Consider the following 144,179-nt stretch of genomic DNA (forward strand, 5'->3'; position numbering starts at 1 on the left):
AAGTTGGGTGAATTAAGCATGGCCTGTGTTGTGTTCTTCCAAAGTTTATATTTAAGCCCTAACCTCCAGTGCTTCAGACATGATTGATTGCCACTCCCCTGTCCAAAGCCCTCTGCTGTCTTATCTCTTAGGATTTATTTATTTATTTATTTATTTTATAGGGATTGAACCTAAGGGTGCTTAACCACTGACCCTGAACTTTTATATATATATATATATATATATATATATATATATATATATATATATATATATATATATATATATTTTTTTTTTTATTTTGAGACAATGTCTCATTAAGTTGCTGAGGCTGGCTTTTAACTTGCAATCCTCCTGCCTCAGCCTCTCCAGCTGCTGGAATTACAAACATGTGCCACCACAGCTGGTTTCCATCTTAAAGTCCAAACTCCTTGCCACAGTCTACAATACCACATGATGTGTCCCCAGCAGTTTCTTACACCCTGCTTCCCTCTTTCTCCCTCTTGCTTACTCTGATCCAACCACATGCCTTTCCATTTTGCTCCTGGAACACCCCAAGCTTGTGAATGCCTCAGGACCTTTGAACATGAATTTCCCATGGTCTTACAGTGATTTCCTCCCAGAAATCTGCATGGATCATTCTCTCAACCCTCTGCTCAGATGCCATCTCAGCAGGGTGGCCCTCTCTGATTCAATCTAGCTAATACTAAATTCTACTGGACTGTTCTCTATGTTTCTGTCTGTCTCAAGACCCTCTTAGAATGTGTGTTGCCCAGGGCAAGGATTTCTGTGCATTCTGTTCACGCTGAATGCAAGCTCCTACATCCATCCCTGTAGCACAGTAGGAACTCAGTAAATATTTGTTGAGTGAATGAATAGTGAACAAGTGAATAAAACCTCCAACCTGTCTCTTACCTTCCTGAATAATTGCTTTTCTCCTATCTTCTCTCAGTTAGCCTTGTCCATCTACTTCCTGAGGACACACAAGTGTGTTCTTAAAACATCACTCATATTCAGTGACTCTGTACATAAGGAAACAGATTATCACATAAGCCATAACTGGATGGAAAAATTTTCATCCCTCTAGTGCTTAAAAAAAAAAAAATCACCTGCTCCTCTTACCCCAGAGTGTGTAGATATACATTTTGGCCTTGGAGATAGCCCCTCCCCTGTGGCTGAGTATTTTTAAACTTCAAGGCCTTCAGAGTGGATTAAATACAGGATGTACTGAGGCTCCAGGTATGCAGGACTTGTTCCACCACAGCCTGCAGGATGGGAGGACCTCCTTGTCCCGAGGTTTAGGGGGTCTCTGTGGAACGCAGACCCCAAAGCAGCATGGGCTGCATTGCTCGTGTGTGTTCTCCTCCATCTCCTAGGTGACTGTTTCCCAAACAGTCTTAGCCAACACCTTTTCTCACAGCGGGAATCGAGCATGCGTAATTATGCATGGCAAGGTCAAGGCCCTTTTCCACTTTTTGCTTTGGGGTCTTGATCAGGATCAGCCTATTGTGTGTTAGGTACAGTCAGATTCTAAGGCCTTGCCCAATGCAGCTACAAGCCCTTGATCTCCACATTTAGCTGTTCTGAGATTAAATCCAAGCTTTGAAAATTACCTTGGGTCAAAACAAATTGCTAAATCGGTCTTCCTCCCTACCCCATCCAACCTCTTCAGATTCAAGAGGAATCATGTCTCTGGAAGAACAGGAATAGTGGTGGGGGGCAGGGTATGGCCAAGATCTGTCAATCATTAGGATGTCAAAAAAACGACTTGGGAATCTCCTTTGAAGCTCCATGTGATTCCCTGTGATTCTCCATGGGTCAATCTTCCACCAGGAATATAGTTTCACATCTTTAGAGCTGAAAGAGCCTTTTCTTTTTTTAGTGTGATTACAGGTTGATTAATGTTGCAAGAGGAGCAAGTCTAGCCCTAAAGGCCTTAAAGCACAGGAGACATCTGTCTTGGTTTGTCATTGGGCAGTCTGGAGGGTTCAGCTCCAATCTTGCCAGTAATCACTGTGGTTTGCCAAACAAGGGCATGAATCTCTGCCATGGTTCCCAGAAGTTCTTATAAATAAGCCTTAGTGTCATATTGTAAAATGCAAATTATAATTCTAGGCCTGCTCCCTTACTTAAATGGAAAAAATGATAAAAAGAATCTTCTAAAAAATAAAGCCCTAAATAAGAATTATTAATCATGTCACTAGAATATGTTTAGTGTACAAAGCAAAGGAAAAAAGGGGTGTCTTAGTCAGCTTTGTATCACTATGACAAAATACCTGAGGTAAACAACTCAAAAGGAGAAAAGGTTTATATTTGGTTCAGGGTTTCCATCCATAGTCGCTTGGCCTGATCATTTTTGGGGCTGTGGTGAGGCAGTCCAACCGACATGGTGTAAGTTCATGGTTGAGTAAAGCTGCTCACTTCATGGCAGCCAGGAAGCAGAAAGAGAGCAGAGGAGCTGGGGTCCTAATATGTCCTTCAAGGTCATACCCTCAATGATGTAACTTCCTTCCATAAGGCCCCACTTCCTGTTTCCACCATCTCCCCATAGCGCCATAGGCTGGCAACCAAGCTTTTAACACATGAGATTTTGGGGGACAATCCAGATCCAAACTATGACAAGGGGAAGTAAATAATTAAATAAAAGTGGGCTTGAGAATCAAATACATTCAAGGGTACAAGGACAATCAGATGAGTTTCTTTACTGCAGGGCTTCTCAGTGACTTTGCCATGCTAATACTTCTTATAAATTTTCAAGAAGGACATAAAATAGACAGTGTTTCTCCATGTATGGGAACTTCTTAAAAACAGAGCATCTCTTAGAATGAGTGCACCTCCCAGCACAGTTTGGAAAATACTATATTAGATAAGACAATTGTCACTATTGTGATGGCCCTCCATATGGCTCAAGGCTAATCCAGTGCACGTCTCTTCCCTGCAAGAGAAAAACTGAGCCCCTGGCCTTGTAGATGTAAATGCAGGCTGAATATTGGGATGACTTTGATTTTCTCTTGACTTATTAGTTATTCTGACTCTGACTGAATTGTTGTTTGCATTGTGAGGCTCCATCAATTCTATCTTTGATGTGAGAGTTGCCAGGGTACAGGGAAATGTGGGAAGCGCCTTTCCCGGGCCTTCTCAGCTACCCAGTCTCGTCTTCTGCCTGTTGCTGCTCTTATGTTTAGTGCTCACATTTAGGTCTATGATCTAGTTTTAACTAATTGTTATATATGAGGCAAGGTAAGCATCTGTTAGTCCAATTTTTTCAACACCATGTGTTGCAAAGACTATCATATTCTTTTTAATAACTGCATAATACTTCATTGAATGAATGGCCCATGATTTATTCCATCAGTGTCTTATTAATAGACAGGCTCTTATATACAGAGTTGTGAAAACTTGTGCTGTAAATAGGTAATAATGAGTGTAATGCATTCCACTATTGTCATGTATGTTAAAAAAAAAAAAAAGAACCCTCCCTCCAAAAAAAAAAAAAAAGGCTCTTTCCAATGCACATTCTTATACCTAACCCACTAGGCAGTTTAATGAGGATTTCTGTGGAATTTCTGGATTCAATGGTAAGTGCATTTTAAGTTTAATGGAACCAAGGAGTTGTCCTCCAGCATTACACTCCCATCTAAAAAGTCTGAGAGGGAAGGCTCTGACTTTGATTGGTTTATGGGTGTGAGCCTTTCTCAAATATTAGATAATTTCCTTCTGGACAAATCTAATAGCCTGTATTATTAGATTCTGAAAGAGTCAGAGCCTTTCCAGGAGGGTTTGGAGAAAGATGATCATTTCTGCCTTGGTCAGTTAGGGTAACCTCCCTCATAAGACAAAGTCTCGCAAAATATATGGGGAAATGGAAATTTACTAAGAATTGTTTAGTAAGTATTGGGAGCTCATAAGCATCTCTATACTGGGTCCTGCCCTAAGGGTAATTTCCAGTGGTCACTTTACATCAGCAGTGACTTGCTCCCCAGCAGCCTGATTGTGTCATTTAGCCACCCTGTAGGCAGGTCCTAATTCAAGATGGCGGGATAACCTCTCACTCTCTCACCAAGTTTACCAAAGCCTTTCCTCGTACTAGGCCCAGACCAGCATCTGTGCATGCAAAGACCCAAAGGGTGCTGGGAAAATGCAAATTGTACAGTGCTGCTGGAACATCACTTTTTCTTCTTTTCTCTTCATCACATTGCTGTGATTTGACCAAATTAATTGACATCATTGAAAATCTGTTAGGTGACAAGGACTCTTGCCCTGGAGCAGTCAGTCTATGTCTTCTGATTGGTAAATTTAATCTATTTACATTCAGATTTATTATTGGTAACCATCAACTTCCTCCTGCCATTTTTGCTAATTCTATTCTGTTTGATTTGCACACAGTGGTGGGACAGTCCCCCTCATCCAGATGTTAACACAGGCCAGACACCAAGGTGGCTTAGAAGCAGTTCAAAAATAATAGCCACAGGTGTCACACAGGTGGAACATACTGTGCTAATTTGTGCCAAGTGCACAGTCAGGGGCAAATGCCCTGCTAAGATGATGAACCCAGCCTAATTCCATCTTAAGGTTGGGAGCCATCTCGTCACAAAGTCATAAAAAGTTAATTTCTGTTTTACTATAAATTACTGCTATTTCTAAACTTGTTTGGAATTCCTGCCTGTGCCTTGAATTCACCCATGCCTGGCTTTCCCTGACTAGATAACAACCTTCTCTGAAACCTCAGCAGTGCCTCATAAATTCTGATGTTGGGATATAAATTTACTCCCTGCCTTGAAATATTATGCCATGTAGACCATTAACCTACTATCTGCCTTTGTATTATGCTTGTCAAAATCCTGTTATCTGTAAGTTCTTAAGACACCCCTCCTTTGCATTTTTTTTTGTGCTATAAAATCTCATTCTTGGAGAGTTGGGGGGCTGGTCTCTAGCTCACATTAGGGGAGACAATTGCTGATCAGCTCTCTTTGTTTACACAAATACAAGCTTGCTTTAATTCGATTTAAAATTGGAGTTGGGGATCTTTTCTTTGGGTCAGGGTTCAACAGAGAGAAGGGAGAAATCCTGCTGGCTTCACAGAGGAGAGTCTGGGTGATAAAAGCCTGGGTTCAGAAAACAGGTGACTATATTAGTTGTTTCTTCTTCAGCCACGAAATTCCCACCACTGGAGCTGCTGGATCCAAGAGTCAATAGGAGAAAGCCGAGATGTCTTGGTTGGGCTTGGCCAATAATCACAGCTCCTTCTGGGAAAAATTTGGGGAGCAGCTAAATAGAGTACCCCCCCTTAAGCTGTCCTGTACATTTTCAGTGTAGCCTGAGTATATTCTTCATGCTTTTGTTATCAACTGTCTATCAGTCAGCTATTGTTACGTAACAAAACATCCTAAGACAGAGTGGTTTTGAATAGTAGCTGTTTTATTTACTCATGATTCTGTAATCTGGGCTCTTATCTGAGCAGTTCTTCAGCTGGTGTCTTCTTGGGTCACTCCTGTGGCTGACATCATCTGAATGGGGATAGATGATCCCAAATAGCCTCACTCACATGTCTAGTGCCTCCTCTGGGATGGGCAGACACAGCCCAGGGCTGGCTGCTTCCCCTCCAGGCAGCCTCTCCAATAGTCCAGACATTTAAAAAATGGCAGCTGGTTTCCAAGAAAAGGCAAAAGCAGAAACTTCCAGGCCTTTTAAGACATAGGCATAGAAATAGCTCACCATCGCTTTGGCCACACAATATTGATCAAAACAAATAAGTCACTAAGGCTGGCCCAGATTTGAGGTGGCCGGGGAGTATACTCCACTTTTTGATGGGAAGAGGGGCATGCACATATGGGGATGTGAGGGATTGGGGTGGCCTTCTTTGCACCCCACCAACCATAGCTCCTTGGATTTCATTTATGGTGTCTGGAGATAAAGTTCCTAATTCATGTATGATTCATCCCATGTTATGTCATGTAACCTTTCCAACAAACCTATAAAGGGAATATAGTCTTCTTTTTTTTTTTTGATGAGTAAACCGAGGACAAACAATTTGTCCAATGCCACTCAGAGCTGTGTCTAGAGTTCAAGTCTATGCTAAAGCCTTAGGGTATGACTTATACTCTGCCCTAACCCAACTCCACCATCCCCAGGATGAAGATCAATGCTTTTTCTCAAGGATGCTCACCCAAAGTCCAGCCACTCCCAAACTGATTCTGAATTAACTCTTAAGAGGGGCATAAACTGTATAAATTAAGGCAAAACAAACAACTCTGTGGATTATTTTAATTATTTCAGTACTGTGAAGGATCTCTGTGACAGGCTCTATAAACTTATAAAAGATCTTCATTTAAGAAGGATTGCAAAATTTTTTATTTAAAGAATTTTGTCTAACCAAGATCAAGTTAGTGTCGCTGTTTCTCCAAATGTGGTTGGATATTTCACTTTCCTCTCCATTTCCTGTTTTCATTTGCTTTGCTTTGCTTGGTATTGAAAGTGTGCAGCTCCTGGAGAGGGAGAGACTTTTTCATAGGGAAAACTATTTGGAAACATAAACTCCTCTCCTTTTTATTGGATGATGAAACAAACAAACAAAAAAAAACCTGAGGTCAACTTTCCATTTTGTCACCCAGTGGGTAAAACTGTCACAAACTGACAGCAGAGGGGTTGTCTTCAGGAAGTTCGAGTTTGAGTCAGGAGAACTGATCCTCTGTTGCCACGGTTCACCTTCATTTCAGGCGGGTAGACCATGGTGGATAATCAATTAGGGACTCTTGACTAGTGAACATTCGAGACTTGTTTTGCCTTTTTATCACCTCTTCAAGAGCCACTGACTTCAGTATCCAAAAAAGAAGATTCTGACATCTTAATGTTAATGGGGGCATTTGATCCAAGGGCTTGAGATAAATATAACTCTGTGTAGTACAGAGAAGGTTGAATGGGAAATGGTTGGCATTCTTTCTTGGTAAAGGCATGGGAAAGGAGGGGTCTGGAAGAGAGAGAGAGAGAGAGAGAGAGAGAGAGAGAGAGAGAGAGAGAGAGAGGAGGGGGAGAGAGAGAGAGAGGGAGGGAGGGAGGGAGCGAGCCAGCCCTGAGGCAGAGCAGAGATAAGCAGGCTCCTGCAGCAACCCTGTCTTGCTAACTTGACACTTGCCAGACCTGGCCAGCATGGTTGTCCTGAATCCAATGGCTTTGGGAATTTATCTTCAGCTTTTCTTCCGCTCGATCTTGTCTCAGCCGACTTTCATCAATAGCGTCCTCCCGATCTCAGCAGGTAAATGATGCCCAGCATTCTCCTCTGGGCAGGGGGAGGAAGGAAGATCGTTTTGCAAGGTGTCCTGGTATTTCTGCCATTCTACTCTTGGTGGAGGAAGGTTGGGAGGGAGGTGGTCACCCCAGCCGCTTCCTGTCACCCGAGCTTGTCTGGGAAGCCCCTTCTGTCCTTGTTCCTAGGGCTCCTACTTAGCTGCTCAAAACCAGAGACTTTTAAAAAAATTGCCTCGGCCTCCCCCACCTCTTCTCCCCCATTTGCTGCATGATTTCATTTTGGTCAGGAATCTGGGGGGGAACTTAAGAGACCAGGAGGTGCAAGTGAGAGAAAAGTGAGTCCCCGATGTTTCTATAAATACCTCTCTGACCTGCTCTGAAAGGGGCTTGGCTTAAGGGGGTATTGCAGAATAAACAGGAATCCGTCCAAGCCTTGGCAGCAACGGTGGCCAGGACAATCCTACTGAAGGGACAGGGAATCCAGTCGATCCTCCTGGAGCCCAGGGGCCCCTTGCAGCCTCAGGACTGGGTTTTCTGTTTCTTCAGTCCTGTCTGTATCCTGTTGCGCTTTCTTCCTGGGTGGAACTTCCTTCAGCCTCAGATAAGGCATCTAGGGGTCCTGGGAGAAGGAGGCTTGGCAGAGAAAAGTGGAGTGATCCAGAGAGATGTGGGGCCTAGAGCTGGTTATGTCTGCTGAGTGCAAGGCTGAGAGATTTGGGGAAGGGGCTTGGTCTGCCAGCCGGGCAATCTTCCCGAGGGCACCAGGCATTGCCCTTGTCCTGCCTGACCCAGGGGCAGGGGAAGTATTGGGTTACTGATGTGTCCTCTTGAAACCTTTCTGAGGAAACTCAAATGTCTCTAGAAGGCATGAGGGAGGCAGGCAGACCCCAGGCCTTGCTAGCCATCCCCTCAGAGTCCCCATCAGCTGTCCCTGGCTCTCCCCATCCAAGAGCGTCAGACAAGCCCTTCAATGGAGTCTCATAAGTACGTCCACGGAGGCTGAAGTTTCACTGTCTTTGCCTGTAGAACACCGGGAGGGCCAGGAATGCCGGCTTCTCACGAGGGCCTAGCTCTACACCCAGTCCCAGCCACTCACTGTCCATTCATAAAAACAGCTCAGCAAGTGGAGCTGCCAATGTCTCTAAGTCCTAGGGGGTGACTCAGCCGGGTATGAGGCTAATTATAAAAGTGTGAGGAACAGAAGAAGGGGAAAGGGGGGATCTGTGGAGAACACTGGAGGTGGGGCTAGGCAGGAAAGGTGGGTGATTGTGTCACTGTGACCATATGTCAACACACCCCTTGCAGATTCAAATTGAGAGCACCAAGCTTCTTCTGGGTCCGGTGGTTCCTTATTCTCTTATTCAAAGAGGAGCTTTGACAGTTAATTTGGTCCAATTCAATGGTACCACTTCATTTTGTTTGGGTTAGAGTTTCCTAAGGATTTGAGGCTTAGGAGTTAAGGAACTCGGGTTTCTGGTTCCAATCCTGCCTCTGATGGGCTCTCTGACTTCTGTGAGGGTTGCGATGAACTATAAGCATTGTGTGGGCAGGGATCCTAACTATCTTGTGCAGTGTCACTGGTTCCCAGGTTCAGAACAGTGACTGATACATAGTGCTCAAAAAAATATATAGTAGATGAACAAATAGAAAACTTCTCTTGGGGCTGGGGATAGAGCTCAGTTGGTAGAGTGCTTGCTTCGCATGCACAAGGTCCTGGGTTCAATCCCCAGCACCACACATACCACACACACACACACACAAAAAAAAAAAAACCCTCTCACTGGGTGTGGTGCACACCTGTGATCCCCATGATTTAGGAGGCTGAGGCAGGAGGATCACAAGTTTGAGACCAACCTCAACTTAGTGAGGTTTTATTTCAAAATAAAAAAATAAAATGAGCTGGGAATGTAGTTCAGAGATAGAAAATCCTGCCTTCCCACACCTCTCCAAACAAAAGGCAGATAAGTATCTTAGAATGATTTCTATTGAACATGGCAACTATTAAAAATATCAGGAGCCCTAAATTTATGGTATATCTTAACCATCTACTGGGTCATAAATGAATCCCATCAGCTTAGGAGGCTGAGGCAGGAGGACTGCAAGTTCAAGGCCAGGTCTTAGCAATTTAGTGAGGCCCTAAGCAACTTAGTGAGACCCTATCTCAAAATAAGAAAGAAAAAGGGCTGTGGATGTGGCTCAGTGCCTAAGCACCCCTGGGGTCAATCTCTAATACCCAAAACAAAAAACAAAATTACCCATACACAATCATTATTTATGAAAGTTCATGTGTTTGTGGATCAACTAAGGGTTTGCTGACCTAGCTCAGGCTTGGCTGGGCCTGGCTGGGCTCATTCCTGGTCTGTAGATTGATTGGGTTCCAATCTCCACTCACAGATGTGGCTCAGTCATCGTAGATTCTGGAATGTGAAGGCACAGACCCAAGGATAATAATAGTCACAGAAAGGCAGACCTTCTGCACAGTTCAAGGTATACAATTCTCATAGCACCCCTGGGATGGATGCGGCGTCACTCACACTTTTTAGATGAGAAAATAGAGGCTCAGAGAGGTTAAGTAATCTGCCCCGAGTCACAGAACTGATGAGATAGAGATTGGCATCCTGTCTTGTGCCTCTAAGTCCAAGATTTTTATCAATATAGACCAAATCCATTTAAGGTCTTGGATCAATAGTGATACAGGCATGTAAGGCCTAGCAGACTACCCTCCTAGCCCCTAGAAATACTCCTCTGAATTCTCTATTCTCCTACTACTTTCTCTCTGGGATATCAATGTCCAAAGTTCTAGCCAAAAAGTGGATATTGCATTATGCCAAAATTATATGACTCGAGAGGGCACTTGTTTATCTCTTTTTTGGTGATATTTCTTTTTAATAGGGATGTTTTAGTGAGATGCATTTAAACCATGGTGTTGGGTGGGCACAGGGACCTCCCCAGGGCAACCTCACTTCACAAACCTTCTCTCAGGCACTGTGACCCAACCTACCTGATGCCCACACATGGCTTCCCATTTCCAATACAGGGTTTCCCAGGCTGGCAGGAACTCTCCAGGTGATGTTTGGGTCCAGGTCTCAGATGGTGAGAAGACCCAAGTCCAGCCCTGATGAGTGAGATCATGTGGCAGGCTGTGATTTCTGTCTGGGCACTGGAATCTTGTGGCTGGGATGTGACCAGAGCAGCCATCCTGTGGCCTATATGGCCTACTGTCCAGCTCCCCCACCACATACTCTCCTGCCTGGAAGCTAGCCAGATCATCACTTGGGAACCATCCATGTTCTTGGCACTAGCTTATGAGCCATTTATTTGTGTCTGACACTGATCAGCTATTGTTTAATGTCCCGTAATGCACTCGCCAGCCATCTCCTCCGATTTAGCTCCCCATTTCCTCTGGATAATAAAATCAGAGAGGGCTCTTAAATTAGAGGACTCTCTAGGGGTCCCAGGTGTCCCGCCTCATCTCATCCCAAAGCTCTGCATAAAGCGATGGCCTCCCTCCAGCTCAGACACAGAGAGAGGTGGTGTGAGAGATGGAGGGGGCATCCCCCAGTCACCCTGTGGGCAGCCGCCCCGTGCCCCGCCTGCTTTCTTCAGATCCAGGAGCATACAAACACAGATCAGAAAGCCCTTCTGGCTTTGAGGAGACAGCCAGTAAGCTGGGGTCTTGTCTTCTTTAAATATAGCTCCCAGTCACAAGGACTACCTGTGTTGCTCTTCTGGCTGGTACCAGTGAAACCCCCAATTCCTCGTTTCACAAAAGCTTTTATCGCTGACAGTTGTATCTGCTCTTCACAGCAGCCTTACCTTGAGGGGTCCTGGGTTCTAATCCTGACTCTCTTGGTTATGCTCTATGCAGTGGTGGGGAGGCCACCTCATGGCAGTGAACCCCAAGTTCCTCATCCGTTCAATGGCTCTGATAGCCTCTGCCTCTCAGGAGAGCTCTGAGGATTCATTAAGCAACTAAGATTTAATGAGTGCCAACTATGTGCCTGGAAGTGGGCTATAGCTGTGTCCAGGTTGGCCTGCTGGTGACAGCCTTCACCCCTAGCCCTAAATGTACAGGAAAGGGGGAAGAGGAAGAGATATTTTTAAAATTACCTTAATTGCTCACATTTAAGAGATGAATGATTTAACATTTTGGGGGAAAAAATGTATTTCTGATATGCTAAGCCCAGAAGGTTATCCCAGCTCCCCCAGAAGGCTAAGGCAGAAGAATTGCAAGCTTGAGGTCAGCCCAGGCAATTTATCAAGGCCCTGTCTCAAAATAAAGTAGAAAGGGCTGAGGATGTAGCCCATCAGCAGAGGATTGTCCTAGCCTGCATGAAGCCCTGGATTCTACCCCGCAAAGGAACCTTCTGTAACTTCTGGTACTCAGAAGTGAAAAGGGGCTAATCCTAATTTTATTACTAGAGCTAGGGAAAAATAAAAAATAAAAAAAATCTTACTTTTCAAAAATCAGACAGTCTGGCTGTGCTGGCCACACTTTCTGGCTATGGTGACACTCTTTGGAATATAATGGTTGGTGGTGACTTGGCTCCAGCTGGCAATTTGCTACCATGCCCTCTTGTCCTATACCACTTTCTGAATTATGGTCTACCTATTTGGACCCTCTAGGCATGTGACTCTTTGGCCCCTAAGGCCAGGACCCTGCTGGCGTGGCCTATGCTCCCAGTTTTTGTTTTGTTTTGTTTTTGTTTTTAGCAGCCTTGAAGACATCTCTCCATATTTCCAAATTTCTGCATAGCTCATCCTGGAAGTCAACATCCTTGATCGGTGGTTCTCAAACTACAGCACGGGTTCTCAGTCCTGGCTAGGAATCACTTTGAGGTGCTTTCCAAAGGCTCAGCTTCCAAGCTGAACAGACTGAGAGCAGAATGATGTGGGATCAGGCATCTGTAGTAAAAGTCCTCCAGGTGATTCAAAGATCCAGCCAGGGTTAACCACTGAATTACAGGCAGCATTGGCATCCCCTGGAGGGCTCATTAAAATGGAGACCACAGCAACCCACCCCTGGGAGATTCTGATTCAGCAGGAAATAGGGCCCAAGAGTCTGCACTTCTAACAAGCTTTGAGAACCCCTGCTCTCTCACACCCTACTCTATTAGTTTCTCATGGCTGCTGTAAGAAATCACTTCAAACGGTGGCTTAAAACAACACACCTCTGTTCTCTTCAGCTCTAGAGGTTGGAAGTCTGAAACCTGTTTCACTCTGTAGAAATAAGGTTTCTGTGCCTTTAAATAAATAAATAATCTGTTTCTGTGCGTTTCCTAGCTCTAGAGCTGCATCTCTTGCCTTCTCTGGTTCCTGGCCCCTTTCTCTTCAAGCCATCAGTGTAGCATCTTGTTTGAGGGGCAGGGGGGTCACTTGCCTTCTTTATCAATCTCCCCTGCTTTGGGGGGGGCAGTACAGGGAGCAGTGCTGGGGATTGAACCCCGGGCTTCATGTGTGCTAGGCAAACACTCTACCCCTGAGCCACCTCCCAGCTCCTAAACTTGTTTATATCATCATGTCTACAATGTTCCCTTTTCCATATGGGGTAACATTTAAAGGTTCCAGGGATTCGGATCTGGAGACCTATGGGGGCCATCATTCAGCCTCCCACAGTGATCTCTTCCAGCAGGTAAACTGACCCACTTGTGTTTTGCTGAAATGACATCAGAATCAAAGGTGTAGGCATAAGGACTGCTTTCATTTGGGTTCTTCCCAGAAGCAGACCCTGAGACAAAAATTTGGATGCAAGTAGTTTATTTGGGAGGTGACCCCAGTAAGGCAGAGCCGAGAGGAGTCAGGCAGAGCCGAGAAGGCAGACATAGGGTGTGTTCATGAGCAGGTCACGGCTCTGGGCTCCACTCTCCTGGGGACCTCTGGGAGACAGGGTAGCTGGAATATTTATCCACCAACTCCTGTCGACGCCAACTACTCTGTTCTTCCTGCTTGACCCAAGTGACTTCCCATAAAAGTTCTAGTCTCAGGTGCCTGTGGCAGGAGGTTGGATACTGAGGGACATCAGTGAAGTGACAGCATCAGCTATAGATCCTTTAAAAGACCAGCTGTGGTCCTACCAACCCCTCTGGCAGTAGCAGTTACAGCTCAACATCCCTTCCCTGAAGAATTTGGGGTTCAGTTGACATAGGGAGCCACCACAAAAATACTAAACCTACGTTTCTTTTTGCCTATTATTTCTAATTTTCACAAGAATGTCATAAAGTAACCATTAGTATCTCCATTTTACCAAAGAGGAAAATAGCAATGAGAGAGGTACAGTCACTTGCCTGAAGTCACACAAAGTCAGGGTTGAAATTCCAAATCAGGGCTTTCAGATTCCCAAATCAATGCAGATTCAGAATCGAAGAGTGTGGCTAGGGGTATGGCTTCTGGCATCACCCTGACTGTGTTCAAATCTTGTGTCTCCCTTAGCTTTGTGACCTTGGGCAAATTTCCCACCCCGTGCCTCAGGTTCCTCATCTATGAAATGGGGCTGAAAGTAGGAAATAATTCAAAGAGAAGTGGTGAGAATCAAGTGAGTTAGTTACAGACATCAAATACTTTCAGTTGTGTTTGATGTACGTGTGACACCATTGCACATCCTCAGACGTTATTTTCAAAATCTCTCTTCATTTCTACACATGCCAAGAGGCCACGATTTCCTGCACAATTCATTGCATCAAAAGGCAAAAAAACCTCAAAGACAACCTAAATAACCTTTTGCTTAAAATATCCAGGGAATTAAAGCAAAAGGAAGAGACCCTGCTTTGGGCCACTTTGCATTTGTAAACCAGTCCCTAAAGAAGGAACGCGTTGCCTGGGGAAGGAGGTTGTCCTAGTGGTGACCGGCTTCCCCAGATGACTTTAAAAATACACCTGGCCCTCTTCCATTTCGCAGCTCTATTCAAGTCCTCACTTACCTCTCCATGGCAATCAACAGAAACACTGGGTGATGCGTGTATGGGAGCTGGTGACAGCTGAAGAAGTCTGTACTGCTGCAGTCTTGCATGGTCAACCAGCTGGGGGGAGGGGGTGACTTCAAAAAAGAGGGAGGAAAAGAAGGAAGCCTTGATGAGAGTAACACAGGTTCTACTCTACACTCTCCTCCTGTGCTGCCTGCCTCATCTTCTTGGTATCCTTCTGAGAAGTTTGGAGAAAGTTCCAGAAGTTTCTGAATTGCTGCAGAAACTTCTCCTTAGCATGGGACTTCTTGGGGGCAAAAGGGGATGGGGTAATAATGGCCACCCTTCCTGGCCACCTGGGGTTCTTCTTCCTTTACTGTGACCCAAGGTTCATTCATTGTTCAAACTCATTCTCTATAAGGGGCCTCTGGCATGAGTCATTGTCATGGAAGGTTGAAAGTGGACGTCCCCTTTGTATCCAAACAGGACCAACTCCGTTTCTAAGACCTTCACTGGGGTGGACCTCCTGGTTACCCTCAGAAAGCTTCCAAATTCCTGATGGTCACACAGAAACCAAATTCTCAAACCATCAAGTCTAGTGTTCTGGATTCAGGGAGCCTCCAGGAAAGAACACCCTTCTTCCCTCCTATCTGACTTTCTGGGAGCTGCGTTGGGTAAAGTCACGTTAGGGAAAGTTAACAGTGGGAGAGACACAGATCCTCCAGGTCTGTAGGTCAGCAGGGCCCTGTGGGAGTTCCCTTACTGTCCTTGTCCTCCCACAGATAGTCAGCAGTAGAAGACCAAGATGGCTTCAGGAAGCCAGATTTGTTGGCACACATCTGTTATCTCAGCACCAGGGAGGCCGAGGCAGGAGGATCACAAGTTCAAGACTGCCTTGGCAACTCCTCAAGATCCTGTCTCAAAATAATCCTTGGGGATGTGGCTTAATAAAAGAGCACTCCTGGCGTTCAATTCTCAGTACCTACCCCCGCCCCCAAGAAAAGATGGCTTTAAAAATTGTGTGGGCCCTAGAAATGTTTTTTTGCAGAGTATCTGAGGCAAATGGTTTCTTACCTACACACAAACTCCAATTATCTGAATCAAATCACCCTGGCCCTCACTCCCTTGAGGGTTGGCCCTGAATGCAACAGTACCTCCACCAGGCAGGCCTAGGGGGTCACCTCTGTGGTGATGTCTTGCCAAAGTCCTTTTGCTTATGTCCAGTGTGGGGACATTTAGTCAGTGACAGGGTTTGGCAATTTGCCTGTATACTAATGTTCTTAGAGAGATTAAGGCTAAGACACTGAGATAAAATTCAGATACATATATGATGTTAAACAACCATTTGCTCTTTTTAGAGTATTCAGTTTCCTCATCTATAAAATAAAAGTGTGGACCAAATTGCAAAGATCCCTTAGCCTCAGACTTTCTCTGACTTTGTGGCTGACAGACTATTTGCTAATTCATAGACTTAGCATCCACACACAAAAAGGGGTCTTGGCTTATGTTTCTCTTCTGAGCATTGGCTGAGAATCCTAGTGTGTGAATTAAAGTCAAGGGACATCTCTGGATTTGACTGACAGTTCCATGACCTACAAGCTAAGGGATCTTGGCCCAGTGATCTATAATTTCTCAACACCCCAGTTTCCACATCTGTAAAATGGGGAGAGTCAGAATCTTCATTTTAGATGGCAAAGAGGATAAAATGAGCTTCGCACTGTGCTTAGTATTTAGTTATCTCTCAGTTACAGGTTGCAACAATTATTCCAAATGGTGGAGAAAGAACTGGAATCCTGGCCTCTTGCCTTCTCCTGGGTTGTTTTCATTGCCACATTTTGGTGTCTCCATCCAATGGCTGAGTCTCAGTCAGAGATATCACAGCACCTAGGCCCTGGAACTGCAGGTCTAGATTCAGAAGCCCAGCTCCCCAGGACCTTGGATGACAGCCTTAGTTCCCTTACCTGGAATAGGGGGACATAAAAATATAATTCATAGGGTCATTGTAAGGATCAAAGGAAAGAGCACGGAAAGGGTCTAGCCCCAAGCATGGTAGAGTGTGTACTCAGGAGTCATAATGGTACCTTGAAGGCAATGTTGGATTTTGAAGACAAAGGACCCACAGCTCACACTCAAGGACAACACCTTAGGCATATGGAGCTCCAGCAGAATGACTGCTGATGGGCAGGTCCACTCGCAGGGCTGTTCCATGGCTGTGAAGGAGAAAGCCTCTCTCTGCCCCCATCAAGGGTGATCTGACTAGGAGGCCCCTCCTCAGCACATCCCCAGCCCTTTTTTATTTTTTATTTAGAGACAGGGTCTCGCTAAGTTGTTTAGGACCTTGCTAACTCCAACATCTCTTTGTGACAATAAAATCACTCAAATGACCGATTCATTCAAAGTGAACTGTACAAGTAGTTTACTTATATAGTTGGAGCTTTCAGGAGAGCAGACCAATGGCAGAAACAACCCATCTGCATGCAAGTTGTGACTCTACCACTCACCTGGACACTTCTTTGAGAACAGGGACAGCTCTGGACTTGACTGACAGGTCCATGACCCACAAGCTAAGGGATCTTGGTCCAGTGGTCTATAATTTCAGTTTACTTATCTGTTAAGTGGATAAAATATCAACAACTCTGGGCTATTGTAGGGCAATACTTAACCTTTAGTTAAGGAGTGCTATGATAGCTGATGGACTATGTAAAGGTGGTTTAAAGATTTTTTATTTTCTGTTTTAAGTCACAAAAAAAGTCTTTTAGAAAACAAGCAAACTTACATTTCATGCCAGAATAAATTACAAATGAATTAAGATTTAACTCTAAAATATGAACTATAAAATCAGTGGGTGTTTTAGTCAGTTTGTTCACTGATGTGACTAAAAGACTTGACCAGAACAATTGTAGTGGAAGAAAATCTATTTGAGGGCTCATGGTTTCAGAGGTCTCAGACTATAGCAGCTGGCTCTACTCCTCGGGGCTCGAAGTGAGGCAGAATCATGATGGAAGAGTGTGGTGGAGGGAAACAGCTCACTTGATGATCGGAGAGAAAGACACTCCACTCTTCAAACACAACTATTCAACTGTACAAAAATATTCTCTCTGAGAAAGAGAGGGGAAATATCATACCTACCTATTTGCTTGCATATAGAAGTATACCTAGGAAATGAAGTAGTGGGCTGATAATAAATCACTGGAGCTGATAGGCTGGGGGGAGAAGGGTGAGAGAGATTGTTCATATTTACCCTTTTATACTTTTTGAATTTTGAACCAGATACATGCATTAACAATTCTAAACATTTACATGAACATCACACATGTGCATACAAAGTGCTGTGTCTCATCTGAAGCACAAAATAAGATTTTTCTGTTTTTAAAAGTCTTTTAGAGCCAGGCGTGGAGGCTGAGGCAGGAGGATCACAAGTTCAAAGCCAACCTCAGCAACTCAGTGGGGTTCCAAGCAACTTAGAGAGACGCTTTCTCAAAATTAAAAATATAATTTTTATATTTTGAGGGTTGTGGCTCAGTGGTTAAGTGCCCCTGGTTTCAATTCCTGGTACAAAAAAAGAAAGGAAGGAAGGAATGGAGGGAGGGAGAGAGGGAGGGAGGGAGGGAGGAAGAAAAGTTTGTTAGATCCAAAACAACCAGGATTTTTGAGATCTTGGAGAATTTCCAGAATGGTAGAATCACACAATTATAGTGCCATGAAGTTTCATCTTGCCATTTCATTCAATTGAGAAATTCTATTGATCAATTAAATCCAAAGGAGCCAGCCTCAGGTTCCCCAAATTCTGGGATCTAGAGGTTCAAGTGACTCAGCGAGACCTATGACGAGAGATGCCAGTCCGAGTGCGTGGGCAGCCAGCGGGCTCCCTGGAACCCAGCTTCCCTCCTCCCCACTTGTTGTGGACCCCTGGATGACAGATCCTGGAGGGTACAAGCAGGGATGCGAGGGGGTCTCTGAGGGAAGGGGTTCAGTGAGCCACCTGGTTTGAATCACAAGTGCCCGTGGGGCTCAAATGACACCAGGGAAAAATGAAGGCACAGGAACCCAGAGGATGGAAACACAGGGTCTTTCCTTCACCACAGTTGTCAGCGGGTGTTGGAAATAATGCACAATAATGCACCCGCTGGGCCTGACACAGCTGGAGGGCTTTTGTCTCTGACTTGCGGCCAGATCTCCCGAATCATTCTACAAACTTGGCCTCCCCTGTCAAACCCTGGGCAGAAGATTTAATAGTGCCCACTGATTTATGCCGGCCACTGTAATTGAATTGAGAGCCGAGGCGCAGCCAGCCATGGGGAAGTTTCTTTATGCTCCCTGAGCTCCTAATAGCATTGTCCTTCTTCCTCTCTATTTACCACATGCCATTTGGTCAAATTAGAGCTTGAACTCAAGAAAGCAGATGGCTTCCTTTAGATAAGTTCCAAAATAATTCCCTTGTAGGAGGAAAGGGGGATGGGTTTTGTTTCCTTGAATTTATGTGTGCACAGTCGTCACTTTTGATATATGACTTATATAAAATAATGACAGGAAGGAGGTCATCCTCCTCCTTTCATCCTTGTGGCTAGGACAGACTCCTCAAGTTGTCTCGATGATGAGTGAGGAGGAGGGGGAAAGAAAGAGAATGTCCTTCTCATGTCATTCTCGGGGATGGGGTAGCCCTCAAGGTGACTGCAGTCCCCTCCTCCAAGCAGTACTGATGCCTTAGCTCTGGGCAGCTCCAGGGACCCCTAAGTCTTTGCCAACAGAGGCATTGGACTCACCCACTCCCCACCCTAACATTTACAGAGAAATCTTGCAGTTCTAAGTTGCCCACTTAAAGTTTTTTAATTAAATAAGATAATAAATAATTCTAAATTTTCTTTCTGTACTGGGGATTGAATTCAGGGGCACTTAACCACGAGCCACATCCCCACCATTTTTGCATTTAATTTAGAGACAGGGTCTTGCTGAATTGCTTAGGACCTTGCTAAGATGGTGAGGCTGGCTTTGGACTTGCAATCCTCCTGCCTCAGCCTCCAGAGCCACTGTATTAGAAGTATGAGCCACCAAGCCCAGTTGTTATTCTTTTTTATTATAGACACTTTCAAAAAAGGCTGAATATTATCTCCTCAAAATTCATTTAGCTGGATATGGTGGTGCACCCCTGTAATCCCAGTGGTTTGGGAGGTGAGGCAGGGAGATCACAAGTTCTAGACTAGCCTCAGTAACTTAGTGAGGCCCTCAGCAGCTTATCGAGACCCTATCTCAAATAAAAAATAAAAAGGGCTGGGGATGTGGCAGAGCACTAGCCTAGCCTGAGTAACAACACCCTGGTTTCAATCCCTAGTATTGAAAAAAAAAATCACATGTTGAAGCTCTAATAATTCCAGTACCCTAAAATGTGAGGTAGGGAGACTCTTTAAAGAGGTGATTAAGTGAGGCCCTGAGGATGGGCCCTAATTCCATCTGATTGGTATCCTTATAGAAGAAGAGTTTTGGATACACAAAGATAGCAGGGAAGCATACAGAGTCAAGACCAGAGCCATCCATGAGCCAAGGACAGAGGCCTCAGGAGAAACCACACCTACTGACACCTTGATTTTGAACTAAATCCAGAGCTATGAGAAGTAAATGTCTGTTTAAGTCACCTAAGCTGTGATATTTTGTTATAGCAGCATTAGCAAACTAATACATTCCCCACATAGATTCTGCAATGCTCAGTGTTTTGCTCTGTTTATGCTGTTATATATCTATTGATCCATCTAAGTTTTTGATGGATTTCAAAGTGAACTGAATTTTTTGCCCACTTCTAGAGTAAGACAGAGAAGGCCAATGTATATTTGATTGGGAGTCACCAGTACACTTGAGTGAACCCTCCTTATGACAGAGATACAGAGGCCACCAAGATTGTCAACTCATAGGAGTTTACAGACCAGGAAACAGGAATCCATAGATGAATAATCATAAAGTTTGATTAGAAAAACATGATTGTGGGTCTTGGTAAAGGCTCCACCCCAGCTGGGTGAGGCAATGACTCTGGTTCTTCTAGATGCCATTTTCCTGATGTTTCCAGCTCATTCTTTCTAGGGGGTGGTAGATAGAAGGAGTTATTACTTTGTGCTGTTAACTGCATTCAATCTGGATTGAACCCTGACCTACTACCTACTAGGTCATACATATTGGGTGGGTTTGATCATAGCTGCATCCCATGATCGCCCATGGCCTTATCTGAAAATGAGGATGATAATGATGATGATGATGATGATGATGATGATGATAAGCCTTATGAGGTTGTGTGGGGAACAAAGAAGGATTGGCTAGGAAGCATCATAGAATGTTCTCCATTACTGGGTGCCTCAAGGGTGGGTTGGGGCAATATCACCTATTGCAGGAAATAAGGATTTTAATGACTTAATCTAATCAAAACATTTATGCTCACCTACCAGTCCAGGGGCATTGGGGAACTCAGGGTCTTTCCCTCTCATGGCTCCACCATCCCTGAAGGATTGAGTCCTCTGCACTCAGGCAGAACTGTTGGCAAGAATAGTCACATGCCTCTGTATCATCCCCCCACAGGGGACCGAAAAACAGCCACTTCTCAGGGATTCCTCCAGCCTGTGGAAGGCGGTGCACACCTTTTGGGGAACTGTCAGTCATCTTTGCACATTCTCAACACTGAGGATGTCTTGGGATGTTAAGTCAGTAGCTGGGAGTTAGGAGTGGAGGTAGCTGCTGGCCAGGGAAGGGCTGGACCAGAGGGAAACTGACTCCAGGTGGCATGAGAATAGTGGGAAGAGTGCTATTAGCCAGGGACCAGTGAGCTGCCCCAGGAGCTGGGTAAGTTGGCTCCAGGAGGGGGCACCTCCTCACTGGTCTGTGTACAAGGCTCCTTCTGAACTCTGCCCCCATGTCTGCACTAGCTGTGTGGTTCAGACAAGGGACTTGATTTCTTTGAGAGTCATTTTCTTCTCCATAAAATAGAGATAAATTGGTCCTGAGAACAAAAAACAATAATGTATGGAAAATGCTAAGCCCAGTGTCACTGTTGTTTCATGATAAGGAGCATGCAGTGCAGGAGTTACAGGAAGGGCAATATATCATGGCCCTCTTCTCAGAATCCTTCATGAGGCACCATTCCAGGAAACTCAGACCAATCAGCACAAGTGAGCAGATGAGATGAAAACTCTTTTCCTTCCAAGGGTCAGGCCATGAGCTTCTTCATCTCTATATTCTGGTGGCATATGGAAGGCTTGGCACACAGTAAGCCTTCAATAAATGTTTGTGTGCTTAAGTAGGACCTGCTATGGGTTCCTCCCAAGGAACAAAAGCATTGAATGTGGAGGTAATGTTGAAGATTATTCTGGCACTTGTTAAAATGGTAAGGAAAAAATTCAAGGTGTCTGCCACAGGTTCAAAGACTAGGACAAGTCAGCTCCTGGTACAAGGACAAGTAAAGATTTATAGCTAAGGAACAGGTTAGGTGAACGGGTGGAAAATTACCAACAGTAGACATCAAGTATAGGGGGATTCTGTCTAAACCAACTTAATTGGATTCTTATCGAAGTCAGAACAAGGTGGTAAGATATCAAGGGTGAGGAAGGAGCCGGGTGCAAGGGCACATGCCTGTAATCTCAGCAACTCAGGAGGCTGAGGCGGAAGGATCATGACTTCAAAGTCAGCCTCAGAAACTTAGTGAGGCCTTAAGCAACTCAGGGAGACCCTGTCTCTAAATAAAAATACAAAAGATGGCTGAGGATATGGATCAGTGGTTAAGCACCCCTGGGTTCAGAATTTGATTAGATGTCAAGGATGGGGGATTCTCCCTAAGCTGACTTTTCAGGATTCTTGCTATAATTGGATGCTGCCAGGGAGGACACAGAAGTCCAAGTTCAAGGTCTAGTCGAGCAGAGGGTAGAGGAGCCCAGCTAAAGTCTGGCCAAGGGGAGTCTTTCATAGCTGTCAGGGAGAAGTTGGGTCCTCAAACCTACTCCTGGGACTACCAAAGTTTCAGGATGGGACAACAGATTTGAGACCCCAGGCTCTGCCCTCAAATAGGCAGACATCTTTGCCTCTGGACCCCTGGGAAGGGTGCCTGTGTTATCTAGGCCCCCCAAAATCTCTCTGAGGGGTAGTGATGGGACGCCCAGAGGAGGAAGATGCAGAGCAGAATCCACATTGGCCCCAATCTGCAGCCAACTGGAGTGGAGGTAGCTGCTGGCCCGGGAAGGGCGAGTGGCAGCAGCAGGGGCAAAGTTTCTGGAGCAGTGCCCAGGGAGGCAGTATTCCAGAAGTGGTATTCTGGCCTGGTTGATAAATCCCAGACCTGCAATTAAGACAAAATACTGTGAATATGACACCTGCTGACAGCTGCAGGAAGGCCCAGAAACTTTTATATGAATTAGATTTTGTAGGCAGCTCTGCCGTGGCAAGCTGGTGCCTGGGCCAAGGCACCTGAGGGAACTGGAGGCCAAAGATTGCTCAGCAGGGCGAAGAGGAGAGATCCTCCATTGCATCGAGGACCCTTAGGCAGGGCCATTATGTGTCAGGAATGGCAGCAAAGCTGGAAAGGGCACAGAGCTCATGTGGTGCACATTGCTCCCCGTTGACATCTGGAAAATTTGAGGCCCAAAAGGGATGCAAGTTACTGCCAGGGCTGGAGAACAGGGTTCCTGACTCCTAGGTTGAGAGGCAGCTGAAAGGTCTAGTATACACACAGGCATTTGATCTAAGGAAATTCAACTGTTAGTGCTGGGAAGACAGAGAACCTAGAGAACAAGAGTTAGCAAAAAAAAAAAAAAAAGCAGCCATAGTAGAGAGGAGGGGAGGAGAGGGAGGCAGAAAGAGACACCCATGAGCTTGAGTCATTAGGTTCAAACTGGAGGTTCAGCCAGGCGCGGTGACCCAGGCCTGTAATCCCAGCAACTTGGGAGGCTGAGGCAGGAGGATCGTGAGTTCAAAGCCAGCCTCACCAATTTAGCGAGGCCCTAAGCAACTCAGTGAGACCCTGTCTTTAAATAAAATATAAAAGAGGGCTGGGGGGCTGGGGATGTGGCTCAATTGGTAGCCCGCTTGCCTGCCATGCATGCGGCCCGGGTTCGATCCTCAGCACCACATACAAAGATGTTGTGTCCGCCGAAAACCAAAAAATAAATAAATATTTAAAAATTCTCTCTCTCTCTCTCTCTCTCTCTCTCTCTCTCTCTCCCTCCCTCCCTCTCTCTCTCTCTCTCTTTAAAAAAAAAAAAGAGGGATGGGGATGGGACTCAGTGGTCAAGTACCCTTGGGTTTAATCTCTGGTATGAAAAAAAAAAAAAAAGAGGTTCAAACACCTGCAGACTTGAACAGGAGCCCGGCCATCAGCTAGTCCAGTCGCCTTTGGTTTCACTTCAGTGACACAAGTACTACTGAGTAGGTTGGCTGTGTAAGGTGTCACGTAGTAAAAATATGAATGCTTTTGATGTGGAAAGTGCAAAACTTCCAACTCCAAAGGCTTGATGTGAAGTTTGAAATATGACCAGTAGGGATGTGACCCAGAGCAGGGGACACCAGGAAAATGTAAAGCAGATGATATTTCTGCAGGTGTCTTGGCTCAGGACTGAGCATTCCCTGTCCTTGTTACTGCTTCTTCTGGTGTCTTAGATCCTGTTTCTGAGAAGAACATAGGCAAATTCCCTAGAGAAGGAACAGAGCTTGCCTTCTTCCCCCTCCATATTTGTACCTATAAATCTTTCCTTACAAGGCTCACTCAGCTTATATGCCACCTCCTCCAGGAAGTCTTCTCTTATTTTTTCACTCATATCCCCTCGCCCTCAACTGGTACTCCTCTCTTCCTCCTGTAAATCCCTCCAGACATCCCCACTCCTGTTAACCACTTCTCTTTTTTCACTCCATACAAATAGAATGAAAAATATCGTGGGCAAACTGTAGCCTACTGGCTAAATCCAGTCTGCCCCTTATTTTTATAAGTTTTATTGGAACACAGTCACACTCATTCCTTTATATACTATCTATGGCTGCTTTTATGTATAATGGCAACTTAAGTTGCAAAGGAGACCATGTGACCCACAAAGCCTCAAACATTTACTCTCTGTCCCTTTATAACAAAAGTTTGCTGACTCTTGTTATAATTTATGGTCTATACTGAGTGCGACAGTGCTACCAGGTGCGGTGGCATACACCTGTAATCCCAGCAGCTCAGGAGGCTGAAGCAGGAGGATCATGAGTTCAAAGCCAGCCTCAGCAACTTAGTGAGGTCCTAAGCAACTCAGCAAGATCCTGCGTCTAAATAAAATATAGAACAGGCTGGGGATGGGGCTCAGTGGTTAAGTGCCCTGGGTTCAATCCCTGGTACCAAACCCAAAAACAAACAAAACAGTACTTATTGCTAAGTACTAGTAATCTTGTCTTTTATGACCTAGGATATCGTGTGTTTGTGCTCATGCTTTGGGTATGCCTGTAAAGCCTCAGGTGGATTTCAGCATGTAGCCGGCACATGCCATTTTATTATTTTAAGAGCAGGTTTCATCTAAAAAGATTTGGGGCTGGGGGTGTAGCTCAGCGGTAGAACGCTTAGCATGCACAAGGCCCTTGGTTCAATCCCCAGCGCCAAAAATAAATAAATGAAATGAAATGGAAAGGCTTGCCCTCATGCTCTTTGGAGATAGAGAGGCTGAGAGAGAGTGTTTTGTTGTTGTTGTGATAATTAAGTTTGGCTTTGTCGGCAGCACCCTGGCACAGACATAGAGAGACCCCTTGGCCACCAAGGTCTTCCCTGAAACAGGAAGGCGGAGCCTCCTTGGACACTGTCCACTGGGGGTTGGCTGTGAGTCTTGCCAGAGGCAGTATTGATGGGGGCTTTTTTGGAGCCAAATGAAAAGCAGCCTGTTTGACGGATTGCACTTCATTTCCTCTCAGCCTGCGGGGGTGATCAGTGCCCTGGGCTCCCAACCTCACATCCCGTCCTCCCCTGGGCGGAGGCCAGTGTGTCTTCCCAGCCTGCCCCAGAGGAGCATTGCTGGGTGTCCAGGGCAGGGCTGCCTACCCATCCCTGGCCCCTGGACCCCTGGCATCTGGGGCAGAAGCAACATCAAAGCAGGGATTGGCCAGCTCCCACCCCAAATGCCAAGCAGGCCAGGCTCAGGGAGCACTTGGGGGCGTGACGAATCCCAGCCAGTCTCCAGTTCGCGTCCCCGGGCCAGTCTGCCTTGGGCCTTGCCCCACCATGACGCGCCCATCATTCAGCCTGGCTCATCTGCTCACCCTTTCGGGACTGCTGTGCTACTCATCTTGCAGCCTGGGTGAGTCCTGTGTGCACGCGCCTGCTCCGATGGTTTGGGGGGGAAAAAAAACCCTGGAGAGCAGACCTATCCTGGGATCTCTGAGAAGACTTCAAAATTTTAAACTTCTCAGCCAGTGTTGGGAATGCAGGGTGAAGGGGGTTGCAGAGGAGTGGGTGGGGACCTCAACATACGTGCCCATTTTTTGTGCCCCTCTTGTGACCTTGACTTCAGGGTGGCAGGCTGGTAGCTGCTGTTCCCTCGGCTTTGAGATGAAATTGTGTTCTGCAGTCCAGAGTCCCCTGGCATAAGGTGGCTAGGACGCTCTCCAGGCCAGCTAGTTTAGGTAACATGGCTTAGAAGCAGCAGCCACCAAAACACCAAATCATTTTCTTCATAGGTTGTGTCGCCACCTGTCCCCTGGGCCCACTCTGGGTGTGAGTCACAAATAGCAAACTTCTACCCTGGTCTTTCAGAGAAGTTCAAATTATTTCTACTTTTAGGAAGAGATTTGCGCTTTAAGGCTTGTATGGTGCGTGCATGGGCGGGGAGGATGGATGAAGGAAAGTTCTAGGGTTCAGCCTTTTGTGGAATATGTACATCATGGGAAACTTTGGGCAGACTGTAGCCAGTTAGTCTGATAACTTGTTGGTTGCTGAGATGTCCAGACAACTATTGGGGCACCAGGTGATGCTGTGGAGGGTATCACAGGTGCCCCCCACCATCTCTCATTCATCCCCAGGCCTCCTTCTAACACCAGTCTCAGGAGGCAGGTTAAGGCCCCAAAGCAGGAGGAGGAGAAGGAAGCAAAATGTGCAACAGTCCACCAACTGGACAAGCAGCGGCAGAATCTCAGCATGTGGCTGCACTCACCATGTTTCCCAACCTGCTAATGCAGGATGACTTCTCGTGTCGCTTCTTGCATTTGTTCTTTTTAGATATACATGACAGTAGAGTGTATTCTATATACATGGAGTCTAACTTATTCTAGTTAGGATCCCATTCTTGTGGTTGGACGTGATGTGGAGTTTCACTGGTCGTGTGTTCATATATGAACCCAGGAAAGTCACATCCCATTCGTTCCACTGTCTTTCCTATTCCCAATCCCCTCCCTTCCCTTCATTCCCCTTTGTCTAATCCCATGAGCTTCTATTCTTCTATTCTTCCCCTTCCCCCTTATTATGTGTTAGCATCCACATATCAGAGAGAACATTCAGTCTTTGTTTTTTGGAGATTGGCTTCTTTCACTTACTATGATAGTCTCCAGTTCCATCCAGTCACCAGCAAAGTCATAAAGTCATTCTTCTTTATGGCTGAGTGATATTCCATTGTGTATCTGTAAAATTTTCTTTATTCATTCATCTATTGAGGGACACCTAGTTTGGTTCCATAGCTTAGCTATTGTGAATTGTGCTGCTATAAACATTGATGTGGCTGCGTCACTGTAGTATGCTGATTTTGAGTCCTTTGGGTATAGACTGAGGAGTAGGATAACTGAGTCAAATGGTGGTTCCATTCCAAGTTTTCTGAGGAATCTCCACACTGCTTTCCAGAGTGGTTGCACTAATGTGCAGTCCCCACCAGCAATGTTTAAGTGCATCCTTTTCCCCCACATCCTAGCCAATATTTATTGTTACTTGCATTCTTAATAATTGCCCTTGTGACTGGATTGTGTTTATTTTTAAAAAGGACCTTGGAGATGGGGTGGATCAAATCCCTTGTGGTACAGATCAGGAAACTGAGTCTCAGGTTGAGGACGGGAATTACACCATATCACACGTCCGCTTGTACCCAGATCACACTCTTTGACACAAGTCCCTACATTTCCAAGAGTAAGTTGGTGTGAGTCTCTTTCCGACTCTGACAACCCAACTTGTGTTGTTTTGTGGGTTCAAAGCCAGACTCAGCAAAGTAGCAAGGATCTCCCTCAGTTTCTCAAGATGAAACAGGAGATTGAGTACTGAGTCCAAAGGGCAAAAACAGCATGAACCATGGTGGGGGGGAACCCCCAAACACTTGCCAAAAGCCTGCATTAGACAATTATCCATAATTTGGCAATGCAGTGGCCACGCGTGATATGACTTTGGTGTCTTTAAGTGAGGTCAACAGTCCTGAAATTCTGTGACAGTTGGCTTTTTCAAGACAGCTGGCCGGGAGCTGAGCCGCGTGGGGCACGGGTTTTCTGCAGGCCCCTGTACATACACACACAATTGTTTCCATTACAACAGAGGCTTCTGGGGCTTTTCCAGACATGATTCCAATAGAGACAGCAATAGTCCTGAGAGAGATCCACAGGCCACTGGATGACACCAAAATAGACATGTGAAGTCCTGGCTTAGCTGATGGGGAGGGTGGGAAGGGGGAGAGCTGCTCCCAAACACGGCCACCTGATGGAAATATTCTGAGCTGGAATGAGCTGTAAATAAACTAGACTGGGCTAAAAACAAACAGCTCCAGGGAGTTGGGGGAGGGGCAGGAATCAATGGCCTTCACCTGCTGGAAATGAAGTGGGTCAAGGGGGAAAGAGGGAGGAGGGATTCCGGGGGGCGGGGTGGAGTGGGGGCACGGGCAAAGCAGATGCCTTTGCAAGAAAAGCAACTGATAATTTATGGTCCCTGAAGAGGTCTCCAGTTTCCAGGAAGAAATCAGAGAAGCAAAGTGACTGCCTTAAATGATACAAGATGTTTCATCAATGGGAGCCACACAGGGTCCTGGGGGAAGAAAGGAAGGCACTGGAAGCCGTATATGGTCTGGAAAAATAAATGAGTGCAAATTAGCTTTGGGGAACTGCCAGGTTCTCAGGTGATCCTAGCCGGGAGAGATTTTTGCCGAAAGCTGAAGCCTTACCCAGCCCTTAGCCATCTACAGAGGCGAAAGAGAGACTGCCGAGAAACTGTAGCTGGGGGTCCTTCGGGGGGGTGGTATACATCTGCCACCTTCTCTGTGTGCCCCAGGTAGGGTGGCAACTGAAGCTGCCCACTCCTAGTTAGTTCACACTTTAGGAAAGAACCGGCATCAATGTCAAGGTCAAGAACAACCTACTGCCGGTCGGGGTGGCACATACCCTCATGCCAGTGACTTGGGAGGCTGAGGCAGGAGTTTTGTGGGTTCAAAGCCAGCTTCAGCAAAGTAGCAAGGCCCTAAGCAACTCAGTGAGATGCTATCTCTAAATAAAATATAAAAAAGAGCTGGAGATGTGGCTCAGTGGTTAGGTACCCCTGTGTTCAGTCCCCAGGACCAAAAGAAAAAGAAGAACTTACCTCTCACCACTAGGGAAAAGCAGCCGGTGTCAGCTGAAACAGACCCAATGCTCACAGCTTGCCATATGACTCCTGCAGCATGTGAACAAATTCCCAGAGCACCAACCTCAGGCAGCACCATTCCATGACCTTGAGGGATCCGCCTGAAAACAGGAGCACCCGAAAACCATAACCAAACACAGACAAAGCATGGCTGTCATCCAGCCACGAAAATGAGCGTTTCCCCATCCTTGCGAATATGAATAATGGCTGCTTTTTACCCATTAGTCTTCTATTCTGGATGAGAATTCAGGTGCTTGATCAGAGTAGCCCTTGCTTCCTGACAGCATTCAATCCTGAGCAAAGCCAGACTTTGCTTCTCATGGTCTCCCTCCAAATCACCTAGCAAAACCTCAAATCCTAGAATCAATTCTTTCTAACACTCCCTTACTGAGATGCCTCCAGGGTCCTCTGATTGTGTGTACATCCTGTTGCAATGACTCTGACAACCCAACTTGGTTGGACTAGTTATATTCTCAGTGGTCTCTGGAGAACATTGATACAACAGTCGCTAGGGGTTGTTAGGGAGCTCCTTGCCTCCCTCTCAGTCCCTGACCTTCATTTTGACCCACAGTAGTTTGGTTTGGTTCATTTACTAGCTATAGGACGGGGCAAATTGCTTAACTCATTGCTTTGGTTAACAAACCTGTAAAATGAGTTTGGAGATAAAAATAGCAGTTAGCTCTCAGGTTTGTCTTGAGGATTAGGTAAATTTATACACAAGAACTACACTGCCTTGTAGTGTTTGTCATCAATATTATTAGTTCAGATGGGCACGGAGATGCACGCCTATAATCCAAGCAGTTTGGGAGGCTGAGACAGGAGGATCGTGGGTTCAAAGCCAGCCTCAGAAACTTAGAAAAGCTCTAAGCAATTCAGGGAGACCCTATCTAAAAACAAAGTATATTAAAAAGGAGTGAGGGGGGGTGTGGCTTCGTAGTTAGATGCCCCTGGTGTGTATGTGTGTGTTTGTGTTATTAGTTCAGCAAACTTTTGTGGAGCGCTTACTGTCTACTAGGTACAGTGTTAGAGACTGGTGATGAAAATTGACCCCTGTCCTCCTGGAAAGTACAATAATCAATAAGATATAATGAAACAGTTTCATCTGTGAGGAAGAACTAACATGACCATAAACCCCGAGAAAAACATAGCAGGGTAGCAGGGCCACTCAACCTTGGCCTGGGAAGTGAAGAGAAGCTTCCTGGTGATAAGACTAAAAACTGAGTAAGAACTGCCTATGTAGTGGGAAACCTGCAAACGTTCTGCGATGTCAGAGATTCTGTTATGGGGTAAAGGTAGGGGTCCCATTATAAGACTAAAACTGGGAACAAAGTCACTTATGGTGGCACACTCCTGTAATCCCAGCAACTCCAGAGGCTGAGGCGGGAGGATTGCAAGTTTGAGGTCAGCCTGGGCCACTTCTCGAAATAAAAGATAAAAAGGGCTGGGGGTTTAGCTCAGTGATAGAGCTCCTCTGGTTTCAATTCCTGGTACAAAACAAAAAACAAAACAAATAACCCCCCCAAAAAACTAGGAACCCCAAAATCATTTATTTTGGCAATTATGAATATTGTTTCTATTTACTTGTGTTTTTTTAATGAAAATCCCTCTACCTTTCTGTTGATAAATAGCTAGGAGTGAAATTGTGGGACCACAGCGTATGTGTATGCTTACCTTTAATAGAAAATACCAAGCAATTTTCTGAAGAGGTTGTACCAACTTACACTCCCCCCAGCCAATGGATGACAGTTCTGGCTGTTTAACATCCTTATTTGTGGCATCTCTTCTTCCAGATAAGAATATGGCACATGCCTGTAGTCCCAGTGTCTCAGGAGACTGAAGCAGGAGGATGGCAAGTTCAAAGCCAGCCTCAGCAACTTAACAAGGCCCTGAGCAACTTAGTGAGACCCTGTCTCAAAATAAAAAAAATTTAAAAGGGGCTGGGGATGTGGCTCGGTGGTTAAGCACCCCTGGGTTCAATATCCTGGTTCAAAAAAAAAGAATTAAGATGCCCAGTCAGAGTAGCCCTTGCTTTCTAACATTTTGTCCAATCCAGAGCAAAGCCAGACAGCCAGACTTTGCTTCCTGGTAGTCTCTCCCATTTTCATTTAGCTATTCTGGTGGGTACTAGTGGTATCACCCCAATGAACATCACCATTGCCCACCATTGCCCACTCATCAATAGATGAGTGAATTGTGGTCTAACCACATGGAACTCCATTCAGCAGTAATAACGACAAAGATCAGTCTGGATGGCTCTTGGGTTGAGCAAGAGAAGACAATCAGAAGAATTCATAATGTATGGTTCCATTTATATAGAATGTCTAAATGGGCAAGATGAATCCCTGGTGTTAGAATTCAGGATGGTGGTAGGTGAGGACACAGATTGGAGTGTAAGGGGCTTCTGGTCCTGGAGAGTTCTATTTCTTGATCTGGGTGCTGGTTTCTAGAGTCGGTTCACTTCACAGAAATCTACTGGGCTGTAACTTTTGATCTGCATTTTTTTCGTAAAGTATGCTTCAACACTGAATGTGTGCTGAGATGGAACATTGGCAAGATCCCACCTGAAAATCAAGCTCTACAGGTCCTCACGCTTGGGTTTAGGACACCCAAGTATTGAGACACTATACTATGACTCTTTATGAAATGGGTGATTCTTGTATATAAGTGGAGTCTGAATTTTATTTTATTTTTATTAGATCTTTATAGTTATATATAGAAGTTGAGTTCATCCTGGAGTCTGTATTTTAATCATGGGTCTGAGTACCTTAAAATCAATTAACCCTACCTCCAGCCCTTGCTGCCTTCCTGTCTGAACGATTTCCCCCTTAGTATCAAAGTTTTTAAAAACACTTCCTTCTCCCCAATTACTGGGGACACAACTCCCCAACTACCATCCGAACTTGGCATTCCTTGCCACATCTACAAAATCTACAAGTTAATCTCAGTAGAAGGAGAAACTGTCCTCCACTGGCTGGTGGGAGTGTAAGTTAGTATAATCTCTTTGGAAAATCGCTTGTTATTTTCTATTAAAAGCCGAACATAGACGTGAACTATAGCCCAGCAATTTCGCTCCTAGGTATTTACCAACCTGTGAAGAAGGATCTTACAATGGTCACCATTTTAATTCAGCAAAAGCAATACAAGGGCTTGTCAAGTAGCAGACAGGAGTTCTGCTCCCATCTCCAACAGGTTAGAAATTAGATTTGGAAGTCTGGGGTGGCCGCGTGGGTCTCCCTTGGGTGTGCTGGGCATGGCAGAGAGCCTAGCTCTGAACTCACGCTAACGAGCAGCAGTTTTCTCTACACAGCCCTTCCTGGCCTGGATCAGAAGAAACGTGGCAGCCACAAAGCATGCTGCCTGCTGACACCCCCTCCGCCCCCACTGTTCCCACCACCCTTCTTCAGAGGGGGCCGAAGTCCGGTGAGTACATGGGGCTTGAGAGAGTGAAGAATTCCAGGCTTCTGGATGCCCACTCTGCACCCCACCCACTCAACAGGGGCTTCCTGCAGACTCTTGCTATAGGTCAACCCTTTATTCTCACTCTAAGTTTGAACCCTAGAATGGACACTTTGCAGTTTCTGGAATGTATTTGTCCTCCTGCTGTCTTAAATCAGCAATGTTGGAGAGGGTCTTCTCCCATGGGAGTTGAATTTGGCAAAATTTGTCCCATCTTTTTTTTAAACAATGGGCGTATTTATAAATTTCTGGGTTCCCATCAGCTATCCAGATATGGATTCTCCCTTTACCTTTTTCTTCTCCCCAAGCATTTATAAAATTCCCTGGGGAGAAAGGGAATGGGGGAATCTGGATAAAATGGGGGAGCAGGGTATAGAAGGGGGATAGGAAGAGGGTGGATAACAGGTACCAAAACACACTTCCCGTGTTCTAGAGCACAGTAGGGTGACTACAGCCTACCTCAATTTATGATATATTTCAAAATAACTAGAAATGGAGAGTCCAAAAAATTCCCAACATGTAGAAATGATAAAGGTTTGAGGAGGCCGAAACGCTAATTACCCTGATTTGATCATTACACATTATAGACGGTATCGAATTATCATAGTGTATCATAAACATGTACAAATATTATGTGCCAATTAAAGGAAAAGAAATGATAAATTCCCTTCCACAGCCCATGTCATAGGCAGACCATGTTCATGGAGTGACACAGGAAAGAGCCTTTCGGTAGCCACACTGAGGGATGAGAGGGAACAGATTTGGGGAAGAGAGGAAAGGAGCAGGACTCAGGACTTAGAAGACATCCATCCAGGGCATTCTAGGGACTTGAGACACTCAGATCTTTCTGGAATCTCCTAGACCTATACTGTCCAAAATCACAGCCACTGAGCACTTTCAATGTTTACACTGAGATATGCTGTTTATGTTAAACATAAACAGGAGTTTGTGTATGCACAGAATAAAATATATACATGTGTTGGATGAACTGCTCTGTGAATGCCTGTTGGGTATGTTTAGTCTATAATACAATTAAATTCTGAGGATTCTTGGTTGAAATAAATAAACAGATAAACAGGAGCGTGAAGCCCTCATATGAAAAAAAAAAAAAGATTGTAAAATGCCTCATTAGTCACTTTTATACTGAATATATGCTGAAGTGATAATATTTGGGGTCTGTTGGGTTAAATTAAACATATTATAAAATTATCTTCACTTGTTTGTTTTTACCTTTTCAAAAGGTAAAAATGTGGCTACCAGAAAAATTTTAAACTACAATGTAGTTCTCATTATGTTTCTTTTGGATATTTGTTTTGCATTATATTTCTTTTAGACATGCCTATCCTAGACATGGGATAAAGTCCTGAAATGAGCTTCCTAACTCCATCCAAAGTGGCCTTGCTAGCTCAGTAACCCATTCATGCCGTGTGGGTCTCAAGAGCAGATGAGAGAATCGAAACTGGTGGCCCAAAAGGTCATCTTCTCAGAATACATACTGCTATGTCAGGGAATCGCCAGTCTTGGACCTGAGCTGTGTCCAGGGAGGTGACCCTTCCTCTGTTCCCCGAGTCCGACTTCTAACACTGTGTTGCTTTGCACTGAAGCTTCTCTCCCCAGACATGAAGAATCTCCTCCTGGAACTCGAGACCACACAGTCCCCATGCATGCAGGGCTCTCTCGGCTCCCCTGGACCCCCCGGCCCCCAGGTTGGTGTTCTACCAGACCCCTCCCTCCTGCGTTCTGTTCCAACCCAGGGGAGCCCCCTGGGTAGAGTTTCATGGTGTCTGCCCCTTTTAATGTGATGTGGAAAATCAGTTTTCTTTCTCTTCTTACTTGCCACTCCAGAGCCACCTGGGTGAATCCTCGGCTCCCAGCTGTGATTTCCTCATCTATGCCAGGGAGATAATAATCATAATAATTGCCCCTGCGAGAGGAAAATAAAAAGGAAGGAAGGAAGGACAACAAAGAAATAAACAAGCCAAAAGATGTTTTTTAGTTGCTTCTGTCCTACTGGATTTTGGGGGATCAAGAGAGATACTGCCTATATGGATGTGGCTATGATTTAGTTAGCATTGGACAAACCCTTGATGATAACGGGCCTCATGTGACTATTGGCCCCATCTGAGGACCCAGAGGTGTCTGCATTTAGTACAGAAAAGTGGGGATAAGAGGAGCTTCCTTGGGCCCCTGGTATTGCTACCAAGGGTGGTGGGGAAAGTGAGGTACAGGCAAACTGCTAGAGAAAGAATTTTCTAGACAAACAAAAGATTACCCTCCAGAAACCCTCTCTCAGATTCCTGCTCCTCTGGCCTGCCTCAGAGAGGGGCTCCATCACAGAGAGACACCCAGCTCAGCCCCAGTGAGGTTCTCTTGGGTTCTCCATACTCTCTGAGCTGGGAAGCTTCGAAAATTCCTAAGGCTTATATTTTTTCCCCCTTTGAGATTATTATTTGACTGGTCCAGTGTGTGAACTGGGCTTTGGGATTTTTTTTTTTTTTTAAGATTCCCCAGGGGATTGGAATGTGCTGCTAGATCTGGGAAACACTGGCTGAGGGGGCTAGGCTCTTGGTGGTTTTGACAAGTTTCAGGGAAATCCCATTTCTCTTTTCTTTTTCTTTCCTTTTCTGTTTTTTTTTTTTTTTGTTGTTGTTGTTGTTGTTTGTTTGTTTTGTTTTGTTTTCTACCAGGGATTGAATCCAGGGGATGATTAACCACTGAGCCACATCCCAGCCCTTTTTATATTTTATTTAGAGACAGGGTCTCATGCCTGGTGAGAAATCCTGTTTCAAACAGTCTCTACTTTGTGCATGTTCATCTGCAGATCCTAGGGATGTTGCGGGAGCCCAAGGGATTTTGATGGGTTTCCTGTAGTCCTGGGGAATTTAGAAAATAGTGACTGAGCACCCCACAGACATGTAAGCAGAAAGCAGTTGCAATTTTGTTGTGGGTGTGCATAGCATTGGGGCAATGGGTTCTAAGCCCCTGAGGTGGAATCTCCTCACTCCTGTGGCTGACCATGGGGAGAGAAATGTGAGTTTACTTGCTCGCATTCTTCACATTTTAAAAAAGAACACCTTTGCCAGGCATGGTGGCACAGACCTGTAATCCTCCTAAACTCAGAAGACTGAGGCAGGAGAATTGCACATTTGAGGCTAGCCTCAGCAACTTAGTGATGCCCCTTGGCAACTTAGTGAGACCCAGTCTCAAAATAAATAAAAAGAGCTGGAGATGTGGCTCAGTGGAAAAGCACCTCTGAGTTCAATCCCCCCTCAAAAAAAAAAAAGTAAAATAGAATTTTGCTGCTCCAGGTGGGAAGGTTGATCTTGGTACCCACAGGTCAACCACAGGGTGGTCTAAATCAGCTGCTGCTGGGTATAAAACTTAACTTCCCTCTTGTCAGGGCCCCCCAGAAGCTTGATGTGAGTAGCTGAAAAGACCTGAGAGATGGTAAAGGGTCGTGTTTTCAGCTACCAGGATTTCTGCCAAACTCTTTAGTTGTTCTCAATAAGCTCTCAAGAGTTTTCAGGCAATCAAAAGGCTCCAGGGTAAAAATTACAGTCACTGAGTGTGGATGGGTTAGCATTGCTGGAAAAACAGTGCCAAGAAAGTTAAGGAGGAGGAGGAATAGAGAGGGGAAGGGGTTGCAGGGCAGAAAGGGGCCTTGGGAGCCGCACATCCATACAGAGATCAAGGCTGCTTCTGTAGGAGCCCCTCCCTCCCTCTCCCCCTCCCTCCCCAGCAGCTCTGCCTTAGTTGGGTATATTTTTTCTTCATTCTTGTCTTAATTGTATAGGGTCCACCCGGACTTCCTGGCAAGACAGGACCAAAGGGAGAAAAGGTATGAGCCACTCTTTTCTTCAACCCACCTCTCCTTGGTAATTCCAGCTTGATTTCTGGGGGGTGCCACTGAGATTTTACCAGTTGAGACCATTCTGCCTAGAGTGTGTGAGGACGAGCCCTGATAATGGGCCAGGGCACACTGGTGTATTCTGATTTGGCCCACTAGCCCCACAGGGATGCTGTGACCAGCCAAGTGACTGGTCAACAGGCTGAGCCACACTGCCATGACCAGTTGTCATTTGCCCTAGTTGGCCTTCTGCTGCCAGAACCTCTCTCCCAGAGCTGCTTCTGTTTACCTGTCTTCTCCATCCACAGGGGGAGCTTGGCCGACCAGGAAGGAAGGTATGGACGCTGCTGTTTTGTCAGCACCATCCGGGCAACTGTGCTGCACATGCGTGTGAGTGTGTGTGCACTCCTGGGGCGGGGAAGCAGTGACACACTCCTGTGGCCACCAGGACCCAGGTGGACAGTGATGGTGTGGCCATCCTGATGACGACAAGTAGCCTTGCTCATTCTCCTGGTCCTCAGTCAGGAGCTGGAGCCTGCCACCGCCAGGCATTCAGACTTCTTCCAGGGGTTGACAAGCCTGGCCAAATTGCCCTCAGGTTCAGGCCACCTTATCTATTTGATGAAACTGGAATAAAATGACTGAGAAGATAGAAACAAATGGCTTTTGCTCTTTGGCTTAAGGTCACAGTGCCTCTGTGTGAACCCAACGTGGGTTATCAAGGCTGTCATGCGTGTCAAGGAGGAGCAAAGCAGCAGAAGATTTTACTAGCTGTGATCAGTGGATACTGGCACTGAAACCCCAGGTCTCGTGAATGAAAGAAGGGTAAAATGTTGGCCAAGAAAGATGCCCAGGGCTCTAAATAGAGATGACTCTATTCCTGGTGAAGTGTTTTATTCAAATGGTTTTGCTGTCAACAGAAGCCTTAAACAGATGTTTGCAAGGTACAGATGACAACGCCAGCCACAGCATAGTGGGCTGAGCAGGGTTCTGGAGTGGTTCCCTGCTAAGAGAGAACAAGGGCCGTGTTGATTGATGATATCTGCCCTGGGTGTGGGAGGCAAGAGTAGGAATCACTGCACATGCTAGCCTTTGGCTTTTCTGCACCCTTCAGGTCTCTCGCTAACTGTGCAATTAGCCAGTGGGTACAGAGGTCCAGATAGACCCCGAGCCCATTCTCCTATTGACTCTTGTAGTCCTTGGTTTAGGTTGGGTTTCCTGGAAGCAGACACATGCACAAGTGAATAAATTATTAAGGGGGTTCTCACTGGAGGAGGTAGACACGGGAGAGAGCGGGAGAAGGCGAGCAAAGATATAGTATAAGGTGAAGTCCAGCCGCAGTAGCCTGATTCCTAGGGAAGCTTTGGAGCATGGATTGCCTGATGGTAGGTCCTGCCTTGAGGTAAGGGATCTGGACCATTGGCTGCAGAAAGAGCCAATGTAAATGACGGGACAGCTCCAATTGCCCAAGCGCAAACTCCACAGTTGCAGGTTGCAGAGATGAATTGTTAGTGAGAAGTGTAGCCACGGGGGATGGGCACTCTGAACAGGTAAAAAGACCTTAAGATTTGAGTACCAACAGCTTCTGCTGCTGCTCCCCATGCTAATGCTATCTCATCCCACAGCCCATCCTTGTGGAGAGAACCCACTGGAATGCAGGGGACATTAGGGTAGTTAGGTGGAGGTGACAGAGATTGGAAAGCAAAGACATTCAGACTTTCTTTCCCACTATCCTCCACTCCTTGGGTAAAATAAAATCCTGTTTGGTGATACTCTATGACATCAAGGATTTAACCTACACCTAAGTTCCAACATTTTAGGGCCTCTGTCTTTAAAGGGCGAGGCTGAGAATCTGGGGGCCATGTTTGGAGGCCCCATTTTCATTCCTGGACCCCAGATATTCTCGGAAGGAAGGAAACATGAGCCCACTTTTTCTGACTTTTGTTCTTGGTTCTTGAAGGGTAGACCTGGCCCCCCAGGTGTTCCTGGCATGCCTGGGCCTGTCGGCTGGCCTGGCCCTGAAGGACCCAGGGTAAGTGTCCTGTGCTGATGGGCTCATGTGGTATCCAAACAAGGGCGGGTGGAGAAGATGGCAGCTGCCCTAGCACATGCTCAGTGAATCACGTCCTCAAGAGAGGAAGAAGAGAGCCTGAGGACTGTCCACAGGTCCCCAAACATTTCCTCCTTCCCTGGCCTGCAGACCTTGCTGCATGCAAAGGCTTTGTTCCTGTGGGAGGAGAAATGGGGGACTCTTCCCTTCTTCTACAGAGGCATGGTTTCTCCATTGTCTTTAAAAGTAGCGTTCTATACTTTGGTTTCCCTGAGATGATCCAAAAGGGACTTGTGTATGGGAAGCTCTTGCAGGTGGTGATGATTGGGCAGGGAATGACAGCTTGGGGAAAGGAGGGTTGAAGGAGTTGTCAACTGGGAAGAATGGAAATCTTCCATCGAGAGAGAGATTGCCAAACGTTGATGAAACTCCCTTCCTCAGAAAGGGTAGTGAACGCAAATACCCCTGCTTTGGTTTAGGTTCTTCTCACTGCCAGTCATAAACTACATAGACAGGGTGGGAGGCTCTGACTTCGAATTTTACCTGTAGGGGTAGATAGGTGAATGTCACCAACTGCTCTGATTCCCTCGCTGACGATACTATAGGAGTAGAAAACTGTTTCCAGTCCTGGTAGGAAAAGTCCTCAGGACATTTCTTTTAAAAATCCACTGCCCAGGGCTGAGCTGCCCAACATGGTGGCCACTAACCACAGGTGGCTATTGAAATGTGACTAGTTCAACCAAAGAACTGAATGTTTAATTTTAATCCATCCAAATCTGAATTTTAAAACCTTGACTCATTTTAATCATTTGAAAACTTTCAGGTATGTTTGGAGCAACTTGAAGGTGTGGCTGCTTTTTCAACTATAAATTTTGTGAAATCTAAACACAGGTCAAGTGTTTGGAATGAGAATTTAGCTCCTGAATTGGGATATTCCTTAAATGCAAAATACACAACAGACTTCAAGTATTAAATATAAAAAAAAACAGAATGTAAAATACTCATTGATCATTTTATATTTGCTACATGTTGAAATGAGAAATTAAATAAAATATATTGGTAAAATTAATGTCATCTGCTTAGCTTTACTTTTCAGATGACTTCTAAAAACACTTAAAATTCAGCATGTGGCTCACCTCATATTTATAATGGTTAGTCCTAGTTTAGAGTTTTCTTAGCATGGAAGATGCTAGAAGTTCCAAATGCAGATTGTTCTGAGGGGCAAGAAAGCCCATCCATAATTCTTAAGCCCCTGCCTCCGTAGTATACACCCAGAGGTTGATGTTCACTATACACGACTGAAAACCTAGAGTGAGAGTCTATGACAATGTCTCAAAGGCCCTCCATATGCAAACAGCAAGTCGTACAAAGATTTTTTTTTGTGTGTGTTAACACTTTGTCTTCTGAATCTCCAAGCCCTCATGCTTTCTCCCCTACCCTCTTACAACCTTTTCTAGGAAAAGATCAAGTATCACCATTTACAACAGCTTAGTGAGTATTTAGTTTGGAGATCTGCTCTACCTTGGGCATTTTCATTTTATATTTAATCTCAAACCAGAATGAAAGGTGGAGTATGGAACCTTGGGCCTCTAGGAGGGGGCAAGGGGTCATTTGGGGACCTCAGATTCACAATCCAACCCCAATGTTCCTGGTTCCATCCCAATCCTGCCTATGATTCTCTTGGTTCAGTTTCTCTAAGAAATGTCACTGTGTGTCTCCTTTCCCCTCTTCTAATTCACACAGGGTGAAAAAGGTGACCTGGGCATGATGGGCTTGCCAGGGTCAAGAGGACCAATGGGCTCCAAGGTCAGTGTGTGGTCCAGATGGATATCCCCAGATCTTCTCACTAAGGCTCTAGAGCAGCTGTGTCCTCAGAGACGGGAAGGGCAGAGTCACCATCCTGGGCTGCAGAATGTCATAGGTATTAGAGAGTCAGTGCCGGGTGCTAGTCTTTAGAGGCACTTTGGGGACATCATACCCTGAAATTCAGGGGCATAAGGATGCCATTCCTGCTGTTCTCCTGGCCTGTTAAGGTCAAGCCTCTAGACATTTGAACAGATGAAAACCTTTGTGCGATGAGGAAAACCATGTTCTTCTGAGGCGTGCTTTAAGCATAATCCTCAGGGACATCTGTTGCAATCCCATGAAAACTTGCAATGTGATGTGGAGACCCATCAGCACTACGTTGGGGGACTCTTTCCATTCTCCACCACACCCACAGGTCCTACAGAGCTGATTTTAAATGCACTTTCTGCTTTCTTTTAGGGCTACCCAGGATCCAGAGGGGAAAAGGTCAGTGCTTGTCTCTGATGGCATTCCAGAGCCTGGTCTGGGTTACAGGCTCCATAGTTGGTGGCGGACAGAGGACGGGCCCAGGCCTCTCATTAGTCACTAACTACAAAAGCCATTCCTAGCTGTTCCTCTGTCCTTTGTCAGTGGACTGAGGAAGAGGTGAGGGGTCTCCTGAGGCAGGATAAGGGGGCTCTCCCAGTGGAGGTACACAGTATTCATGGGGATGCCGGAGGAAGGTGGCAGGTCTGTGTCCTTAGAGCAGACTTCTACCACCTGCCCTTCTCATCTGTCAAAACCAAAAAAAAAAAAAGCCAGAAGGAACTTGAGAACAGACTTCCTTTGGGATAAGAGAGGATCTAGGACCCAAGATTCTCTGTAAGTTGTGCTTCATTATTATGCAAAAGGTTTGGGGGGTCCAAACAGAAGGTAGTCACAAACCTTTCCTTTGCTGAGCAAACCATGTAAGGTCTGTGAGCCTATGTCTTCGTAAAATGAGGGTGTTGTCTTAGGAAGCTTTTCAGCTTCAAATGCTTCAATCCCCACCCTCCCCCTTGATATTAACTCATTGCCTCTCTCCTGTGGTTTCCTCCTAGGGATCCAGAGGTGAAAGGGGTGACTTGGGTCCCAAAGGAGAAAAGGTAAGAACATAGAAATGCTAAACTGCAATGCAAGTAGCAGCCCCCAGCTCACCCCACCTGTAGGCTGGATGACGGATGGGACTGGCAGGCCTCCATCTTGAAAATGGGTGAACCAAGCTCATCTTCTGCCCTTTCAAGGGTTATTTCAGAGGTGGTCGTGATATTTGTTGTTCTGTTCACAGGGTTTCCCAGGATTTCCTGGAATGTTGGGGCAAAAAGTAAGTACCCCGAAATAGTGAAAATAGGTCTCAGTTAAAAAAAAAAAGGCTCTCCACGCACAACAAGAGAGCCCCGCCCCTTTGTCCACCATGGAAAGCAAGTTTAACTGTGGAAGGTTCTGGTTTAGGGTGAAGAGCAAGTTTCTTTACACACAGAGGAGAGGATGGCAGGGTGGTCTGAGACTTCCCTCCAGGCAGTGGCAGAAAAACAGCTTCCATCAGGTGGAGAGAGGTCCTTCTTTGTTTTTCCCACTTCTTGGAAGACTATGATGATGTTCAAAGGAAGGAACTTTGTGACAAGGGATTCACATCTGAGGTGCAGTGCAGGTCAAGGCCCCTCTCAGCCCGTAGGCTTCAGGGCAAAGTTACAACCATTTTTGGCTTCATGTCTCTGCAGCCTAAACTCTTCTTCTGTCTTCTTCAAAGTGCACAGAATTATTGTAATTGAATGACAGTAAACATTTTTAATTGTTTATTTTTTTATTTAAAGAGATTTTATTTAAATAGTGAAATATTTAGTGGGTATCTTGCTTGGAACAAGGCCTAATAAAAATGGAGTCAGGCTCAGGTAACTTAAAGAAAAATTAGCCAGCAAATAACAATAGAGTGGCATACAGATAAAATGACATTTGTGAAGGTAGCAAATGACTGACAGATTTTTGAAAACTTTTGCTTAGGGTCTGGTTTCTAACCCTTGTTGCTAGGGAATGAAGAGACAAGGGACATACAAATGACCATTTAGAACTAACTTCTAAGCTGACAGTCATGCTGGAGCCTCATGTCGTAAGGTATTGACATTGGAAACTGTTATTTTCTTCATTTTAATTTTTTTTATTTGTTATAATTAGTTACACATGACAGTAGAATGCATTTATGGACTTTGATATATCATACATAGATGGGATATAACTTCTCATTTTTCTGAGTGCACATGTTACAGAATCATATTGGTCATATAGTCACATTATACATACAGTAATAATGTCTGTTTCATTCTACTATCTTTCGTATCCCCACATCCCCTCCCCTCCCCTCCTATCACTTCCCTCTACCTAATCTAAAGTAATGTTGTTCTTCCCTAGTGCCTCTCACCTTATCGTGAATTAGCATCCACATATTAGAGAAAACATTCAGCCTTTGGTTTTGTGGGATTGGCTTATTTCACTTAGCATGATATTCTCCAACTTCAACCATTTACTGGCAAATTCCGTAATTTTACTCTTCTTTAAATCTGAGTAATATTCCATTGAGTATATATATATCACATTTTCTTTATCCATTCATCTATTGAGGGACACCTAGGTTGGTTCCATAGTCTAGCTATTGTGAATTGAGCTGCTATAAACATTGATGTGGCTGCATCACTGTAGTATGATAATTTTAAGTCCTTTGGGTATAAACCAAGGAGTGGGATAGCTGGGTCAAATGGTGGTTCCATTCCCAATTTTCTGAGGAATCTCCATACTGCTTTCCAGAGTGGTTGCACCAATTTACAGTCCCACCAGCAATGTATGAATGTACCTTTTCCCCACATCCTCATCAACATTTATTGTTACCGGTATTCTTGATGATTGCCATTCTGACTGCAATGAGAAGAAATCTTGAGAGTAATTTTGATTTGCATTTCTGTAATTGCTAGAGATGTTGAACACTTTTTCATGTTTGTTTATCAATTATATTTCTTTTTCTGTGAAGTGTCTATTCAGTTCCTTGACCCATTTACTGATTGGGTTATTTGATTTTTTTGGTGTTAAGTTTTTTGAGTTCTTTATATATCCTAGAGATCAGTGCTTTATTGAAGTTGCATGTGGTAAAGATTTTCTCCCAATCTGTAGGCTCTCTCCTTATGTTATTAATTGTTTCCTTTGCTGAGAAGAAGCTTTTTAATTTGAATCCATTCCATTTATTGATTCTTGATTTTACTTCTTGCACTTTAGGAGTGTCGTTAAGGAAGTCAGATCCTAGGCCGAAGTGGTGAAGATTTTTTTAAAATATTTTTTAATTGTAGTTGGACAAAATCTTTATTTATTTTTTATGTGGTGCTGAGAATGGAACCCAGTGCCTCACACGTGCAAGGTGGGCGCTCTACCGCTGAGCTACAGCTCCAGCCCCGTGGTGAAGATTTGGGTCTATTTTTTCTTCTATTAGGTGCAGGGTCTCTGTTCTAGTGCCTAAGTCTTTGATCCACTTTGAGTTGATTTTTGTGCAGGGTGAGATACAGGTTTAATTTCATTTTGCAACATGTGGATTTTCAGTTTTGCCAGCATCATTTGATGAATAGGCTATCTTTTCTCCAGTGAATGTTTTTGGCACCCTTGTCTAGTATGAGATAACTATATTTATGTGGGCTTGTCTCTGTGTCCTCTATTCTGTACCATTGGTCTACAAGTCTATTTTGGTGGCAGTACCATGCCATTTTTGTTACTATAGCTCTGTAGTACAGTTTAAGGTCTGGTATTGTGATGCCTGCAGCTTCACTTTTCTTGCTAAGGATTGCTTTAGCTATTCTGGGTCTCTTATTTTTCCAAATAAATTTCATGATTGCTTTTTCTATTTCTCTGAAAAATGTCATTGGGATTTTAATAGAATTTGCATTAAGTCTGTATAACACTTTTAGTAGTATGGCCATTTGACATTATTAATTCTGCCTATCCAGGAGCATGGGAGATCTTTCCATCTTCTGAGGTTTTCTTCAATTTCTTTCTTTAGTGTTCTGTAGTTTCCATCATAGAGGTCTTTCATCTATTTTGTTAGATTGATTCCCAGGTGTTTTTTTTTTTGAGGCTATTATGAATGGAGTAGTTTTGTAATTTCTCTTTCAGTGAATTCATCGCTAATATATAGGAATGTGTTTGATTTATGGGTGTTGATTTTATATTCTGCTACTTTGCTGAATTCATTTATTAGTTCTAGAAGTTTTCTGGTGGAACTTTTTGGATCTTCTAGCTATAGAATCATGTCATCAGCAAATAGTGATAGTTTGAGTTCTTTTTTACCTATTTGTATCCCTTTAATTTCTTGTTTTGTGTAATTGCTCTGGCTAGAGTTTCAAGGATGATGTTGAATAGACGTGGTGAAAGAGGACATCTTTGTCTTGTTGCAGTTTTTAGAGGGAATGCTTTCAATTTTTCTCCATTTAGAATGATGCTGGCCTTGGGTTTAACATATATAGCTTTTACAATGTTGAAGTATGTTCCTACTATCCCTAATTTTTCCAGTGTTTTGAACATGAAGGTGTGCTGTATTTTGTCAAATACTTTTTCCGCGTTTTTCTGCATCTATTGAGATGATCATATGATTCTTGTTTTTAAGTCTGTTAATATGATGAATTATATTTATTGATTTCCATATGTTGAACCAACCCTGCATCCCTGGGATGAATCCCACTTGATCATGATGCACTATCTTTCAAATATATTTTTTATGCAATTTGCCAGAATTTTATTGAGAATTTTTGCATCTATGTTCATCAGGGATATTGGTCTGAAGTTTTCTTTCCTTGATGTGTCTTTGTCTGGTTTTGATGTCAGGATGATATTAACCTCATAGAATGAGTTTGGAAAGGTTCCCTCATTTTGTATTTCATGGAATACTTTGAGGAGTGTTGGTGTTAATTCTTCTTTGAAAGTCTTATAGAACTTGGCTAAGAATCCATCTGGTCCTGGGCTTTTCTTGGTTGGTAGACTTTTGATGGCATTCTATTCTATTTTATTACTTGAAATTGATCTATTTAAATTGTGTATGATCTCCTCATTCAGTTTGGGTAGATCATATGTTTCTAGAAACTTGTCAATGTCTTTGATATTTTCTATTTTATTAGAGTATAAATTTTCAAAATACTTTCTAATTATCTTCTATATCTCATATGTGTCCATTGTGATATTTCCTTCTTCATCTTGTATTTTAGTAATTTCAGTTTCTTTTTCTTGTCATTATCATGGCCAGGGGTTTATCTACTTTATTTATTTTTTTCAAAGAACCAACTTTTTGTTTTGTCAATTTTTTCAACTGTTTCTTTTGTTTCAATTTCATTAATTTCAGTTCTGATTTTAATTATTTCCTGTCTTCTACTGCTTTTGATGTTTATTTGTTCTTCTTTTTCTAGGGCTTTGAGATGTAGGTATATATGACAGCAGAATGCACTTTGATTCATTGTACACAATTGCAGCACAACGTTTTATTTCTGGTTATACAAGATGTAGTGTTGCACCATACGTGCAGTCATACATGTACCTAGGGTAATGATGTCCATCTCATTCCACCATCTTTCCTGTCCCCATTCCCCCTCCCCATCCCTCCCTCCCCTTTGCCCACAGTTTTTCCATTTGGAAACTGTTAAGTCTCAGAGCGCGAAATTCTCCAAACATGCAAATGGACACTTAGTATTTTTAACATTTTAAGTTTACCTTAAAATATCATTTTCCATACCTAAATAATTTTTATCTGACAGTATCCAACCAATAGAGCATGTTTCCATATTTTCAGTCATCATGCATTAATTTACTATGATTATATCGCCACCTGAATTTGTCAGAAACTCTGTTTCTGCTACCCTAAATGGGGTGTTACATTTTTAAAATTGTAATTTTATAAGCAAATTAAAAGAAACATTAAAAAGAAAAAAATTAATTTTATTTTAAAAGATTTAGGTTAGGTATTCATTCCGTGTAACAACGAAAATCAAAGAGTCATAAATTACTGTAAAATTAAGCATGACAGCTTCTCCAGTCTCTGCGCCATTTACTAGACCTGGCGTTGAAAAGAATTGTCTTCCCTCCTTTGTGGTAGGCTGTTTTAAGACAGAGCTGATAAGGTAACCATAATTAGGTTTTAGGAGAGAAATTAGATCAAAAAATTACTGGCTGCTTTCAGTTGATAAAGAGAAGGGCCCCACTGCCTTCTGACAGTCTCTTTAAAAAATTTATATTGTTTATGCTGCTGTTTTCTCCTAGTCAAATAAGACCTCCCCTGTCCTTCTCTGGCCAGCCAAGGGAAAACGGCACAAACGTTTCCACAACCATATAGAATCCATCCTATCCCCTAACACACTCTGCAGAGAATGCTCAAGGATGCCACATGTAGGTGAGGATGCATAGACTTCAAGAAAATTTTTGGTGATACAAGACATTGGTGTCTCAAGAAGGGACAAATTCTTTGTGTTGGTTGAGTTGACAGATCATTCAGAGGCTTATTCTTGATCCTCACCATATTATATTATCCTCTTCTGGAATTTTCCATTGTGTTGTACCTCTCCTGACCACCTCCTGCAAAGGAGCCTGGGTTTCTATTTTCTCTGAGTCCCTGGCTGCTAAAGAAACTCTCATGGTGGTGATGGCTACTTGGTGGCTCATTGTAGGAGGGTAACTGGAGGTAGGAATGATGTGTCCTGTGAGTTCATGACCCCCAAAAATAGTGAAGTGGGACTGGGATCCTAGGAGAACATAGAGAAGAGGGAAAGAAACTAAGATGAAGAAAGAAATGGACCTTGCAAAAGATTGGCCTTATCCTGTGAAATTCTGGGATGGGTGCATTTGGTTCTGATTGTTAAGTATACGTTATTTTCAATTAGAAATGTTGTGTACACTGTTTTCCAGGCCTTTTATAATAATTATGTTGAATATTTGACCATACATTGGAAACACCCTCCCTCCAAAAAAGAGTCTTCATTTAAATCAAATGGAAGTGAGCATGAACTCAAAGCAATGCTTATTGAAGAGTGGGGAACTCTATAATTTTCAATAAAGGCATCAGATGAGCAGAAACTTCCCAAACGTGATAGCTGGCAAATGGTGTCCAATTAATCATTAAAAAAGCCCACAGGCCAGGCGTGGTGGTGCATGCCTACAATCCCAGCAGCTCAGGAGGCTGAGGCAGGAGGATCGCAAGTTGAAAGCCAGGCTCAGCAACTTAGGGAGGTCCTAAGCATCTCAGTGAGACTCTGTCTCTAAATAAAATGCAAACAAGGGCTGGGGATGTGGCTTAGTGATCAAGTGCCCCTGAGTTCAATCCCTGGTAAGAAGGAAGAAAGGAAGGCCCACAGATTTGACTTTGTGGTTAAAAGCAAACATCACAAAGCACAATATAAAATTTTAACTAAAAGTGAAATCCTTTTCTCCAGGACAGTTTGTAGCATCAGGTGCACAAGTGACTGGAATGCAGAACCCTCCCACTTTGGGTATTCTGGATGTGGTTTCCACCCCCCACCACCCCTCCCCTTTTTGGGGGGGGGGGCACCAAAATGTCTTTGGGCCTACAGCCATCTCTCCCAGAAATTAAGTAATCCATACAGGATTAGGATTAGCTTCTCAACCTACTCAGGGCTAGCTTCTTCCCGTCTTATTCTTTGAAAGATGTGTCAGCCTTTTACACAACCTCATCACTCTCCCAGGCTCCCAGGGCAGCCCATCTGGAAAAGACTTGGAATGATCTAGAGACTTCCCTCATGGCCAGTCTAGATATGGACAGACCTGTCTAGATATGCCCACTCCACATGCCCCAATTTCTCTTTCACTTCTCTTTCCTCTTTCCAGGGTGAAATGGGTCCAAAGGGTGAACCTGGGATAGCAGGACACCGAGGACCCACAGGAAGACCAGGGAAACGTGGCAAGCAGGTAAGGATCTCAGGGTTTGCCACCCCCCTAACTAAGGTCAGCACTTCCTGACCCTCGCTGTGTGGAGAGGCAGGTGGGTCGTGTCAGTCAGAGCTAACCCATAGCCCCAGTCTCCAGGCTCCTCTGGGGTGGAGGGCAGAAGCAGCACCATTTCCAGATACTTCTGGCTTTTCCGGCTAGCCACAGGTCCAGGTAGACAGAATAGGCTGTGCCATGGTTGCTGTTCTCAAGACCAGAAGCAAGAACGGGTCTTCAGTTCATGGGAACAAGTCCATCTAGACCAAAGCAACTCAGAATGAAAGATAGGGTGTTTTACCCAGAAAATCTGTAACAGCCCACATATTTCCCCACCATTGAAAGGTCCTCCGGGTCTTAAGGACAGGTCGATTTTTCCCTACATGGCCCCCAATTTGTAAGCAATCCTTTTAACTGTGTTTGTAAGGGTTTAGGGAAATAGTTCATTTCCTAGGTCAGCAAGCTCCTACATTAAGCCAGGTGATGTGACAGGAAAAGGAAAGAGTAGGGTACATTTTCGCTGGCTGGCTCTAGAGCTATACTGAGGTCCTCAGAAAAACTTCTGGACAGCACTCTTGAGAAGGGCACACCATTACTTTTTTAATTTTCATTTTGTTGGCTCTTTTTAATTTCAAGGCGATTTATTTATTTATTTATTTTGTGGTGCTGGAGATTGAACCCAGGACCTTGTACATGTGAGGCAAGCACTCTATTAACTGAGCTATATCCTCAGCCCTGGCTCTTTTTAATTTCAGAAAGACTTCTTAAATTCAATTTTATTTAAATAATCTTAATTTTAAAATAGATATATGAATGTATATACTTGCACGACTTGCTCTTTAAAGTCAAGGATTGTGAATATGTTCAAAGAAAACATCATTTTGAACATTAGTAAAGTATTTGTTTTACTTTAGTTTTAATTAGAAAGTAATTATATACACACAGTTCTGTATGGAGCAGTGTGTGTGTGTGTGTGTGTATTGCAGAATGATCAAATCATATCCATCACCTCAAATATTAATTGTTTCTTTGTAGAGATACATTTAGAATCCATTCAGTTTGTTGAGTTTTTCCTTCCTTCTCATTATAAATATAACATGTAGTCATCACAAAAACTTAGAAAATTCAGAAAAATAAGATGAAAATAATCCAAAGACCCAATACTCAAGCATATACATGGTTGGTGGTGATGGTGTGATTTTCAAATATTTCCTTCCAGAATTATTTCTTTTTATAGTTTCAGGTTGTTTGTTTCTTACATATGCAATGTGTAGTTATTTTGTTCTTAATTTTTAACTTAAAATCACAATATGTAGTTTTTCTTGCCCCTGTAGATATCAATTAATGTTTTAAAACATTTTTTTAAATATTTAATTTTTTTTAGTTGGACATAATATCTTTCTTTCTTTATTTATATTTTTATGTGGTGCTGAGGATCAAACCCAGGGCCCATGTGCTAGGCGAGCGCTCTATCACCGAGCCACAAACCCAGCGCCTTAAAACATGTTTTAATATCCTTATCATATGTTGGTACATGAGTGAGCATGACAAGAGAGACCTAGCCAGATGAGAAAGAGTCCTGAAAGGTGAACATCTTTAGATTCAACGCTTTTTCCATTCTCCTAATTATTTCCTTAGGCTAGATCTGTGGTCCTCAAACAAACTGTAGTTTAAATCAGAACCACCTGGGCTGGGTATGAATGGCGCACAGCTAATAATCCCAACAGCTAAGAGACTGAAGCAGAAGGATCAAGAGTTCAAAGCCAGCCTCAGCAACTTAGGGAGGCGCTAAGCAACTCAGTGAGACCCTGTCTCTAAATAAAATTCAAAATAGGGCTGGGGATGGGGCTCAGTGGTCGAGTGCCCCTGAGTTTAATCCCCAGTACAGAAAAAAAAAAAAAAAAAAGAATCACCTGAGGTGGAGGAGCTATTGAATACAGATTCCCAACCAGGTACAGTGGTGTACTTCAGATTTGCCTCTCATGGTTCTCCATACCTAGGCCTTATTTCCCAGACTGATGCAATCAAACTGGACTAGGCCACCAGCCTGATTTTAGTTTAGTTTTGTTTAAGCTGCCCATTCTTCAATTCAGTTTAGTTTCTAATGTGCAGCTAGGGTTCAGAGTCAGTAACACTATATGAAGATAATCACAGTCTTCTCCAGGTAAATTTAGAAGTGACAGAAGTTCCCATTGGAATAATGCAAACCTCATAATATAATTTTTTGAAGTGACAACAGCCCAGTCTCATTTTCAAAGTTTTATGATGACTGGCATGGCCACGGCTTCACCGTGACACCACAGACACTACTTTCCTTAAATCTAGTCTCTGAAAAAGAAGAAGAAAATAGGGGAGAAATATTTCATCACTTTCTTCCATACTAATGATTCCCATCCAGAGTATTTTATGTTGGGGTTCCAGACTTCTGTCCTCGAATACTTTTCTTGGACAGTGTTCAACTTTTCCTGGGAGAGTCAAAGCCAGAAAGATTATTTCCTGACCCTGCTGACATTGATTCCATTGGATCACTAGTAAGAGCCAACCCAAAACCACATCTGGGAGCTCAGAGAAGCTAGGGAGTGAGCTCATCCTTTCTAGAAGATGCTATCAACACCCTGAGAGTGCTCCAAGCCCTTGGTGTTGTTCAGTGAGCTGACACTTGAGTGGTGAGCCTTGGTACCTTGCCAGGGGATGTTGTTTTTGTCACAAATTCACTTCTTAGCCTAGAGTCCTGTGTCTAGTGTTTATTGGGCCAGCCGGGGTAAGAGCTTCTGGAGGTTGTTGTAATCCATCCAAAACCAGGAACCAAAAATCCAGAGGGGATTTCAGACTGGAATTTCCAAATCAGAAGGATTTGAGAGACCATTTAACCCAAATCTCTTCAAGGAAACTGAGGGACAGGGAGGTGGCATTGCTTGCCCAAGACCCCTCAATGACAGAGTCAATTAAATGCAAAACCAGGATTAGAACTTAGAGTAGGTCCACAGGCTTTTCCCCATGCATCTTCTCCCTATCCCCTTCCTACTCCAGGACTTGCCTATGGGCAGGTTCAAGAAAGCAGCAGCTGACTTTATCATAAAAACCTTCAATGAAGGAGACACAACAACTTCCTTGAGAGAGAGATCTCCCAGCTTTGTAGCAAATAAGGAATAAAGAAAGCTTTTCCTGGAAAGCTTGGCTCCATGAGTCCTACTGATAGAGACGTGGCTCATTCTGCGTCGAAGACTCCTTTATGGCTGCTGTCAGAATCAGGAGCACCTCCAGCTCCTTCAAGCTGTGTACTTCCTGTGCTCAGAGCCAGCTGACCTGGCTGTTAGAAAAACAAGCCTTAACTGTGGCTATATTAAGCCAGTGTGACTTCCTTTGCCATTCTGGGCCCCGTCTTGCTTACTGTTTGGAATGCTTCAGCTTGGCCCGCACCTTCAGAATGCCCTCCAAGAGCGTGGATTCGGAAACAAACTGACCTCATGGGTCCCATCTTAAGAGTGTAAGAACTCACCAGGCATTAGTGACAGGGCCCCCAAGGACAAGTCAACAAGGCAGCAGGTCATGTGTTACCTTGTGATTGGAAAGGAGTCCCCGGTATGTGTGTTTCTCAGACTTGGAGAAGATTGTGTTTCATCAGGTGGGCAAGCTTGCCAAGACACAAGTATAGTAGGGAGAGCCAGGCCAAAGATGTCAGGTGACAATCACTGTCCCCATAAGGCCTCGTGCAAGGGTAGTTAGCAAACTGCTCACACAAAGAGCCTATAGCATACACCAGTTCTTGGGGAAAGGGGGGTCAGTTCTAAGAATCCCATGAGGGAGAACTGAGAGCCTGATCTTTGCTCTTGAAACTCCCAGAATAGGCAGCAAAGAGCATACTCCACTCCTAGAGGAATAGCTGTAGCTTTGGGTTATGTCTTTCTTTAAGAAAATCAGGGCAGGCATGGTGATGCACGCCTGTAATCCCAGCTGGAGGATTGCAAATTTCAGGCCAGCTTGGGTGACATAGCAAAATCCTGCCTCAAAACAAGCAATAGAAAGGGATGGGGGTGTAGCTCCATGGTAGAGTGCCCCCTGAGCTCAATCCCCAGCACCAAAAACCAAAACAAAACAAAAAGCAAAATTTTTAAGAAGAAGAAGAAAAAAGAGAAAGAAATCAGGATTTCTTTTACTATGTGATGAAACCAGGCCAATTGCTGGGATAATCATGTGGCTCTACATAGCCCTTCATTATGTGCCAACCACAATTTTCACCTTTGAGATCTTTGTTAGCCAAAAAACAAAACAAAAACACCTGTGTGGATGGATAGTCACTGGCCCTACTTTACAGAACACAAAACTGAGGCACAAAACCATATGAGCTACCCAGGGTCCCAAGGTCAAGGTGAAAATTCTAGCTTTATAGAGCAAGATATCTCTCCTCTTTGTGTTGTCGGCTTCTCTCTCCTCCCTCATCTGGTCTGGGGAGAGGAGGTGAGCACTAGATGCCAACCCACAAGGAGGTCAAGCCTCATGGGGACACATGGATGAAATAACCACCCAAATAATATGTACACAGGGATCTGGGATGATTGCCACGAAGGAGAGAGGCCACGTCAGGAGAACCTGTGCCAGGGAGATCCGAGTCCCCCTGAGAAGTCAGGGATGGGTTTGCTGTGACATTTGAGCTGAGAGCTGAAGGCAGAGGGGGCAGAAGAGGAGTCTGGGCAGAGAGAAGAGTTTTGAGAAGGGGGAATAAGAGTCATAGTGCTCTTGAAGACCAAACAAGAAAAGAAAAATGGAACAAGACTAGCAAGCCTAGCCATGCCCAGTTTCCTAAGCCAAAGGAAGGAGCTGGATCTTTATCCAGAGAGCCACAGGAAGCCAGGGAAATAAACAAACGGTCTTGAGAAGCAAGCAGAAAGCCTGGATTCCAGGCCTAACTTGATATCAGGGGACTTGCATAAATCCCTGCTCTTTTCTGAGCTTCTGTTTCCTAATCCATCCCAGGGGTTGGGTCGGGTTGGTTCTGTTCAGATGCCATGTGCCATGTTTCTGGGACAGAGCAAGAACCAAGGCCTATAATCTTGCAACTGTCACTATATCTCAAATGTCACTTGCCCTGAGTCTTCTAGGAGCTTGGTGGTCCAAGACTTCTGGGCTTGCGTCCTACCCTGAGCTCTAGCTCCTAAGTGCTAGGTGGTCCCTGATTTAGAGACAAATGGGGAAGGAAATTTGCCCTGCCACATATCCTAACAGGCTGTGCCTTTCTCTCTGTCAGGGACAGAAGGGAGATAGTGGAGTTATGGGCCCACCTGGCAAGCCTGGGCCTTCTGGTCAACCTGGCCGTCCAGGCCCCCCGGGGCCCCCAGGCCCCCCATCTGCAGGTAAGAGTTACATTGCTGGGCTTGATCTACAGGGTGGCACTTCTGGCCAGCCTCCCAGAGAAGGGACAAAGCAATGCTCACAGAGCTCTTCTTCCGTTTTCAATTAGAAACGGCTAGAGGTGCTTTAATATATTTATCATTTTTCCACACCTTAGCTTATTCTGAATTTACACCAAGACTCATAAATGCCAGCCAGGTATGGTGGCACTCACCTATAATCTCAGTGGCTCAGGAGACTGAGAAGGAGGATCATGAGTTCAAAGCCAGCCTCAGTAACTTAGTGAGGCCCTAAGCAACTCAAGGAGACCCTGTCTCTAAATAAAATACAAAAAAAGGTCTGGGGATGTGGCTCAGTGGTTAAGTGCCTCTGGGTTTAATCCCCAATACCCCCCACCAAAAAAAGAGTCATAAATGGCATTCTGGCTTTATTTTAGTATTTTGGAAAACAAACAGAGAAAAGATAGAGGGGGAAACATTACATGAGTGATGTCATTTATACCGTCAATGAAAAAGGTACATATTTCATCAACTGACACCTTTTCCTAGAAAAATATGTTCTGTGGCTCCAAAATATTCTCTTAAACACGGAAGCAGAGGTGGCATTTTGCACTTTCCTATCTTACACAGGGTTATGAGAAAGGCCTTATTTATTTGCTTTGGAGATGAGATGGGATTAATAAAAAGAAATTTTTTAAAAGTGTATTATTGAAGAGGGCATTGGTACACTGCTACCTTGTTTTGCCTTGTTTGATTTGTTTAGCTAAGACCTTTATGCTATTCCCCTGTCAGCTCAAAGTAAGATCTCTCAAAACCCATCTTCCATACAGAGACAGCATCTCTAGGTCCCAGATGACTCCTGACTCTGCCAGGGTTTTGTCTTCATTTACACAAAATGCATCCAAACAATTTTTATTCCAACATTAAAAAAAAGAAGAAGAAGACATTTTAGAATTCCACCGTGCACTCCCCCAGTGTTCACGTGAACACATTTGCAGCCACGTCATGGGATGGGAGAGAAATGTCATATTTTGTTAGATCCTTAAACCAAATGAAAGTTGACTCTGAGATCCCCACCTGTCAGGGTACCAGAACAATTCAGTTTCAGGCACTGTAGGGGTTCTCTCCACTTCTCCCAACTGCCACAACCAGGTTGGGCAAAGATACTGGTGAATTATGGCCAAAAAATATCAGGGAAGTTTCCTTAAGCCTTTGATCAACCCTTGGCCTCTGAAATACCTGTTGTCCACACCTATATTGTCCATAGATACCTGGTGACCTCATGCTGCCCTCATGCCATGCTTGGGTGTCAGAACATTTCCAAGACTGGGAATCCCTACTTCCCAAGGTACACCCACAAGCACTCTTTCTGAGACCTCTTCTCTTCCCCAGGATACAGGGGTCCCCATCTCCCCCATGTCTAGGGAAATCCCTCTCTTCGTCTCTCCACCTGTTTCTGTGTTTTTAAGGGAATTAAATTTGAGATGCAGCCCAGGCCATGTGTCCATATGCTACAGTCTGTGTCTGCGAGTTGGCTGGGTGACCTGGATAGGGGTCTTTTCGACTAGTCCTTATCCTCTTTAGTTCTGGTATAGTGTTCCCCAGGAGTCCATGTCCATGAGCTGCCAATCCCAGAGGACAACCTGAGGCCTGCTTTTGCCTTATGAAAGGAACTCTCTTGGACCCTGGAGAGCTTAAATACTCACAAAACTGAGGATCCTGGGGGCATGAGGCTGAGATGCATTTGGGATTTCCTTGGAAAACTGAGACCTTAATGCTCTCGCTGTGTTTTTCTGCCTTTATAAATGGCAGCCCTCGTACGACCTGAATTCCATTTTCCTCTTGTGGTGAGAGCGGGGGACACGGACACCAATGGGACCAGATGACGACTGTCAGCAGTTCCTCAGTTCTCAGTAGTGCTGGAGCATATTCTTATAGTCCCTCTGGGCCCACATGGCCTGACATGCACTCCCGCACCCTCTGCCCGTCCAGCAAAATTCTCTGCTTCCTTCAAAGCCCTCTTTTCAATATGTCTTCCTTGGCCCCGACAGTATAGCTGATATATTGCCTTGCTGTTATGGCTCTTCTATTGGTTGCATTTTTTTTTTTTTTTGCAAAAGTATTCTTTCTTCAAGCCAGAGGACAAGTTTCCTGAGGGCAGAGCCTATGGCTGAGTCGCTTTCACATCCCCCCAGGGCACCTGGTAGTTGGGATGGATGGCGGGCGGCCCACCATTACACCTGGCCATCTGGACAAGGCTTAATGGTGACAGCCAGTAGCCAAGCAGGATGTGGGCCATCTCTCTGAATGGACATTCCCTCCTTGTGCCTTCCTTCCATTGAGTTACTTTCTTACTGAGGAGCCTCCCAGAGGGAGGTGAAAAAGTCAAAGTGGGACAATAATCCTGCTCTTTGTAAAAGTCTGTAGGGGGCAGGTGGGGAGAGAAGAGGGGGGAGGAATTTAGAAGAGAGATCCTTATGCCTGAGACCAATTGGATAATCATCCAGAGTTGGAACAGGACCCCCTAGTAATTCCTAAGAGTATTTTTGAGAGTCTGATAGAAGTAGATTTGGACCTGGTGTAATGGAGCACACCTGTAATCCCAGAAGCTCAGGAGGCTGAGGCAGGAGGATCACAAGCTCAAAGCCAGTCTTAGCAACTTAGTGAGACCCTATCTCAAAATAAAAATAAATAAATAAAACAGGCTGGGGAAGTGGCTTAGCAGTTAAGGGCCCTGGTACTAAATATATATATATATATATATATATATATATGGTTGGTTTGTTTGGACCTGCTCTGGGGGGGGCAGGGGGTAATTACCTCCACCCAAGATTCTGAAACTCTGCTCCATCTTGACATATCCTTGGGCTCCAGACCACATGATGAATGATCTAGCTAGTCCAGGTCTCCCTTTCTGAGAGAAAGGGAGAAGTGACTTCCACAAGAACAGAGAAGTGACTTCCACAAAGTCACAGAGTTGCCAAGTGGCCACCCTTGTTCACAATCATTCGGTGGCTCCTGGGACCCCCATGCAGCCGCTGGAGATTATCCTGCTGATTCCCCTGCCTTTCCCTTTCTTGTCACCTGCTGCCACCACAGCAGCCAACAGAAGTGGCTCTTGGGGGCAAAGATGAGAGCCGGGCCCAGCGGCTGCAGGGCATGGTGATGAAGCCAACGTGGGGTAGTTCGGGTCACTGTGCCCTTCGGTTCAGCCTGGCAGGAAACAGGCAGGAGTAACAGATGTCCTCCAACAGCTGGGAGGAAACTGGCAGGGAAACTGCAGTAGTGGCAGCAGGCTGCCTGCCACGTCCTGTCCTGTGGGGAGGTGCCAGCACACGGGAGCAGGGTCGGGGGAGGGGGCAGGGTTGGAGAGGGTAGGAGTTTTTTAATCACCCAAGTTACAGGGAAAGAGAAGTTGGGGAGGGGGAGAGAATACAGGCAAAGTGTCCTTCGGATGCAATTTGTGATGATCGAATTACAAATTAGGCTGGGTCTTTCCTGCACCCAGACAGGGTATAAGTGAATCAGCTTGGTACCTGGGAATTACAGGCTTCCTGAAAGCATCAGTATTCTTGGAGTTTGTCTTCCGAATGGCACAGTGTTAGGTCAAACATGAGTTCAAATCTCAGCCTCACCACTAATCAACTCGCAAATTCCTGACTCTCTCTGAGGGCATGGTTCTGGTGCAGTCCTTGGGGTGGGGGTGGTGGGGAGAGTCACAGAATCTTCTAGAAAGTTGTTCCAATACCACTCTTATATCCCTGCTCACAAAGCATTCCCACCTTATTTTCCCCAAGTGCTTAACTACCCACAATATTCCTAGGCTGAAGCCTCCTTGCCTCCTGCTGTCAGCATTCTAGTCTTGGACAGACCTGTCAATCAGCTCAGGAAGGCTCAGGGAGTCAGGGTCTTTCCCCTGGGGTCTCCTTCTCCAGCTGCAACTGCTTCCTTGTGGTCCTGACCAGACCTGTCCCCTGGGTTCATTTTGTCTTCCGCCCTTCTGGGATCTATGAACTTGACTCCCCTGTTCCTGGCTGCCCCAGAGGCTACACAGCTAAAGCTGTTCTCCAAAGCTCCCATTTCCCTATATGTATTCTCTTCTCAGTCCCACAATTTTTTCTTTTCTCTCTTTTGGTTGGATGCCTCTTGCTCTAGCACTTTGCTGGAGGATGACTTCTAGCATTTTCCAGAGGCTGCATCTATTCATTCAATCATCAAACATGCACCACATTCCTACCAAATGTCAAGCCCTGGTGGATGAGAACACTCACCAGACTTGCCCTTGTGGGGCTTACATTCTAGCGGAGAAGATAATGTTTGATCTAATAAACTTACAATATATAGAATTACCAGTGATAAGTGTTATGAAGAATAGATGAAAGCCAGGCATGGTGGCCCACACCTGTAATCCCAGCAGCTCAGGAGGCTGAGGTAGGAGGATCTCAAGTTCAAAGCCAGCCTCAGCAATTCAGCAAGACTCCAAGCAAGTCAGTGAGACCCTGTCTCTAAATAAAATACAAAAAAGGGCTGGGGATGTGGCTCAGTGGTTAAGTGCCCCTGGGTCCAATCCCCAGTACCCCCCTCCCCCAAAAAATAGATGTAAGGAACAAAGAAATTGTCTCAGTTGAACATGAGAATGTAAAGACTCAAGACAGCTGTCCCTGAGGAAATAATGTTTGACCCCAGATCAGAAGGGAGTTAGGAAGCACCTAGGGCCAGAGAGGGAGGGAGAGATGAGGAGGGAGAGGGTCTGGGGGTGGGGTGAATAGCCTGTGCAAATACAGTTTCCCTGTACCGGCTGTTTCTTGGTCCTGGTGTACACTGGAACCATCTTGAGAGCTTTTAAAATTATGGGTGGCTCAGTGGTAAAGTGGTTACTTAGCATGCATGAACCTAGTGCCATGAGGCACATTGTGTTCAACCCCCAGTACTGAAAAATATATGTGTTTGTGTTTGTGTTAATTTGTATTCTTAGAAGTCTTTGTAGAGCTGCTGTGGGTGTGGCCTGAACATCAGGGTCTTTAAAAACCAAGGTGAGTTGGGCACAGTGGTGCACGCCTGTAATCCCAGCAGCTTGGGAGGATGAGGCTGGAGGATTGCAAGTTCAAAGCCAGCCTCAACAATTTAGCAAGGCCATAAGCAACTCAGTGAGACTCTGCCTCCAAATAAAATATAAATATAAAATATAAAAAAGAAGCTGGGGATGTGACTCAGTGGTTAAGTGCCCCTGGGTTCAATCCCCAGTACAAAACAAAACAAACAAAAAAAAAACAACATGAAATCAGGCATCGTGGTAGGTGCAGGAGGCCTAGGTGGGAGAGTCACTTATGTTCAGAAGTTCCAGACCAGTCCTGGCAACATAATTAAAACCTGTCTCAAAAAAAAAAAAAAAAAAAAAATCTTTTCAGGGTATGTCCTGACTTCTCAGTACAAATGTTCCATTTTCTTCCAGGGGAAACAAACCCACATTCAGAAATTCCTATGTAATCATCTTATATAAAAGAGGACAATTAGCATGTAGTGCACATCTTTAACCCTAGCTACTTGGGAGGCTGAAGCAGGAAGATGACAAGTTCAAGGCCAACCTGGGCAACTTAGCAAGACCCTGTCTCAAAATAAAATGACAAAGGACTGGGGATATAGCTCAGTCGCAGAGTGTTTGCCTAGCATGCATGATGCCCTGGGTTCAATCTCCAATGCTTCCAAAAAAAATTGTAAGAAGAAAATTAAAAAGCAATAAAAGTTATCCATCTGTAAAAAATAACATGTTCATCTTTAAGAAGTTCCCTATAAATAATAGTCTAAACAAATAGTTCACTGTTTTTCTCCAACAAAGAAATCCTTGGTTACACAGTAGCTGTCTTTTGGTTCAGCCTCTAAGTATCACTGTCAGGGCTAGATCCCAAGAGCCCCTTGTCTTTCCTGTATATTGGCTTCTCATCCTTGTTACTTCATGGTTGCAATATGGCTGCTTCAAGTTACCTTGTCTGTCTTCAAGACAGGAATAAGAGAGAAGGTATATCTCTCAGCAGCCCTTTTTTCTCCTTTGCATCTTGGATCAAAATCATCCCTTTGAACTTCTCTCTCAGGCCCACCCTGAAATGCTTTGGATTTCAACCTCCTTTCTGTTGTTTAGGTTGCTCATATCTTCCTGGGTTGTTCAGTTTTCTCTTTCTTGGCTCTAGTAACATAACAATCTATTGCTTCCTAGGACAACTTGTAATGGGACCCAAAGGGGAGCGAGGATATCCTGGGCCCCCAGGAAGATGTCTTTGTGGACCCTCTGTGAATGTGAATAACCCTTCCTACGGGGAATCCATGTATGGGCCCAGCTCCCTGCGAGTTCCTGTGGTAAGGCTTCTGGGTAAAGTCTGGGAGGTTATCCATGAGAACCTGATCCTCTCAGGGCCTGCAAAATCCTTTTAGTAAATTTTTTTTTCCTCCATTACACTGGGCACTCACTCATAGGGAATCACAAAATAACAGAAAATCGAAAGAAGAAAACCATATTTTCCATTTTGTTATTGGACCATTTGGGGGTATTTTCTTTGCTTTAAAAAAATAATGGCTTTGAGGCCAGACACAGTGGCTCAGGAGGCTGAGGCAGGAGGATTGCGAGTTCAAAGCCAGCCTCAGCATTCTAGTGAGGCCCTATGCCACTCAGTGAGACCCTGCCTCAAAATAAAAAAAATAAAAAAGGGCTGAGGATGTGGCTCAGTGGTTCAGTGCCCCTGGGTTCAGTACCCAGCACCAATAAATAAGTAAACAAACAAAATAGCTTTGATATGGTTCAGATTATATTGTACAAAAATGTTCTGCTCTAGTTCTCAGTTGAAGTCCCACATTTTCATACTCTATATAAATATCATTCTTATAAAACATTTCAAATAAATACAAAAGCAGAAAAAAATAATGTAACGAATCCCAGGAAATAAGGATCAACTCATGGCCATCCACATTTCCTTGTTTTCTCTTTATACCTACTCTCAAATACCTACCCTTGGATGATGATGTTGATTATTATTATTATTTATTATTAATTACTTTTTTTTGTACCAGGGATTGAACCCAGGGGCACTTAACCACTCAGCCCCATCGCCAGCCTTATTTGTATTTTATTTAGAGACAGGGTCTCACTGAGTTGTTGAGGGTCTTACTAATTTGCTGAGGCTGGCTTTGAACTCGCCATCCTCCTGCCTCAGCCTCCGGAGCTGCTGGGATTACAGGCGTGCGCCACCACACTCAGCCCCTTGGATCATTTTGAAGTGAATGGATATCCATTGATGCACACTCACCCCTCCATCATGTCACTGGGCTGTGATTTATTTAACCAGTGCCACTGATAGGGTGCTCCTGACCTTTTCACTAATGAAAATAATACTGCAATGAGCATCTTTGGTTATGATCATTTTGTTAAGCATCATTTCCAGATGTGGAACTACTTAACTATATAGGACATCACCTCTTCATCTGAGTCTTGGGAACATCTAAAAAGGTTAAATCATGGCATTTATTCTAATTTCAAACTCAGACATTAGGAACTGGATTGGGAATGGGACATTCCTCCGGAGTCAGAAGGAATACGACAGCGGGCTGCACAGCCCCCTTCCCATGGCCAACCAGCCATGCACAGAGATTCTGTTTGCTCCTCCAGCTCTTCCTGGCCCCCTGGAGAAGTGTTTCCTGGAATCCTCACCAGTGTGTTCTCTGGCAGATTTTTGTGGTCAACAACCAGGAGGAACTCGAGAGGCTGAACACTCAGAATGCCATTGCCTTCCGCAGAGACCAGAGATCTCTGTACTTCAAGGACAGCCTTGGCTGGCTTCCCATCCAGGTACCCCAAAGCAGACCCCTCAGGACACCCCCAACTCAGGACAGGTAAAACATCCATTAAAGGAAGGACCTAGACAGAGCTCCTGCAGTCTGTCTCCACGACAGTCCTTCCCTGAGCATCTCTGTGTTTTCCCATTCCCCATCAAAGCTCCGCTCTGAGGCAAGAGCCCCCAATCCTGTCCAGTCCCTGTACCCCCAGAATGCTACCTCATTAGACCTGCCAGAGTTCAGGGCAAGCAACGGGAAGAGGACCTTCCCCACCTCCAGGAGGAAGCTAAGGAATGCCCCTGCCATGGTCCCTGCACCCAGAGCATCTGTCCCCAGTGTACTGACCTCCCTGTCCAATGGCTGCCTGGGTGTGCCACCCCATGGTTAATGTTGTGTGTTTCTTTGGCCAGCTGACCCCTTTCTACCCTGTGGATTCCACTATAGACCAGCGTGGCACCTGTGGGGATGGGGTTCTGCAGCCTGGGGAGGAGTGTGACGACGGGAACCAGGACGTGGGTGACGACTGCATCAGTGAGTGGGGGCCCCGCCCAGGAGGACCTGAGACCAGGAAAGCCATGGGGTGGGGGTCAAGGCCAGCCCTGGATACTAGCTGCAGCAGTTTGGGACAATTCTAGAGATAGAGAGGGTTTGTATGGACCGCCTCGGGGACCTCCCTCCTGATTTCAGGCCAAAAGTTGATTCTTCTGCTACCTGAGCTCAGTGTTATCAAGGTCTTGCTCCCAGAGAGGAATTCCTTGCCCCGGGCTTTCTCCCAATCTTACTCCTTGGCAAAAACCACAAAAAGATAAAGGTACAGCTGGGCGTGGTGGTGCAGGTCTGTAATCCCAGCAGCTGGGGAGTCTGAGGCAGGAGGATTGTGAGTTCAAAGCCAGCCTCTGCAAAAGCAAGGCATTAAGCAACTCTGTGTGACCCTGTCTCTAAGTAAAATACAAAATAGGGCTGGGGATGTGGCTCAGTGGTTAAGCACCCCTGGGTTCAATCCCTGGTACCAAAAAATAAGAAAATAAAATAAAATAAAAATAAAGGTGGTGGTCTTTCACTTTGTATGCAGAAGTGAGAGGTCCTAGGGAGTCAGCCATGGATTTAAAAGAGGATCCCTTGCCTGGACAGAGCTCCAGTAGGAAACTGGGCCATCCAGAGCCACTGTCAGGTTTATGGGATGGCCCTGAGCATGGGAACTCTAGGGTTTGTTTTTATTTATTTCACTTTATTTTTTAAAATCAAGCAACAAAAGAGGGTGTGAGGTAGCTAGCATGGTTTTCCAAGGCAGAACAGAGTTTGAATGCAGGTTCGGATTGCTCCTGAGCTCAGAGAGGAGGCCACACTCAGTGATGATGGGCCACGTGCAGCTGTCAACTTCATTTCCTCTGCTGAGAGGGGCATAAGGTGCTGACGGTTCAAACCTTAAGAGATTCTGTGAGTCGAGGTATTCGTGGTTTGTCCCTATGCAGTAAGAGTCTGGCAGGCATTCAGATGCAGTAAGAGTCTGGCAGGCATTCATTGAATCCCTTCGTGACTTGGTTTGCTTGGGGACAGACCTGGGGCACGAGGATATAAAGTTGTGGTCCTGGCCCTCAGGAAGCTCAGGGGAGGGACGACAGCATAGAGTGGTGAAGGTGCACCCAGGGGCGGGTACAGAGGAGGGGATACTGCCAGTCTCTCCTTGTGGCTGCACTGTCCCCTGACAACCCCAGGATGTCAGCTCCGAGGGTGCTGGCTTTGCCTGGAGTCCCTTCTGCCTCTGAACAGATTGGTTCTCAAGCCCTTGCAGTGCTTTTTTTTTTTGGGGGGGGGGGGACCTTTGAGGCAAGCCTGTCACACCCTGCCCTTTCTCAGGGCTACACTTCCTGTGTCCCCTCAGGTTGTCACCGGGCCTACTGTGGAGATGGTCACCGGCATGAGGGCGTGGAGGACTGTGACGGCTCCGACTTTGGCTACCTGACATGCGAGACCTATCTCCCTGGGTAGGGAAGGCTTTACCCTGGTTTTGTTTGTTTTTACCGGGAATTGAACCCAGGGACACTTTACCACTGAGCTACATCCCCCAACCCCTTTTAATATTTTATTTAGAGACAGTTGCTTAGTCTCTCACTAAGTTGCTGAGCCTGGCTTTGAATTTGCAATCCTCCTGCCTCAGCCTCCAGAGCTGCTGGGATTACAGGCGTGCACCACCGCACCTGGCTTTATGTGCTATTAAGACAAACTTCCTCCTGCCTTGACCTCCCCTCCTTCACCCACCTTTCCTTCACACATATTTTTTAAGTGAGTCTCATGTTTCTGGTCCTTTCTAGGCACGGAGGTGAGGCGATGAATAACACAGAACATGGTCCCGAGTCACCTGGAGCTTTCTGTGCAATGGGAGACAGGCAATCAGCACCCAATGTCCATACTTCCTCTCAGTCAGAGCAGCCTGCAGGCCCTGAAGCTGAGCCAGGGCAGACACAGTCACCAGCTCTATCCTGGGTCCAGAGAGAATCCCTAAGTCAGCTGGTAATCCCTGGTGGTTACTATGGCCACATCCATCTCCTGGGCGGGCAGTGGCCTTGGGGGGAAGCCCAATGGAAGGTAGAAATGCCAGGGGGTTTCCAAGCATCTACTTACCAATACAACCAAAATTCCCTGGAATAATCTGCCTTTGGGTGCAGGCCTTTGCACCCAAGTGAAATCAGGCCAACATTGATATCTAATTTTGCTAATTTATGGCACCTCCGAGAAAATATTCCCTTCAAGGACCCTGATAGTTATTTCTGAGACTCTCCATCAGTTTTTCTCAATGCTCAGTACAAGTGCAGTAGTGTCTTGGCCTCTACATTGACATCTCCCAAGCCACCTGAGGGCCACTGGCCCTGTGAGGTGCTGATTCCCTGTCCAGAATGTAGCCTTCTGGTGCAGAACCAGAGCTGTAGAATGTTCTAGAGAAAATAGAGAGACCATTCCCTCCCCCCCAATCCACGTTCTGGTCTTCCCTGTGCTCCAGAGTGGATCCACTTTTCCTTAGATTTCTTAGATCCCTTGTGAATCCGATCTCTTCAGCTTTTACCTCCAGTCCTTTTCATCTTATAGGTTTGGGCTCAGGCCCTCAGCAGGGCTGGGGAACAGACACCATGTCTGTCTCTCTATTGCCTCCGTTCTTCTCTCTTTCAAGGGGGTCTCCTTAACACCACCCTCCAAACACATACCAGCATAGTCAACCAGGTCAGGGGAATTACACACCTATAGTCACCCCCAGCCTGCAAGCGTTGGCCAGGACCTCACTACAAATATGTGTCTGTGTACAATGCCTACTTCCTGAAACAAGGAAGGCTTCTAATAGGCACCTGCCAGAAAATTGGCAGGGCTGAGCTATTTGATGGCTCCATGGAGACAATTAAGGGTAGACAATAAGGCCGCACATGGTGGCACAACGCCTGTAATCCCAGAGGCTGGGAAAGCTGATGCAAGAGGATCTCGAGTTCAAAGCCAGTCTCAGCAACTCATCAAGGCCTGGTCTCTAAATAAAATGAAAAAAAGGGCTGTGGATGTGGCTCAGTGGTTAAGCACCCCTGGGTTCAATCCTGGTACCCTCCTCCACTTAAAAAAAAAATGCAGACTTTCAGGCATGGAGTTCAGGTGGAGCAGAGCCCAGGGTACTGTGGCTATTTCCCTCATCCCTAGAAGCCTTAGAGGGATGGTTCTGAATGTATGTATCATGTATAAGACAATGTGTTGGGATCATCACTTGGTTTTACAGAGGTATAGACTGCCCTGTCCAATATGGCATCCCTCAAAAATGTGGCTATTCAAGTGTAAAATAGTTAGAATTAGGTCGGGCGTGATGGTGCACGCCTGTAATCCCAGCAGTTTGGGAGGCTGAAGCAGGAGGATCTCAAGTTCAAAGCCAGCCTCAGCAACTTAGTGAGGCGCTAAGCAACCCAGTGAGACCCTGTCTCTAAACAAAATACAAAGTAGGACTGGGGATGTGGCTCAGCGATCGAGTGCCCCTGAGTTCAATCCCCAGTAAAAATAAAATAAAATAAAGGGCTGGGTATGTGGTTCAGTGGTTAAGCACCTCTGGGGTCAATCCCTGGTACCAAATTAAGTTTTAAATTCAGTTTGGTCACAGCAGCCATCTCTTAAGAACTCAATAGCCACATCTGGCCAGTACAGGCATTTTGGACGTGTGTATCTTCAGTACCATGGGCCTCATGAATGGCACTGGGACCCCTTCAGGACTTGAGGATGCTTGTCCTGCCACCCTAGTTGCTCAGATGAGGCTCAAGGCAAAAAAAAAAAAAAGTCCAGAGACCCGACTCAACTCCTCCAATCCCTGCAACCCAAAGAAAAATGGAAATATTTTCATAGAAACCCTGGCCTTTGGTACAGTGGCGAAGGAGCTGCTTTTTGAGGTAGCCTTCTAGAACACAGCTTTGCTCTCAGAGCTGGGCAGGAGCTTGCCTGCCCACTGTCCCGTGTCTGCTCTGACCTGTGTCTTTGCCTTCCTCAGGTCATATGGAGACCTGCGGTGCACCCAGTACTGTTACATCGACTCCACACCCTGCCGCTACTTCACATGAGGGGCGTGAGGAACAGGTGGGCTGCAGCCCACAGAACTGGCAGCAGCTTCCTCAACCCCTGTCAAGTTGGCCTTGCGCTCTCCTGGGCCAGTGTCCACCAACTTTTGTGTGACAAAAACAAGGATGAATTCTCGCTGCTAAGACGTGTTTTTGACTCTGTCTGACTGGAAGAATTTAGGACCACTGCATCCTGTCTTAATCCAAAGTACCAGAAAACTTTCTACATGCCCACCCTGGGAACTGTTCCCTGCCTCTACCATCTGGCCTAAGAGCCAGCTAAAATGCCCTTTCTCTTCTGGATTGTCATTGGCACAGGCCGTGGACTTGGCTTAGCATTGTTAGACTCATGTAAACCTGCGGGGCTGTTTTAGTTTGTTGGGAGCTGATTTGGGAAGTCTAGTGTATAGGCTTCTTGGTCTCTTGGACCTCCAGACACACAGGTGTTCTTAGCTGGGCAGCCAGTTGTCAGGTCTCTCAAAGGCCTGAGAACCACACAGCAGTGAAGTGGACATGTTCTCTCAATGTGGCTCACAGCTTTGGACCCCGCCAGGGACTCTTCATCTGGTCAGAGGACAACCCAGCTTCATGTGGAAATGGCTCCCCCAGGAAGAGACCCAACTGTGAAAAAGTACTGAGAAGGCCACAAAACCCATGCTCACCTTTGCACTGCCCACTGCCCTGAGCAGAGGGTGGAGGCTCAGCTGAGTCACTTGCCTGCAAACAACAGCAGAGCAGTGGCCTCTCTCTTCTTGATGTTTCCCACAGCGGGATTCTTAAGAGTTTCAAAATCCCTGCTGCCATCTTGATCTTGTGGCTTTCTGTACTTTGACCTCTGTCTTGCAAGGAGTGCCCCTCATTTCCATTTCCTGTTCAGGAGACTCACTCCATAACTCCACACACCTGGGAAGATGTTGGTGTTTCCGTGTCCTTAGGCATATACAGTCCTGGCCTTCCCCATCTAGGGTCCCATTGCAAGGACACTCTCAGCAGGCTGTTTCTATCCTGAGGTGCATCTCCTCACTTCCTGCTGACTCTTGGGGTTCCCTTTGACTCCCCTTTTGTAACTGCATTGTGCACATCCTTGTCCTCCTGTCTGTGTGCCTGCACTCTTCACTTTTCTATAGAATCCTTAGTCCTGCCTGTCTGTGAGCCACTTCTCATGGCTGTATTTCCTGAAGAGGGCTTGGGTTTATCAGGGAAAGACATCACCAGGATTTCCCCTCTTATTTCCAGAAGGAGGGACACACCCCACACCCTGAGCTTTTGTACAAAGCTTTTCAATGAACCTGAGTCTTAAGGACTCAGCAAGCAGAAACTGTGGCCCAGCAGGTCATCTGGGTGGTCTGTGGTGACATTATCCCAAAGATGGTGTCCTCCAAGGCAGGAGCATTGATCAGCTAGTTCCCTGGGTCTCTGGGACAAGTCTTAGGGGTGGGGAGGAGGGGGAATGTTGCTTGCATGGACATCCTGGGACTTCCAGATGAGAGATCAAGAAATAAAGGCATGACGGGTGTGGTGGCACATGTCGGTAATCCCAGCAAGTCAGGAGGCTGAGACAGGAGGATCACAAGTTCGAGACCAGAATCAGCAACTTAGCAAGGCCCTAAGCAACTTAGACCCTGTCTCAAATTAAAAATTAAAAGGGCTGGGGATATGGCTCAGTGGTTGAACCCCTGGGTTCAATCCCCGGTGCCCAAAACAGCAACAATAATAATTTAAAAAATAAAAATAATAAGAAAGAGAGAAAGAAAGAAAAAGCAAAGAAAGCAAGCAAGCGGATTCCTCACCATGGCTCACTCTTCCTTGGGAGGATGAGGCCAGCATTTCAATATTGCTGGCTAGAATGAAGAGCCCGAACTCAGTTGTGCTTCCTGGATTCTACGGAAGGTTCTGGAATATGAAAGCATTCCAGCTTCCTCATGCTCAACAGGAGGAGGTAGTAGGACCTGCCAAAGGTCACAGAGTCCAGTCTTGCTAGCCCAGGCTTCTCTCTAATCTTGCTTTAGGACCTTGTTTGACATGGGTGGAGATCTAGAACTACCCCGAGATCTGGCCAAGAGGGACCCTGCCCTGGGTCCCACACCTTGGAGGGCAGCATTCCTACCTTCTCTGACCTGACCCTCCCCAGGGGGTGGGGAGTCCATGGGGCCAAGGTGACATGCCCGCTAGAGCTTGCACACTCTCCAGGTTCCCAGGAAAACACAATTCCCTGCCCAAGATGTCCTGAGCCTGCACCCGCCTCCTCCCTGTGTCTGTCCTCCTGAGTGTGGCCAGTGCACACCTCTAAGTCTGAGGAGTGGCCAAAGAAAAGCCATTCATAAGGATTAGATGGAGGTTGGGGTTTCCATGGGTGCACATGAAGTCCCTCTCAATGTGGATGGGTGAGGGAGGTCAGGCTGGGGCCTGGCCCCTGCTTTCCTAGTGCTTTCATGGTGTCAGGGACTCTGTAGAATCTAAATAGGCCATATACATGGTCTTTATGAAAGTATATTTGTTGAGGTAAACAGAACAAATTTAAATAATTGTTTGATTATGATGTGAATATTTAGGTATTTGGAATACAGGTGTTCATTTCGCTCTTCTCTGGAACCCAAAATATTAGGGGTGGGCCTATCTCCAGTTATTTCAAGGGAGGGTTTTTGAAAGTCTCAGGACAAAAAAAGTATTCAAAATTACATGTTTAGCTGAGTGCGGTGGCGCACGCCTGTAATCCCAGCGGCTCAGGAGGCTGAGACAGGAGGATTGTGAGTTCAAAGCCAGCCCCAGAAACTTAGAGAGTCCCTAAGCAACTAGCAAGACCCTGTCTCTAAATAAAATATAAAAAAGGGGCTGGGGATGTGGCTCAGTGGTTAAGTACCCCTTGGTTCAATCCCTGGTACCCGCCCCCCCAAATTACATGTTTAAAAATGTATATAAAAATAGTAATTCAGTGCCTTTGGCATTCTGAAATGGAAAAATGAGAGAGATCACAGGAGACAGGTGGCCCCCACCAGCCCGTCCTTGAAATGCTAACTCGGTGATGGAGGAAATAGGTTCCCCTTGAACAGAAATAAGTGCATCACAAAGGGGCACTTGTAAATAGGCTAGGCATTCAAGAGCTCACCTGTGCCAGTTAAATGTTTCCCAAGATAACTTTGGGTACATTACTTCTCATAGCTTAAATTTCCACACCTGAAAGAGACTTTAGAAAAGTTCTTCCAACTCTTAATGGCTAGTGAATTTGGACTCCGCCCTCTAGCTCTGACAGGGTAATCCCTAGGAGTGGTGATGGACCCCCTGTTATGGTTTAGATGTAGTGTTCCTCAAAAGCTCATGTGTGAGACAATGCAAGAAGATTTGGAGGAGAAATGATTGGGTCATAGCCTTAACCTAATCACTAAATTGATCCTGATGGAATTAACTGAGTGGGAACTGGAGGCGGGTGGGGTGTGGCAGGAGGAAGTGGTTCACTGGGGGCCTGGCTTTGGGGTATGTACTTGTATCTGGCCAATGGAATCTCTCTCTCTCTCAGTTTTGTCTGATCACCATGTGAGCTGCTTCCCCATACCACACTCTTCTGCCATGATGTCCTTCCTCACCTTGAGCCCCAAAGAATGGAGCCGGCTGTCCATAGACTGAGACCTCTGAAACTGTGAGCCCTCTAATAAACTCTTCCTCCTTTACAATCATTCTGGTCAGGTCCTTTAGTCCCAGTGGCAAAAAAAGCTGACTAAAACACCCCCTCAGGCTGAGCCTGTTACATAAAATGGCTGAAAATGTAGGACGGTCTCCAGAGAAGTGGTCAGGAACCAAATGAGGCCATGCCAGGGTAGTATTGATGGGCTCATACAACTTAAAAGCCCAGTGAGAGGTGGAGATCAAGCATGGTTCAATGAAGGCTCCCATTTCACGGCCCTGCTGTCTTCAATGCTTTTTGGATCTCTTCTATTCATCTGATCCTTAGTGTGTGGTCATGGGCTGACTATGGCAATTTCAAGAGTACGTCTGAACCCTACGATAACCGCAGAAAACCTCTATTCCATTGGTTCTCAAGAAATTCTTTTCCAGAAGTTCCCAGTAAATCTTGCCTTGTGCTTCCTTGGCCTGTTTTGGTTCTCATGCTCATTTTCTGAATTGGCAGGAAAACGTACCTGCTGATGGAATTACAGCTAGGTTCTGGAACCCATGGCACCCAAGGTTATAATTTCTCTTAGCCTATCCACTGGATATTCTGAAGAAGCAGAAGCTGCAAGGGGAAGGAATGATTACTGGACTGAATATTGGGGACAAAAAGAAGGGAAGGGATGCTGAATTAACATAATGTCCATTACGGCTGCGACCTGCATGGCTGAACCCCCAGAAACCCACGAGGGGCAATGGGAGATTAAGAAAAACAGTGACCCAGAGCTGGATCCACACATTTATTATACAGGTTTTATCATCAAAAGGTTATCTGTGAGAGAGTTTCTGCAAAGCAGGCAGGCTGGAGGTCACAGCGCTGATGAGACATTGTGATTATCTGGCTATGCTCAGAATCCTGTAACCCTGGGAGCCAGTGTCTGAGTTCAGAGTGACCACTGGTTGGCATTGCCATAGCAACTGGGCAATATTAACCTGTACTTTTGCACAGGGAGAGCCCAGCCCAAGCGCACCACAACCATGAGGCGTTCAGACATCTTGTTCCACATCCCTACATTAGAATGGTCGTCTCTGTTTTGCTTCTCCTTTTGGCAGGATTAAATGCTGAGGCCCTTGGGACACATATTTGGGAAGACTTCTCACACCCAGTAAGCTCATGATTAATTCTGACAGCTCCACTCAGAGAGGCTGACTCTCAGAGGGTGCCATAGGTCAAGAAAGGTGTGGTATCGCTTATGAAAAAAGAAGAAGATTCAAATACCACTTTTATGTTTGAAGCATGGTTCTGTTACTGACCCATAATTTAATTGTCTTGCAGAGTTAACTTCTCTGGGTCTCTGTATTCTTATCTATAAACTAGGAGTCATAGTATCATATTCCAAGGTTATAATAAATTGCTGACACCTAGAAACTGTTTCGGAAGTGTTAGATTTTATCTGTGTCACTATTATATTTTAGTGGCTATGAATACCCGGGGATATTTTTCATTCCCTTTTGAAGCTACTTACATGAGCTCACTTTTTAAATTTTATTTTTTTTGGTACTGGGGTTTTAACCCAAGGCTGCTTAACCACTGAGCCACATCCTCAGCCCTTTTTATATTTTATCTAGAGACAGGGTCTTGCTAAATTGCTTAGGGCCTTGCTAAGTTGCTGAGGCTGGGTTTGAACTCATGATCCCCCTGCCTCAGCCTCCCGAGCTGCTGGGATTACAGACATGCTTCTCCAATGAGGACATAGCTTGCCTTATCACTCTCCCTCCTATCACCCCAGTTCTTCTAGATTGGGCTTTTGGTGTTCCAGCCCATAACAATACCATACTCCACCATATGGCCCACCTGCATGCTACTCTCCATCCTTGATCACCTCAGATGGGACACTGAAGGCAGAAATCACAGTCTTGGGTCATCACTTGGGGTTCACCAGTGGGGACCAAGTGGCCCTCAGCCTTATGGGTCATCAGAATCATGTGGAGGGCCTGTCACATCACTGTCCACCCCCCCCCCCATCACCGTTTTGCTTCAGTAGATCCAGGGTGGGACCTGACAATTTGCATTTTTAACAAGATCCCAGAAAATCCTGATATTGCTTGATCCAGGATTATAATTTAAGAGCCACTGCTGAGGGGGAGATAGCTCATCTGAGAGCAATGACAGATGAGATGGAAGGAACAAGGGACAAACCCTGGAGCTTTGGGTGGGTGGCTTTTGATGCTTCTCCTTTAGAGCAGTGGAGACTATTGCCCCTTCCCTGGAATCTATTGGTCTGCTATGACCGATAGGATGTGACACTGTGTGACTTCCCAGGTGTCTTGGATTTTTTGCTGCTGCAACTAAAAGAAAGAAAAAAATTTGAGGGAAAGTTTATTTGGGGGCTTGTGGTTTCAGAGGTCTCAGTCCATAGACAGCAGGCTCCATACCCAAGGGCTCCAGGTGAGGCAGAACTTCATAGCCGAAGAGTGTGGCAGAGGGAAGCAGTTCACATCGTGATCAGGAAGCAGAGAGAGACTCCACTCTCCAGAGACAAATAGAGACCCCTATCTGCCTTCAGTTACCACTCAATCCCATCAGATGATTAATTCACTAATTGGGTTAAGGCTGTCATAACCCAATTATTTCTCTAAACCTTATATTATCTCACACATGAGCTTTTGGGGGACACCTCACATCCAAACCATAACACCAGGCTAGGTCATAACAGGCCAAGCAGCTTCTCAGAACACCTGTTTCGGAGGAAGCCGATGTATGGAAGAAGGCCAGTTACCATGAGATGGCCAAGCTGTAGAGGTTATGTAGGGTGTGGCTGATGGTCCCAGAGGAGTTTATTTCTAGCCATCCCCAACCAGGTGCCAGACACATGAATGAAATCAGCTTGGAGCCCTGAGTTCAACCCATCTGCCTGCTGAGTACCAAAGTAACCTCCGTTGAAGCCATAAGGAACTGAATTGCCTAGCCAACCTGGGTCCCAGTTCTAACCAACTGATTCCATGTAATAGAATACTAATTGTTTTAACCCACCAAGTCTTGGGGTACTTTGTTACTTAGTCATAGATAACTAGAATAGTGTTTGGGGCAAGAGAGGATAGGAGGGAAGCAAACTATGAACAGCAAATAGAGGGAAGGGCCTAGAGAAACCATTGGCTTGCATTTGGCGCCATCTGCAGGAACCATGAGTAGAAATCTACCACCCACTGGGACTTTCCATCAGTGCCAGAGCTGGGAGGTCCTTTGGAGATCCAACCTCCAAGAATTCTCCCTGAGCAATGGGAAAGAGATATGGGATATGTAGACACCACAGATTGGTTGCTTTAATAGCCTAATTCTTCTCACTTCCACATTTTAAGAAGGAAAAGTTTATTTGGGGGCTTTCAAATGCACGTTCAATCTCCCTACCGAAAGTGAGCAGCTGTGACAGAAATGTCAGTTTCTGCAGAGAAAAAGTTTAGCTTTGCCAACTGATGCATTCAGATTAGATTACCCTGGGATCCTCTTGAAAAGCAGATTTTCATTCTGGATCTAGGATGGGTCCTGAGGTTCTGCATTTCTAAGTTCCAGGTGACACACTGCTAGTCCCACCACACGGTGAGTAGCAAGGGTTTAAAGTGAGACAGTGCTACATTGTTGTTGATTTTAAAAATCATTTAAAATAAATAAGCAGCAAATCTTTTTCTAACCTTCCCAAGTTTCTGCTGTCATGTCCTCATCTTAGTGAGATTGGAGCAATCTCATTCCTGCCCAAACCAGAATATTTTGGGGGCAGCTGGTTCTGCCTCCTGGAAAAGAGTATGGCTTCCTTTTTGTCTTATTGTAAAGGCTGCCGTCTGCACCAGTGTCTATGCTTTGACTTCTTGCTGCCCTTGAAGGAGACTCTCGCACCTCTGCAGCAAGCTCTGTCTCAACATTTGGATAGGCATAAATTTGAATTTCATTTCTCAGTCTCTGCTACCTGATGAGAAAAGTTTTATCCAATGCAAGTAAGTGGTCCATTTTCCCTACCATACCCCATTCACCCAGGAATCTCAATGGCTCTGTTTATTCCCTCATTTGATGCCAAAACCATTAAAATGAAATTTACCCCTAAACAAACAAACAAAAATGCACATACAACTTCTTCCAACAACCAGGGGAAAAGGGTGTTTCCCATCCCTTGGCCCCATGGCTTGTTTTAGTCAATTACATGTCAGCGATTGCAGTCAAGACCAAAACATAGCTAAGCCCAGTCTAAATTGCAATCCACCAACTTGTGAGCAAAATAAATGCTTATTTTTAAGCCATTGTGTTTTGGGACGGTCTGTGACATACCATTTTGGCAGCGATGGTTAAGCAGGATAAAGCTCCCCAGGTAATCAGTATCTACTACCACTTTCTCACTGAGATGGTCTATTTGCACCTGTGAGCATGGGTACCAATGCACCACAAGTAGCAGAAGGCTCCTAAACTATTCTCTTAACTCATAATTTTATTCGGTCCAAACTCACTGAATACCCGTTGGAGACACCATAGAGAATTAAAAAATATGGTCAGTGAAGCACTCTAGTCTGGGCTTTTCTTTGGTGGAATACTTTTTTTTTTCCTCTGTTGATATGGTATATTGCTCCCAACCAGGAATTTATAGTCAAGCAGGAGAGTCAAGACCCCAAGGCAGATTTGGGTACTGCTGAAGCGTAAGTGTAGAAGCGAATCTGGAGGGCAGGCTCACTCCCAGCTGAATGTTAACTGGAGGCCCAGAGAGAGAGACATACAGAGACAGAAAAAGATAACATTCCAGGTAGAAGGAATTTGGTGTACTAAACTGCCTAGAGAATAAGTTTGGGATTCAGTTTAACTCTTGCCTGCCTGGTTCTCAGACCCCAAGCTAAGCCTGATTTTCCAGACTGAGTAAAGTGGCCTTAGATGCCATGGGGCTTGCTAAAGTTACCCTTCAGTTTTGAACTTCATACTTTTTGCTTGTTAATTTTTTTTATTTTTTTTTATTTAATATACAAATAAATTTATACATATTATGGGGCACTAAATTATTTGAATAAATTAAGCAAACTCTTAGAATAAACTAAATTAATTGGTAAAAACAGAACCTTGGTCACCCAAGCTGTTAAGCTTGGTCATGCTTGAATCTCACAGCTATAAGATCCTGAGGGGGGCTGGGGATGTGGCTCAAGCGGTAGCACGCTCGCCTGGCATGCGTGTGGCCCGGGTTCGATCCTCAGCACCACATACAAACAAAGATGTTGTGTCCGCTGAAAACTAAAATATATATATATATATATATATATATATATTAAAATTCTCTCTCAAAAAAAAAAAAAAGAACCTGCATCCTCAAGTTTATATCAAGGCCCACACCACAGCCAGTGGTGATGCAGGACAAAACAGGAGTCTGTCCCACGGGGGTGCAGGTCTCTGCCTGGTGCTGGGGCAGTTTTAAGTGCCATCTGTGAGCACTAGCCTGGTAACAGCTGAGATGCCTGAGGTTGCAGGATCAGTGGTGGAGGTAGTCCCTTGGCTACCAAGGGTGCTGTTAAGCTGGGTGGCACCTGAGTCTCATAGCCAGAGACCTGCATGGTCTTAGGAAGGCAGGTGATCTCCAGGCTCACTCAAGCTGGAACTGCTGAAGCCTAATCCTGGATGTATACTGCAGACCACAGGTCCCTGCCTAAAGATCCTAAAGCTAATCCAGAGCTCAGACAAAACCCTGTTACCTTTCATGCCTTTTCCCTAGCAGATGGGAGTCGAGCTCAGGGCTCTGTTGCCTGAAGTTGGGACAGGGGTGGTGGAGTCGATCTCTGTCACCTAGCCTAAAGCAGATCCCCCAGTTCAGCTCACAGGTTTTGGCCTGGTGGTAAGGGTCACAGGGCCTTGCCCAGCATTGAGCTTCACCATGATGGGCCTAGTGCTGGGTTTCAAGAGCAGGGCCTGAATTTAATTTTCTCTCCCACCCTCAAGCAAGAGGCAACGGGAGTGACCTGGGCAGCTTTTTCTTTCCTGTCTTCTTCAATGGTCTTTTTGTTTTGTTAAACTAAGAGCCGGCACTATGGTCTGATTTTCTTGGCTCTTATGCTAATAGTTTAGTGCATTGTTCAACTTGATATCGGTGGGGAAAGATTGAAGGAGGCTCTTCCTCAATCACCATCAAATTCTGCCCCCCTGAACTTTTAAACTCTGCCTTTTAAAAACTGAAGTTCATCCTTCAGTTTTGAATGTCACACTTTTTAAAAAATGAAAGTGTACTTCATATTCACCAAATTAAAAAGGAATCAATTTAGCCAACTAGGCTTTAAGTACAAAGAATTCTTAAAAGAACCTTATATTACTTATTCTATGAAGGAAACAAAAAACATGAAGACATTATGTATATTGCTTACCTTCATTTTTTATTTAAATATAGTGATCTTTTAATAGAATAAACAAAAAACTCTATACAGCAAATATTTTACATAAATGTAAACATGCATGTCTATTTCATAATTAAGCAAAATGAATTTTTAGGCACAAGATTTTAAAAATCATGAAAGAATGAGACATGAACCAAGAGAGAAACAACAGAAGCAACAAAAATACACATTTCGTAACACTTCAATTGGTCTTGTCTTCCAACCTATTGGTTAAGGCCTGAGTTTCAGAAATCCTACTTTTCTTGCCAAATGGAAATATCCAGTTTGGCTGTACCTAATATATATCCACAAAACAAATAATTATTTTTCAAAATAATGTAATAAATACCTCTCTTTCTCTCTCTCTCTCTCTCACACACACACACACACACACACTCTCTCTCTCTCTGCTGAACCAGCCTGTCTAATAGGGAAGTAAAAATTTGGGAATTTTCAAGTCTTCCTACCACTGAAGCAAACCACATAGAAAAAATAATTCTGTTACAGAAATAAAATGATGAGTGGCATTATTAGAAATCTCTAGTTCGGGGCTTGGGATGTGGCTCAAGCGGTAGCGCGCTCGCCTGGCATGCGTGCGGCCTGGGTTCGATCCTCAGCACCACATACAAACAATGATGTTGTGTCCGCCCAAAACTGAAAAATAAATATTAAAATTCTCTCTCTAAAAAAAAAAAAAAAAAAAAAGAAATCTCTAGTTCATTTGTATTATGTTTCCCCAAATCACGTTTTTACTAAGACTTGCCATGGCTCCTCAGACACTCCAGACTTCATCTTTCTACCCTGCCTAAATGACCCACAGCAGAGACGCTGCATTAAGAGGCAACTTAACAATTCAGTTAAGAGACTTCAGCACAGGCACTGTATGGTCAGTTTAGTCCAAATGCCTGGAAAGTTCTCTCCTGGGCTTTACTGCTTAGCCTTCTCTGCCTCCTCCCTGACCAGGCTTACGCACCAGAATAGCCTGTGATGACAGTCCCTGATTTTAAGGAGCTCACACCAACCAGAGTTCAAGCAAGAGAAAGCTCAGTTTGTGCACACAGGGTACTTCACAGGGGTATGAAATGAGTAGAGGAAGAGTCCATGAAGATGGTACCTACAGAGCCTCAGAAGTGGAGTCTGGAGTGAGGACGAGGAGCAGGAGAGAGAGGAGGCACAAAGACAGAAGAAAAAAATCCAATTTGGCTAGCAGAAGGAGATTTGTGAGAATTCATCTGTGAGAATACGTTTCTAGAAAAGAAAAGATTCCTTATTCTGGTGGGGAAAGTTGGGTCGGGGTAGGGAGTATAATGGAAGAACAGAAGCACTGAAGGCTTTGCACAGGGAACAAAACCCAGAGCCACACTGAAGAATTCCCATGCAGTACTGGGTGGACAGATGACATAGGAGAGTGTGTGAAGCTCAGAAAGCGTCACTCACCAAGCCCAGTGCCACATGCAAGTATTTCCTATAGAAACAAGTATCAACCTAACATGCCAAAAACCATTTCTGACTACAGAAATCAAGGCTTTTGGAGAAAAAAACAGGGGAGGGGGGGCTTAAATAGATATTCTTCATTCAAGTTCCTAGAACCTGCCCCAGTCTGAGCAAGTTAAGAGCAGTGACACAATTCCCACATCCAGGAACAATTCAAGTCTCCCAATCCTGACCTTAGCCTTCCCTGAGCTGTCATCTGCAAGTAATTATAAAGCAATTATCAGTTCACTATAGATAAGTTCCTACCCTGGTGCGGGCATGCTGCTGGGGAACAGCTCCTGTCCCACCCCCAGCTCCCTGGAGTCACTATGTGGATGAAATAACTGACCTACAAGGTACAACTCTGACCAAAGCCCCCACATGGGCCACCCCTTTCTTCTCTAGGTTCAGACTGTGTCCCTCCACTAGCTAGGGAGGGAGAGGTCATCTGAGTAGAGGAACCCAAGGAAGGAAAATCATTAATGTCTTGATGCCTACTGAAACAAAGTAGACAGAAACTTCTGAGGACACAGCCACTAAGACGATACAGATGGGTTCCTCCAAACGTATCACTAGATGGTTTACCACACATTCACTCAACATGGAACATTTACTAGCGACCAGTTTCCAGCAACAACAGATTCAATTGGAAACTGCACACTGTCAAAGGCAATCTTGTGACTTTCTTCTGGTTTTATATAAAAAATACAAGTCAGTCTGGAAGTCAGGCACAAACAGTGGTACAAAAGCATTAAACAGAAAAACCTTATCAAAGAATGTGCTCATTCCATATTGCAGAACTCCTATCTAGGCTCTGGTTTCTGAAAACTTCCTGCTGGTTTGTGTGTTCGGAGAGGTTTCTTCACTACGCCTCTCTTCCACTCCTACCCCCCACCCCTGTCAAAAACCACCGAATGAAGATCACCTAAGATGGAACACACGGAACGAAAAGCCTCGATCCTACCTAGTCCCGTGTGTCAGCACCACGGCTGCTGGTTTGATCTGCTCACTCAGCCTCGCGTGTTTAAGGACTGTCTGGATCTGAATTCAAGCTAGAAATACCCAGTGCTTTTGTCTTTTGGAATCCAATAAAAGTGCCAATGTACATCTAAAAGTTCCACGTGTAAGCATCTCTTGATTCCACTAAGTGAAATTCAGGGAGGGAGCAGTGAGAAAAACCCTGGACTGGGCCTGGACACTGGCCCTGGCCAGCTGTGTGCTTTCCTTTCCTAGCCTGTAAATGAGGGGACTGTGCTGGCAGATCTCAAGGTTCCCCGCCCAGCTGACACCCGAGGACTCCACTCAAGTCCACTTCTACATGGGCTTGTCAGGCTGGGTCAGACAAGCTTCCTTACCACTTAGTATCAACAATTTAAAGTGGTTTTGCCATATTTCTATGATTTCTATGCATGTTTCTATGATGCAGTTTGAGGTTTCCCTTCCTCCTGCTCCTCCAGATTGTTTCATTTCACTGATGCAGACCACTAGGCCGAACGGATGGCTATGGAGGCCAATTCACTGGCCTGGTGAAGACAGTGCCTTTGAGTAACCCAGGCCAGGGCACATCTGTCTGTTTTTCATTAACAATGTTAACCAAATAGAAATATAATCCTGTTAGTTCTTCTATAGATCTACTTAAACTTTGAAATAAGAGATTGTTCAAAAATTACATGAGAAAATCACCCATCACCACTAAGTTAAAGACTTGAATATCCGAGAGCGCCAGAACCTCCAACTCCTACTACAGGCACTGATCCACGACATGTTCCTCCTGGCAACGGACTCCATGCAAAAGCAGCCCGGTCTTGCAGCAGGTTCGTGCACCAGAAAGTAGATTTTGAAAGATCTGGTGCTAGTCATCACTGTCACTGCCAGACTCGCTCAACTGCAAGTCATTTCCTACAGAAAGGAAAGAATAAACCTTAACAAAGACTTCCCCCAGTTCATTAGTGGACTGCCTCGGCTATCACACTACCATAAAACCTTGCTAATTCAACTTAACCCATTTTGTTCTGTTGTCTCAGATGTGGAACATGCACAAAAACTTAAAATACAGCATACAAGATGTGATTATATAACAACAAGGAGAATTATAACAATTATAATATCAGTCAATATAATACTAATTAATATTATTAATATAAGACTACAGTATGATTTCCAGACTATTTTAATACACCTGTGTCAATTTCATTGAAATATACATAGAACTAAAAGCTTGGGGCTTAATGAGTTAATCAGGGAGGAAAATCAATTTGGCTAACCGAAAAAACTGGTATAATCAACATTTCCAAAGAAATGCTATTTTTGGTATCCGCAAAGCCCAGCAGTACTGCTCATTAGAATAGAACAAGGGAGAAGTAGGCCAGACAGCTTTTAAATGTGTTAATACATGACAAGAAACTAAGATCCCTTTGCTGGCATTGTTCACATTAAGTTGTTTCATATAAGCTAAGAAAACACCAAGTGAGGCTTCCATTGTGGAAGCTGAATGCTGTTTACACAGTTGTATGCTAATCCAATGTCCCCTCTGATACACCTCTGTCCAAGATATTCATCTTACTTTAAACCTTGAATGTGAACTAAAAGCTTTACAAAGCCCCAGATTGTTACTTGGTATGCAAAATTTAGAATTCAGGAGTGACTCAACATTTCATGTTAATATAACAGGAATACATATAATAGCACCCCAGCTGGTACCACTTGGATTAAAAAACAAAAGTGAACCTCTATTTCTGGAAGGCTAATTTCTAGGCCAATTCTTCTCAAAATCTGTTCAAAGGACTCTGGAGTCCCTAGACTCCTTTCAGGGCAACTGGCCCCGAAGCCTTCCTTTTCTAACTCCCTGCCTGTATGAAGCCAGATTTTCTTCATATAGTTCAACTTATGTTGAAGATAGGGCACATCTGACAATGTACTGAGACATTTCTGGTTGACACAGTAGGGAGAGATTGGTCCTGTCATCTAGTGGGCAGAGGTTGGGGATGCTCTTACACATCCTACAAAATATAGAACAGCCCCACAACAAAAAAGATTTATCCAGTCCAAAATGATTGAGATTATCTCTGCCTAGTTGAAGTTAATGAGGTTAGTTTCCCCACCGAAGCTAAAAGACCTTTCAACTTCTTCAAAGGAGAAGGAGAACCAAGAAATGAATATTCATCAGGATTCCAAAGAGAGAGGCATTTTTGTTCTTGTTTTCCTGCTTTACTTTAGTATCATGCATTAGAAGCCACCCAAGCCAGGTGTGGAATATGCATGCACTTGCAATCCAAGCAACCTGGGAGGCTGAGGCAGAAGGATCACAAGTTGAAGGCCACCCTGGCAACTTAGTGAGGCCCTGTCTCAAAATGAAAAGGGCTGGGGATATAGCTCAGTAGCAGAGCACTTGCCTAGCATGCACAATTCCCCCCAGAAGAAGAATAAGGAAAAAAACCAACCAAACATCACAATATCCTTCTTTTCCCTCTTGTCAAAGCTAGTAGGTTTCTAAACACAGGCAATGGATTCTTTTTTATAAAAGACGTGGATAGTGTGGTGGCAGGTTGTCTCTTAAACCTGGTGTATGCAAAAACAAAGAACCCATTTATTCATATTTCAGGATTTCCCAGAATTCACAAAACCCAACTTGTGGTAGTAGAAAATGGAAAAGACAAACAGCAGATTTTTAGTTTTGTGCCTGTCTTTTACTGTTTGGTAACACACTTCTTTCTGCTCCAAATTATCTTTGCAAGATCCTCTTCTGGTCTTAAAGCCCTTCAGGTTTACAGATTCTGCTGGCCCTGTCTCAGCCACTGAAGGGAGAATGCACTTACTGAGGGTGTTCATGAGCTGGTTGCTTCCTTGTGGCCGGCTGGTTCCATTGGCGACAGCAGGCCTGCTGTTGTACGGCTGTTGGTGGGAAGGCTGGGGAGGAGAGGCTGGGCCATTGTCCTCGCCTCCGCTACTGGAGCTGTCGTCATCACTTCCTGAGGAGCTCTCAGAGTCTGAGGAGCTGCTGCCACTGCTGCTGCTCATCTGCTCAATGATGTCGACCTCAGCCCTCAGCTCTGCAATAACATGAACGACAGGGTCAGCACAGCAACAGCTCTCAAGGCAGAGCTCCAAAGCCTCCATAAACAGTGACCTAGCGAAACAGCAGCAGGAAGGAACACGCCAGAACAACTCCTGCTTCTCAACTCCTTAAAAAACATACAAACAAAATTACCCAAACCGAAACAAACAAACAAAATACCTAACCTGTTTGCAGAGACTCAAAAAAAATGCTGAATTCAACCAAAACAAACAAAAAGCAGACTGCTTCAGAATAATGACCATTCTGTATAGGAAACAAATTAAATCTATTATTTATTTACTTTAAAAAAAGGATTCTGAATTATGATTCTTATTTGGGTGAAACCCCAAATAAGAGAAATATTGTGTTAAAGGGCTGGAAAAATATTTGACTAGGAGCTGGAAGGTCTGAGTGCTTATTTTGGATCTACCTTCAACCAACAGAAAGACCCAAGAGGAAGTCAATGAATTTTCCAAGTCATTCTGGAAACATGAAAGCCAGACAACCGCTGAGGTCCTGTCTAACTCTATGGAGGCTTGCAGGAAGAACCATGGCAAGTGAAGAATCACAGCAGAATACCATTCCTCTTCTTCGCTTTTACATATTGGAACAAAGGCCATGCCTGTCAGGTTTTGCATTTTTCACAGATGTAAGGAAGGAAAACCGTGTTTTACCTAGCCATCCGATGTCTGGGGATACATGGAGAATGATGACAGATTTTCCCGTCCAAACATACAATGTGGCCTTAAATGGCTATGGCTCCTTTAAGCATAACACAACAACTAACCACTCACCATCTTATTCCTATTCAACTTTGTAGTGGAAACTTCCACAACAGCATTCTAGTATCAATGAAAGAAAAAAAAAAATCAAGAGGTATAACAACTGCACAGTGCAGAGAGTGACTTTAGGTGCTAAAACGCAGCATTTCTATAGGTTGGGAAAAGCAAACTTCCAAAACAATTCTTTATCTTTCCCTGTCTTCTACTATTGTGGATTTTATTTTGTTTTGTGAAAACTTACAAATGTGAAATAAAATACTTAACCTCGTAACCTCTAACAGTCTGGAGGAGCAGACTACATAGTGGAAGAGAACTGAGGTAACTGTGTCTCGGGTTTGCAGTGGGAGAGCCAAGCCAAACCTCTAAGTCTTTCTAGACCTGAATCCATTTCCACTGATCACATGGCCTCTTTCATATTTATACACTTTGTGTTAGCACAAAGCATTTGGTGATATTGTTTTAAATGGTCCTCTAACTTAGGTACATTAGTGTGGAGCTCAGAAACATTGCCACATTTGGTTTTCACCCCCCAATATCTAAAACCCTCTTTCTCAAAAGCCTTAAAGGTATGCCATATGGAGCTTCAGATGGCAGTCATGCTTATTTAGAGTCTGAGCCTTTAAGAAGAATGCTGCCAAGATAGTCACAAGTTGATAATCACAAATAAATACTAGAAGGCCCTACCCAGCAGTTCTGGAGGAGTCAGCTTTGAAGAAAATCTTTTGATAATAGCAAATGTCTGGGCTGCCAGATCAATACAGCAGCTCTGTGATCTCCTAAAGAACATGGACACCCTACTCCATGTTGCTATCATGGTTCTAGAGAATGTTCTCTACCTCTTTTGATGTCATCCAGCTGAGGTTCAGGTGAGGGGTTATCCTTCAAGGGAGAAGTTTTGGGTCCAACTGGAGGCTTGGTTGGTGCTCTGAAAGACATGGGTGGCGGCGGAGGTGGTGGTGGTGGTGGTGGTGGTGGTGGCTGTGGTGGCTGTGATGGCTGTGGGGGACGAGAGGGCTGCTGTTCCATTCGGGCCTGGATTTTACTGCTCCCCTCAGCTCTAAAATGAGATAGACTTTAAATCAGATGGGCTAAAACAGCAGTTCTCAAATTTGTCCAGGTGACCAAATTCTTGGAAGTCTGCAAAACCCCATGCCCTTTCCAGACCCCTGCAAAATACTGCTATTTGTCATTTGGTCATGAGAACTACTCACTAAAGAACTGAGTGTCTACTACATTCCAGTACTACACTGTGTGTCAAAAATAGAGAGATTTTTTTTTTTTTTAAGTAGACTTGTTGCCCTCAAGGAGATCACATTTTACAGCAATGATAAAAAAAAAAAAAATGTACATTACAATGTGATTATGAAATTCCATCTTACTCTTTGACTTGTTTGCAATACACAGTTATCATGAATTCAGGAGTTCCTGAATAAACTAGCTCTTATAATACTGGCCAGCGTACAAATTTTTTCATTATCTATTTACTGCTTGCCTACCATGTCACAGAGTTCTACCGCAAACTAAGAAAATTCTACCCATTAACAATTTCTTTTGTGCTTCTTAAACTTTAGCACATTGTCACCTGGAGATTTCTGCAGAGTCTGACCTTAGGTAAGTCTTGAGATTCTGCCTAACAAGTACCCAGGTGATTTGATGTTGCTAGTCCCCAGATCACACTGAGTAGAAAGGAAACAGAGGACCACAACAGATACTGGAAGAGTAACAGAGCACCTGTTTCACTGCAGGCGATCATACAATACAGCAGCATGAGAAGGGTTGGGCTCTATGCTGGCTGCCAGTGTGGTCCTCGGTTGTAGCTGTCCAATTTAGGGAACTCACAGCCTCTAATCTTCAGTCTCCTCATGTGTTTTTGAGGTTATTTTTTTTTTTTTTTAAATATAATAGCACCTTTGTGAAATTTATTTGTAAAGATTAAATAATGCACATAAAGCATCCAAGCATTGTTTGTCTTGTGATAACCTCTCAATAAATGAGAGTCATTTTTATTGTTTTGTGGAATTGAATCAATGAAGAAAAATAGTATGTGGAGACAAACAGAAAAACATTAGATTGTAACACTGTCTTTAAAACTGAATTACTATGTTACAATAATTACTGTATTACAATGTAATAAATAGAACCACTGGTTATTTATAGAATGAATTCTAATTTTCAAGTAAACTCTAACTGGCTTCATATAAGACATGGTGTGCTTAGCTGAATGAACTATTAATGAAAGTTAACTATTCAAAAAAATAGGCAAAGTTTTATTTTGGCATTAGTCAACTCAACTGTACCCTATAAAAAAGTAATGTTTTTAACCAATAAAATTATGCAATTACTCTTTCTTAATTATAAGTCTATAAATACAAATCTCATCCCTTATGTAGATTATTAACAACAATCATGAGTTTGATAAAATTGGATTAATTATAAATTACTCCCTTAAAAGCATTATTTCTTTTCATTGTATTTAAGGAAAATAACAATTTTATTGATTTGTGTAAGAAGACACAGGCAGAGTTGCGAACATCCCATGTTCACATCTTCATAAAACTGGAATCGATACTACAAAGGTTTAGAAACATCATATAAAACTGTATCTGTTTTTTAACATACCTTGTTTTCTTGACCTGAATGCTGCTACTGAGTTTTTCCAGCACATATTCACCAGTGTCATGATTAATAATAAGTACACAGTCTTTCTGATAAGGCCGTTTGTTCCCCTTGAACACAGTCATTGGTGGTGTGGATCCCTATTTGCCACAAAAGTATAAATGATCAAGCTAAGCACACCAATTATGAATATCAAAACTGACATTATAAATGGCTATCTCATCAAATCTTTTATCAGAGCTACTCAAAAAGATAGAACTGATCTATATAGAAAAAAGAAATTAACCATAATAGGTCTAAGTAAAACTTGAATAGTAAAACTAGTGAGTGCTCTCTAAATTTCTTATGGAGAGTCCAGGGCTTTCCATCATGTCCATAACCAACAGAGCCTTCTTGAGGGCAGCTCATTACCCTCAGGAAGCAAGGCCTGCTAGTCATCTGCCTAAGCCCTTCAATAACTCCCCTGTCACCCTTAGGCCAAAGGATAAAAATCTTCGAGCCAGCCATCAGGCCTTGCACCACCCAACCCTGGACTGTGTGTGCTTCAGAGCAGCTTCTTTCAGATCCTCAAGCTCGTTCCTGCCTCAGGCTTTAACAAGCTTCTGCTGGCTACATCCTCTCCCACCCCCAATACTGGGAATTGAACCTATGGGTGCTCTACTCCTGAATTTTATTTATTTATTTACTTACTTATTTATTGAGATAAGGTCTGCTAGGTCAGCAGGCTGGCCTTGGATTTGTGAACCACCTGCTTCAGCCTTCAAGTAACTGGGATGCCAGGTGTACACCATGGCACATACTGCCCGATCTGTGTGTGTCTGTATGTGTGTGTGTGTGTGTGTGTGTTTATTATTTTTCATACCAGGGACTGAACTCAGGGGTGCTTAACCACGGAGCCACATCCTCAGCCCCTTTTATATTTTATTTAGAGACAGGGTCTCACTAAGTTGCTTAGTGTCTTGCTAAGCTGCTGAGTCTGGCTTTGAACTTGCAATCCTCCTGCCTCCAACCACTGGGATTACAGGCATGTGCCACAGTGTCCAACTTTGCCTGCTATATTTTGAATCTCCTTTGAAGTTACTCTACATTCAGATTGAGTTCAAGGGTAATTTCCTTAAGAAAGCCTTCCCTGGTTTTCTAAAATATGTGCTTTTTTTTTTTTTAATTTAAATTCTAGACCGCAAGTTCCACAAGAACAAGAAAGGTGCCTTATTGCTCAAAGTTACGTTCTTTAAGCCTCAGTAGTCACTCGATTAATATTTGTTGCTAATAGGATTTAATGCCTTGCTTTGAATCAAAAACTGCTTGGCTCTTTGACTTCTTATTCATACTAAAAAAAAAAAAAACTTAGAGTTAGAAGGAACCTTAGGGACAATTTATCTAACCCTTTCATTTTACATTTGGGAAACTAAGGTCCAAAGGGAGATGATGTAACCTGACACAGACAGCAAATAATGAAATAGCTCTTTGAATGGGAAGATAATTTCTCCTTAGCACAAAGGTTTCTAGGTCCCTGTCCAGAGACTTTTTATTCTATCAGTAGCCACCAAGAACTTACTATGCTTCAGGACAGAGCTGTTAAGTGCAATGACACGTTTACAAAGAGCATCTTGTAATCAGAAGAGGATTTTTTTTTTTTTTTGCCTTATTTATTTGGTCTGGGGACTAGAGCCAGGGCTTGCTGCATGCTAAGAGCATGCTCCTCCACTGAGCTACATCCCCAGACCTCTTTTTTATTTTATCTTGAGACAGAGTCTTACAAGATTGCCTGGGCTGGTCTGAAATTTGCAATTCTTCTGCCTTAACCTCCAAGTAGCCAAATTATAGGCGTGTACCAACGCATTTGGCTTCAATGTAGTTTTTAACTGAGTTTTTCATCCTTAAATTGCCCACATGCTCCAAACCTTTGGTTTGCTCAGTATCTGATATGGCTATTTATCAGTAGGGCACTGGGGCTCTTCTCTTCAGAGCTGCTTAGGAGAAAAACTATGTACATTTAACAGAGGTGCTAGGTGTCCACATAGGAACCTCGCCGTCTTTGTAGCATATAGGGGGCAAGGGGAACTTGGGGAAAATGACAAACATTTTAACCAAGTGCCTGAGTAACTTGACTGAACTCTACCCCATCCCCATGATTCAAAATTCCTTTTTTACATATGTTGGCACTTTAGAAATCTAAAAGTTTTTACAGTTGGAAATTCAAATTGCAATATAATCATATACAAGGATTCACTGTGATGCTTTCATTAAAACCAACAACAATGGGATAAACTTACAGGAATATGTGGCAATGTAATTGTGACTTCATCTCCTTTGCCAACCTGAAGCTCTCCTTCACAGGACGTGTCTATAGATGCTGGTTTAAAATCATCTAAAGATAAAGGAAAAGACCAAGTTACTAAGAATAAGGGATTCCTGGACATTTTCATTTAAAAATTAATTTTTTTTCTTCTTTTCTTTTTTGAGGTACTGGGGATTGGACCCACAACCTTGCACATGCTAGGCAAGCACTCTACCAATGAGCTATTCCCCTAGTCCTTTTTTATTTTATTTTGAGTCAAGGTCTTGCTAAGTTGCCTAGGCTGGCCTCAAATTTGTGATTTTCCTGCCTCAGCCTCCTTAGTCACTGGGATTACAGATGTGCACCACCACATGCTCAGCTAAGAATTAAAATTTTTATTACATACATGGAAAGCAAAAATCATTTAGAATTCTTTAAAAACCATTTTATTATGGAAAACTTCATTTTTGCAAAAATAGAAAGAAAAGTACAATAAACCCACAAGTACCTTCATTCAGCTTCAATAATTACTATCTCAGAGACAATTCCATATACTTTTGCTCCAACCCCCATATGATTATATTGGGCAGGGGGTAAAGGGGTCTAAACCATTTCCTTCTCCCGAGGGACAGTTGAAAACCCATGCCTCATCATCCACAATAAAGTGTTTTATTAGGGTAATGAAGATCAAAAGCAATGAAGCATATGAAAAAAATACTTGATTGTAAACCCTATATGAAAAAGGCCACAGCATCATAAAAGATAATTCCATTTTGCATAGAAGCTGTCAGAATTTGCCACACTTACTGGACATGGCAGCACACCCCTGTAATCCCAGTGACTCGGAAGGCTGAGGGAGGAAGACTGCAGATGCACAGCCAGCCTCAAAAACTTAGTGAGGCTGTAAACCTAGTGAGACTGTCTCAAAAGAAAAAAGAAAAAAGAAAAAAAAAGGCTGGGGATGTGGCTCACTGGTTAAGTGCCCTTGGGTACAATAACTTGTAACAACAACAACAAAAAAAAAATTTACTACACTCAATTCCATAACTTCTGCAGATATTCAGACCAGATAGATGGTTGGGCTGTATTTCCAAAGGTTATCCTGCTGGTGTTTCTGAATCGCAGTTAAAGCACAACCCAAATAGCCATCTTACTTCACCTTTAACCCACACTTGCCTCAAACTGCAAGCCAGGAGTGTACATGAACGTTTCCCTTCATTGGAGGAATAGATCAACTTAGCAAACTCAGGAAATGAAGGTTTAATCACATTCCCAATATCCTCTCTTTGAAAGGGCTGAATCTGCTATCAGTAAGAAGCACAGAAATGGCACAGCAAGAGGCCACACAAAGATGGAACTTCATTTTCTAACACACCCTCTTCCTATGTGTTGAGTCACATCTATTAGTTCCTCTGATGAAAACAAGCCTCAACCAATGTTAGCACTACAGGAAACCAGAAGCATGTGAATCACAGGGGGATGCTCAGTCAGCCAATTCCTAACAGCCAAATCTTCACCCAGGACAGAATATAAGTACCCCCTCTCAACAGTCTATAATCACAGAGAAGAAGGTCCAGCATAATGACTATTTCCACATTCTTTATGTCTGCTCTATTCTGTTTCCAAACATAGATCCAACCTTAACCTATGCCAGGTTCACAAATTCTAATTTTACTCTTCTCCACAAGGGACCTGGTCCAGAAACCAGGGTGGTGCGGATGACCTCAAAAGACTTCAGTTTAAAGGCACGAAAGGCGTGGAGGTCGGGGGTGGCGCGACGGATCTGACAGAGCGCAGAAAGGATGCAGATTCCTTGGTTGAAGTGGAGACACAGCAAAGTGTCAGGATGACTAAAACCAAGACAGAAGAGGGTGGGAAAGCTGAGGAAAGCAGAGAACAGAATGAAACTGAAAGAAGCAAATGAGGCTTACAGCAAACGATAAATCCTTTAAGTATGCAGCCCCCCACCCCCCCCCGCACCACCACCATCACCTCTAGGATAATAGAAAGGGAAAAGGATTCGAGGGAGAAGAGAAGTTCGGTTTGGGAGTTGGGTCGAGAGGATGAAATAAGAAAGAGGCCAGTGACCTTCGGGGTTCATGTTAAGGATTATAAGGTAAATGAACATTTGGGAGTGACGAAAGATTTTGTTCGGGAGGAGTAATCCAGAAAAGAAAAGAAAAAAGAAAAGAATGAAAGTTGCAAATCGGGGTCCCAGAGGATCTGGGGTAAAAGAGAGGGGAACTGACGCTGGCAGGGAAGTCCCCGGACCCCGGAGGGCCGAAGGAAGAAAGGAGGGAGCCGAGGTTGGCATGTGGCGACTGGTGCGCTGACTTACAGCGGATGGTGTGGAAGGAGGCCCGTGGCCGCTTTTCGAAGCTCTCCCCGAGCCGCAGGCAATGCTCCTCGCGATCCAGCAGCGGGTTCGCGGTCCCGTTCATGGCCCCGCACCTGCCTCGCGCCCAGATCGGTTCTTTCTTGGCGCGGCCCCAGCACGAGCTCCCGGCACTGGTGCCCGGGAGGACGGTGCTCCCGGAACACCGCTCCGGAGCGCACGGACAGCCAAGCCGCCGCCCACCTGGGACCGGAAACGAGTCTCTGCGTCGGGACCCGGGAAGACTCTGAGGAAGCAAGGCCGCAGGACTTCCGGCGTTTGGTAGGTACTTCCGGGTTCCTAGCGGAAGTAGCAGAGGTGGTGCCACGGTAAGAGAAGTCCGCCGGGAAAATCCTAATTCGAAGTTCTCCTCGCTGGTTAGTGAATGCTCAGGATGTTTCACCGCGGTTCCCGAATTCTATCTTCGGAGCCCGTGCTTGGTTGAGGGGTGAGTGTGCCCTGCCCTACCCTGTAGGTGAGTCAGGGAACTGATGGCGGTCGAGCCCAGAGCGTGGAGAACTACTTTAACTCGAGTCTCATAACTAATGTGGGCCGCTCTCCTCATTTCCTTAGTGACTCGTGCGGCCTAGTTTATCCCGAGTGTCCTGCTAGAGATGGGTCCTCGGGACATTAACCACGTGTCCTTGGGTCACTACCCCTACTTGGCGCCGCGATGACGGTGAGAGGGCTTTGGCCCCTTAGAAAGCGCGTCTCCCTCTGGTTCATGCGGCAGCTTCTTGTGATTGCGGTCAGAGCTTAGCTCTGTGTCCTCCCAGAAAGCCTGTCTCCGACCCTAAGGAAGCGCCGATCCTGCTTCTGTTCGGGCAACTGTTGTGGTTGTTTTTTAAGTCACCCCTTTGACGGGCACCGAAGATGGATGAGTATTTTCTTTTCAAGGTTTCTCAGTCTATTCACGGAGGTGGTTCTTTTTCTGAACTAAACCGACTTATTGTAATAGTTGACTCATTCCGGTTTGAATTAGAGTTCGGCGCGTGAAACCGTCCTGGCTACTGAATGTAAGCCCTCTGAAGGTAGAAACTTGTCTTGATCTTCTTTGTGACCTCTCCTCCTTTAGGGGGCAGGGTTTTGTGTAGAGACAGCATCTGGTGTTTGATGAATGGAACCCAGCCTCTGAAAGTACTGTTTTAGAACCATCGACCCTGCTAAAGAGCTCTAGAACCCCTAATGAGCTTTTTTTTTTTTTCTTCCTCTAGGAAGCACCGTGTTTGATAAATAGAACCCAGCGTCCCCAACAGCTATTGTAAAGCCGGGCGCAGTGGCACACCCTTGTAATATCAGCTACTCAGGAGGCTGAAGCAGGAGGATCACAATTTGGAGGCCAGCCTTAGCAATTTAGTGAGACCCTGTCTCAACATAAAACATAAGAAAGACTGGGGGGTGTGACTCAGTGCTTAAGCACCCTTACATTCTATCCCCTGGTACCAGGAAAAAAAAAAAAAAAAACTATTGTAGAACCACTCACTCTGCATTCTAAAGAATTGCTCTAGAATTCCTAGTGGGAATCTCATTCTTTTTTGTATGAAGCACCGCAGGCCTTGAGAAAACCCTGTGTCTTCAGTGTCAGTATGGATTCCTCAAATTATGCAAGGATGGAGAATCTTCATTAGTGTTAAATGCATTGCCACCAACATATGAGATGGCTTCATCACAAAGGAAAGGACTGCAGGCAAGAATTCTCAGTTCTGAAGAAGAGGAGAAACTGAAAAGAGACCAAGCTTTGGTGTCTGATTTTAAACAACAAAAACTGGAAAAAGATGCTCAGAAGAACTGGGACCTTTTTTACAAAAGAAATACTACCAATTTTTTCAAAGATAGACACTGGACCACCAGAGAGTTTGAGGAGCTAAGATTATGTAGGGAGGTAAGCTAATATTTCACCTTATCCTGAACTGTTCTTCATTTGGAACAGGTGTGTGGAAGAGGGGTGCTTTATTGCATTCTGAAGGCAGTGTGAAGTAGAAAATTTATGAAGTCTATCAAAATGCTTGGTACCTTAGGAAAGAAATATGTATTTGGTCCGTAGTTTTAGCGATTTTTAGCTAATGTTTAGAAGAGAGGACACGCATAGATTTTCTGTTTTTTTTTTTTTTTTAAAGACTGCTCTGAAAGTTGTAAATATTAAATATTCATTTGTACTGAGTGAATTTAGTGACAAATTGAAAATAATAGCAATTAATGAACTATTGTGGCCCTTTTTCTAAGAAGACTTGTTTTCTCAAACCTAAATCTGCGAAGTGTATTGTTATTCCCATTTGTATGTAAAGCTGAGGCCCAGGGCTATTGAAGTGATTGCCCAAGGATAGACTGCAGGGGCAGAGGAGGATTTGGGGTTTGAGTGCAGGTAGTTTAGCTTCAGAATCTGTTCAGTTAGCCAGTATATTGGGTTTTTTTCTGCACAACCTGCCCAATGTTGGATGATGATATGTGAGGTACCGGTATTAACTTTTATTAGTTCTGTTGTTTATCATCTGTTCAGTGGGATGAAAGACTTTGTCGCTCACATTCTGGGTCTTTTAATTTGGTTTATTTCTTCATTATTCAAATATAATGTATTATAACTTTAGGTTCTCTTTCACCAGTTTGAAGGCCAAAAATTAACCATGCTTGAAGCTGGTTGTGGGGTTGGAAATTGTTTATTCCCGCTTTTAGAAGAAGATATGAATATCTTTGCCTATGCCTGTGATTTTTCTCCAAGAGCAGTTGAATTTGTTAAGGTTGGTACACCATTTATGTGTTTTGCTATGTTTCTGTTTTCTTTTGTGTTTGACCTGCCCTTTGCATCCATTTGCCTAATTGCAGTTCTCTTTCCAGTCCTCTCTCTGATGCTGATCACTGTGAATGTAATTTTCCTTTTACATACATATGCAACACGTATAGAAATACATCTCTATTCAAGAAAAATATATACTTTACACCTGCTGTATAAACGTTTTTCTTTGCTGAACTATTCTAAAGTGAATTACAAACATCAAGACTCACTCCTAAATTTGTCTCCCCAAAATAAGGCCTTTTTTTTTTAAAATATAACCACAATTAGCTTATATCCAGCAAAAATAACATTAATTCCCTAATGTCTTTAATACCTATCCCAGATTCAAATTTCCCCAAGTAGGTCCAAGTTATCTTTTCTTTTTTTTTTTTTTTCAATTTATTTTTTTAGGTATAGATGGACACAACACAATGCCTTTATTTTTATGTGGTGCTGAGGATCGAACCCATGTCCCACCCATATGCTCTACCACTGAGCCACAATCCCAGCCCCCCAAGTTATTTTATATAGCTATTTTCAATCCAGTCACAAACTACCTCTTACCCTTATGTCATTTAAATCTCCTTAGCTTAAAATGCTCCTGTCTTCCTGTCCTGAACTATGATTTTTTCCACTGAGTTTTTGGAGATATCAAGTCAATTTTCTATAATAAGGCCTTAGGTTCCAAGTTGGTCTGATTGTTTCTTGGTATTATTGTTTAATTTGTTCCTTCTATCCTCTATATTTCATGTAAACTAAAAGTTAGGTTTAAATCAGGTAAAATTTGGGTGCATAAATATATTTATTTATTTATTTATTTTTGTATTTTTAATTGTCAATTTTATTTATTTATATGCAGTGCTGAGATTTGAACCCAGGGCCTCACACATGCCAGGCAAGTGCTCTACCACTGAGCCACAACTCCAGCCCCGCATAAATATATTTATAGGTGATGTTGTATTTTGCATATTGCATCCTGTCAAGCGATAATATCTGGTGATCTCCTTACAAGCTGTAGTAGTCGTCTTACTCCCTAGGTTAAGGTAGCAATTGCCTAATTCCCCTACTATAAAAATATTTTTCTTTTGCCATTAACAAATATGTGGGGGGCACTTTGACAACATGCACATCAACCTTTTGCAGTTTTAACATCCATTAGATCTTTAATAGTTGTAGATAGTGTCATATTTAATGTAACTTGATGTTTTTCACTCTACATTATTATGTCTTACAGTTTTTCATGTTAGTACATGTAGATTACCACATTATACACATATCTGTTATAAAAATTCCATAAAATGGATAGATATACTTACATAATAGTTACCTTGTTGTTATTCATCATTTATATCATTTCTAATTTTTTTCTCTTACAAATAGGGGGTTTATGTGATGGGTATCAAACATATGATTCTTGGGTATCAAAACGTGTATACATTTCTCTGTGATGGACAATGGAAGAAGTAGAATTTTTTGGAAGAAGAATAAGCACATTTAAATTTTTATAGCTACTACCAGGATTTCTTCCAAAAAGATCGTACCAATTTATAATTTCACCAATAATTTAAAGATACCATTTCTCAATATTTGATATCTGTCTTTTATTTTTGTCAATCTTTGGGCAAAAAGTAATGTCCCCATGTTTTGTTCTTTATTACCAAAGATACTGAAGACCTTGCAATATGTAAATATATATTTTTTTCCTGCCATGAAAAAAAAAGTACTTATCTTTTGCTGTTACCTCATAGCTCTTAAATGTTGTTTGGGTTCCCCCCCGCCTCAACTTTATTCTTCCTTGCATTTTCAGTTTGTATAATTTCTATCATCTGTCATTAAGTTCACTGATTCTTTCCTAAACAGCAGTGTTCCTACTGATGAACTTGTCAGAAGCATAATTATTCATTTTCTTGACCATGTTTTTGGTTTGGGGCATTTATATTTGAGTTTCCATTAGTAAAATTAGCTACCTAATCTTGCACATGGTCTATCTTTTCCATTAGAGCCTTTAACATTTTAATCATACTTATTTTAAATACCCAAACTTTTAGTTCCATCGTCTATGTCATGTTTGAGTCTAGCTCTAAAGATTGCTTTCTTCAGAATGTTTTTCTTGTCTTTGGTATGCCTTGTACTTCTTTATTGAAGCTGGACATATTAGGGCAGGAGATACTGAGGTAATAGGAATTTGTAATAATCTAGCCAGGAGCTGGGGTGTGTTTGAAGCTGTAGCTGTAGTTACTTGTGAGGTTTGTTGTTGCTATGGGCACCAGACTTAAAACCCTCTGGTGGCTTGCCTTTGGATATTCCCCTATTCTTTTCCCCAAATAGAGTCTGTCTCTCGCACTTTCCTGGTTGCAATTTATGGATATTATTATTTGGGACTTCTTGGTGGGCCATGGGAGAGAGTATTATTATTCACTAATGCCACTCTGCGGTGCGCCTGTGTCTCAGTGGTATGACCTTCATATGTCTTTCTACTTACAGCTTTTCTTATCCATCGCTCTCCCAGCTGCAAGATGTATCTACCAATGTCCCCTCTTGATCTTGAGGCTGTTCTCCATGCAGACTGATTGGACTAGGGCTGAGTGGTTCTCTTGCCCCAGCTGCAGAAGTATTCTATAGTGTCCTTAGGTTGCAGGCCTCAGGTGACCTTTTCATGCAGATTCAGCATTTTCTTCCTTAAAGGATATGAGAAAAACTACCACCAGAAAGCACCATCCTTTCCTTGAGAGCCTAGCCTATTACCCCTTTAGAGGGCTGGAAACAGTTCTATATTTTCACATTCCATTGCCCACTTTTGGTCTCTAGCAATTTGCCAAATTTCTAGTTTTGTCTGTCTAGATAGAGGGCTTTTGCCTCAGGTAAGCCAGTGCTTGGGTCTTGTGTCTGCCTGATAAAAACACATCTTTCTCCAGATTTTGGGCTGGTGGGTTCTGTGATCTCTGTCCTTTGATGGGTTCACAAAAATCTTTTTTTTTTTTTCTCTTTTTTTCTCTTTCCAGCTATTTTCTTGTAAGGGCAGGAGCTGTGTCTTCCCATTTCTGTGTATCTCTGAGCTAAAACTAAAAGTTGTAACACTAACCGATTGAGAAATTCATTTTCCTACTCTGATAATTATCACCTTCTTTATCTTTTTATCTTAATTGTTACATTTGTCATGTAAATGTTAAACTCTCCCACACACAGGTGTTTGGGGACTTTATTCTGTCTCAGTGATCTCCTTCTCAAACCACATTGTTTTATTATTACTACATTTTGCAATGTTTTGATGTTCCATGGTGTATCTCCTTTTTCATTTTAAAAATTGACTTTTGCTTCCAGATAAATTAGATTTACCTTGGTAAGTTTCTATAAGTCTATTGGAATTTGGTTGAGATTGCATTGGATCTATAGGTGGAATTATGAATAGAATTGACATGTTTTCAATATTGAATTTTCCTTCCAATAACTTTATGTATCTATCTAATCAGGTCCTCATTTATATGGAGGAACAACTTAATATTTTTCATGTGTTGAAGCCCGCCAACCAAAATATACCAGGAACATACTTGTAGTAAAAAAAAAAAGAAAAAAAATTTAGTTTTCTTCATCAAAGGAAGATATGCTCCAGAAGAGCTGTGGGAGCCTCCCAAGAAGGGGAATTGGAAGGCTTCCCACAGGATTTAGGCTTAAAGGGGATGATTCAGAGGATTAAGGAAGCACAGATCAATTTTATATTATCATCCCTCTGCAAGTACACATTTCTGAAATGCTCAGTTTTGAACAAGTGATAGACTATATTCTCTCCTCAATTAAAAATGATTTGCTTAAGTGATACCTTGCCTCTTGTTTTGAATAATGAATGCTTTACATGGTTTTATCCAGTAAGAAGAGTTGGTTTTATTTCTGTGTAGCAGTATGCAGCTAGAAATAGAATCTTCTTTTGATGGTATATGTTTTGTATATGTCAGCATGGCGGTTGCATTAAAATTCTTTTTTTGCTTTTTTCCCTCTCTAGCAAAATCCTTTATATAACACTGAGAGATGCCAGGTATTCCAGTGTGATCTCACTAAAGATGACCTTCTGGATCATGTACCACCAGAATCTGTGGACGTTGTCATGTTGATATTTGTGCTCTCAGCCATTCACCCTGATAAGATGCACCTTGTTTTAAAAAACATTTACAAGGTTAGTAGTATGGGGTCTGTACTTGAGGGTTGGACATCCAGATCCCCAGGTTTACCTTCCCTCTGAGGTTCGAGTACTGTTGAGAGTCAAAGGCTCTTCATTCTCACTATGTAGATTGTGTTTTCAGCATATGAAAAGGGGTTCTCTGGCATAAAATACCCACCGTAACTTTGGATTTGTTCAGTGCTGTGACTGTTCTTAGAGTTTGGCCAGCCCTAGAGCAAGGATGATTTTGAGATCTGTGGAGGTGAGAGGAATAAGAAGTTCAGTGGATGCGAAGTTAAGAATGCCTAGACACAAAACCTGGTTTTACCACTTAGGCAAGTTCCTTCACCTGTGAATGTTGAAGTAATAGCTCCAAGATTTAGGATTTGAGGAAGATTGGATGAGATGGGTATAAAGCACAATGCCTAGAACACGGTAAGCCTCTTCAAAAGTCAGCCATTAGGGTGTTGCTGCTGTCATTATTGTAAGTAAACTGGGAAGAGTCCAAGCTGCTGTTGCTATCAGGAGGCTGCTGTAGCACTCAGGAAGTAAAGATTCACTCATGAAGTCATGTGTCTTAAGACAAGCCATCTGCCATCTCTGAACCTCAGTTTCCTTGTCTGTAAAATGGGAGTGTCTCACAGAGATGAAGGTGACATCATGAATCTGGGCACTTTATAAACTATAGTGGAAACTTACCTATTATAAACAATTGGTTGCAGTGTTGGTTAACTTTAAAAATCAATTAAACCAAGAAATCTTTAAAAGTGTTAAACATTTTATTATATATTAAAATGTAGGGGCTGGGGATATAACTCATTGGTAGAGTGCTTGCCTTGCATGCACAAAACCCTGGGTTCAATCCCCAGCACGCACACACACACAAAAGTGTTGAGTTTTCATCCTGGCATTACTCCTGATGGAGGGCCAAGGCCCTTTTTTTTTTTTTTTTAAGATATGGATGGACCATTAATCATTTACATAAACCACATATAATATTTTTAGTGTTTTTAATTATTTTGGGAGGGTAGGGTGGTACTAGGGATTGAGCCCAGGGGAGATTTACCACTGAGCTACATCCCCAGCCCTTTTTGGTTTTTATTTGGAGTCAGGATCTCACAGAGGCTGGCTTTGAACTTGACAATCCTTTCTCAGCCTCCCAAGCAGCTGGGATTGGCCATGCACCACCACACCTGGCAGTTTTAGTGACTCTAAAAGTGGAATAATAAGCCTGGCACAGTGGCACATGCCTGTAATTTCAGCTACTGGGGAAGCTGAAGCAGAAGAATTACAAGTTTGAGGCCAGCCTGGGCAACTTAGCAAGATCCTGTCTCAAACAAAAAAGGGCTAGGGATGTAGCCCAGTGGTAGAGTGCTTGCCTAGAATGTGTGAGGCCCTGAGTTCAATCCCCAGTACAAAAAAAAAACTCAAAAAACAACAACAAAAAAAAACGGTGAAGCAAGAACTTAAAAGAATTGGAAAGTAATCTAAGGGCAGATTCTATCAAGTCTTTTCAAAATGATCTACTTTTTATGGAACATTTAAGTGCTTCCTATTGGTGTACATATTTCATTGTTATATATTCAAGTTACAGAATTATAATTTAAGTATTACTGGCATAAGCAAATTTGGGAACAAAGACAAGTGACCAGTGTAAGTGCGCAGCTCACAGCAGGTGTGGGGAGTTGCTAAAGTGCAGAAGCATGTGCTCTGCAAAATCCACAGCCTGCACCATTCAGGAAGTCTCAGGCCACAATCACTCTGCATTCAGATGGAGATGAGATCAGTCAGCAAGTCGAGGAAGCTAGATGTTGGGTAAGAGAACTTCATTGAACTACACTGAACTCGGGTGCTTAACCACTTAGCCACATTCACAGCCTTTTTTCATGTCTTATTTAGAGGCAGGGTCTTGCTGAGTTGCTTAGGGTCTCGATAAGTTGCTAAGGCTGACTTTGAACTCAGATCCTCCTGCCCCAGCCTTCTGAGCCAGGAGGATTATAGGCATGCACCACAGTGCTTGGCTCCTGGTATTAACTTGTAAAATTAGTATAAGATAGAAGTCACTATAAAACTAGAAGTCACTAGAAACCTATTAGGGAATTATTCTCCCTTATTTTTAAACATTTAGATCTCTGCACACCAATATTAGCCCTCTCCTTATGAGTTTTGTGAGTTTTTTTTCTTCCTTATTTCTACTCTCTCTGCCCCTCGTATCTGAACAGGTGAGAATTCAAAATGCTCCAGAACCTGGAACTTAAGCTAAAGGGGGGGGGGGGGGGGAAGCATCAGGGAAAACATGCTAGGAAATACCTGATTTGGAGGGTTAGGTGAGGGTGAAGGGTTATTGACATTGGAAACTAGAGAAAGAACAGGAGAAGCTGAGGAGCTTGAACAGAGAGTGACTTGTCCAAATTGAAAGTTTTAGTTTGTTTTGATTTTGTTTTTGGTACTAGGTATTGAACGCAGGGGTGCTTTAACACTGAGCTATATTCCCAGCCCTCTTTTTTTTTTTTCAATTTTGTGTTAGGGTCTCACTAAGTTGCTGAGGCTGGCCTGAAACTTGCCATCCTCTTGCCTGAGTCACTGGAATTACAGGAGTGTGCCACCACACATGGCTGGGTTATACTACTTGGTATTAACAAAGCATATTAGACATTACTGTGGGAGTAAATGGTATAGATAGGGTGGAGGACAAGATCTCAAGAAGAGAGAAGCCCAAACTGTGAAGAGGTCAGCATATTTGGAAAGATAATCCACATGTATATTGAAGTTGACCAGAATTAAAAGTGGAATAGCATTCAGATAATACAGTAAACCAGAAAATACATTCCTCACAAAATGGAGGGAAATGACCCTGGAATCAATAGATGACTCAAGAAAAGATAGTAGGTGATACAAGGAGAAAGAAGAATTCACAGAAAATAGCAAGGCCTTGTGGTGCTACAAAGGTGATGGGAGAAAACAGCCTAACTTGAAAGGGGATGGTCAGGATTCTGCGAGAACAAGAATATGAAGACTCTATTCAAAAGAGGTGATGGTGCTATATCAGGGATTTCGTGAATGAAAGGTTTTCAGTATTCGGGAGGAGTTGGGGATATAGATAGGGCATACAGTCATGTGTCACTTAACAAAATTCAATTTTATTATTGTGTAAAGTATACATTGAGTACATAGATGTTACAACTACTACACACCTACACTTCATGGTATATATTTATATGAGCCTATTGTTCCTTGGGCCACCAATAAACAAAATAATACATGATTCAATCAAGCACAAGAGAAAAATGATGCGTTCAAGAGACACAGTAAACAAGGTATGTGAGACTGCTGCTACAGGTTTTTGTGGGATTTTGATGTTGTTGTTGTTGTTGTTGTTGTTTTGGTTCTGGGGATTGAACCCAGAGGCACTTAACCACTATGCTACATCCCCAGACCTTTTATATATTTTATTTAGAGATAGTCTCACAAAGTTGCTTAGGGACTTACTAATTGCTGACTCTATCTTTGAATTCATGATCCTCCTGCCTCAGCCTCTGAGCTTACAGACATGTTCCACCATACCCAACTGCTGCTGCAGTTTTGAAATAATCTTTTTTTTTCAATTTTTTATTTGTTCTTTTTCGTTATACATGACAGTAGAATATATTTTGACATATCATACATACGTGAAATATGACTTCCCATTCTTGTGGTTGTATCTGATATGGAGTTACACTGGTTACACATAGGAAAGTCTATGTACCACATTTTCTTTATCCATTCATCTATTTAAGGGCAGATTTTAAGTCCTCTGGGTATATGCCAAAGAATGGGATAACCGAGTCAAAAGGTGTTTCATTCCAAGTTTTCTTAAGAATCTCCATACTGCTTTCCAGAGTGATTGTACCAATTTGCAGTCCCACCAACAATGTATGTTAAACTTTTTTAATAAGTAGAAGGAATATATTTTAAAATGAAAAGAAATAACACATAATTTCATGATTTGAATGTGGATCAAGTGTGTTCTCCCAATGGTTCATGTATTAGAAGCTTGGCTGCCTGTGTGGCAATATGAAAAATAGTGGAACCCTTGAAATAGGACCAATTAAAAGGTCCTTTGGTCATTTAGGCCTTCCCCTCAGAAAGGATTGAGGCAGTTCTTGTTGGATATTTGGTTAATTCTCATAAAAGATTTGTTAAATAGAGAGAAAGCCTTGCTCCTCCTGCACTCTGGTTTCCCGTCTCGCTGTGAGATCTCTTTCACACATGTTCTTCTGCCATCCCAAATTCAGAGCTGATTCCAGGATCATGCCCTTGAATCTCTATAACTGTGAACTAACTAACTACACCTTTTTTAAAATAAAGCTTCCCACCTCAGGTATTTCACTGAAGTAATGAAAAACAGACCAAGACATGTAGTTAAAACATAAACAATCATTATCATTAAGTGTTATGTACTGTACATAATTGCATGTGCTATACTTTTATATAGCTGGCAGTGTAGTATGTTTCTTTATACCAGCATCACCACAAATAGCATAATATGTTGTGCTGTGACTATGACAGCTATGATGTCACTAGGTAATAGGAATTTTTCAGCTCCATTTTAATTTTATAAGACCACTGTCATATATGCAATCCATTGTTGACCAAAAATTCCTTACATGACATGTGACTATATTTCTACTCAACATTGTACTGGAGGTGCTAATCAGCTCAAAAATATAAGATTTGATTTAAAAATTTGGGGCTAGGGAAATAGTTCAGTTGGTAGAATGCTTGCTTAGCATGCTCTGGGTTCAATTCCCAGCACCACCAAAAAAAACCCCCACAAAAACCCTAATTTAAAAATTTGAGAATGAAAAAGAAATGTGTTACTTGTAGAAACTATAAATTCTAATTTTCTAATCAAAAACTATTAGAACAGCTGGGTGTGGTGGTACGTACCTGTAATCCTAGCTATTTGAGAGGCTAAGGCAGGAGGATCGCAAGTTTGAAGCCAGCCTAGGCAACTTAGTGAGACCCTGTCTCAAAAAATAAAGGACTGGGGGTGTAGCGCAGTGATAGAGCACCACTGGGTTCAGTTCCCTGGACTGCCTCCCAACCCCCCACCCCTAAGAATCACAAAAGTATAAGAAGAATGTATTGATGTCATAGAACAGTATACTTAAGAAGTTAAAATGGTTAAGTTTATGTTATATATATTTTGCCACATTAAAAAGGGAGTAACGGGCTGGAGCTGGGACTCAGTGGTAGAGTGCTTGCCTACCATGCGTGAGGCACTGGGTTTGATCCTCAGCACCACATAAAAATAAATAAAATAAGGCATTCTATCTATCTACAACTACAAAAGGCAGGGGGTGAGTAACATGCAATATGTGCTCTGATTTTTTTTTTTTAATTTCCTGTTATATTGCTTATGTTATTGTCATTTGTTTTGACTGCTGTCTGTGTTCCATTACATCAGGGCCTGCAAATGACAGCCAGCAATCAAAATCTCCTTTTTTAAAAAAAAATTTGTTTTGAGACAGAATCTAAGTTGTCCAGGCTGACCTTGAACTTGAAATTCTTCTTCCTCAGCCTTCTAAGTAGCTGGGATTGCAGGCCTACACTGCCACATCCAGTCCAAATCTGTGCTTATATATTAAGATCAGTTATATAATACAAAAAAAAAATGTAATTTGTTCAAAAAGATCTTTTTTGAACACTGATAAAAAAAATTAAAGGGTTCCTACAATAAAATCTGACAAATTGTATGAGAGTAAATTTTATACATAGCACATTGAAGGTCATTTAAGAAAATTTGTATGACTGGGCACAGTGGCGCACACCTGTAGTACCAGTGATTTTGGAGGCTTTGGGAGGAGGTTTGCAGATTCAAAGCCAGCCTCAGCAACTTAGTGAGGCCCTAAGCAACTTAGCAAGACCCTGTCTCATAAAAAATAAAAAGGGCTGGAGATGTGGCTTAGTGGTTAAGTGCTCCTGGGTTCAATCCCCGGTACCAAAAAGAAAAGAAAATTTATATGGAGAGAAATACTGTGTTCAGGACATATTCTGTATTTCTTCCATAGGTAAACTATGTAATTATACTAAAAATCCCTGCAAATTTTATTTTTTGTCGGATTGTTGTTTAATTGGGAGAGGTGTGGGTTTGAGGAAATTGACAAGCTGATTTTAAATAGACATGAAAGACCAAGTAGAGCCAAAACACTCCTGAAGAAGAATGAGATGGGGGATTTATTCCTTGCCAGTTATAGACTTATTACAGCTATAATAATTAAAGACAGAGTGGTATTGGCGGGAGGACAGATTCACAAATGGAGTGTGATGCAGTTTAGAAATTGTTCCTTACAGATATGGAAAATTGATGTATGATAGTTGAAAATCACTAGGAAAGGTAGAAACATTGGTTATTTATAGGAGGGGATGAATTGGATTCCTACTTCAGACCTATACAAAATTCATTCTCAAATTAATTAAAGACTTACATGAAAAAGAAGTTTAGCTACATGTGGTGGCACATGCCTGTAATCCCAGCAATTTGGGAGGCTGAGGCAGGAGGATCGCAAGATCAAGAACTAGCCTCAGCAACTTAGTGAGGTCCTAAGCAATTTAATGAGACCCTGTCTTAAAATAAAAATTAAAAAGGGCTGGGGATGTGACTCAGTGGTTAAGTGCCCCTGGGTCCAATCCCTGGTACCAAAAATTGGAGGACTAGAGATGTGGCTTAGTGGTTAAGCACCCCTGAGTTCAATCCCCAGTACCCCCATCACACCAAAAGTTTAAAACTTTCAAGAGAAAATACGACCTCAGAGTGGGGAAAACTTCAAAGAAGACCCAAAGCATTTTAAGCATAAAGATGATGATAGTAAAAATGAAGGAAAAGAAAAAGGAATTTCTACTGTTCAAAGACAATATTAAGAAACTAAAAAGACAAATTGGGAAACGTAATTTATACAACTGGCAAAAGATTAGTATCTAGAATACATAAAGAATTCTTGTCAGAATGAAAGACAATTTAATAGAAGAATGGGCAGATACTCATAGTCATTTCATAGAACGGTAAGTTAACACATAAAAAGATGATCTCAGTGACCAAGGAAATGTAAGATAAAATCATAAGGAGATACCACTGGATTAACAAAATTTAGAAGTTTGTTAAAGCCAAGTATTGATGAGAATATGCATCTGCAGAACCCCTTGTACTTTTCTGATACAGTAACCAGTTTCGAAGTCAATTTGACCTAATGGAGGAGACATACATTGTAGTATGTTCAGACAGTTGGAGCACCACACAGCACTGAAAGACAATGACCTCAGCTATAGGAATGACATGGGTTAATTTTCAAAAAGCAAGGTGTTGTCTGGGCATGGTGGCACACAACTGTAATCACAGCTATGTAGGAGGCTAAGGCAGGAGAATGGGGAGTTCCAAACCATCCAGGGAAACATAGTGAGACCTGTCTGGAAAGAAAAAAAAAGGGTAAAAAAGCACATTGCTTACAGTATGATGTGTTTTTGAGCATCCTCTCATTCCACTCACCCCTTTCTTTCCACCATTGAGAAAAAGAAAGAAAAGTAGTAGATTAATAATGCAAATCCAGGCTGGTGGATTTCTAGGGCAAGGGTTCGTGGCATTTTCGTGCCATGAACCCCCTTGGTAATCTAGTGAAACCTATGAACCCCTCAGAATGTTAGCTGCCTGTTTTAGTAGGTCAAAGTAGGTTACAAGGGAAATTTATTAAAATACAGTTTCAATCATATTTGTTAATGCTGTGATTTTAAATTAACACATTAATTCGAAAGCTCTTCAGTGGTGATCTAGTAAATACCATACTTTTATTTATTTATTTATTTGGGCACACTCTGTATAAATTTGTTTAATGCAAAACAAATTCTTGACAAGGTTTTAACAGAATTTTCAACATCAGTGCAGATAAATGTAATATATTCCTCAAGGAATGAAAAAGCAGTTTAGAGCTTGCCATGAAACCTGCTTTTAACAGGTTTAGACATTGTTATTTAAAATGTATATGTGTTGGGCTGGGCCTATGGCTCAGTGGTAGAACGTTCACCTAGCAAGTGTGAGGCCCTGGTTTTGATCCTCAGCACCACATAAAAAAAAATAAATAAAGGTATTGTGTCCAACTACAATTAAAAAATAAATATTTTTTAAAATAAATTTAAGAATGTATATGTGTGTGTGTGCATATCAACGCAATATGGTAGTGTTCTCAAATCATCTTATTTATACTTACAAAAACTGTATGATAAATTTTACACTGAAATACAAGTTTGCTTGACACCTCTTTATCATTTTGTCTTATTCCTCTCTTGCAACTCATGTAGTAGCCTCACTATAAAGTCTCCTTTTGGACTCTAGATGTTTGTGTACTTCAAAAGGAAAAGCAACAAACAGTTTTGCAAAGCTTCTTAGGTACAAAATGAACTAAGTAGCAGTGCCAAATTTAGTCTTCTGAAGAACCAAGTAATGTGAAACCATACATTTTTTCAGTAAAGATGAATGTAAATTTAAGTATATGCAAGGACTGCACCATGATGCAAGGGATTGTTTCTGCAGGGGTTGTTTGTTGTCGTACTAGCAATGGAACCTAGAGTCTTGGACATGCTCCGCAAGGGCTTACCACTGAGCTACATCCCTAGCCCTTTTTATTTTGTAATAGGGTCTTGCTAAATTGACAAAGCTGGCCTTAAACTTGGGATCCTCCTATGCCTCAGCCTCCCAAGTGGCTAGGATTACGGGCATGGGCAATGGCATCAGGCTATTTTGGGGTTTTTTGGTCAAAATTTTGGTTGCCTGAATTCATAATTAAGGGAGTACTAACTTTCCATTGGAAGCAGTGAAAATAAAGATATAACTTTGTTTTCTACTTAAATTCACAGTCCTCTGATCTCTAATCTTCAACCTTTTGGGCCTGTGGACTTGAGATTCATAATTTCTGTGTTAAGAAAGGCAGGGTAATGGTGCAGAGGAGGAGCTTACAGGTGTATTGATAATGGTCTGATTCTTAAATTGGATGAAAGTTCATTTATAATTTTACAAATTATGTATGTTGTCTATAGTTTTATATTTTCCTGAGGTTTAATAGTCATGTAATAAGTACTCCAGACCAGTTAGAGGGATTTTTCCACATGCATATACTCATGTAAACCCCAGCTAAATATAGAATGTTCTAGCATCTCTGCAGGCTTCCCGGTGCCCTCACCCACCCCCAGAGACCCTAGGTGACCAGTTTTCTAACCTCCATCTTCATGGATCAGTTTCATCAGTTCCTGAGCTTCTTTTCATGGAAACATACAGCATGTGTGTGTGTGTGTGTGTGTGTGTGTATTAGTAGTATGAAATATTATATTAAAAAAGAAAAACAAAAAAACTGAGCCGGGTACAGTGGCACATGCCTAAAATCCCAATGGCTTGGTAGGCTGAGGCAGGAGGATCCTGAGTTCAAAGCCAGCCTCAAAAACTTAGCAAGGCCTTAAACAATTCAACAAGACCCTGTCTCTAAAATTTGAAAAAGGCCTAGGAATGTGGCTCAGTAGTTAAGTGCCCCTGGGGTCAATCCCCAGTTCCAAAAATTTTAAAAAGAAAAAGAAAAACTGGACTCAGACTGTCCCAGACCATTATTTTTTTTAGTAACAAATTTCATCTCAGCATTCCTCCTATTTTTTACTCTTCAATAGATTTTTTTTTTCCTCCATCCTATCTGGAATGAGTTTACAGCAGCAGTGATTGCTTTCTTATTAAGTGGTTTATTAATTTGAAATCATATGTTTCATCAGGAAATTTCTAGAGAGAGAAGCAATTTGCAGCCTCTGATGATAAAACACCCTATGAACTGCTCTGAGACCCTTACATGAATAGTCACAGAAATAAGCTGTTATAACATAAATTTAATCACTCCCACGTTATTAACTCCAGGGGGAAATTTTTTAAAAAAATCTTTGGAAGAGTAAAGGAAAGATGGGCTAGATTTGCTATCAGAAGACCTGATCTTTAATCTTAAAATTATTGGCTTGCCTTGAGTTGTTCGGGCAAGTAAGACATCTTTACTCTGAGCTAGCCTTACCAAAAAGTGGGTTTAATAGGACCTAATCTGCTCATCCTTGGAGTTGTTGGAATGAAAAAAAAAACAACTGACATTGGGAAATGCCTGATTAACTACAGTGTCATGATCGAAAGAGGCATTAGTATCATAATTTATTTTACAGATGAGAAAATATATTCAGAGGGATGAAATTACTTTGCATTCAACTAGTTAATGGAAGAACTGAGATTTGAGTCAAGATTTCCAAATTCCAGAGTGAGTGTTATTTCCCCTGTCCCATGTAGCCCTTCCTTCTGAAATGAAGAATAAGTCTCATGTGAACTAAATGTTTTCAAGAGTGTTTCTTTCTTAATTATTTACATTCTAAAACATAGCATTTCTAACCAAGGTAAGAATGTTTTTATCTGAGACTCTTTCTTCACTGACAGCATTTTTAAAAGACATGCTATTATCAATAAGAGTTTACTAAATGAGAAAATCTGCTCAAACAGTCATGGATAATCTTTCCTCTTCTAATAGATCTAACTAGTTTTAGAAAATTTGATAGCCCCACGGGGGCTGCAGATACAGCATAGTTGGTAGATTGCTTGCCTCACACGCACAAAGGCCTGGGTTTAATCCTCAGCCCCACCAAAAAGAAAAAGAAAATTTGATAGCCCATCACACACTTTTCCAAAGGAGGCAAATCTATTATAATAGGTTATATATGTTCATTTTAAAATAGATGCTTTCAAACCATCTTGTTGATGTATGATGAGTGAGAATAGATTTAATAAAAATCAGCGCACACACACCCGCTTCCAGTTCCCTTTCATTTGGTAGTGTTAAACCACTTGAAAGAATTTTCACATAAAAAGCAAGTGTCAAAAAAAAAAAAGTGCCCCGATGTGTACTACTTTTCATTCTGAAAAACAGGTAGCCATTTCCTTTGTAAAGTGAGCTGTACCCATACCCTACTGATCTTTCCTTCTGATTTTTGAGACATCTACTCTGACATCTTGTCTGTGAAGGACTTTTTTTTTTTTTTTAACTACATTGGTACTATCCTGATAATTCTCTCTCTCTTTTTTTTTTTTTTTTATTTATTAGCTACCTTCTGAAGGACTTTTGTGTGGGACTCACCACCTGGTCCTAACACTAGTCTTCTTTGAGATGTTGCACTATAGCCTGATGATCTACTTCCCATATCTAGAAGTCCTGCATAGCACAGGAAGAATATGAAAATTGACCTTTCCTTTCTGTACCTCTCTTCTTGTCTAGTGTGAAGAGTGACACATCCCCCATCCCCCAGGACTAACAGAAGTGTCTGTTCCACAGTATGAAACCTTTTGACCTAAGTGTGAGTCCTGACTCCCCTACTTAGTAGCTAGTGAGTGATGATGGGGGGCAGATGGCTTAACTTTTTCAAGAGTCGTTTTCCTCACCTCACATGAGGATGACAGTCATGCTCCTTCATTTCAGAATTCGGTGAAGATCTAATGAGGAAACATCTGGCAAGCTGTCAAGGGCCAGACATGTATCAGTTATGTGCATAGCAGGTGAGCTGCTATGAAACCAGAGCTGAGATTCTAAATGAGAAAAACCAGCCTAAAAAATATGACATATTTTACTTTTTACTGAAAAAGCCGAAAATGACATCATATTTTTTAAAAGAGATTTTGATGATTGAGTATTACCAGGTAGCCAATAAATGTGCTTCAATGAGGACAATATCCTTTGGTATTGCCTTTTGCATTTTAATTGTATGACACTGGACTTTCCAGAGTGCTTTTAGAGGTGCTCAAGAAGTATCTCCAATATTATGGAGGCTCTGCCAGGTCTTCGTATCCCTTTTACTAGCATGCCCTTTTCTAATTGCCACAAATCTGTAAGTTATTTTGAATTCCTAACTTAATCAGATTTTTTTACTTTGTTTAGCTGGGGTCCCCAGAGTTACTCACTCACAGCTCATTTTTCTTTCATAGGTATTAAAACCAGGCAAAAGTGTCTTGTTCCGTGACTATGGACTGTATGATCATGCCATGCTTAGGTTTAAAGCTGGAAGCAAACTTGGAGAAAACTTTTATGTTAGACAAGATGGAACCCGATCATATTTTTTTACTGATGGTAAGATGAATGGAATCTATCCTTAAAATATTTTATTTTTTATATTTGATATGCTTGATTACATTATCACTGCAGTAAGGGTGGGGAGGGCTTATAACTGTACTTAGCACATGCACAAGTCCTTGGGTCAATCTCAGTGCACACCTCTTACCCAGCACCTGGGACAACAAACAAAGCTTCTTGATGACAGGGCCTAGTTAGTGAGTCTGGGATAACGGACAGGCTCTGACATGCCATGTGGATTCCTTATGGTAGCTGTGCTGGAAAAGGAGGGAGGGCAAATCAGAAACTTCATTTTATTCAGTTTAAGGCAAATATAATGCCTTAAGATTACTTTCCAAGATCATAAAGGCAAGTAACCTTTTTTTTTTTTAGATGTTGGGATAGACCTTTATTTTATTCATTTATTTATATGCAGTGCTCAGAACCAAACCCAGTGCCTCACACATGCTAGGCAAATGCTCTACCACTAAGTCACAACCACAGCCCCAAGTAACCTTTTTTTAGTAAAAGTAATTTGATCTGCCAGGCATGGTGGCTCAGGACTATAATCCCAGCTACTCAGGAGGCTGAGGCAGGAGGATCCCAAGTTCAAAGCCAGCCTCAGCAACTTAGTAAGGCCCTAAGCAACTTGTTGAGGCTTTGTCTCAAAAAGGGCTGGGGATTTCCTCAGTGGTAAATTGCCCCTGGGGTAAATCTCCAGTATCCCCCCCCCCCAAAAAAAAATGTAATTGGGTCTGTTTTTAAATATACAAATTTGCTTTATAAAGAGATATTTACATTATTTTGAATAAGAAAATTCTCTATTTCCATCTTTTAAGTGTTTCAAACATTAGTTTTAAATCTACGTAATTGGGGCTGGGATTGTGGCTCAGTGGTAGAGCGCTCGCCTAGCATGGGCAGGACCCGAGTTTGATCCTCAGCACCACATAAAAATAAAGGCATTGTGTTGTGTCCATCTACACCTAAAAAATAAGTATTAAAAAAAAAAACTACATAATTGTCTGAGCCATAGATAATTACATTCATAATCTCTACTTTCACAAATATTTTTACTTCTGGAAATATTCTTTTAGACACTAAAATGAAACTAAAAATGAGTGATTACCACTAAAACTATAATATCATAAAAATATCAGAAGATATTTTAATATCTTTTAATGCTTCTGGTCACTAAAATCTGATTAATTCAAAATAATTGAGAAGCCGAGCACAGTGGCACACTCCTGTAATCCTAGTGGCTTGGGAAACTGAGGCAGGAGGATCACAAGTTCAAAGTCAGCCTCAGCAACTTAGTGAAGCCTTAAAGCAACCTAGGCCCTGTCTCTAAAAACCATAACAGGAAGGGATGGGATGTGGTTTTGTGGTTAAGCACTCCTGGATTCAACCCCTGATACCAAAAATACATAAATATAAATAATTGAGAAAACAGTAATGTCTGTAGAGTGCTTCAGAGTAGTGATACTCTTATTAAGAGTCTTTATTTTTCACTCTGGTCATAGATTTTCCTCCTTCCTATTACCAGGACACTGAGCACTGTTGGCCTCTTTGTCTTGTAGAATTCCTGGCTCAGCTCTTTGTGGACACAGGTTATGAAGAAGTGGTGAACGAGTATGTGTTTCGAGAGACGGTGAATAAAAAGGAGGGCCTGTGTGTGCCGAGGGTTTTCCTTCAGAGCAAATTCCGAAAGCCTCCGAAGAACCGAAAGCCTGCAACCCTGGGCCTGGGTCACCTGGCTGGGAATTGTGCCTCCCCTTGAGGAGAGGAGAGTTTGAGATTACTTTTTTAAGATTGTATATTTTTATATTTTAGTTTTTTAAATTAGTATATATAATTCATGCATTTAAAAAAGGAACAAGCGTGTGACTGCTGGCAGCTGGAAGTTTGCTGGGGGCTACTAACACCTTTCTATCACCAGAGGGTGTAAGTGTCCAGCCAACAGCACCACCTCTACAGGAGACTGCTACTAACACCTTTCTATCACCAGAGGGCGTAAGTGTCCAACCAACAGCGCCACCTCCATATGCTGGGAGGCCCCCAACCCCCGCAGTTGATAGTTGGGATCCTGAGACAAGATCTCAAATACTAACATGCCCTGTATTTGAGGCAGGAGGGCAGCGATTTTACCAAGTTTTAAATTTCAAAACAGTGAAGCAGCTAAAAGAGGCTGTAACAACCTATGGTCCTCAAGCACCCTTCACTGTAAGCTTGGTCGAATCCATTAACAACTTGAACATGACGCCAGCAGATTGGGCTAATATGTGTAAAGCTGTGCTAAATGGAGGACAATACCTGTTATGGAAGGTTGCCAATGAGGAATTTTGCAAGGAGACGGCTAGGCGAAATGCAGCAGCTGGTTATCCTCAGAGAAATCTAGATATGTTGTTAGGAAAGGGACCTTATGAGGATCAGCAGCAACAAATTGCATATGATCCTGGCGTATACGCACAAATTGCTGCAGATGCAATTAAGGCATGGAAGACTTTACAAGGACATGGAGGTTTACAAGGTCAATTATCTAAGGTAATACAAGGAGCTAATGAACCTTATGCTGAATTTGTAGATAGGCTTATTCAAACAGCTACCAGAGTTTTTGGGAATACAGAACAAGCAATGCCATTACTAAAACACCTGGCTTATGAGCAAGCGAATCGTTGGTGCAGAGATATCATTAGACCATGGAAACATGAAGATTTAAACACATATATTAAATTATGTAGAGACATTAATGAACAAGAGCAAGTCGTGGCAGCTGCAGTAAAACAGGCTTTAGATGCCAGAGACATTAATGAACAAGGGCAAATTGTGGCAGCTGCAGTAAAACAGGCTTTAGATGCCAGGCCAAGAACATGCTACAATTGTGAACAAACAGGACATTTTAAAAGGAATTGCCCCATTGGAGGAGGGTTTAACAAAACTAGGTATCAAAGGAGTAGAATACCAGGTATTTGCCCACGATGCCGTAGAGGGAGACATTGGGCTAATGAATGCCGTTCTCAAACCACCATAGAGGGTACTCCATTATCAAAAAACGAACAAGGACCAGGTGTTTATCCACGATATCGTGGAGAAAGGCATCGGGCTCCATTGCCAAAAAATGGACAGGGGGGCCCAATGCTCCGGGGCCCCAAACCACAAATATACGGAGCACTGGAGGAACCCAGCAACCCCATCAGGGTAGTGCCCAGGACACATTGTCCATCAGATCCCTCATCAGACAAACCAGAGGGAGCGCAGGGTTGGACATCTGCGCCTCCGCCAGAGCAGTACTAACTCCAGAGATGGGAGTTCAAATCATTCCCACAGGGGTGAAAGGACCTCTTCCCAAAGGAACAGTAGGCTTATTATTGGGACGCAGCTCTTCTACTCTAAAAGGACTTATGATAAGTCCTGGGGTAATTGATCCCGATTATGAAGGTGAAATAAAAATTATAGCCAGTTCTCCAAAGGGTATATCAGTAATTTCACCAGGAGATAGAATAGCACAGTTACTAATAATACCCAGCCTACATGATAAATTTTCCAGTCGTACTGTAGAAAGAGGTTCCAAGGGATTAGGCTCCACAGGTGTAGATTGGGCTATGCTTTCTTTAAATTTAGATTCTCGCCCCATGCTAAAACTAAATATTCAAGGACATGAATTTAATGGGCTACTGGATACAGGTGCAGACCTTAGCATCATCTCTCGTCAAGAATGGCCAAAACATTGGCCATTACAACAAGCCACTCAAACGCTTCGAGGCCTAGGAGTGGCGACTAATCCCCATAGAAGTGCAATGGTATTAGATTGGAAGGATCCTGAAGGATGTGAAGGAACTATACAGCCATATGTATTGGATCATCTTCCCGTAAATTTATGGGGACGAGATGTCCTAGATCAATTAGGTTTGACATTAACAAATAACATCAACCAAAATGCACCCACTATTATGACTAGACAAGGTTTTAGGAAAGGAAAAAGATTAGAAAAACAAGAACAAGGTATAGCAGCACCAATACAAATAGATCAAGGAACAGACAGACATGGGTTGGATTTTCAGAAAGGGCCACTGAGACAATAAAAATTACTTGGAAATCAGAAAGACCAGTATGGGTTCCTCAGTGGCCCCTGACTAAAGAAAAGATACAAGCAGCCCATGACCTGGTCAAACAACAATTAGCAGAAGGACATATACAACCTTCTGTATCTCCCCATAATACTCCCATTTTTGTCATCAAAAAGAAATCTGGTAAATGGAGATTATTGCAAGATTTAAGAGCCATTAATAATGAGATGGTTATTATGGGACCTGCTCAATCAGGGATTCCTCAGTTGTCTGCTTTGCCAAAAACCTGGTATGTTTTAGTTATAGATATTAAAGATTGTTTTTTTTCAATTCCAATTCATCCTGAGGATAGTCCACGTTTTGCATTTACTATCCCTGCACTGAATCATGAAGGTCCTGATCAGAGATATGAATGGAAAGTACTCCCTCAAGGGATGGCTAACAGCCCAACTATGTGTCAAATTTATGTTAACAAAGTAATCCAGCCACTTAGAAATCAAAATCCTGAACTACAAATATTTCACTGTATGGATGATGTATTATTAGCACACAAAGATAAAAACACATTGCTAGAATGTTATGCCACACTTACAAACTTATTAAAAAATTATAATCTAGAGATAGCAATAGATAAAGTACAATTAAATTTTCCAATTAATTATTTAGGAGTTCTATTATCCTCAACCATGGTCCGTCCACCAAAAATTCAAATACGAGTAGATCAACTCAAATCACTTAATGACTTTCAAAAGTTATTAGGAGACATAAATTGGATAAGGCCTTATTTAGGTATACCAACAGGAGAGTTGGGACCTTTATTTGATATCCTAAAAGGTCCATCAGATCCAAATTCACCCCGAATGTTAACGCCTGAAGCAAGAAAGGCATTAAAAATCATTGAAACATATATGGAAAATATGCATTTGGATAGAATTGATATAAGTTTGCCTTTATTGTTTATTGTACTACCAACAAAAAATATTCCTACAGGAGTATTTTGGCAAGAAGGTCCATTATTATGGATACATTTATCTTATTCTCCTAACACTATTCTTACTAGGTATCCTGAGGCTGTAGGACAATTAATACTCAAAGGAATAAAAGCAGCAAAGGGAGTGTTTGGAATTTCTCCCAATAAAATTATTACTCCATATACTATGAATCAAATTGATGAGTTAGCTAATGAGTTAAATACTTGGGCAATAATCATGTGCAAATCTAATGTTTCATTTGATAACCACTTACCATCTAATCCTTTATTGTCTTTTTGGTCATTGCATCCTGTAATTTTTCCAAAAATGACAAGAAAAACACCTATCATGAATGCTCCAAATATATTCACTGATGGGTCAAATAATGGTACAGCAGCAGTAGTTACCCCTGATCAAACTTTTACATTTTTAGTACCAAAACAATCAGCTCAAAAGGTAGAGCTTAATGCAGTTTTACAAGCTTTTGTGATGTTTAAAGATTCTGTATTTAATTTATTTTCTGATAGTCAGTATGTAGTTAATGCTATAGTATCTCTTGAAGATGCTGGTAGGATTTCCCCTTCTTCTACTGTTTTCTCTTTGCTTTCCACTATACAAAGTCTAATCTGGGACAGAAAAGATCCATTCTTTATAGGACATATCAGGGCACATACAGGATTGCTTGGAGCCCTTAGTTTGGGCAATGATTTAGCAGATAAAACTACACATGACATACATATTTTCTCTACACTAGAAGAAGCTATAAATTTTCATAAAAAGTTCCATGTCAATGCTAATACTTTACAAAAGCGTTTTAAAATAACTAAGGAACAAGCTAGACAAATAATAAAATAATGTCAAAATTGTGTGACCTTTTTACCACAAGTTAATCTTGGAGTCAATCCTAGAGGAATGATACCTAACCATATTTGGCAGATGGACGTCACACACTTGCCAGAATTTGGAAAATTAAAATATTTGCATGTTACAGTTGATACTTCTTCTGGATTTTTGATGGGCTCCCTTCATACCGGAGAAAAAACTAAAGATGTTATAGCTCATTGCTTACAAAATTTTGCCACTGTGGGTGTTCCAAAACAGTTAAAAACAGATAATGCCCCTGGTTATACTTCTACCTCTTTTAAACAATTTTGCTCAACATTTGGCATTACTCATATAACAGGAATCCCATACAATCCACAGGGACAAGGCATAGTTGAAAGAGCTCATCAAACTATTAAAATGTACTTATTAAAGCAAAAAGAAGGAATTGGGAAGGGGTATATATTCCCCAAAGATAAACTTAAAATAACCCTTTTTACTCTAAACTTTTTAAATTTGGATTCATCAGGACTTAGTGCTGCGGAAAGGCATATGTGTCCAAAAAATGTACATAAGCCCAAGGTACTTTGGAAGGATATTCTAACAGGACAATGGAAAGGTCCTGACCCAGTAATTGTCTGGAGTCGGGGGTCTGTTTGTGTGTTTCCACAGGGAGAACAGCAGCCGATTTGGATTCCAGAGAGATTAACCAAGGTCCTGACCCAGTGATTGTCTGGAGTCGGGGGTCTGTTTATGTGTTTCCACAGGGAGAACAGCAGCCGATTTGGATTCCAGAAAGATTAACTAAAGCGATTTCTACAGACCAAAAAGAAGATGATTTGGCTCAAATCCATAACAACTGATATCCAAAACTCCAGTTTGGCTATTCTTACATCTGCAACGGAACCAGGATGCTTTTTTCAATATCTATTTTATTATTGCCCTTTGCCATATCATGAAGTTCTATTTTGTTTTTTGAGCTCATACAGACCTAGGTTAATGTTTTGCTGATCAGTTCTATTTTTTGACTATAGAGTTTTTAAGCATTGCAATGGAGATTTCACCTGTAAAAAGTTATAAGGCCTTTACTATAATGTTATGTGTTGTATGTATTATATTATGTGTGCACACTTGTGTTTTGTGTTATATGTTTGAATGTACGTATGTCCATATATCATATATGATGAGCGCTCATGATAAAATGGATCCAAATATTTTTTTTCATGTGATTTATATGGTTTAATTTAAATTGGGTAAACAACTGTTGAGGATTGTTTTAATATGTAAACAAAAAAGAAGGTTAACAGATCTGTTTGTTTACTTTCACCTTTCCTTTTCATTATATTTAATAATTCTCTTAAAGATAATGTAAATTGTTAAGAAAATTATTTTCTTTTAGTGCCTTCTGTAGTGTTACATAATTTTTTCTTTAGCCATTATTGCCAGAATTCCTATCTTCATCCCAGTGCCGGTGAAGACAATGTAAATTGTTAAGAAAATTGTTTTCTTTTAGTGCCTTCTGGAATGTTACATAATTTTTTCTTTAGCCATTATTGCCAGAATTCCTGTCTTCATCCCAGTGCTGGTGAAGTCAAAGATAAAACCAATCTACAGCTTCTACAATAGCCATCACTGAACTGCTTGCAGAACTTGCCTGGACACATTGTGAGCTCACCTGTATGCATTGTGAACTATCTGTTGGTGCAGCGACTTGTGGTAGTGTTGGGGTATTTTTGCTGATGATGTCACCGGTGGTACAATTTTTCAAAGGAGCCCTCAATTGGCTTAATGTCATGGCATTTTGCATCCTCCTCTACTAGTGATGGTCTAAAATTTGGGGGCCAACAGAGGTGAGGCAAAGAACCTCACCCCCCCACAGATGCAAAGGCCTATCCACAAGTATGGCTGTATGCTGGACCGGTAGTCAGTGACGGGTATGATCCAATTGCAGTGGTACCAACCTAAGACAGGAGGCTGACGCCTAGAGGTCAGTTCATCTGATGACGGGTAAGGACCATATGTTGAATTGGACTGCCTAACAGGCACGGTCCCTAAGCCACATGCTTGTTGTTTAAACAGAGAGGGGGAGATGTTGAGAGCCACAGCCAAAGGGGCCCCAGCAAACTTCCAGCTGCCAGCAAACTTCCAGCTGCTGGCTGATGATTGGCTCACAGCGGCCCCAGCAACATCTAGCTGATTGGCTCCTCGGCCCCAGCAACATCTAGCTGATTGGCTCCTCGGCCCCAGCAACATCTAGCTGATTGGCTCCTCTGCGGTGATGCTCATTGGGCTGTTTCCCTGCCCTTTCAGACCACGGAGCTGCTCATTGGGGGACTTTTTTGGCTCCGCCCACGTGACCCAGCCAATCGGCCTCAAGAGCAGGAGGATTGTGGGAGGTGGAGAGAAGCTTGTGTGGGAGAGAGAGGCTTGGGGAAAGCCGGTGGTGGCAGTTGAGGCTCTGAGGGTTTTTCCTGAGAGACTATTTTGTTTGTCGTGTGTGGTTCTAAAAATAAAGTTAGTTTCTTTTGACAAGTGGCTCCTGATTGTGCCCAGCCAGACTGCGGCAGTGACTGCTACTAGAAATGCAAATAAAACTTCAAAGCCTGAAAGCAAACAAAGTTTCATGGTATAACAAAGTTTAGCTATGTCATCCAACTGTAAAATTCCACATAGGAAAGCGTTAAGAACCCTGTAGCACTCAAGAAAAATCCTTGTCATTACTCATGACTCTGGAAGTGTGCTCCAGGCAGCATGACAGACAGCCGTATAGAAAAATGAGGCCAAATCGACTAAAATAACATATCCACATGTATTTTTAGACTGAAGGATTGTTCTCTTTTTCCAGTGTCTTATTTGCCCATTTAATCCATTTATGTATCTCTATAAGGTCAAGATTGCAACACATACCATTTTGCTATGTCTATACTCAAGAGCCACCCTGACTCTCTCCCTGATTCTTGATACCCTCTAATTGGGCCAGTTCCTGACCACACTTTCCCCTAGGAGAGGGAGGCAAATGCCACCCCCTTTCTCCACATCCCAACTCCCATCTGTCCAATGCAGCTAATCTCTAGTTCATAGTTCGAATTTTAGGGCTAAGAAGGGGCATTAGAATGGATTGGCCTAATTCCCTATTTGGAAATAAGCAGTGGCTGGGGGAACGTTGAGGCTAAAACCCAATAGCTAGTGTGGTGGAATATGGGGAAATGCCTGAATTGGTGTGCTGCCCTGTCTCTCTGCCCCTGTCTTGCCATAGAATGACTTTTATATTATGAAATAAAATGAGTTTTGTTTTTGTTTTGTTTGTTTGGTCTGCATATGAAAGTTTATGCTGAAAGCATACATTTCCTTTTTTGCAGAAAGCTATGTATGAGACCATCTTGGTACTCGACACACAGCATGTCTATGACTGGGTGGAAATACGAAAAATGAGGGCCTTTCAGCCCCAAACCACATCTGGAGGGGAAGGCTTCCAGTGGAGCTACTAGTCATAATGGTTCTAGACAATCAGAATAAATCCTCCTGGCTTCTGGAGAGAAGAGGGACAGATTGCAGAGCTCAGCATATTTGCTGGGTGACTTAACGGCCATCATTTTTGTCTTATTGAGAGGAACTGAGGTGGAGCCAGAGGAGCCCCTATGTCTTAATAATCCATTGCTTTCTATACTCTCCCCTTCCTCTAGAGGCTGAAAGATGACTATTCCAGGTAAGACTAGACTAGTGAGAATTTGTCTTCTGCAGTTCTTTTTGTGTGTGTGCTGCACACGTATGCATGCATACTGTGTGTGAAGTTAACTTGGAAAGATGGTAGGTTTAGGAAAGAAGGTAGGTTTATAAGGTGTCTCACAGGCCCTATCACAGACGATAAGCCTGGCCCTGGAGCAGTTTGTTAGCAGCCTGGAAGCCCCAGGCTTGTCACTGTAGTCCAGGGCTGTTCCTCCTGTGCCTCCTCCACCAAATGAATCCCACACCTAGCTTTAGCCCCAGGATGCTACTCAACACCTTTTCCATGAAGCCCTTTCATCTGTATCTCCACTAAGTCTGAACAACTGTCACTTGGGTTTAGTGACTGAGCCTAATAGACAAAGTAGAAAGCAGGGAGAAGTGTAGTATAAAGGAGGGGGGTGGTGCTGGGGTTGTACTCAGTGGTAGAGCGCTTGCCTCACATGCACCACATGAAAATAAAGATATTGTGTCCATCTACAGCTAAAAAAATATTTTAAAAGGTTTGGGGGGGGGGGGCAGTCATCTGTGACCAGAAAGAAGTCATTTGGACTTCTGGCCTCATTCCTTAACCTGTCTGAACCTTGATTAAGTTCCTCATTTGTAAGGTGTGGGTTACTGTACTGACCTAAAAAGTGTTTGGGGTGAATGGGAATACCTAATGTGTGGCACATAATAAAGCCTTAATATATGTAGGTATCTGTGGGAGGCTGACTAGCACGTGACTGGGTCCACCTCCCCTGCTGAGTGGTGTGGCATCCAGCGGCCATGCTGCTGCTGGATAGCCCCTGTCTTCTAAGGGTTCCAGCGACTATGTCCCCTGCAAAGGCTTGCCTTCTTACATGCCCATGGGTGGAGCTATGCTCACCTGTTCCTTCGTAATATTACCCCTTGCCCTGTTTGGGATAGAATGTTCCATAGAAACACCCTTTGTGTGTCCCCTTCTCTTACTCTGCCCTTGGGTGTGGCCTGCCTAGATGTCAGTCAACTTGCTGACAGTGGACATCATGAAGCTAGACTCAGCCCCTTGAAACCTGATCCCTTGCCTCATTTGAATGGCTTCTCCTCAATAAAAGGGGTCAGCATGCTCTCTCTCTTTCTGTGGACTCTTAGGGTCAGAGGAGCCATCACAGAACCCCCAAAGAAAAAGGTATTTCTGTCTCGTGTGTGGTTATTTCACGCGGCCCAGTTAACCCATTTCCCCTGGAGTGACACCTGAGTGTTTTAGTTGAGAGCAACCCGGCAGGTATCATTTCCTCAATTCTCATTTTTATAACATTTTGTTAAAGTTTGATGTACAGAAGGAGATACAAATCTACTGTTTTAGCTCAGTGATGTCACAGAATGGACAAACTTATATAATAAGCACACAGCTGGGGAAATGATCAGTACCCCAGAACCACCCCCTACTGTGTCCCCTTCCAGTCACTATCCCCTGAAGGGTAACTATGATTATGACTTCTAACACCATAGTTTTTCCTCTTCCTATATTATTTTTAAATTCTCCCCCAAAGGAGTTTAAAGTCAACTTACACAATAAGTACATTACAACTGTGTACATTACAACAAGATGTTAAGTAAAGAGATTAGAATAAAGGAAAGAAGTTGGAGCCAGGTTAACACACTAATGGTATTACATGCGGTCTTATGCACTTTAGATAAATTAGAAATTTGACTCCCTAGTCAGTGTAAAAGAGGAAAACAAGTCCAGACCCAAGATAAACCCAAGCTTGGATCTGAGCATTCCTTCCTCACATTCTCATAATGAGAGCACTTTCAACAACTTTACCAGTAAGAAATATAAGTATCAAAGCATTGTTTCTGTTAATTTTACTTTGTATAGATATAAACCCAAAGAGCTAACCAAATCTTAATCTAATGGAGAGGAATGAAAAGACATGGGCTGGGTGAGTTTTGAGATCCCTAAAATTTTGATGAATTGGTTTGTCCTTGTGATGGTTAATCTGGATTATCAATTTGCTTGGATTAAGAGATGCCTAACAGGGCTGTGGTGGTAGAGTGCTTGCCTCTCATGTGAGGCACTGGGTTCGATCCTCAGCACCACATAAAAATAAATGTAAAAAATAACAAGGATAAATAAAATTAAATGTTTATTTTTAAAAAATGCCTAAAGCCAGGCACAGTGGTGCACACCTGTAGTCCCAGTGGCCCAGAAGGCTGAGGCAGGAGGATTGTGAGTTCAAAGTCAGCCTCAGCAATTAAGTGAGGCCCTAAGTAACTCAGCAAGACCCTGTCTCTAAATAAAATATAAAAAAGGGCTGGGTTGCCTAGCATGTGTGAGGTCCTGGGTTCGATCCTCAGCACCACATAAAAATAAATGAATAAAATGAAGGTATTATGTCCAAGTACAACTAAAAATTTTTTTTTAAAAAAAAGGTGGCTCAGTGGTTAAGTGTCCCTCGGTTCAATCCCTGGTACCAAAAAAAGAAAAGACTTCTGGGTAAATTCTGCCCCAAATTCTTACCCAATAAAACCAGGCTGCAAAAGTTTTCACTTGTGATATTTAAAACTGGTTGAATGGCATATCTACCTCTCACGTTGATCAAGGAAACCTCTCAGTGACCCCACTTAAGAGTGGCTGTAAAAATATACTACTTCTTAAGTGGATAAGATGACCTAGTCCTTAAAGATTTTAGCTGAATTGATTTAGGAAACTCTTAATTTTTCTTTAAAAAGGGTCAAGCTTAATAAAAACTGGTTACAGGGGTGGGGTTGTAGTTCAGTGGTAGAGCAATTGCCTAGCATGTGTGAGGCCTGGGTTCAATTCTCAGCACCACATATAAATAAAATTAATAAAATAAAAGTCCATCAACATCTTAAAAAAAAAAACAAAAACTGGCTTCAGTCCCACTACCTCAGTGTCCTATGTCCATTCTCCTGTGGGCACACTTCTCCATCAGTGCACGCCAAGTTAAGACATTAATGGAGCAGATTCTCCCAGTTTGAGTGCCCAAAAAACAGGAAAATAAGACCATACTTAGTAACAAAGCTCTGATCATAAGAGTATTTGTGGAATCATACAGACTACGAAGAGTCCACCATCACAGCCTTCTCTACACACAAATCAACCTGCAGAAAGGTAATGAGTACTAGTTAGCAGTACCTTAGAAAATATAAGCATTTCCAGGCAGGGTGGTACATGCCTGTAATTCGTGCTACTGCTGAGGCTGAGGCAGAAAAATCACAAATTCAAAGCCAGCCTGGGTAATTTAGCAAGATTCTGTCTCAAATAAAAATTTTTAAAAGATGCCTAAGATTCACAGAGTTCAGGGCATGTCTATGAAAATGTTCCCAGAAGTAATTGACAGCAGATTGCAAACTAAAGGGATAAGCTGCAGGAGGCTGAGGCAGGAGTATTCCAAGTTCAAAGCTAGGCTCAGCAACTTAGCAAGGCCCTGAGCAACTTAGTGAGGCTGTGTCTCTAAATAAAAAATAAAAAGAGCAGGGTGAATGATAAAGTGATAAAGAACCCCTGGGTTCAATCCCTGGTACCAAAAAAAAAAAAAAGGAAAGAAAACAGTATAAGTACCAATGGTTCATGTGTATTTTAGATAGATAGAGATATATACATGTGTATATATAATATATATTATGTATTATATATTTCTTTGAAATATATATATATATATGAAAGCTAAATACAGTAAAAATAATATATATTACAGGATTTGAATTATGAACATTTGAGTTCAAGTTCAAGACTTGCCTAACGCAAATTACAAACTTCTCTGAAACTTTGTCTTCACGTGTTTAAGCCTGAGAGCCTGCTGCCAGGATTGAATGAGATCATTCACGTCTGAATGCTTTTGTTCATATGATAAATTATCACTCAAATGCTATTTAGTTCTATGATATTTAGTCACCCCCAAAATAACCTCTCCCATGATTATTAAATCAAATCGTAGAAACAGCTTACAAGCCAATTCCTTGTAAGGCTCAGTGCCTTAATCTTAGGGTCCTTGCAAAGCCTGGAATTTGGATATGTCACCACAAGATGGCGATAGATGCTAAATGCTCCCATTGACCTTCCACTGCCATCTTAATTACAGTGTCCATTTTTATACTGTCCTTGCAAAGGAAGGGAAATACGTGTTACAAATGTGTTTTCTAGGTCAACTTTAGCTCCCATGTCCCTAAATATTTCTGTGTATTTGATTTTATTAGTGCTTTATATCAAGACAAAGATAAGGAGCTATAGCTTGGATAATTTGTCTAACTCATACATTATTCATAGTTATCTTTAATAGTATTTTGGTTCCTTATTTCATAATTGAGCTCAAGGAATGGAAACCTATGAAATAAATTAAGTAAAGCAAGAGGCTGTTTTGTAGGACCATGTCTTCTGTTGGAGAGCAAATATTTCATTCTAACAAATTCTGTTACTAAAACCATTTTCCATTAAAAATAAAATTAGAAGCCAGGCATGGTGGTGCACCTGTAATCCCAGCAACTCAAGAGGCTGAGGCAGGAGAATGGCAAGTTCAAGGCAAATCTGGGCAACTCAATAAGATCCTGTCTCAAAAAAGTACAAATGGCTGGGAATGTGGCTCAGTGTTAGGTGCCTATGGGTTCAATTCCAAATACCAAAAATAAAATAAAAAATAATAATATTAGACATTTATTGCTTTTCCTTTCTGCCCTTCTCAAGTGTATGGCATTTCAAACAAGGCCCTCTGGGGTCACTATGGCTAGGGCACAGGGTTCAGAAGAAAGGACAACATGGGTAAAAGCTGGGAGGTAAGGAAATAGCTTCAGCCATATCTTCACTAGTCCAGAGTAAGATAGCCAGGAAACCAAACATACACAATTACCAGAGGGGGAGAAATTAAGAAAAATGAGTGTGGTGACTATCACTGTCATTTAGAAGAATGACGTTTTCACTATAGAGATATCGTATGCTCTGGTCTGGGGCATAGCCATGGAGATGAGAACGTGACACAGTTCCTTTAGACTGTCTTGTCAATCATGTCTAGATCTACAAGAAAAAGACTACCAAAGGAGACAATTCCTGAAGGAAAAACAACTGCTGACAAAATGGGCAACATAGCCAATTCTAATTAGAAGTAATTATAAATTAAACCCAGACTCCATTTTAGGTCTGTCAAACTAAGAAAACTTTTTAAATGATAATACTCAATGCTGGTGAAGGAGTAGAGAGATTGATCATGGAGTATGGCTTTCTAAAATAGCACTGTCCACTAGAACTTTATGCAGTGTAGAAGTGTTATTTGTGTGTGTTGTCCAATATGGTAGCCATTGGCCAGAGCAACAGCAGAAATGATTTTTAAATTGCATTTAAATTTATATGTAAATAACCATGGGCGTAGTGGCTACCGTATTGGACAGCACAAGTCTAGGACACAAATAGCCATTGTGTATTGAACTCCTTAAATTTATATACAACCTTGGATCCAGAATGCTTTAGAATCCAGTTAAGGAACTAATCAGAGGTGTTGATACAAAGATTGTCATCACAGTGTTACTTAGGATAGTGAAAAGTTGGTGCTATGGTTTGGATAAGTGTCCCCCAAAGGCCCAATCCATGGAAGGTGGTGGAACCTTTAAGAGGTGGGGCCTGGTGGGAGGTCTTCTGGTCACTGAAGATAGTGGGATCCCAGCCCCTTCTTTCTCTTGTTCTCCTACCACAAGGTGATAGTTTTGCCATCCACTCCTTGCCATAATATGCTAGCTCACCTTAGGCCCCCAAACAGTGGAACAAACCATCCATGGTCGGTAACCTCCAAAACCATGAGCCAAAATAAACCTTTCTCAGCCAGGCATGGTGGTACATGCCTGTACTCCCAGAAGCTTGGGAGGCTGAGGCAGGAGGATCGCCAGTTCAAAGCCAGCCTCAGCAACTTAGTTGGGCCCTTAACAACTCAGTGAGACCCTGTCTCTAAATAAAATACAAAAAGGGCTGGGGATGTGGCTCAGTGGTTAAGTGCCCCAGGGTTCAATCCCCTGTACCAAATAAATAAATAAACCTTTTCTCTATGAGCTGATTGTCTTGGGTAATCGTTATAGTAATGGAAAACTGACTAACACAGGTGGCAACAGCTCAAATGTCTAAAAATAGATCGGTTATAAAAACCAGTGCAATAAGAGAAAACATGTAATCATTAAAAGTAAGAAAATGCCTGTCATGTAATGTCATGTACCTAAACAGGTGTTTTAGTTAGTTTTTTTTTTTTTTTTTGGGGGGGGAGTGGTTGTTTGTTTGTTTGTTGTGTGGTTTGGGGGTTTTGTTTTGGTTTTTGTCAAAAACTCTGACAAGAACAATTAGAGGAGGAAAAGTTGACTTGGCTCTCGGTTTCAGAGGTGAGCTCTGGGCCTGAGGTGAGGTAGAACAGCGTAGCCAAAGGGTGAGGAGTAGGAAAGCAGCTCAGGACTTGGCAATCGGAAAGCAAAGAGAGCTCTACTCACCAGGGCCAAAATATAAACCCCAAAGGCACCCCCCCACACACCTGACCTAGCTACTCCCTCCACACCCTACCTGCCTACAGTTACACCTAGTTAATCCATATCAAGGGTTATCCACTGATTTAGCTAAAGCTCTCATAATCCCATCATTTCATCTGAAAATTCTTGCATTGTCTTACACATGAGCTTCTGGGGGATACCTCATATCTAAACCATAACAATAGGAATATAAGACTGTAAGTTTCAACTTTATTTAACAATAAATATTATAAAAGAGTAGAGAGGATACATGGTGTGTGTGTGTGTGGGGCGGGGTTCATAAGAAGAAACCAATCCAGAATGGTTAGAGTATTTATTTCAGAGTGGTTTGATTATAACCACCCATACTTTTCCTTCTGAAATCACCAAGTTTTCTGTAATAAGCATGTTACTTTCACAGTAAGAGGGGAAACAAGTCTTCAGCATACACCTGTAATCCCAGCTACTCAGGAGGTTGAGACAGGAGGATCAAAAGTTCAAGGCCAGTGGGGCAACTTAACAAGACCTTGTCTTAAAATAAAAATTTAAATTTAAAAGGGCTATAGATACAGTTCAGTGGTAGAGTGCCTGTCTGCATGCACACATGCACAAGACCCTCGGTTCAATCTCCAGTACTACAAAAAAAAAAAAAAAAAAAAAAAGTATTCTAACATCCCCAGGACTTTTTCTGAAACTCATAAATTAAGTGAACTAAAATCTCTTTGAAAAATTTACTAAAAATTCCATTTCAACCTTTAAGATTTTTATCCACCAGGAGCTAGAGGACACCTCTCAGGAATTAGAAAATGTATATTGTCTTTGTGCCCCTGAGTCCTGGAATGTCATGGTCAGATGCTTCAGATATGGCTATTTCTACTTATTGGTGTGGTCCCTTGCTACGAATTTGGAAATACATATCCTTTCGTTTGAAGAAATTTACTTGAATTACTTGTTTAATTATTCTCCACTGCTTCTAATGCTGCTATGTTCACACATTTTCTTCTCTCTGGAACTCTTATTGTTATAAATGTTGAACTTCCTGAACCATGCTCTAGTTTACCATCTGTTCTCTCCTTTTCTGCCATCAGTCTTTCTAGGAGAGAACAATCCTTTTGTTGAGTTTTTAAGTTCTGCTTTCATGTTTTTAGATTCCAAGAGTTCTATTTTATTTCTTTCACGTCTTTTAAGATAGCAATCTGCCAAGTGCTGTGGCGCATGCTTGTAATCCCAGTAGCTCGGGAGGCTGAAGCAGGAGGATCTCAAGTTAAAGCCAGCCTCAGCAACTTAGCAAGGCCCTAACCAACTCAGCAAGACCCTGTCTTAATATAAAAAGGGCTGAGGGGATGTGCTTAGAGGTTAAGTACACCTAGGTTCAATCTACCCCAAAAAAAAGAATAGTTACCCCTGCTCAATTTCTGGTTCTATTTGCATAGTATATAGTTTTTTCATTTCTTTACTCTCAGTCTGTGTGTCTTTACTGTTGAAGTGAGTTTCATAGAGGCAAAATATTACTGGGTTTAGTGTTAATTTTTAATCTATTCAGCCAGTCTGTACAATCTTTTATTTTCCTTTTTTTTTTTTTTTTTTGAAACTGAGTGTTGAACTCAGGGACACTTAACCACTGAGCCACATCTCCAGCCCTTAAAATTTTTTAAATTTTGAGACAAGTTCTCACTGAATTGCTTGAGGTCTCACTAAGTTGCTGAGTATGGCTTTGAACTTGTGAGCCTCCTGCCTCAGCCTCCAGAGCCACTGAGATTATAGGTGTGCACCACCATGCCCAGCTAATCTGCCATCTTGAACCAATTCAGTTAGGAAGGAAAAAGGAGCAATATGAGAAGGAAATAGATTAAGATAATTGTCAAGTGTAGAGGAGCTGAAGTATCTGAAGGAAAGGAGTAATTTGGGAGAAATGGTACATGCTTAAAACCAAGCAAAAGTTAGATCCAGGATTCCCAGGGCAGAGTTCCAGAATGATGTTGGGCAGGGATCAGATAGCTTCTTCAACCAATGTCACAGATTATGTCTCAAGGACCTTAAAATGGTCAGACATTTTTGTTCTAATAACTCCATTTGTAGGATCCTTTACCAAAAGATAATCTGACATATACTGACATATATACAAGGACTTTTTCATAAAGATCTTCAGTGGCAACATTATAATACTAAACATTAGAAATAGTCTAAATCAGAGATCATCTAATTATGGCCTATGAGTGAATTAGTCCTCCCATTATCTTGGTCAAGTGTTGAAACACAGCTGTATCTATGTTTATATTGTTTAATTTCTCCTTTTATGCTACAATACCAAGACTATACAACCAATAAAGCCTACAATATTTACTTTCTGGGTCTTTAAGGAAACACTTATAAACCTCTAGCCTAAATGACTGGTAGAGGAACAGTTAAGCCAACTAAGGTACAGCCAAACAATAGAATATATTCAACGTACAGTGTGTCTAGAAAGAATATTTTTAGGCTGGGGTTGTGGCTCAATGGTAGAGCGCTTGTCTAGCATGTGTGAGGCCCTGGGTTCGATTCTCAGCACCACATATAAATAAGTAAAATAAAGATACATTAACAACTAAAAATATATATTTTAAAAAATTTTTCAACATCATTTTAATAAAATGTTCATGTTGTTATGTTAAAAAAAAATATGGCTAGATAGCGATGCAGTGGTGCACATCTGTAATTCCAGTGATACTGGAGGGTAAGGAAAGAAGATCGAAAGTTCAAGGCCAGCCTGGGTAATTTAGCGAGACCCTCAGCAACTTAGCAAGATGCTGTCTCAATATAAAAATTAAGGGCTGGGGTTGTGGCTCAGTGGTGGAGCCTAGCATGTGTGAGGCACTAGGTTTGATCCTCAGCACTACATAAAAATAAATAAATTAAATGTCTATCAACAACTAAACAAAATTTTTTAAATTAAAATTAAAAGCACCCTAGTTCAATCCCAGTACCCCCCCCCCACAAAAAAAAAGTTACCCAAGTTGAGGCATGTCCAGTAGTACAGTGATCAACCATTGGGTTTGCTGGGACTATCCCAGCTTTAGCATAACAGTCCCACATGAAAGGAAATGCCTCAATGTGAGCAAAGCTAGCAGTTGGTCACCCTATGAGCCATTCTGTCCCCATCATGCACCATTAATTATCCTTGGCCAGCCTTTATAGAATACCTAAGAATGAATTAATCTGTTGTTAGACTCCTCCAGTGTGTAGCCTCACCATTAACTGATGAGTACTTTGTGAGGAGAGAAAGAGAGAGAGAGACTGGCCTGAGTGAATGCAGTCCTCCTAACTGGTGTGGCACATTTGATGGAAGACACTTTTCTGTCAGATGGGCCTTGGCTGGGGCATTAGCAAACAGAGCTGTCACTGGATTTCAGGACCTCATCTTCGCAGGCGCCTTTATGCAGTGCACAAAACCACACAATTGTACGTAGTGGGCTTGCCTCTCACACTCCAGAGGGCTTTGTTCCCTGTCCCAGATGTTTCTTAACATCAGCAGGGCCAGAAAACACAAAACACTTTCTTCATATATTTTTTTTTTTTTGCCTAGACACTGAGCCTGCTGTGGATGTGAAATCCAAAGTAAACACTGGATTTTAATTTCCGCAAAGAATAAGGACCTACCAGGAAAAGATAAAAAAGAAAGAAGACATCTGGAGGGGAAATGCAGCCAAGGATGAGATAGGAGGTGGAACTCCACCCTTTGATGCTGGTTCTCTGATTCCAAGGAGAGGGAACCCACAGGAGGCAGCAGCATAGAGACCACCCTGTCTTGCTCTGTTCTCATAGTTGTCTTCAATGTCGCCAATGCCCCCTTCTCTCTCACTCAGTTATGTATGTATGTAATTTGGTTATGCTGCCCCCTCCTACCATCCTGCCCCAGAAATTCTATTTAATTCTTTTTCAAATGGACCACATAGTTGAGTGCAGTGGCCTGTAATCCCAGCAACTCTCGAGGCTGAGGTAGGAGGATTGCAAGTTCAAAGCCAACCTCAGCAACTTAGTGGGGCCCTAAGCAAATTAGTGAGACTCTGTCTCAAAAAAAAAAAAAAAAGATTAAAAAATGTGGGTGGGAGGGAGTGGGTTGGGGATGTGGCTCCATGGTTAAATGCACCTGGGTTCAATCCCTGGTATCAAAAAACAAAACAAATCAATGGACCATATTCATTTATATATATATTTTTTCCTAATTTCCTGAACCTGGGTGTGGTGGATTGCTCTTATGGACCCAGCTGTTCAGGCTGAGGCAGAAGAATCACTTGAGCCCAGGGTAATGTAGCAAGACCTCACGTCTCTTAAAAAATATATATTTTCCTATTCCTTGAAGGTATCAACAAGTTTATCTTTTAACAAAATTTACCAGAGTATACATCTGATAATTCCAATATCTGAACTCTTTTTAGGTCTATTTCTATTGTTTCTTTCCTGCTAATTACCACTCTTGGGCTCTATATTAGACTGAGTGCCGGACATTGTTTTTAAAAAATTCTGTGTAGAAATGACTTGAGGCCTATATTAAAGATACTTTTCAGCAGGTGAGATGGGTGTATGTAATCCCAGTGACTCGGGAGGCTGAGGCAGGAGGATTCCAAGTTGAAGGCCAGCCTGGGCAACTTAGTGAAACCCTGTCTCAAACAGGACTGGGAATGAAGCTTAGTGGTAGAGCATCCCTGGGTTCAGTCCCCAATATGAGGGAGGTAGTGGGGAGGATACAGTTTCCTTAAAGTTTGCTTCTGTGAGTTGTCAAGAGAAATAAACACTTCAAATTAAAGTTATACCAAGCTGAAAATTTTATATTCCTTGATTCTGACAATTAGCAGTGTCAGGCTGGAGATGTGGCTCAGTGGTAGAGTGCTTGCCTAGCATGCACAAGGCCCAGGGTTCAATCCTCAGCCCCACAAAATAAATAAATAAAAGTCTGCTAATTAAAAAATCAAAACAACTAGGTTTAAAAAATGTTTAAAGAATTTCCTGTGTCAGCCATACAAAGAAATAAACTAAGAAAATAAAAGAAACACACACATACACACACGCACATTTACAGTCACACAGGATTAATATGGAAGGCAGTAGCACGAGGGCTGCCTGAGGTTATCCCTGGGCTCCATGCTCTGGGAGGCACCTCACATCTTCTAGTCAGTGTCAGCAACTGTGTGAGCAAGGGCTGGGGAGTAAGGGGAAATAAAAAATGATGGGAGCCTGACACAAAGCAGTCAAAACCATCCCAAACAGGAGGCGAACAGGGTCAATAGAGGTTGGTTGTAGGGGCCTCCACTTCTTCCCTGATGAGTAAGCACTACTAATGAGTCCTCTAGGCCCAGCCTAAGGGTTTGTTGGATAGAAAGATCAGCACCATAATACAACGTAAAAGTTGAAGGTCGGCCAGGAGTGGTGGCACCAGACATGGTGGCACACGCCTGTAATCCCAGCGGCTCAGGAGGCTGAGACTGGAGGATCGCGAGTTCAAAGCCAGCCTCAGCAAAAAGTGAGGTGCTAAGCAACTCAGTGAGATCCTGTCTTTAAATTAAAAAATAATTTTAAAAAGGGGGGACTGGGATATGGCTCAGTGGTTGTATGCTCCTGAGTTTAATTCCTGATATCAAAAGAAAAAAAAAAGTTGAAGGTCAACTGGCAAATGTGTCAATTATAGAAAAAGGGTTGTTGGGGAAGGAGGTGGATTTAGGTTTGAGACTTAGATCATTCTCTGTGCCCCAGTTTCTCTAGCTGTGAAACAATGAGATTGCACTTAATCTGTGTTTGTGTATGTGTGTGTGTGTGCACGCGCACATGCATATGTGGGGGGTGCGATTACTGGGGACTGAACCCAGGGGCATCATGTCACTGAGCCTATTCCATTTTATTTTGAGACTGGGTCTCACTGTGTCAACCAAGTTGTCCTCAAACTTGTGATCCTCCTGCCTCAGATTCCCCAGTAGCAGGGGTTATAGGTGTGTGCTACCCACCACGCCCACTTTAGTGTTTCCCAAATGTTAATGTTCACATATCCTCTGGGGAATTTTGTTCAATTGTGGCTTTTGACTAGTAAATCTGAGATGGGCTCTGAGATTGCCATTTTTATCTAAGAAGCTCCCCCCGATGATTCCAGTTCTCCTGACCTGTGGACCATATCTGTATCAGAAAAGTTTTATATAAACTAGATTTCCCTCCTATATGACTCTAGGAATAGGGGTCCTTTGAAAGCCTGATGGCTAAACAAATCACTGTCCTCTGCTGGATAAGTCCATCTGATATTTCAGAACAGGATTCAACAGTCTGGCCTAAGAGTCCCTTGTTAGGGTTTCAGTGTTAGCTGTCCCCCCAAAGCTCATGTGTGAGACAGCGCAAGAAGATTTAGAGGACAAATGATTGGGTTATAGGAGTCTTGACCCAATCAGTGAATTAATCCCCTAGTGGGGATTAACAGTGGTAACTGAAGGCTGGTGGGGTGTGGCTGGAGGAGATGGGCATTGGGGGCGTGGCTTTGGAGTCTATATTTTGTATCTGCTTCCTGATCACCATGTGAGCTGCTTCCCTCCACCACACTCTTCCCCCACGATGTTCAGCCTCACCTCAAGCCCTGAGGAATAGACACAGATGTCTATAGATTGAGACTTCTGCAACCATGAGCCCTCAAATAAAATCTTCCTCCTCTACAGTTGTTCTGTTCAAATCCTTTAGTCACAGCAGTGAAAAAACTAAATAAGACATCCCTCTTCTGGGCCCTGGGTCTAGAAGATATGTGAACATATCACATTGCACTGTATTCACTTGCCTGATTGAACTTCCATTTCCCAGGACTGATACTGTGACTGACACAGAGTTGGAACTCATAAATATCTGTGGAATAAATGAGTGGAAATACAAACTACTTAGAAGTTTTAACTAGGGGCAGGAGGGTGTGAAGGTAATACCACATGTTCTTACATGTTCTTGTCTAGGACTTAGAGGGAGGTTTCTGTTTACTCTCAGAGCTGCAATTATCTACTCAGCTTTTGTTATGGACTAAATCAAATCCTCTCCAGATCCTCAAGGTGAAGCCCTTAAATGAGGTCATCAGGGTGGAAGCCTAATGTGGTAGGACTGGTGTCCCTATAAATTAGATACCAGGGACGCAGATGCACAGAGAAGCAGGAAGGTGACCTTGGGCAAGTCAAAGGGAGAAGCCTCAGAAGAAACCAGACCTGCCTTGATCTTGGATATCCAGCCCCCAGAACTGTGAGAAATCTGTCACCCCATCCGCAGTATTTTGTAATGGCAGCCTTGGCTGAGGAGCCTAGCTGCCACCTGGGAATGGATGGGAACCCGGTCAGCCCACTGCTCTGCTCCGCTCTGGCAGAAGTCTTTCAGCAGAGGTCTCCTGCAGGTGTAGCCCTGCTCCTTTCAGCCATTCCCCTGAAGTCAGTGGAGGAGAATTTTCTCCAGGCTAGATAGTTTTATTGGGAAGACCAGGAAAAAAAAAATTCTCTTCCAAATGGAATTTGTGACATTCCAGAGCTGCTGATTATTCCTGGTGGGACAAGTCTGGATGACTAAATGCCATTTCAGCTGCCTCATTCTCCCCTCTCCACTTTCACCTGAGAACAAGAATTGTGTATTATCTGGGACTACTCAGCCGCATTTCCTGCCTGTGTTACCAAAAGCCAGGTCATCATCCCTGAAGCTAATCCAATAATGAGGACTTGATTTTTGAGAAAAAGGAAAAACAAGGTTTATTGCTGTGTTAGTAAAGGAGAAACACAGGGGACTTCTGCCCCAAAGGCTGTGATTCTTCCATCAGCAGGAACAGGGGGCTTTTAAAGGGGTGATCCAAAGGCTACATTCCATGTGTTCTCTGTTGGAGCCGTAATTCACTTGCTAATTTGGGAGATAGTCATTTCTGAGATCTTCTGATGCCATCCCCAAAGTCTGGATTAGATGTTCCTATGGTGGGTGTGTATGCTGAAGGACAGATAAATCTGCCTAAAATGGGGAAGAAAGATAATTCTGTTCCCCCTGAGATTAAGGAGAGGGAGAAGAAGAGAAAGAATTGTGTCCATTTTAAAAAATCAGTTGCAGTGACAGAGCAGCAAGGGCTGTATCCAAAGCATAAAGTGGACCACTGTGACCACATCAGCAGCAGCTGTGGAAGGCAATTCTGGGACCTGAAACAGTGGGGGGTGCGAGGGTGGGGGTAGTGGTACCCAGGGACTCCAGCAGCTCTGGTGGCAGTTTCAGTAGCAAAAACTCTTGGTTTCTTGATCAGTGGAAAAAGTGACTTTTCTTTTCTTTTTTTGTATTCAGTCCTAGGGATGAAACCCAGGGCCTTACACATGCTAAGGAAGTGCTGTACCACTGAGCTACATCCTCAGCCCTGTCTGTCTGTCTGTCTGTCTATCTATCCGCAGAGTCTTTCTAAGAAGTTTTCCAGACTGTCCTCAAATCCACACTCCTCCTGCCTCAGTCTCCTGAGTGGCTGAAATTGTAACAAGGACCCAACTCTTTACTTTTGCCTGCAAATGTCCTGCGGATAACTAAAAGCAGGATAAAATAAATAAAATAAAACTTGGCATTTCTGCTCCCATTTGGCTTCCATCTCCTTTGTTCTGAGTCCCCTTGGATTCCAGGAACCACAAATTCCAGGTCTGACCTATAAACATCTTGTGAGGAGTTGGAGCTACTCCCCGCAGGCCACCAGAGCAGCTTTCTTATCACTGACCAGGCCCCAGGCTGAGATCATGGTGGAACACACCACGCCTGACCAAGATCTTCTGCTTGCCATCTGTGAAAACTCTCCAGCTAGGCAAACAAACCCCCCAACCCTTCCACCATTCCCCTTTCTATATGACCTCGAAGTTATCATTAGCTCCTCAAAGATGGGGCTGAGGATGTAGGGCCCTTTGACTTCCCAGAGTGCTATTCAAATTAGATACCAGGGACGCAGATGCACAGAGAAGCAGGAAGGTGACCTTGGGCAAGTCACCCAAGGTCACCCTTCCTTCCTTCCTTCCTTCCTTCCTTCCTTTTTCTTTCTTTCTTTCTTTTTTTGTACCAGAGATTGAACCCAGAGGCACTTGACCACTGAGTCGCTCCCCATCCCTTTTAAATATTTTATTAGAGACAGGGTCTCCCTGAGTTGTTCAAGGCCTCGCTAAATTGCTGAGGCCTGCTTTGAACTCACAATCCTCCTGCCTCAGCTTCCCAAGCTGCTGGGATTACTGGCATGGCCTCTTTCTTGCTTTTCACCATTACTTTCCCCCAACACTTTTTTTTTTTTTTTTAGGTCTCGATGGACCTTTATTTTATTCATTTATTTATATGTGGTGCTGAGAATCGAACCCAGTGCCTTACACATGATAGGCAGGCACTCACCACTGAGTCACAACCCCAGCCCCTCCTTTTGTTTTTTTAGGTGAATGACCAGACAATTTGTTGGGAACCCCAGTCAGGCATCTGCCCTGGGACTGGGACTCAGTGATTTTTAACAGTGGTGGCAGCAGTTGCAAGTGCATATGCCTGGGCTGGGGTAAAAACCAGTCTCTTTTTATCTCTCCCACCCAATGCCACCTCATTGGCTTTTTATAATCATTACTTTCTTTATAATATCACTTTCCCCCGGGTCATGGAGGAATGCCTTGGACATCACAAAAGTGACCTGATTACAAAAGACCCACCAGATAAACTGTATGTCATGTTCATTAGCTCACATTCAGTGATTGCTTGAATTATTGAAGCGTAGGAGCTATGCTAAGGGTGGGATGGGTCATGAGCTTCTCTGGGCCTCAGTTTCTCCATAGATAAAATAATATGATTGGATCGTATATTAGCTCACCTCTGCAATTTTCTGAGATTGTATCTTCATTAACATATTTCAACAGAAACTTTTGGAGTCAGCCACAACTCAAAAGTAGGAGAAATGATTAGAGTAATTGGGGGTTATATTGACTGAATGTGATGTTGGTGTCTCTCTCTCTCTCAAATTCATTTGTTTAAGCCCTTATCACAGTGTGACTGCATTTGGAAACCAGGCCTTTAGAGATTGTTAGATATGGAAAATGACAAACCCCAAAATAGTGTGGCCTGGGAGGAGGGAGTGAGGAAGAAGGCAACACATTCATAACATTGATCCTTTCCCAATACATTCTTTCCCAGTGACAGGACAATCCCTAGAAAGGAAGCAAGCAAGCATCATCCAGTGACAAGACAATCCTTGGGAAGGAGATATCCATCAAGCCTAGAATGGCAATCTCTGGGAAGAAGCCAAAGCATTGATCCTTCTCCAAATAAATCCTTCCCCAGTGACAATACAATGGGACCCTGAAGGGAAAGAGATAAGCACTGAATGCTGACCCCAGACCCTCCATTCTTCCCCAAGTAAAACTATTGCCCAGTAAAAACAAATTTCAAATTCCCCCAAACCTGTTTCCTGAATGCCCAAAGTGACAGGCTGTGTCCAAAATTAAATCACTTCTCAGTGTAACCTATATAAGCACAGACTCCCCCCTTTGACCAGTGGTTCATCTTTCATCAGGAAAGTGGGCCCACCAGAGTCATGACTCTAGCGCTGAATAAAGGCTGTGCTGATCCATGAAGTTTGCACCTGGCTTGGTCATTTTGTGCAGTTACATGCCTGTAATCCCAGTTACTCAGGAGACTGAGGCAGGAAGGTCACAACTTCAAAGCCAGCCTTTGAAATTTAGTGATACCCCCCCCCAAAATACACACACACCTTAAAATAAAATTTAAAAGCCTGGTGTGGTGGCACACGCCTGTAATCCCAGCAGCTCTGGAGGCTGAAGCAGGAGGATCATGAGTTCAAAGTTAGCCTCAGCAAAAGCGAGGCCCTAAGCAACTCAGCGAGACCCTGTCTCCAAATAAAATACAAAATAGGGTTGGGGATGTGTCTCAGTGGTCCAGTGCCTCTCAGTTCAATCCCTGGTACAAAAAAAAAAAAAAACCTTAAAAATGGCTACATATGTAGTTCAATGGTAGAATACTGGTATAGATGCATGAGGCACTAGGTTCAATCCCTAATGGGTGAGGGAGAGATGATTCGGGTTAAATGAGATCATAAGCGTGGGCCTCTGATCTGATAGAATTAGCATTCTTATAAGAGGGAGAGACCAGAGCTCTCCTAACTCTTCTTCTGCCCTTCCCATATGAGCACCCAGAGGAAGGAGCACGTGGACACACAGCAAGAACGCAGCCATTTAAAGGCAGGAGGAAAGCCCTCACCAGAAACTGAACCCTGCTGGTAACTTGATCCTGGACTGTCTTGACTCCACAATTGTGAGAAAAGCAATTTATTTTGTTAAAGCTACCCAGTCCTTTGTATTCCATTATGGCAGACCAAACTACTACAGATGTTTTAAGCAGGATCTCAAACTTGTACCAAAGGTCAAACCAAGACAGATTTTTGGTTTGGTTAGCTTGATATTTTTTTAAAACTTTGAATTTGAATTCTTAATAATTGCAGCTACAGTTCAGAATAGTAATGAGAAATTATTAAATGTCACTCAATGGCAGCAAATTTGAAAACTTAGAAAAACAAATTTCTTACAAAATTCAAAATACCAAAATTCTCATAGGAAAAGGTGAAAACCCAAATGGATCACAATTTCTATAGAACAGATTCAAACATAATGAGATTTGATGTAGAAAAAAGGACCAGAATGAAGTGGCTGCATAGCTGAACTCCACGTAATTTTAAAGTACAGATAGTTACCATGTTGTTCAAATTCTTGCTACCCGAAGTGGGGTCTATGGCCAGCAGCACTCATCTTGCTGAGAACATGATGGAAATGCAGAATCTCAGGGACCACCTATACCCACAATATCAACAAGATCCATAGATGATTTGTGTGCATTGATTTTTATTTTATTTATTTATTTATTTATTTGTGTTACTGGGGATTGAAACCCAGGGTGCTTAACCACTGAGCCACATCTCCAGCCTCCTTTTTTAATATTTTATTTAGAGACAAGGTGTTAGCACAAACAGACCAGGCTGGACACAAACTTCATGGATCATTTCAGCCTTTATTCAGGAACAGGACTGCATCTACAGGAATGGGCCCACTTTTGTGGTGGAAAATGAGCCACTGAACTAAGGAGGGATTAGGTAGTAGGTGATTTAGTGAGCATGTTGGTCTGGGAACTCAGGTATTTGAGTTTGGGGGTTGGGGGTTGGTGGCTAGCACCTGGAGAGGAGTTATCTTAGAAGAGTTTAGTGTTTCCTAGAGACTAACATTCTAGGTTTGATGAAACACTTTCTCCCCACCTACGGCCAGCATCAAGGAAGGATTCCTCTTGGAAGAGATGAAAGTTATCAATGTATAGCTTCCTTTTTCATTCTCTTTTCTCAGGCCATACTATCTTGGGGCTCTTTATTTTCCATAGCCAAAACAGGGTCTCACTCAGTTGCTGAGACTGGCTTTGATCTTGTGATCCTCCTTTCTCAGCCTCCCCAGCCACTGGGATTACAGGTACATGCCACCACATCTGGCTGTCCACATTAATATTTGAGAAGCCTTGGGCTATCTCAGTGGATCTCAACCGTGGCTGTATATTCGAATCCTTAGTGAAGCTTTTGAAAATACTAGTATTTGGGACCTAGTCTCAAATATTATGATTATTAACCAGGTATATAACCTAGGTAAACTGCATTTTAAAATATTCCCAGGTGACTGAGAATCTGAGATTAAAACTGAGCCATAGAAAAATGGAAAGCAAGTCAAGCACAGGTAGCACAGGCCTGAATTCAAAGGTTCCAGAGGCTGAGGTAGGAGGATCACAAGTTCAAAGAGAGTCTCAGCAATTCAGCGAGGCCTTAAGCAACTCAGCAAGACCCTGTCTCTAAATAAAAAAATTTAAAAAAAAGGGCTGGGGATGTGGCTCAGTGGTTGAGCCCTCCTGGGTTCAATCCTTGGTACCAAAAAAAAAAAAAAAAAAAAACCAGTCCTGATGTATAGCCTTGCCAATTCCTATGTTGTAAACACTGCCATCATGGCCAATTTGAAGCTACCAACATGACCTCAACCAGCTTGAAAAGTTCCTGAAAATGTAGCCATCGGCTGTTACAAGCTGGTTAGAGCCAGAGGCAGCCCATCAGGAGGAGTCACTAATGAATCCATTCCTGCAGTACCTTAAAGAAGCAGAACCACATTATCACACTGAAAATGTCAGGATTGACTGCCCTCAGGGAGTTTCTCCTCTGCATTGGTGCTAGCTCTTCCTTCCATATCTGGTGTTCCCTGGCCCTGACAGACACCTGAGCTTGGGACATCTGTCTTGCCAAGGCAGGCCTCACCCAACCTTGCTGGGCCCACTCTTCCCCTCATAGTAATGGCAAGACCAAGACGTGATCAGGTCCTTCAGAGGTGGGTGACGAGGATGTTACTGTCACCTTTTCATTTTTCAGGAGGCAGAGCTGGCAGGGGAAACTGCCCTGCTTCCTTAACTCATGGATCTCTTGCTTCAGACAAGTTTGCCCTCTGTCACCTCTGCAAGGAACGGAAAAGACAGTCAGGGGCCCACCTAATGTGCCCAGGATGCAGAGGGATGGGTTTCCTGTCCCTGTCGACGTTCTTGGCTTGTCCTCATGTCCTCTGTGGGTCACCTATTCCGCTCTGCATTTCCTTACTTTGCTGGCTTAATCACGCCAGTCTCTCCTTCTGGAATTCTAAGCCTCTCATATTGTTCCAGGAAATTCCCGATTTGTTTAGATGACCAAGTCATTTTCACTACTACTAAGTTGCTCCCGAATGTCATTCCTCAATGACATTGCTCTTTTTGGTGTGTGTGTGTGTGTGTGGTGGGGGGTACCAGGGATTGAACTCAGGGGCATTGGACCCCCGAGCTACATCCCCAGCCCTATTTTGTATTTTATTTAGAGACAGGGTCTCACCAAGTTGCTTAGTACCTCACGTTTGCTGAGGCTGGCTTTGAACTTGTGATCGTTCCTTCTGCCTCAGCCTTCTGAGCTGCTGGGATTACAGGCAGGTGCCACCGTGCCTGGGGCTAGGGTCATCAGCTTCTACCAGGCTTGCCAACTCTTCAGGATAACCAGGAGGTTTCAAGAATCTCCGAAGAGTTTCTGGAAGCAAAACATGTGTGCAGGGTTGTTGGCCTATCAGAGGAAATGCTCTCGAAGAATGAGGTGGCTGGCTGTGAGTTTCTTGCTCCCCACAACCCTGTCCCTGACTTGCAGGATCAGTGTCACCCTCATCTCCTAGCAAAGAATGATGAGAAGTTGGCAGAGTACTACATGAGTTTTTCTCTTCTCAATGGGACAGTTTTATTCCAATTTATTCACCTTAAATAATTATTCAGCACCTATTACTGACATTTGGTGCTGAGGACAGAACAACAAACCAGAGAGGGGTAGACCCCCATGAGCCCTATATTTCACCAGGGGACGGGAAAGTGAACAAAATCAACCCTAAAAATATATATAGGAATGGGTTGATTTTAGGTAGTTGTAGGTGATGTGGAAAAAAGTAAGAGCATATAGGTGGTGTTATGGTTTGCATATGAAGTGTCCTCCCTGAGCTCCTGGGTTAATGAAGGTATGTTCAAAGGCCAAGTGTTTGGATTGTGAGAGCTGTGACCTAAAGGGTCCATTCTAGTTTGAACGGACTGACTTGTAACTCTAGGCAGGTGGGGTGGGGTTGGAGGAGGTGGGTCACTGGGGATGTGCCCTAGAACTGTTCATTTTCCCTTTGGCCCTTCCCTCCTCCTACTTCTCTCTGCCTCCTAACTGCCAGGAATGGAGCAGCCCTCCTCCCCATGCCCTTTTTCCATGATGCCTCACCTTGGACCCAGAGGAACCGAGTCAGCCCACGAAGGACTGAACCTCTGATACCATGAGCCAAAATACACTTCTCCTCCAGGTTATTCTTGTTGGGTATCTTGGTCACAGCAATGAAAGCCTGGTGAACAGGTGACATGGAGAAAATAAGAGTGTACAGTAAAAGAAAGGAGCGGAGAGTGTCATTTAGCTCAGGAAGTCAGGGAAAGGCATTCTGGAAAATGAACTGAGACCTTAGTGAGAGGAAGAACTGGCCTCGTGAGGAAAAGCAGAAGGAACTCTCCAGACCAAGGGAACAGGAAGTGCATAGGCCCTTCAGGGAAATGGGCATGGTGTGTCTGGGCAGCCCGGGAGGCCAGTGTGGCTGCAGCACAGACAGCAGAGGTCTTGCAGAGGTGGGCGAGGGCCAGCTCACTTCAGGCAGAGGCTGGGTGGGCACTGAGGAATATGGATTTTTGATCTATTAGAAATCTGGAAATTGGAACTGCAGGTTTTAATCAGGGAGGGTCATAAGATCTGATGCACGGTTTGCAAAGTCCACTGTGGTTGCTGTGGGGAGAATGGACTGTTGTGGGGGAGGGGCATGGAAGCAGGAGCCTGGCTGGCAGGCTGTGGGCCAGGCCAGAGACAGTGGACCGCAGTGAACCATCTGGTGCCGCAAGGCTGTGCTTTGTCACTGAAACCATTCCTCAAAGACTTCAGGCAGAACCTATCACTGCTACCCAGAAACACAGCAATTAAAAGCTGTACACTTATCCAGAAAGAGTAGTAATTATGGAGCAATTCCTTTTCATACCTTCCCCACTAACTCGTGATTGCCCTAACAATTAACCCCTACAAGCAAGTGAGCTGCTCAGCCTGCCTGCTCTTACTTATTTATTTATGGTATCAGTGATTGAACCCAGGGGTGCTTAATCACTGAGCCACATCTCCAGCCCTTTTTTATATTTTATTTTGAGACAGGGTCTCATTGAGTTGCTCAGAGCCTCGCCAAGTTGCCAAGGCTGGCTTTGAACCTGTGATCCTTTTGTCTCAGCCTCCCAAGCCACTGGGATTACAGGGGTGTTCCACTGCACCCAGCCTACTTGCTCTTATATTCAAACCCTCTGCGCGCGCACACACACACACACACACACATATCCGTCCCCAATCCCTGTAGTCTTCCTCTACCAACTTGTTTTAATATAGTGTCAGAGGTACAGGAATTGGATAGGTTTTAGGAGATATGTTTCACATATGTTTCCTTGATTACTTTGATATAATTTAGTTATCGATCTCAAATCCTTAACCTTTTGGTTGGCAGTTGCTTAGGATCAAACCCAAGGCTTCGCCCATGCTAAAGAAGTGCTTTGCCACAATGCTACCTCCTCTGCCCTAAATCCTTTACCGTTCTAGAAAAAATAGATTCACTCATTTCTCTCTGTCAATTCATTCCATGGATACTCTGCTGAATCCCTATTATGTGCCCCATCCTGTGAGGGGCGGGAGGAGTCCGAGATACTGAAGCAAAAATACAGATTCTCCTATCCAGTGGAGAGTGGCCATTGGCAGATTTCATGGTGACTGGCTTTATTTATTTATTTATTTTGGTATCAGGGATTGAACGCAGGGGCATTAAGCCACCAAGCCACATCCCCAGCCCTTTTTAGTTTTGAGGATCTCGCTAAATTGCTGATACTGGCTTTGGACTGGAGATCCTCCTTCCTCAGCCTCCTGAGGTGCTGGGATTACAGGCATGTGCCACCAGACCCAGCTGTGACTGGCTCTTGATTGGGCACCAGCACCAACCCAATTTTATAGGCCACATAACTAGATGCTTTCTGTCATAAAAGGAAGGAAACAAAAATTCACATTCAGTATCTACTCTTGTGCTAGATACTAAGGTGCTTCTACATACCTAACCTCACCTTTGCTGCCCACAACATCCTAGAAAGTGGAAATAATTGTTCCTATTTTTATGGATGAGTATCTTGAGATGGGGAGAGCTTGTGTTGTTGGCATAATATTATGTAGTCAGTTTCTAGCAGAAGTAGGAATGAAACCAATCCTGCTTGACTAAAAAATCCACGCTCTTTTAATTTCACCATAGCTAAGATTTAAAAAGGTAGATCAACTGGGTGTGGTGGCCCATGCCTGTAATCTCAGCGACTCAGGAGTCTGAGGCAGGAGGATCATAAATTCGAGGCCAGCCTCATAGTGAGGCCCTAAACAACTTTACAAAAACCTGTCTCAAAATTTAAAAAAAAATTTAAAAGGCAAGGGATGTAGTTCAGTGGCTAAGCATCCCAGGTTTAATCCTTAGTACCACAAAAATAAAAATGAAAAGGGAGATCAAACTCAAAGAAAAGGGAAGAGCTTGGGCCCATGGTCAAGCCCTCCTCTGTCAAAGAAGAAGGTGTGCCCTGCAATGACAAGAAGGAAGTCACTTGTCAGAGATGATAAAATCTTAACAACATCCAAAGAATCATGAAAACAACAATAACAAACACAAAGGGACCTTGTGGAAAAACCCAACAAACCGTTTTATTTCACAGAATGAATCACCCCCAAAGGACTTTAAAGAAAGATTAGAAAATGGGTAGGTTTGGGAGTAATTACTCATCTGAACTGTTTATGGAGAGGCAGAGCCCTGCCAGAGGCTGTGTATTTATCATCCAGCTGTCTGGGGGAGGAGGGAAGAGGAATCTCCTGGGACTTATAGTTATAGTCAACCAAATGGTGCCCTCACCCCTAGGGTCAGGAAGAGGAGCCTTCTGGTCCCTGCACCCACAGGATTATTGGCAAGTCAGAGATGAAGGCCAGAGATGAATCTGGGTGTGGTGACGCATACCTATAATCCCAATGGCTCTGGAGGCTGAGGCAGGAGGATTGCGAGTTCAAAGCCAGCCTCAGCAAAAGTGAGGCACTAAGCAACTCAGTGAGACCCTGTCTCTAAATAAAATACAAAATAGGGCTGGGGATGGGGCTCCGTGGTTGAGTGCCTGAGTTCAATCCCTGGTATCTCCCTGCCAAAAGAGAAGGCATAAATGAAACAGGACAGGTTTCTTAGATGTGTCCATTTTATTTAAAAATGAGGCAAAACCAATAACATTATTCTGATAACAAACATTAATGTATTATGGATGAGGAATTAGTTTTACATGAATTTTTTGGGGGATATTGGGGATTGAACCTAGGGGTGCTTAGCCACTGAGACATATCCCCAGCTCTTTTTATTTTTTATTTTGAGATAGAGTCTCACTAAGTTGCCTAGGGCCTTGCTAAATTGCCGAGGCTGGCCTCAAACTTGCAATCCTCCTGCCTCAGCCTCCTGGGTAACTGGGATTACAGGTGTGCACCACCATGTCCAGCTTACATGAAATTTTAAGATATCCACAAGTATTCAATTTTAGTGGACCCCTTTGAACTTGGTAACCAGACTCCCAAGGAACCACTGATCATTTGGCAAATTCTACTGAGAAACTACACTCAGGTTATCTCAAACTGGTGTTCAATTAACTGGCTGGCTCCACCATCAAATCAATTTTAACCAACATTTATTAAACTATTATATATGCCAGGTCCTATTTAAGGTCAATAAGGTATTTATTATTTATGCAGTAGGCCCTAGTGTGTGTTCCCAATAACTATACAGTCACGTATTGTGTAGTTATGCCATGCTAGAGGCCTGTGGGAAGAGATCAGTTCTGCCTGGGAGAGGGACTGTTGGTGAAAACTTTGCAGAGTTGCAGTTTCAGCTGAGAGAAGGACTCTGCCCTGGAGCTGCAAAGAGGGCAGTGAGCCCCACAAAGTGCAAGTGCGAGGTGCACGCAGGGAAGCAGGGAGATTGCTGAGGCTAGAGGGTTCAGGTCACATGGGTCTTGGATGCCATCCTGGGCCCCCTAGACAGTGCTGGGGAGGGCACTGAAAGGTTTGGCATCAGTGGGAAACACAAACCTGTGTTTTAGAAAGTTAAGGAGGGTGGAAAAGGGATGAAGTGTAGATTTCTGGGGCCACCAGACATCATACAGCCATTTGGGTGGCTCAGTCCACATTTGTCACTGTCTAATGACTGAGATTCCCCACTTTCTTATTTTTTGGTACCAGGGATTGAACCCAGGGGCACTTGACCACTAAACCACATCCCCAGCCCTTTTTATTTCTTATTTTGAGACAGGGGCTTGCTAAATTGCTGAGGCTGGTCTCAGACTTGTGATGCGCTGGTTTCAGTCTTGTGATGCTCCTGCCTCAGACTCTTGTAATCCCAAATTACTGGAATTATAGGCATGCACCACCATGCCTAGCAATAAATACATTTTTTTAATATTTATTTTTAAGGTGTAGATGGACACAACACAATGCCTTTATTTTTATGTGGTGCTGAGGATCAAACCCGGGTCCCATCCGTGCTAGGCGAGCGCTCTACCGCTGAGTCACAATCCCAGCCCCAGCAATAAATGCATTTTAATATAATAGGCTTTCTTTGTAATCCTAAGTGTTTTCTTCTATACTCTTAAAGATATTATTCTGGGGACAACTCTGTGTATTTGTTTTTTTGGTACTAGGGATTGAACCCAGGGGTGCTTGACAACTGAACCACATCCCCAGCTATATATATACGTATATATAAATAAAATATATATACATATATATATAAAACATAAAATTATATATAATATTATAATATATAATTACATATAAATATATAATATTGTACATAATATGGAGTACATTAAAATATAAAATGATATATCATATTAATATTATATAATTTATTAATATTATACATTAATATTATATTAATTATAAACATAATCATATGTTAATGTTATTTATATTATTATATTAATATTATATATTAATATTATTTAGAGACAGGGTCTTGCTGAGTTGCTTTAGGACCTTGCTAAGTTGCTGAGGCTGGCTTTGAACTCGAGATCCTCCTGCCTCAGCCTCCTGAGCCACTGGGATTACAGGCGGGCACCACCATACCTGTCTGAAAACTCTATGTGTATTATGGAAGGCTTCACCTGACAACAAAGCTCTCTATGGCTCAAAGCCTTCAAACATTGGAAGATATTACTTAGACCAGCTTTTCTCTTTTCTCTAAGTACAGTGACTTCCGAATCAAGCAAGGATTTATCAGATATTTCTCACAATCTCAGGGCTATGTCCAAGGCTCTG

At 43.1% G+C, this 144,179-nt stretch overlaps 3 protein-coding genes across 6 annotated transcripts; 2 read left to right on the forward strand and 1 right to left on the reverse strand.

Moving 5' to 3' along the window:
- Window positions 1-7,053: 7,053 nt before the first annotated feature.
- On the forward strand, window positions 7,054-73,443 carry Colq (collagen like tail subunit of asymmetric acetylcholinesterase). 2 transcript variants are annotated; one of them, XM_046453021.2, is made up of 17 exons: window positions 7,054-7,231; window positions 31,991-32,103; window positions 33,744-33,845; window positions 35,933-35,977; window positions 36,295-36,321; window positions 37,947-38,018; window positions 39,780-39,842; window positions 40,302-40,328; window positions 40,922-40,966; window positions 41,149-41,184; window positions 47,715-47,795; window positions 53,056-53,161; window positions 59,370-59,509; window positions 60,873-60,992; window positions 61,390-61,510; window positions 62,862-62,964; window positions 65,484-73,443. In XM_046453021.2, the coding sequence occupies exons 1-17, from the start codon at window positions 7,126-7,128 to the stop codon at window positions 65,551-65,553; spliced, it is 1,377 nt and encodes a 458-aa protein (XP_046308977.1). In that variant the 5' UTR covers window positions 7,054-7,125; the 3' UTR covers window positions 65,554-73,443. The 2 variants fall into 2 exon arrangements, with proteins under 2 accessions (XP_046308977.1, XP_058438087.1); XM_058582104.1 differs by lacking the exon at window positions 7,054-7,231 and adding an exon at window positions 25,064-25,402.
- A 2,783-nt stretch (window positions 73,444-76,226) lies between these two features.
- Eaf1 (ELL associated factor 1) lies at window positions 76,227-89,685 on the reverse strand. The gene is made up of 7 exons (XM_046452747.2): window positions 89,589-89,685; window positions 89,085-89,474; window positions 86,742-86,836; window positions 84,469-84,605; window positions 82,686-82,906; window positions 80,829-81,062; window positions 76,227-78,912 (listed from the first exon to the last, which is right to left on the reverse strand). The coding sequence occupies exons 1-7, from the start codon at window positions 89,683-89,685 to the stop codon at window positions 78,866-78,868; spliced, it is 1,221 nt and encodes a 406-aa protein (XP_046308703.1). The 3' UTR covers window positions 76,227-78,865.
- Mettl6 (methyltransferase 6, tRNA N3-cytidine) lies at window positions 89,429-110,502 on the forward strand. Of its 3 annotated transcripts, none has more exons than XM_046452884.2 (6): window positions 89,429-89,568; window positions 90,335-91,002; window positions 91,706-91,855; window positions 95,888-96,058; window positions 108,057-108,198; window positions 109,758-110,502. In XM_046452884.2, exons 2-6 carry the CDS (start codon window positions 90,778-90,780, stop codon window positions 109,955-109,957), a joined length of 888 nt encoding a protein of 295 aa, XP_046308840.1. In that variant the 5' UTR covers window positions 89,429-89,568; window positions 90,335-90,777; the 3' UTR covers window positions 109,958-110,502. The 3 variants fall into 3 exon arrangements, with proteins under 3 accessions (XP_046308840.1, XP_046308842.1, XP_058438088.1); XM_046452886.2 differs by having other exon boundaries at window positions 91,721-91,855; window positions 109,758-110,497; XM_058582105.1 differs by having other exon boundaries at window positions 89,432-89,595.
- The last annotated feature ends 33,677 nt before the right edge of the window (window positions 110,503-144,179 follow it).

This window comes from Marmota monax, unplaced genomic scaffold (genome assembly GCF_021218885.2).
Source record: "Marmota monax isolate L192 unplaced genomic scaffold, Marmota_monax_Labrador192_F-V1.1 WCK01_AAM20220418_F8-fsc00042, whole genome shotgun sequence".
Lineage (NCBI taxonomy): Eukaryota > Metazoa > Chordata > Mammalia > Rodentia > Sciuridae > Marmota > Marmota monax.

Excerpts from the sequence above, each read along its gene's own strand:
- Colq (XM_046453021.2), top strand. The coding sequence starts at position 7,126 with ATGGTTGTCCTGAATCCAATGGCTTTGGGAATTTATCTTCAGCTTTTC. Across the intron at positions 60,993-61,389 it reads TTGGCTGGCTTCCCATCCAG|CTGACCCCTTTCTACCCTGT; the intron begins GTACCCCAAAGC and ends TTCTTTGGCCAG. Across the intron at positions 61,511-62,861 it reads CGTGGGTGACGACTGCATCA|GTTGTCACCGGGCCTACTGT; the intron begins GTGAGTGGGGGC and ends GTGTCCCCTCAG.
- Eaf1 (XM_046452747.2), bottom strand. The coding sequence starts at position 89,685 with ATGAGGAGAGCGGCCCACATTAGTTATGAGACTCGAGTTAAAGTAGTT. Across the intron at positions 86,837-89,084 it reads CTCCTTCCACACCATCCGCT|ATGATTTTAAACCAGCATCT; the intron begins GTAAGTCAGCGC and ends CTTTATCTTTAG. Across the intron at positions 78,913-80,828 it reads CCAGCTCATGAACACCCTCA|GAAATGACTTGCAGTTGAGC; the intron begins GTAAGTGCATTC and ends TCCTTTCTGTAG.
- Mettl6 (XM_046452884.2), top strand. The coding sequence starts at position 90,778 with ATGGCTTCATCACAAAGGAAAGGACTGCAGGCAAGAATTCTCAGTTCT. Across the intron at positions 91,003-91,705 it reads AGCTAAGATTATGTAGGGAG|GTTCTCTTTCACCAGTTTGA; the intron begins GTAAGCTAATAT and ends TTATAACTTTAG. Across the intron at positions 108,199-109,757 it reads ATCATATTTTTTTACTGATG|AATTCCTGGCTCAGCTCTTT; the intron begins GTAAGATGAATG and ends TTTGTCTTGTAG.